General features: G+C 37.3%; 6 protein-coding genes and 1 long non-coding RNA gene across 10 annotated transcripts; 6 read left to right on the top strand and 1 right to left on the bottom strand.

Annotated features, from left to right (window-relative positions):
- Nucleotides 1-46,419: 46,419 nt before the first annotated feature.
- LOC127078806 (indole-3-glycerol phosphate synthase, chloroplastic) lies at nucleotides 46,420-49,872 on the top strand. The gene is made up of 10 exons (XM_051019235.1): nucleotides 46,420-46,715; nucleotides 47,192-47,452; nucleotides 47,566-47,742; nucleotides 48,481-48,555; nucleotides 48,654-48,698; nucleotides 48,798-48,962; nucleotides 49,093-49,171; nucleotides 49,274-49,356; nucleotides 49,441-49,509; nucleotides 49,653-49,872. Exons 1-10 carry the CDS (start codon nucleotides 46,584-46,586, stop codon nucleotides 49,734-49,736), a joined length of 1,170 nt encoding a protein of 389 aa, XP_050875192.1. The 5' UTR covers nucleotides 46,420-46,583; the 3' UTR covers nucleotides 49,737-49,872.
- Nucleotides 49,873-68,109: 18,237 nt separating this feature from the next.
- LOC127078792 (WD repeat-containing protein 55) lies at nucleotides 68,110-81,745 on the top strand. Of its 2 annotated transcripts, XM_051019220.1 has the most exons (17): nucleotides 68,110-68,337; nucleotides 68,476-68,704; nucleotides 68,937-69,033; nucleotides 69,139-69,180; nucleotides 69,351-69,415; nucleotides 69,563-69,650; nucleotides 69,753-69,825; nucleotides 70,063-70,169; nucleotides 70,893-70,935; nucleotides 71,041-71,097; nucleotides 72,040-72,116; nucleotides 72,236-72,284; nucleotides 72,391-72,437; nucleotides 72,542-72,615; nucleotides 72,885-72,940; nucleotides 80,962-81,097; nucleotides 81,423-81,745. In XM_051019220.1, the coding sequence occupies exons 3-17, from the start codon at nucleotides 68,939-68,941 to the stop codon at nucleotides 81,491-81,493; spliced, it is 1,080 nt and encodes a 359-aa protein (XP_050875177.1). In that variant the 5' UTR covers nucleotides 68,110-68,337; nucleotides 68,476-68,704; nucleotides 68,937-68,938; the 3' UTR covers nucleotides 81,494-81,745. The 2 variants fall into 2 exon arrangements, with proteins under 2 accessions (XP_050875177.1, XP_050875183.1); XM_051019226.1 differs by lacking the exon at nucleotides 68,476-68,704.
- A 10,155-nt stretch (nucleotides 81,746-91,900) lies between these two features.
- On the top strand, nucleotides 91,901-94,709 carry LOC127115859 (zinc finger BED domain-containing protein RICESLEEPER 2-like). The gene is made up of 3 exons (XM_051047290.1): nucleotides 91,901-93,556; nucleotides 94,174-94,501; nucleotides 94,583-94,709. The coding sequence occupies exons 1-2, from the start codon at nucleotides 92,360-92,362 to the stop codon at nucleotides 94,297-94,299; spliced, it is 1,323 nt and encodes a 440-aa protein (XP_050903247.1). The 5' UTR covers nucleotides 91,901-92,359; the 3' UTR covers nucleotides 94,300-94,501; nucleotides 94,583-94,709.
- An 11,417-nt stretch (nucleotides 94,710-106,126) lies between these two features.
- Nucleotides 106,127-107,936, top strand: LOC127078782 (uncharacterized). Of its 2 annotated transcripts, none has more exons than XR_007787879.1 (3): nucleotides 106,127-106,721; nucleotides 106,807-107,127; nucleotides 107,556-107,936. It is a non-coding gene; the product is annotated as an uncharacterized LOC127078782 (long non-coding RNA). The 2 variants fall into 2 exon arrangements; XR_007787878.1 differs by having other exon boundaries at nucleotides 107,512-107,936.
- A 6,420-nt stretch (nucleotides 107,937-114,356) lies between these two features.
- LOC127078756 (uncharacterized) lies at nucleotides 114,357-118,086 on the top strand. 2 transcript variants are annotated; one of them, XM_051019198.1, is made up of 14 exons: nucleotides 114,357-114,468; nucleotides 114,587-114,626; nucleotides 115,122-115,203; nucleotides 115,339-115,442; nucleotides 115,552-115,678; nucleotides 115,757-115,851; nucleotides 115,967-116,090; nucleotides 116,187-116,267; nucleotides 116,365-116,463; nucleotides 116,593-116,751; nucleotides 116,868-116,928; nucleotides 117,008-117,075; nucleotides 117,158-117,331; nucleotides 117,431-118,086. In XM_051019198.1, the coding sequence occupies exons 3-14, from the start codon at nucleotides 115,165-115,167 to the stop codon at nucleotides 117,800-117,802; spliced, it is 1,503 nt and encodes a 500-aa protein (XP_050875155.1). In that variant the 5' UTR covers nucleotides 114,357-114,468; nucleotides 114,587-114,626; nucleotides 115,122-115,164; the 3' UTR covers nucleotides 117,803-118,086. The 2 variants fall into 2 exon arrangements, with proteins under 2 accessions (XP_050875155.1, XP_050875148.1); XM_051019191.1 differs by lacking the exons at nucleotides 114,357-114,468; nucleotides 114,587-114,626 and adding an exon at nucleotides 114,642-114,827.
- A 2,003-nt stretch (nucleotides 118,087-120,089) lies between these two features.
- LOC127078771 (elongation factor Tu, mitochondrial) lies at nucleotides 120,090-123,133 on the top strand. The gene is made up of 12 exons (XM_051019208.1): nucleotides 120,090-120,367; nucleotides 120,601-120,676; nucleotides 120,835-120,927; nucleotides 121,038-121,112; nucleotides 121,272-121,376; nucleotides 121,464-121,554; nucleotides 121,654-121,859; nucleotides 121,977-122,060; nucleotides 122,140-122,205; nucleotides 122,299-122,361; nucleotides 122,437-122,677; nucleotides 122,795-123,133. Exons 1-12 carry the CDS (start codon nucleotides 120,240-120,242, stop codon nucleotides 122,863-122,865), a joined length of 1,299 nt encoding a protein of 432 aa, XP_050875165.1. The 5' UTR covers nucleotides 120,090-120,239; the 3' UTR covers nucleotides 122,866-123,133.
- LOC127078748 (uncharacterized) lies at nucleotides 123,076-126,360 on the bottom strand. The gene is made up of 2 exons (XM_051019182.1): nucleotides 123,941-126,360; nucleotides 123,076-123,675 (listed from the first exon to the last, which is right to left on the bottom strand). Exons 1-2 carry the CDS (start codon nucleotides 126,023-126,025, stop codon nucleotides 123,250-123,252), a joined length of 2,511 nt encoding a protein of 836 aa, XP_050875139.1. The 5' UTR covers nucleotides 126,026-126,360; the 3' UTR covers nucleotides 123,076-123,249.
- Between the last annotated feature and the right edge of the window lie 17,819 nt (nucleotides 126,361-144,179).

Below are 144,179 nucleotides of genomic sequence, written 5' to 3'. Positions count from 1 at the left end.
AGAAGCTCTCCCTGGTTAGGGATAAGAGCTGTGAGGTCTGACCCTCACTTCATCCTTTCATCTGCTTCACCTTAGCCTCGTAATGGCAAGGTTAAGAGCAAACACAGCCCGTACGGATGACTTGCTGAGGCAGTCAAACCTATTGTGTGAGCCACTTGTTTGGTTATAGTGCGTGCTATGTGGATATCTGATTGACGTGCTTGTTTGAGATGCTTGTTCTCATTTGATGTATGTTTATATTCTGTATGCTTGTGTGCTTGCTTCTTTCCTGGATAGGAGTAGTTTGCTTATGCAAGTAGGATAGAAAACCGAACTTAGGGTAAACGATGCATGACAACACTAGGCTCGAGTCCAGCTCCCTAGTAGTGTGTCGTTCCCCGGTTTCTGGCTGAAATCTTTTTCCCTTTCAGGGGAACTACATCGCCCTGATCCTCGTTCCAGACGAGGTATGTAGGCAGGGGGTCGTGCGAGACCTCTCCGGGCAACCTTTTTCTTTTTTGTGTATGTTTGTTTGTCATCTGATTGTGTATGTTTGGGTTCGGATGCTGACGTAAGCCCAGTGATTGGCTGTCGGGCTCCACGTTTGCCCTTTTGAGTGTGTTTTGGTTCGGATGCTGACATAATTCCATCCAGTGGTTGTCGGGCTCCATGTTTGCCACCCTTGCTTGTTTGTATGTTTTGTGTTGTTTGGCGTGCGTAAGCCGAACTACAGTGGCTCTGATTCTTGTTCCAGACAAGATATGTAGGCATAAGGTGCGATACCTTATCGAGCTCGTTCCTCCTAACCCCACCTGCGTTCCCTTGTGTGTGTGTGTGTGTGATGTTTTAGCAACCTATTCTTTATTCTAGGACGTGGATCCCGTCGAGTACGACGGACGTGAGGGGTGCTAATACCTTCCCCTTGCGTAACCGACTCCCTTACCCTTTCTCTCTGGTCGCGAGACCATGTTCTTTCCAGGTTTCTCTGAGCGTTTCCTTTCCCGCTCTTGGGATAAATAACGCGCAGTGGCGGCTCTGTGTGTGTTTTGTTTTGAGTCTCGCCGGTTGATTTTTCGCAGGATGCGACAGCTAGCGACTCTGCTGGGGAATACCACGATGTTGACCTGTGCTGGTCCATCGTCCCTGAGCGAGTCCTTCCTAGCGTTTTAGGATAGTTTAGGTTGCTTGTTTTGTGTTATTTATTGCATTTATTATTCTAACCATTGTATATATTTGCATTAATGTCTGCATGCATCATACTATCATGTTGTTGTCGTCCTCTGTGCAGGTGGTTCCCTCTGTTTGGGGTGGGTGTTCTGAGTGGGGCTACAACCCAGGCCCGAGTATACACCTAGGACTAGTGTGGTCTCATGTCGCCTCTTTCATGTTAGGTTAACATGTGCCTGGCGGTGTGATGTACCACAAGCCGGACGAGGTTCATTTGATAGTGCTTGCCTTTGTGGATATTCCACTTTGGTTGAGTTACGTCATCTGAGCTGTTGACTCTGGTGACCGATCATTTCCCGGATCTTTGGTTTAGACGATCTTAAGGGAGCTACAATGGCACACCCGAAAGGGCAAACCCATTGAGTATCTCTGCCCGATTGTCGAGACTATTATCCGCCTTAGGATGACCTGATTAGAATTTACCTGTGAGGGGAGGGGTGATTCTTACAGATGCATGTTCTGTTGGTGTTCAGATGGTGACTTTTTGTTCCGTGGATCAGGGTCCTATTTATAAGTCGGATTTATGGTCATTTATTGCCGAGACGCCGGAGTGCTGTCCGTGATTTATTAGTGGGGATCCGTTTATTTCAGGATTCCCCGGGCCGAGATATTTATCAGTGGGGATCCGTTTATTTCAGGATTCCCCGGGCCGATTCAGATGGTGGTGGTGTGTCCGCTCAGAGACTGATGATGATGATGATGTATCTTTCTTCCGTTTATTTCGGAACCCGTGGGTCTGATTGATGATTGTACATTCCTCAGATGGTTGTGATCAGTTTAAAGATCAGAGGCTTCTGTACAGTTGATGATCAGATGACTTGGAGGATGGCAATGCATTGCATTCATTCATCAGCATCATTCTCATTTTGCATTCATCTGCACTCAAACTCACGTCTAGCCATATGGGGAGTATTATTGATTGAGAATCTGGTTGAGAGACATCTTGGATTTCAGAATGCGGATGTCAAAATATTATTTGTCTCGATGAAACCAGGATCAAAAGACAGAAGCTTCCTCATATGGATAGATGTTGCATTCATGCATATTAACCTGTTTGCTGTTTTGCAGGAATCATTGCTCGTGCTCGCAGAGCTGTACCTTTGCACTCAACCCGTCCTCACAGATACTTCACCAGACGCAATACTCCTCGATTGATGGATCTTCCGAACACTGACATTCTTGAGTTGAAGGACAAGATGACTGAGCTGATCAACATCATGCAAGGCTTTGCAGTTGGTCAGAAAGCTTTGGCTGACAAAGTTGAGAAGCTCGAGCGGGCTTCAGCTGCTAACAGTGTTGTTAACCTGGATGGTGTCTCCAACCAGGGGCTCGGTGGATCCAGAGACGGTGGAAAAAGAGCAACCGTGGGTATGGTGAACAACAATGCTGCTGGTTTTGGTGCTGGTGGTCAACCTGGGCCCGGTCTGGGGCAGAACATGAAGGACGGTCTGTTACCTCCATTCTACGGGTTTGATGAGGACAGAGAGGAAGATAGGGAAGCAGATCAGTTTTCCATGCATAATGAGCCCTTGGGTCAATATGGGGTCCCGCCTCAGAACAAGGAGATCCAGCTGCTGGCTGAGAAGATTAAAGTGCTGGAAATCCATGCTACTCCGGGATTTGTCAACATGTCCAACATGGGGCTGGTTGAGGGGATTGTGATCCCACAGAAGTTCAAAGCGCCTGCATTTGACAAATACAATTGGAGTTCTTGTCCAGAAACTCACCTTCAGGCTTTCGTTCGCAAGATCTCTGCCTACACGATGGATCAAAAACTGTGGATGTACTTCTTCCAGGACAGTCTGTCTGGAGGATCCTTGGAGTGGTACACCAAGTTGAAATCTGCTGACATCAAGAGCTGGCAGGATCTGGGAGATGCATTCTTTAAACAATATCAGTTCAATGCTGATATGGCCCCGAGTCGTACCCAGCTGCAGGGTATGTCTCAGAAAAATAACGAAGGGTTTAAAGAGTACGCTCAAAGGTGGAGGGAGTTGGCTGCCAGAGTTCAACCTCCACTGGTGGACAGAGAGATGTCTGATCTCTTCATGGGTACCTTGCAAGGGGTTTTCGCTGAAAGGATGGTGGGTTGTCCGGTAACCAACTTTGCAGACATTGTGGTGGCCGGAGAGAGAATCGAAAGTTGGCTGAAAATGGGTAAGATACAAGGTAATGCTTCGTCATCAGCATCGAAGAAGCCATTCGGGAATGGTCAGCGCAAGAATGAGGGCGAATCGAGTGCTGTGTATGCCCAGAGAGGAAACGGTAGGGATCGTTACTACCAGCACACTGCTGCTGTAACCATCCCTGCTGGTAATCAGTCAGTACGACAGCAACGTCAGCCACCTCAACAGAGAGATGGGTACCAGGTGAGGGGAAAAGGGGTTGATCACCATTTTGACAAGCCGCCTGTGACATATGCTGTTCTGTTCAAAAAGCTGATGGATCTTGGGTTGGTGCAGCCGAGGGCGATGGTTCCGATGAGATCAGATCAAAGGCCACCTAATTATGATGAGAACGCCCAGTGTGAATTTCATTCTGGAACACCGGGGCATAACATTGAGGGTTGTAGAGCATTCAAGAATGTGGTCCAGGATCTGGTAGACTCCAAGGCTATTAATTTCGCACCATCTCCGAATGTTAATGCCAATCCCATGTCGGCACATGGTCAGGCGATGGTGAGTGCAATTGCTGAAGATTCGGATCACGCCTGTGGGATGTGTGAAGAAACTGACAGTGACTGCAAGTTTGATGGTTGGATAAAGCCGTGCGCACCAGGGATGGGAATCCAGAACTGGAAGGCCTAAAAAATCAACATTGTCACTCATCCGGAAGAGTAATGATTTCTGTTTTGATTTTATCTGCATGAAAGCCATACGTGTTGCCCGACACGTAATGGTTCATTGTAAGGGCCACCTCATGTTCATATTTTGCAACATTTCTGCATCATAAATAAATGGATGTTTTTCAGTCAAAAAGCGGTGTTCCCTGTTTTTCCTTTATTTTTGCAGTTTAAAAACAAACAAAAATGGCAATGTTTGTTTTCATTTTTCGTTTTTTGATTTGTCTCGTCCCAAAGTCGAAAAATAATTCTCCGGATCTCGTTGATAACAATTTGGTTACACCTCATATGACTTCGACAATCCGATCTATCTTGCTGAAGAAGAAGGCGAAGAAGATTGTGATCTACTGGAATTAGCCAGGTTGTTGAAGCAAGAGGAGAAGGTGATTCAGCCGCTCGAGGGCGATGCGAGATTGTTACTCCAAATACCGCCGAGGTCAGGAAGGAAGTGAAAATTGTGGCCGCTTCAGAGGAGAGTCGAGAGCAGAATGGTAGCCTTGTTGAAGGAGTATGTAGATACTTTCGCCTGGTCATGTCAGAATATGCCAGGGTTGAACACCGATGTCGTTGTACACAAGCTACCATGGAGAGAAGACCGTCCTCTAAAGAAGCAGAACGCCAGTGCCTGTATCAGAGAGCCATGGTGACTTTGTTTCGTGATATGATTCATCATGGAATCAAATGAAATGCTATGACATGATAGCAAAGTCCCAAACAGGAGAGGGGCATCTGGCAGACCGGGGCAAGTCGTTTGACCGGTTGAGACAATTCAAACTGAGGATGAATTCAAGTGAGTGCACTATCAGAGTGCGGTCCGGTAAGATGTTGGGGTTCATTGTAAGGGAGGAATCGAGGTTCATCCTGCTTAAAAAAAAAAAAAAGAAAGAAAGAAAAAGAAAAACGCCTGAACCGAGAAAGAAAAAAAAGAGGTTCGTGGTTTCTTAGAAAGATTGAACTACCTGTCATGGTTCACATCTCATCTAACAGCCACGTGTGAACCTATATTCAAGATGTTGAGAAAAAAAATCAAACGGTCAGGTGAAATAATGATTGCCAAGGGGTATTGAAGAATAAAAAAGAATAAGTTGCAGGAGCCTCTGATTCTGATACCTCCTGTGGAGGGGAGACTGTTAATCTGTACTTGACAGCCTTCGAGGGGTCTACGAGGTGTATTGGGTCAGCATGACGAGGCTTGTCGAAAAGAGCATGCAATTTACCTTGGCAAAAAGTTTACCGACTGTGAAACAGTACATTCACTGTTCGAGAAAACTTGTTGTACTTTGGCATAGGCTGCTCGCCGACTGAGACAGTTTATGCTGGTTCATACCACTTTGTGGGTTTCCGAGATGGTTCCGATCGAGTATGTGTTTGAAAAGCCAGCATCGGCCGGACAGGTTGCGAGAGTGCAAAATAATGTTGACTAATTTGTGATACTCTCAGGAAGCAATCGAGGGGTGTATTGTCTGATTACATCGCCCGCAACCCGTGGAGGATTATCAACCGATGAAGTTTGAGTTCCCTGATGAGGACATCTCGAGGTGCTCCAATCGAAAGATTGAGAGTAACCGATCCCGGAGGAGGGGCCTGACCCCGAATCCGAACGGATTCCGATGTCTGATGGGGAGGTTAAGGTGAATGAGCTTTTGTTGCCCGGATAACGTCTGAATGCACCGACAGTGTGATTGTGCAGAAAAGGGTGGTAACCTACAAAGACTGGCATGAGATGTTGCCGTTTGCGTTGCATGGGTATAAAACGTCGGTACGTACGTCTACTGGGGCAACGCCTTTCTCGTTGGTGTATGGAATGAAGTCGTGTTACCGATTGAGGTTCAGATTCCCTCTTTAAGAGTCCTGATGGACGTGAAGTTGCAAGAGGCTGAATAGGTAAGGACCCGGTACGAAGAGTTGAGCCTGATTGAGGAAAAGAGGCTAGCGGCCATCTGTCATGGGCAGTTGTATCAGCAGCGAATGAAGCGTGCTTTTGACAAGAAGGTGCGATCTCGGGTATATCACGTCGGTGATATGGTGCTGAAAAGGATCCTTCCTCCTCAAAACGATCGAAGGGGCAAATGGACGCCGAATTATGAAGGTCCATTCGTGGTCAAGAAGGTTTTCTCTGGCGGAGCCTTGTTGTTAACGACCATGGATGGCGAGGATTTTCCATCCCCTGTGAATGCGGACGCAGTTAAAAAAAATACTTCGTGTAATTGACCCGCTGGACGAAAAGAATAAAATAGTCCAGGCAAAAATGGGCGTCCCGGCGAACCAAAAAACAGAAAGAAAGGTTCGGGCAAAAATTAGGGATAAAATGAAAAAATGTACACCCGGCAAGTCGAAAACCTGAAAAGGCGACTTGGGCAAAAAAGGGTATCCCGGTGGACTGAAAACCCGAAAGGGCGGTCCAGGCAAAAGAGGGATTGAAACGAACAATTGCGTCTGGCATGATCGTTTGCGCTTTGGTTAAAGCATCACGGATAATACCCGGTAGGGATCAATCAGAAACGTCTTGTTCCGAAGGCAGAAAGCATGGAGAGTCTGAGGACATATGGGGTGTAACCGAGTTGGAACTCGATGAGATCACGGGTTTCACATTGCCATTAGGATAGATTTTTCCTTTTGTGCGCAATTACCTCTTTTCAGGAATTGCTTCCTTTGTATTGCTCATTTGAGCCACATACTTTTCCAATCAATAAAATGCATATTCAGTCAAATAATTTTGTTTTTGTTTTTCATTACCGCTTTGATTGCAAAAACATCCAGATATTTTTGATAAAGAATCTTGCATTTTAAGACATACGGGTTCCTTCCAATGCATGTTTATAAGATTGAAAGCTTGAAATCTTATTTGGAAGGTTGAGGGACCCAAGTGTTGAAATCTTGACACGCCTGGGGCACGGTTTTATCTAACGATCTGTTTTGCAGGAACTGTTAGATATTCGTCACTCACTTGCAGGTTGTGATGTGGAAGCTGTTGATAAAACAGATCCCCAGAGAGTCTGACCAGGGACGAATGTATGAAGGGATGACGAAGACGTTGAGACGTACGACGATCCTTGATGATAATCAAGAAGAGTCTTCAAAGTCGGAAGACTTGAAAGTTTGTAGAAATTCCCCAGAGGAGGACGGTAGGAAGAGACGACGCGAGACGTCCGACGACCTTTGGAATTAATCAAGAAGACTCTTCAAAGTCGGAAGATTGAAAAGTCTGTATAAATCCCAGGAGTACGTTCTCGTCGGGCGCGGAGCGATTGGGAATACAAGATGATGGAGCAGAAAAGGTCCAGACGAGTCTGGGAATTCTCAAAAGTGGAAAGCCGATACGAGATTGGGAGGTGGATACCGTGGTTCGACGAGTCGATGGGTGTTCTGTACCAACTTTTCTCATTTCCCAGCTAGGTCCCCAAGCAGAGTTATAGGATTAGCTCCCCAACAGATCCAAGGTCTATGGATCCCCAGCCGAGTCAGGATGGTTATCACGGCCGGTTTACAACGGTGTTTCCTCAGCAGCCAGGTCTGAAGGTTGTTATTCCCCGAGTGGAGCGGGTTTCAATGAAATATATCTCCAGCAGTGTTCATCCTACCAGTGGATTGGACAAGTTCCCATAGCAGACAGATTTTTGCATCCCCAACTGAGTTGATTCTACCTATGGATTGCATGGGTTGTCCCCAGCGGAGTGGCATTTGTTTCCCTAGCAGGGTCAGGATAGTCATCCCCAGCGGGTGTCACATCAATGTTTCCCCAGTCGCCGGGCCTGGAGGTTGCTGTTTCCCCAGCGGAGCTCTTTGTGAGCATTTCCCCAGTGAAGTCGACAGGTATCTGTGAGGGTTCTCAAAGCAGAGTCGGGATTGATATCCCTAGCAAGTCAAAGATTGTTTTATCCCCACAGAGTGTTGGTGATGCTTATCCCCAGCGGTTTCTCGAGCGGATTGGGTGCAAAGGAGGTTCTTCCCCAGCAAGGGTTACCTTTTCCAGCAGCAGCAGTACTATTCCCCAGTAGGATGGAGATCGGAGTATTGACGAGTTCCTCAGCAGAGAGTCTCGTGCTCCCCAGCAGAATCCCTTGAGGGGGATACTTTTTATGCATTCATCATGTAAAAATAGCATAGCATGTTGCATAGAAAAATAATAATCGCGTAGCATTTCCATGTTTATGGAGCATTACGCGGAAAAAATCAATCATGCATCATTGCAAACACAAGCTAGTCTCAAGCCGTGGTTATTGTTTGAGAGGTGGTTTGCCAGAAAGCGAAGATTTTACTCTGTGGAGTTTAGCATCACGACGTCAGATCAGCAATGTTCCCCAGTAGTGCGATATTGGAGGAAATGTTTCCGTCGGACAGAGATGGAAATAAAATCAGAGGACGTTACGCGATCAGCGCGATTCAAGCCGTGGTTACCGCTTGGGATTTGGTTTTGCCGGACAGTGAAGACGATACTCCGAGGAGTTCAGCAGCGGGATTTTGGAGCAACAGTATCTACCAGTCATCAGTAAGTGTCTGGTCGAGTTTTCTTTGGTGTCCTGTAAAACATCATCATTCGATGTTCAGTAAACGTCGAGTTATTTCCCAGTCATTGTTTAATGTCTGGTCGATCCTTGTCCGATGTCCTGTCAACATCATTGTTTGATGCCTGTAAACATCATAGTTCGATGTCCTGTCAACATCATTGTTTGATGCCTGTAAACATCCTTATTTGATGCCTGTCAACATCATTGTTTGATGCCTGTAAACATCATAGTTCGATGTCCTGTCAACATCATTGTTTGATGCCTGTAAACATCATAGTTCGATGTCCTGTCAACATCATTGTTCGATGTCCTGTCAACATCCTTATTTGATGCCTGTCAACATCATTGTTTGATGCCTGTAAACATCATTGTCCGATGCCTGTAAACATCGAGTTTTCTCCCAGTCATTGTTTAATGTTTGGTCGAGTTTTCTTTGGTGTCCTGTAAAACATCATCGTTCGATGTCCAGTAAACATCGAGTTTCTTCCCGGTCATCTGTCAGTGTCTGGTTGAAGATGTACCCTTTGATATGTCGCCATCAGAGTGGTGATTGGTGTTATTTCCGGCAATTGCCAGCGGAGTTATCACAGGGAAAGAAGATTTTGGGGTTCAAATGCAGAGATCCGAGGATCGTTTGCGCAAAGAAGAAAATTTTGGGGTTCAAGAAAATAAAAAAAAAGAGATAATAATCCCGAGCGGATGAGTGGTGTTCAGACCATAGTTATCCCTGCGTTACCATTTATTTTGGTATCCAGGTTGACGATTTCAGAGTTTGTTTCTTCGCCGATGCTGACAAGCGTTGTTAATTATTATCCTATCAGAATGCAAATTGTTCGTCTGTTCTTGGTATTCAATCACTCTTCATCCTGATCATCCGAAAGCCGAGGCTATTCGTATCGACAGGTTCACAGTGGATTGAATAGGGGCAGCTGTAACACCTCAAAATTTGCCCTCCTCTCTTGGGACTAGCTAATCATGTTGCATGCATTTTTAGGTCATTAGGCATTGCATATTGCATATCATGTGGTTACATTATGCAAGCTATCCTCCCAAGTCTTGATCAGGAGATGAGGAAGTCAAAGTGCAAGCCTAGGGTTTATTGACTGATTATGGGCCATCTGAGGATTGGGCTGTGAATTAGGGTTTTGTGGTTCTCAAAGGATATTGGTCTTCATCTTGATTGCAATGATACATCATCATCATCATGGTTTGATTTCATCAAATGTTGAAGCTGATTCCTTGAGATTAGGGTTTTGACCACTGGTCAACCCTAATCAGTTGCATTGGGCCAATCAGGGCATGATCAGGAGATGGGGTCTATGATGGAGATGAGGATCATTTTATGATTATATGGAGCTTATTGAGGCTAGGGTTTCACCCTTGAGCCATTTCATCAGAGGATTGGGGCTCAGTTTGATCTATGCATTGCCAAATTCATCTATCAGTTGAAAAAGTCAACTGTGGTCAACTGTGCATGATTTAATGGATTTGGAGGTGGAAATGAGTTGGATACACTTCATTCATGTTGGAACAAGTGTTATTTGACATTGCAAAGCTTAAGAATGAAGAAAATCAAGTCAGGACAAAAACTGCCAAAAATAGAAAGTGACTTGTAATTGAAGTTTCCAAAAATGGAAAGTTTTTGACCTCAAGACCACGTGTCTAAGGAAGCTTCAAATGAAAAATTGTTCAACATGAAAGTTGTAGATCTTGTTCTCACCTTTCCAAAAAGACCAAGAACTTGAAAATCCCATGTATGGTTGTCAAGTTATGGCTCAGTGAACTTCAGAAATGACCCATAATCAGGAGGCCATAATTTCCACATGGTTTGTCCAAATTGCAAGTTCTTTATATGCACAAACTCCATTTGACATGTACTTTCATGGTGCATAATTGGATTTTCTCAAAAGTGGCCAATGCAAAAAGTCAATTTTCAACTGGACAGTTAAAATGGACCAAGGGCAAAATTGTCCAACTTGTGAAATAATTGGAATTTTTGAGTGGGGATTTTTGCTACACCTCATGAATGGCATTTAAAAGTTGTTGGAATCATCGTTTCATGGCAAAGGCTTGTGGTTTGAGAATTGGCCATTAAAATGAAATTGCAAAAATGGACAAAGTGGCATTACATAGTGAATTTGAAAATTACACATCCAATGAGAGTGAGGCAAGTGGCAACAGCTCACACATGGCATTTGGGAGTTGTGTGAGCTGTCAAAGAGGTGGCAATGAGTTGGCATATGAAATTCCAATTTTGCCCCTAAGCTTGAAATTAACATTTCACTAACAAATGCAATTTGGCTAATTACATGGTTAATCATGGATTAAGGCATCATATATATTCATAATCACATTCTAATCATAACAGAATATCACACATCCCAAAATCAGATCTGAAATTCATCCAATTCTCTCAAATTCCTCAAGAACACCAAAACCAAAAGTTGACAAGAACTTCCTCAATTCTTGCTCAAATTGCGAAATTCTTTTTGCATTGATCTTCAACCATCCTCTACTCCATCTGTTTTGGAAATTTGAATCAAGAGGAGCTCCATTCGTGGCTGTTCATGTTGGAGGCATCAATGGTGAATTGAGGTTTTCATGCACTAGGAGCAAAATCGACCGAACCTGAGCCTTGTATTCAACTTATTGGAACCTATGCTGCACCTGTTTCGCGTCCAAACACATTGAAAGCTCCAGTTCCAACGCTGCCATTTCAGGTGCTCAAAAATTCGAATGTCATGATTTTATGAATGATTATATGCGTTTTGTAGAGTGTGTAATGTAGATTAGCATGATGTAATTAGTTTTAGAAATGGTGAACTATAGGTTGAGAAATCTGAACTCGAAGCTTTGAATGTGAAACTTTATTCGATCGATCCGTGAGCTGTGTTAGGATTTAGGTGGAATTAGTTACATAGTTGAGATGTACATGGTGAGACGATTCCAACGGATATTAGTTTGTGAGATTTGGTGATGAAATGAGTAAAACCGGAGCTGGAGGTAGAAGGACGTTTACGCGCGCGATGAAGGTTCGAATTCTGGGGAAAAAGTCGCGTTTGATCCTTTGAAACGCGATGGCATTTTCAAATGCTGTTTGGCGTCGGTTCAGACCAACCGGAGGGTGACAGCGCATAAGTGAACCTGGACCGGCCAGAGATAATTACAGAAGTGCCATTGGTTAATTCACTTAATTATATTAATTCACATAATTTCTAAAAAATTCATAAATATTCTAAAAAATTCATAAAAAATCATAGAAAATTCAGAAAAATATAGGAATTTTTTCTTTGACTTCCTTGTTGACTGTAGATATTTTTTGACCTATTGGTCAAAGTTGTGCATGGTAGGAATTTTGTTTGACCTAGGCTTGTTTCACATGTACTCATTTTTGATACATTGTGCCAATTCCATTGTGAAATGCTCATAGTGTAAAAGAAATTCTTGAAAATTTTTGTGGTGATTGCGGACTGGTTGAGGTTTATTTCCATGTAAATTTCATGAGTTTTTGATACCTGATCAATGAGTTATGAATTTTGGAACTTAGGTGTGACAATGTGTGTCACACCTCATTATGTCAACTTGCTGGATTTATTTGAGTGACCTATACTTGTTGGATTAATGTGAAATTTTGCATGATGTTTCATTAACATGTTAAGATGCTATGTTGAGATATACTTGTCGAGTGACCTATACTTGTTGAGATGTGAATTTGATTGCTATTTTTCATCTATGGTGGTTGATTATGCAAGTTCATGTGACACATGTTGGAATATTTGATGTGAAATACTCATATGGTATTGAATGATCATGAAATTTGGTATGATAGTTGTAGACACATGATGTGACATCCCTGTTTTGGTCTCACTCATTTCTTTACTGTTTTCATTGAGTTATGAATTTTTGAAGTGGAAACATGTGTTGATGTTGTGATTTGGAGCATATAATTGTGTCTGTTTTTGTTGGTTTTCATTGACATAGTTCCCTTGGTCCAATTAGGCTAAAATTTGGTATGCTAGACCTTGAATAGTCCCTGTTTAGGTGTAAATTATTTGAGAATTTTTGAAATTGTTTTGATATGGATTTGAATGCAATAGTTCTGTTTGCATGTTTGGTGTTCCATTTGAACTAGTTTGGATTGTTTTGTGCATAAAATGAACATGATGAATGATATGGACATGGGACTAAATGTGTTGGCTCTTGTTTGACATTAATTTGAGTTTGGTTGGATATCCCTTGCTGTTTAGGAATTTTTCTTGCCTTTGGACCCTAGGCTTGGCCTAGTGGTCTAGTTGCTAATGTTTGCTTGATTTTTCAGGATGAATAGCACAATGCACATGGAGAATGATCCAAGTTGATTGAAATGATGTTGTTTGATGTTTGTACACTAACATAACATTGTTTTGTAGGTTGTGAAGCTTGGGCTTGAGCTCATAGCTTGCCTTTGTGTGCCTTGGCTTGCATAGTTTGACTGATTAACTTGTTGTTTTCTGATTGGTTGTCTGAGTTATTAACTGGTTAGCTTTTGTACAGGTACCTTTAGTCGCTCTAGTTCTTTTAAGAACTTGCTTGATAGCTGCTGCTCGGTTGTGTAAACCGCTTGAGGTAGGTCCTCTTGACTTCATGTAGTCTGGGAGACCCGGCTGTTACCGGGCCGGGCAAATGTCTGAAGTCCTCCTTAAGAGGCAATGATTGTGGTTGTTTATTTTTCGTGCCAAGCAGGTGAAAGCCCTCAAAGAGGCAATTGGTGGAAGGTAGGGATAAGCAATCTATCCCCCACTATTCTGTGAGTCTTCTCCTTGCTCCCATTACATGGTTGTAGCATTGAGATCACAAGCCCAAGATCCGTGCAGTGCACATTGTGTCAGAGTCTCTGAGTATAGAAGGGTTCCCCCATTCTGGACCCATGCTCATTTGTCAGAAGCTCTCCCTGGTTAGGGATAAGAGCTGTGAGGTCTGACCCTCACTTCATCCTTTCATCTGCTTCACCTTAGCCTCGTAATGGCAAGGTTAAGAGCAAACACAGCCCGTACGGATGACTTGCTGAGGCAGTCAAACCTATTGTGTGAGCCACTTGTTTGGTTATAGTGCGTGCTATGTGGATATCTGATTGACGTGCTTGTTTGAGATGCTTGTTCTCATTTGATGTATGCTTATATTCTGTATGCTTGTGTGCTTGCTTCTTTCCTGGATAGGAGTAGTTTGCTTATGCAAGTAGGATAGAAAACCGAACTTAGGGTAAACGATGCATGACAACACTAGGCTCGAGTCCAGCTCCCTAGTAGTGTGTCGTTCCCCGGTTTCTGGCTGAAATCTTTTTCCCTTTCAGGGGAACTACATCGCCCTGATCCTCGTTCCAGACGAGGTATGTAGGCAGGGGGTCGTGCGAGACCTCTCCGGGCAACCTTTTTCTTTTTTGTGTATGTTTGTTTGTCATCTGATTGTGTATGTTTGGGTTCGGATGCTGACGTAAGCCCAGTGATTGGCTGTCGGGCTCCACGTTTGCCCTTTTGAGTGTGTTTTGGTTCGGATGCTGACGTAATTCCATCCAGTGGTTGTCGGGCTCCATGTTTGCCACCCTTGCTTGTTTGTATGTTTTGTGTTATTTGGCGTGCGTAAGCCGAACTACAGTGGCTCTGATTCTTATTCCAGACAAGATATGTAGGCATAAGGTGCGATACCTTATCGAGCTCGTTCCTCCTAACCCCACCTGCGTTCCCTTGTGTGTGTGTGTGATGTTTTAGCAACCTATTCTTTATTCTAGGACGTGGATCCCGTCGAGTACGACGGACGTGAGGGGTGCTAATACCTTCCCCTTGCGTAACCGACTCCCTTACCCTTTCTCTCTGGTCGCGAGACCATGTTCTTTCCAGGTTTCTCTGAGCGTTTCCTTTCCCGCTCTTGGGATAAATAACGCGCAGTGGCGGCTCTGTGTGTGTTTTGTTTTGAGTCTCGCCGGTTGATTTTTCGCAGGATGCGACAATGAGCCGTTGCCACTTGTTTCATGTTCATTGGATGAGTATTTTAGAATTTCACTATGTGATGGCTAATTGTTCATTTTTCAAGTCCATTTCAAAAGCCAATTCTCAAACCACAAGGCCTTGGCATGTTATGATGATTCCAACAATTTCCAAATGTCAATTGTGAAGTGTTGCAAAAATCCCCATCCAAAAATTCCCATTATTTCTCAAGTTGGACAATTTTGCCCCTGGACTTTTAACTGTACAGTTGAAATTTGACTTTTTGCATTGACCATTTTTGAAGAAATCCAATTATGCACCATGAAAGTACATGTCAAATGGAGTTTGTGCATATAAAGAACATCCAATTTGGACACTCCATGTGGAAGTTATGCCCTCCTGATTATGGGCCATTTTTGAAATTGACTGGACCATAACTTGCCAACCGTACATGGGAATTTCAAGTTCTTGGACTTTTTGGAAAGGTGAGAACAAGATCTACAACTTTCATGTTGAACAATTTTTCATTTGAAGCTTCCTTGGACACGTGGTCTTGAGGTCAAAAACTTTCCATTTTTGGAAACTTCTATTACAAGTCACTTTCTATTTTTGGCAGTTTTTGTCCTGACTTGATTTTCTCCATTCTTAAGCTTTGAAATGTCAAATAACACTTGTTCCAACATGAATGAAGTGTATCCAACTCTCTCCCACCTCCAAATTCATAAAATCAAGCACAGTTGACCACAGTTGACTTTTTCAACTGATAGATGAATTTGGCAATGCATAGATCAAACTGAACCCCAATCTCCTGATGAAATGGCTCAAGGGTGAAACCCTAGCCTCAATTAACTTAATATAACCATAGAATGATCCCCATATCCATCATAGACCCCCTCTCCTGATCATGCCCTGATTGGCCCAATGCAACTGATTAGGGTTGACCAGTGGTCAAAACCCTAATCTCAAGGTATCTGCTTCAACACTTGATGAAATCAAACCATGATGATGATGATGAATCACTCCAATCAAGATGAAGATCAATATCCTTTGAGAATCAAAAACCCCAATTTGGACCTCCACATCCTCAGATGATTAATGACCAGTCCAATGAAACCCTAGCTTGCACTTTGACCTCTTATCTTCTGATCAAGACTTAAGAGGATGACTTGCACAATGTAACCACATGATATGCAATATGCAATTCCTAATGACCTAAAAATGATATGTAATATGTTAATGCTCAGTCCCAAGAGAGGAGGGCAAATTTTGAGGTGTTACACTCCTCATCCTAACTTATGCTTGATTTCATAAAGACAACCATCAATTGAAAGTGCTTATAAAAACCTTGATAACGGCAGACAAGATCCCCCTTTTATGCATGTCTACTGCATTGGACACGTCACTCAAAATTTCATGTGGGAGATCAAAGACAAGACACTACGGAAGAAGGTTATGAACACATGGTATGCATTAACAGAACCTTCCTTCAAACACTACCGTAAAGAGATCAAATTTACAAATGCAGATGTTGTAAGATGAATCGATAATATTCCATTGGAGAAGTGGACAAGGGCATTTGACAATGGTCAACGATGAGGCCACATGACAATAAATCTCGCGGAATCAATGAACTTTTTCCTTAAAGGCATCTGAAACCTACCGATAACCGCTTGGGTGAGAGCAACATATTTTAGGTTAGGGTCACTGTTTGAGACCAAACATCAAAACGAAGTTCAGTGTTACAATCAGGGCAACCATTTAGTAAAATTTCAATGGAATTCATTAAGGAGGAAACTGCCAAAGCTATCACACATGTGGCCGTAATGTTTGACCGTCGTAAAGGTTGGTTCAACGTAGATGATACAATAGACCACAATAAGGGGAGACCAAGGGGATACTATTGAGTCGAACTAGATAGTGGTTGGTGTGATTGTGGAAAGTTTCAAGCCTTCCATATGCATTGCTCCTATGTCATAGCGACATGTTCAAAGGCTCGGCATGACACTTCCAACTTACTATCTGCCATTTACAAAGTCATAAACCAATGTAATATGTACAACAATCACTTTCCGGTGGTAGAAAATGAGGATTATTGGCCTACATATCAAGGAGGGATAGTTTGGCACAATGAAAATATGCGAAGAAAGAAAAAGGGTCGTCCTAATAGCAAGCGTATTAAAATCGAAATGGATATGACGAACAAAATGGTGAGATTATGTAGGTCATGTTGTCACCATGGACACAATTGTACAAACTGTCCCAATGTTGGAGCAAGCCCTGCAACCTAATTTTATATGTAACCATTTTATTTGATATCGAAAACAACGTTCATTTCATAAATATCACGACATCAGGATAAATAAATACGACTAAATAACATACCAATGTGATTAAAACCATCAGGACAATTTCATCTGAATTATGCATCATAATACGACAATCCCTATCAGCTTTAACTAAGTCCCGAAAACGACTTTCTCCATTGTCGTTGTACACCGTAACAAGCCTTTGAATTCTTCTAATCTTTTCACCGTTTGCAATGTCTCCATCTAACCAACAAATCAAGCTCATATGAAGATGCTCAAATGTCTCCATGTTCTATAGTCGGATCTTCATCAAACGCTTCAAATCGATATTTCTCTTGTGCATATAATATGCCATTTTGAAGAAAAATCGAAGAAAAGACTTAGAAGATGTGTGAAAAATGATTTGGATGAGATGTAATATATATATATATATATATATATATATATATATATATATATATATATAAAGCTAACCTACGCAGTAGCCACTGTCTGTGGCGCATGCTCCTAGAGGATGCATGCATGCGCCACATACAGTGGCATGTCCTATAAGCATGTGTCGTGCATGTTGGTACCTATGTACAAAAGATATATGCATAAGTCATTGGGTTTGGCTACTCCTCTTGTCAGCGATTTTTTTGTTTGAAACATGGTTAGTTTAGTTATTTTAGAATTGTTTTTGAAAAACATACTTATTTTAAAAAGAGTTATATATGGTTTTGGTCCTCATAAATATCTCATATTTAACTTTTAGGCCTTCCAAAATTTTTCTTCAAAGAATTGTCATTCTAAAAATGTTAATTTTAACTTTTGGTTCCTCCTGACACTTAACGACGATTTTTAAAACCCAGTGACATAATTAACGACGAGTTTTTAACTAACGACTAAATTAACAACGATTTTAACAGAAGAGACCAAAATTTAGAATTAATTTTTTTAGAAAAATCATTCTTTAAATCAAATATAAAATATTTAGGAGGATCAAAAACATATTTCATATATTAAAAATAATTCATTGTTTTGGGATTCAACCTCCCCCATTAAATAATATTCATTTTGCAAATTATAATTAATTAATAATTAATTGATTCATTAAAATTTATGCAAAAATGATAATAATTGAAAAAATATTTATTATTATATAAAAATAAATAGTTTAAAAATTAAGAATAATTATATTATTTTGATTTTTAAATATAATAATTTTTATTTTATTAAATAATTTTCTAAAATAATTTTTTTATTTAAATACGTAACATGATAAACATTGCTTATGTTGCTCCCGAGTCACATTGACACATCAATTGTCACTGATTAATAAAATTACTAAATAACCAAAATGAAATGAGACCAAAATAAAAATAAAAATAAAAAGACAAAAATGCAATTAACCAAAACTCATGCAGCAAATTACTAAAATACCCCATTCTAATTTTAAAATTACAACTCTAGCATTCATAGTCTCAACCTCTCTTTTCTCCGGTTCACTCTATCTCTCTCATCCATTCCAGTTTCCACCATACCACCACGCACCAACGACGGAAAGGGTCATCCACTGACCACCGCCGTTGATGCCACCGTCTTCCGTATGCTTGCCTGCCTTTGTTCTTCAATCAATTGTTGGAGGAGTTTTTCACTAGGGAACATTGAATATTGTGAGATTTCTTATTTTAGAGCAACACCTAATGCTCAAGTCTCCATATTTACAATCAATGTGGGACTATTGTCCATATTACTCACACTTGATACATTCTCAACACTCCCCCTCAAGTGTGAGTCCACAATGCTCCCCCTGAAGTGGAAGCTCTTCTTACTTCCACAAACTCTTGTACCGCACAGAACGTTTCTTATTCACCACACTGGCGCCGTTGACACTCTTCAACGAAACGTTTCTTATTCACCAAACTGGCGCCGTTAACTTTCGATACAAGTAAACTGTTCCCTTTCTGAAATCAAAGGCTTGTGATACCATTGTTGGAAATCCCCTAAAACCTATGGAGAATTTAAATCAATCTTGATGAACAAAATTGTTATTATCCACACAATAACAACGAAATGAGAAGAACAATGGAGAAAGAAAGTGTATCGGACGATGAAGGAGAAGAAGAATTAAATTCTGCAGAGTTTCTCTCTGCTTACAAACTGTGGAAACCTTCTTATTCACTTTGCAACTGCAAAATACTGTGAATACAATGTTATGAATACTCTATTTTGCAACTGCAAAATAAGGGTTACTCCCTCTATTTATAGATTTAGGTTAACTTGGACCTCAAGTCAAAGCCCAAAACTATAAAAGCCCAAAATAGCTAACACTACTTAACACACTAGGTGGTTCGACACTTCCTTGCTTCTATCGAGCAACCTGCTTCGACACAAGAAATTACAATTCAACACACCACCTAATTCATTATGTTTAAGCTATCTACATTCATCATGGCTCTTAGTCTTCTGAACACTTCGACATGCACTCCCTTCGTCATGATGTCTGCAATCTGATTCTCAGTATTGCAGTGTTCCACATTCATCTTCCCATTTGCTACTTGCTCTCGAAGATAATGGAACCTCATCTCGATGTGCTTGCTTCGACCATGTTTCACAAACCCAACTGGTTGTGCAACATAAACTTTTTCTTCTAAGGGGCCATAAAGGAATGCACATTTCACGTCCATCTGGCACATCCGTCAATTGTTCATGTTTGCTAGACCAACAACCAACCTGATTGTTTGGATCCTAGCAACAGGTGCAAAAACTTCATCGAAGTTAATTCCTTATTTCTGAAGAAATCCTTTCGCCACAAGTCTCGCCTTGTGTCAAGTCACTTCTCCTTTGGGATTCCACTTCACCTTGTATACCCACTTCACATCGATTGTCTTCTTGTCTTGGGGCAATTCGATAAGTGGCCAAGTGTTGTTGACTTCAGTTATTCGTCGATTGCTTTCATCCACTTTGAATCTTTCAATGCCTCAGTTGCATTGACAGGTTCAACATTTGCGTAGAAAGCATAATGTACCAGCTCACCTTCTTCATCGACCATATCATCTGATGTAATCACACATTCTTGCAACCTTGCAGACATGTGTCTTGTTCTTTGAGGTCTGCTTGTGCTTACTTCACCTCTGACTTCTTCCTGTCGAACTTCTCTTTCGACTTCACTAGTTGGTTCATCACAAAAGATTATCACTGAATCTTTCTTGACATTCTCAGTCAAATCCCATTCTCTAAGCTCATCAATGATCACGTCCATGTTGATCACCACCTACTTATTCACTGGGTCGAACAACTTGTATCCTCTAGTCGAATGATATCCTATCAGGATCATCTGACTCAACTTGTCATCAAATTTTCTTCTCAACTGATCTGGCACATGTCTATGTGTTATAGATCCAAACACCCTCAGTTGACTCAAGCTAGGCTTGACACCAGACCAACATTCTTCTGGCGTGATTCCTTCTAGCTTCTTCGTCGGACATCTGTTCAGAATATATGCCGCAGTCGACATAGCTTCTCCCCATAATTCTTTGGGTAAATGCTTGCCTTTCAACATACTTCTAACCGTATTCATAATGGTTATATTCTTCCTTTCTGCGACTCCATTTGCTATGGTGTGTAGGGTGACATCACCTCATGCACAATCCTTTCTTTCACACATAATGCATCGAAGTCTTTCGATACATATTCTCCACCACCATCAGTCCTCAAAATCTTGATCTTTCGATCGCTCTATCTTTCGACCATAGATTTAAACTTGGAAAATACCTCGACCACTTCACTTTTCTTCTGGATCAGGTAAGACCACAGTTTTCGACTGAAATCGTCTATGAATGTAACAAAGTATTTGTTACTTCCAATCGAATCCATCCGGAGAGGACCACATACATCAGAGTATATGACTTCAAGAATTGCCTTCGACCTGCTTCATGCATCCTTACTGAAGTTGTTCTTATGCTGCTTTGCCTGCACACATTCTTCACACACTTCGTTTGGAATGTCGATTTCTGGTAATCCTGAAACCATATTTATTCTCTTCAAATCTATGATGTCTTTGAAATTGAGATGACCAAGTCTATAATGCCATATTCATTCATCTCTACTGGCTGCTGTTGCGAGACACTTATGCTCCATCACATTAAGCTCAATCTTGAAGGTTTTATTCTTAGACATTAGAGCCTTCAAGATCAACCTTCCATTTGAGTCAAGAACTCTCATCATCTTGTCTTCGATCGACACCTTGTAGTTCTTTTCTACCAACTGCCATATGCTGAGCAAATTGCTCTTCATGCCTGGTATGTACAACACATTTGAAATTACTGACCTCTTGCCATATTTCCTCATAATCAAAACATCACCAACACCTTCAGCTGCTAGAGTGTTGTCATTTGCAAATTTTACCATGTTCTTCATTGAGGGCTTTATGTTGACAAAACAATCTTTTCTTCCAGACACGTGTGATGAGCATCCTGAGTCCAGGTACCACTGGTCCTTGAATCTCTCTTCTTCTCTTGTTGTAACTATCAACAACGTCTCTTCTTCTTCATGTTTCGCCAGCTTTGCATAAGTTTCTTGATTCTTCTGCTTTTCTGGACAATCACTAGAATAATGACCATACCTTTAACAATTGTAACACTGAATGTGACTCTTGTCTGGCTTTTGACCACCACCTCTTCCTCTACCTGCAACACCACCTCTTTGGTTGCCTTGGTTCCAGGGTTTTCTCTGATTTGACCAGTTTCCTTCTTGCTGATTTCGACTAGTCGAATTGTTGTAACCTCCTCTGTCTTTGTTGCCATTCCAGCTTCCTTTGTGTAACACCTCAAAATTTGCCCTCCTCTCTTGGGACTAGCATAACATATTACATATCATTTTAGGTCATTAGGCATTGCATATTGCATATCATGTGGTTACATTGTGCAAGCCATTCTCCCAAGTCTTGGTCAGAAGATAGGAGGTCATGTGCAAGCTAGGGTTTCATTGGACTGGTCATTAATCATCTGAGGATGTGGAGGTCCAAATTAGGGTTTTGTGATTCTCAAGGAGATTGGTCTTCATCTTGATTGAAATGATTCATCATCATCATCATGGTTTGTCATCATCAAGTGATGAAGCATATTCCTTGAGATTAGGGTTTTGACCACTGGTCAACCCTAATCAGTTGTATTGGGCCAATCAGGGCATGGCTAGGAGATGGGGTCTATGATGGAGATGGGGATCATTTCGTGGTTATATGGAGCTTATTGAGGCTAGGGTTTCATCCTTGAGCCATTTCATCAGGGAATTGGGGCTCAGATTGATCAGTGCATTGCCAGATTCATCTATCAGTTGAAAAAGTCAACAGTGGTCAACTGTGCTTGATTTTATGGATTTGGAGGTGGGAGAGAGTTGGATACACTTCATTCATGTTGAAACAAGTGTTATTTGACATTGCAAAGCTCAATAATGGAGAAAATAAAGTCAGAACAAAAATTGCCAAAAATAGAAAGTGACTTGTAATGGAAGTTTCCAAAAATGGAAAGTTTTTGACCACAAAGTTACATGTCCAAAAAAGCTTCAAATGAAAATTTGTTCAACATGAAAGTTGTAGATCTTGGTCTCACCTTTCCAAAAAGTCCAAGAACTTGAAATTCCCATGTATGGTTGGCAAGTTATGGTCCATTCAATTTCAAAAATGACCTATAATCAAAGTGGCATAACTTTCACATGGAGTGTCCAAAATGAGTGATCTTTTTATGAGCAAACTCCATTTAACATGTACTTTCATGGTGCATAATTGGAATTTATCAAAAATGGTCAAGGCAAAAGGTCAATTTTCAAGTGTACAATTAAAATCCAAGGGCAAAATGGTCCAAGTTGAGAAATAATTGGAATTTTGGCATGGGAGTTTTTGCAACACCTCACATATGCCAATTGGAGATGGTTTGAATTGTCACAAGTGCTCAAGGTGCAATATTTGGTTAAGTCATTTTGGAACTTCACTTGAAATTGCATAATTTGGCATAACATATGGAAAATGAGAAATACAATGCCAATTGATGTGGGACCAATGCCAACACATCACAAATGATATTTGGAAGGTGTCTAAGCTGTCATACAGCTGTCACAAAGCCTAATGGGAAAAGTCATTTTTGCCCTTTCACTCAAATTGCACATTATGCTAATTACATGTCATTTGGCTAATTGGTGATTAACAAGGTGATTAAGTGGAAGTATAAGAGCTTAATTGTAACAGAATGCAAATCACAATCACAAATCTCCAGAAATTCTAACTGATTTTCCCTCCAATTCTCCAAATTCATCAAGAACATTCAAGAACAAGATTCATTGAAACTCTTCCAATTCTTCACCAATTCACGAAATTCTTCTTGCTTCCTCCTCCAATCATCTTCCTCTTGTACTGTTTTGGAGAATCATCACCATAATCATCACGAATCTCAACTGTTCATCCTTGGCTCATCAATGGCAATTTGCAATTTCTTCCACTAGAAGCAACTTCGAGCTAACCTGAGCACTCCAGTCAACTTCCCTATCATCATGCTGCATCTGTTTTGAAGAAATACGCGCCAAAGCTCAAAGATCCAACACTGTCTTCAATTTAAGGTGTGATTTCGAATCTCATCATTTTGTGAATTGTGATATGCGTTTTGAAGTGCCTTCCATGTGGATGATCATGATATAGGTAGTTTTTGATTTAGTGAAGTGTAGCACGAGTTATCTTGATTTTAAGATTTGAATGCAAAACCTAAATCGCTCGATCCGGATTATACAGTTAGAGTTAGGTTAATTTGGTCACATATTTGGAATCCTCATGCTTAGACCTTTCCATTCATATGCCGTTTGTGAGTTTTGGTTAAGATTTGAGCGAAACCTAATTTTGAATGATGAAGATGAAGAACACGGCCAGGAGCTTCAAATTCTGGAGAAAAGTCGCGTTTGATCCACTGAAACGCAATGCCATTTTCAAATTTTGTTTGGCGCCGGTCTGGACCAATCAGACGCGGCCAACGCATTAATGAGTTTGGTCCTTGGAAGCGTAATAACGATAATGCCACTCCAGTAACTTAAAATCCATTTAATTAAATTAACACTTTCAATAATTATTTCAACAATTCATTTAACTTATAAAATTCATAAAAAATTAATTATTAATCCAAAATTAGTGAGGCTTTTTTTGATAGATCCCAAATTTTGTCTAGTTTTTTATAGGTATGATAACATAAGTTGTGCATGGAGAAATGTTGACCTGGCCTATTGATCTTTGACTTGTGTGCCTATTTTGTATGTTTTGCCAAATTCATCATGAAATGCTCATACATTTAAAGAAATGATTGAAATTTTTTGTGCTCATTCTGGACATGTTGATGGTGATTCCCATGTAAAGTTTATGATTTTTGGATACCTGGTGATTGAGATATGATTTTTTGAATCTAGGTGTGACAATTTGTGTCACACCTAGCTAGGTCAACTTCATGAATTTATTTGCATGACCTATGATTGTTTGATTGAGTTGAAATTTTGCATGGATGATCATTGATATGTCAAGATGACATGTGAATTTTTCTGGATTTTTCTATGGCATTTTCCATTTGATTGATAATTTTCTTCACTGTGTGTTCATTGTGCAACATTGTGTGACACATGTTTGTATATCTTTTGTGAAATTCTCATATGGTTTTGGATGAATGTGATATTTGGTTTGCTGATTGTAGACACATTGTAGGACATCATAGTTTTGTCCCATTCATTTCTTAATTGTTCTCACTGTTTTATGAATTTTTGAAGTGAATGCTTGTGTTGATACTATGAATTGGCTTGAATAATTGTGTCTGGATTTCTTGATTTTCATTGACCTAGTTCCTTTTGTCCAATTGAGCTGAAAATTGACATGCTATACCTTGAATGTATCCTGTTTAGGTGTGAATTATTTGAGGATTTTTGGAGTTGTTTTGGTATGCTTTTTATTGAAGTCATTCTGTTTGGACTTTTGGTGTTGTATTTGACCTAGTTTGTGGTATATTGTGCATGAATTGATATTGGTGAATGATATGAGCATGAGACCAATTGCATTTGCTTTCTATTTGTTTGAATGTGACTTTGAATTGGTTTTGCTTGCTGTTTAGATTTTTTTTATCCCTTTGGACCCTAGGCTTGGCCTAGTGGTCTAGTTTCTCACATTTGGTGTGGATTTTCAGGATGAAATGCACAATGCTTAAGGAGATTGCTTCAAGGCAATTTGAATTGAGTTTGGTTGGTGTTTATGAACTAACATGACTTTGTTTTGTAGGGATTGATGCTTGAGCTTAGGCTTATAGCTTGCACTTGTGTGCATTGACTTGTGTTGTCTGTATAGATTAACATTTGCTGTTTACTGTTTGTCTGTTTGAGTACTGATGATACTTGATTGATTTCAGGTACATTTAGTCGCTTACAGTTCTTTAAGAACTTGCTTGCTGCTGCTTGGTTTTAACCAGTGGAGGTAGAATCTCTATACTTCATGTAGTCTGGAAGACCTGGCCTGTTACTTGGCCAGGCAACTGTCTGAAGTCCTCCTTAAGAGGCGATGTTTGTGGTTGTTTACATTTGTGCCAAGCAGGTAAAGACCTCTATGAGGCAATTGGTGGATCAAAGGGATATGCAATCTATCCCCCACTATTCTGTAAGTCGTCCCCTGCTCACACGGCTGTGTGTTGATGCATTGGGACACAAACCCAAGATCTTGTGCTGTTGCACAATCGAGTCAGAGTCTTTGAGCGTAGAAGGGTCCCTCCATTCTGGACCCACGCTCCTTTGTCTGAAGCTCTCCCTGGACAGGGATAAGAGCTGTGAAGTCTAATCTTCACTCACCTTTCATCTGCTTCACCTTAGCCCCGCAATGGCAAGGTTAATAGCGAATACTACCCATGTACAGATGACTTGCTTCGGCAGTCAAACCCATTGTTTGAGCCTCACTTGACTGGTTATAGTGTGTGCTTTGTGAATATTTGTTTGCTCTGTTTGCTTGTATGCTTGTATGCTTGCTTTCTTCCTGGATAGGATTAGCTTGCAGTTGTGCAAGTAGGTAGAAACCTGAACATAGGGTAATGATGCATGACAACACTAGGCTCGAGTCCAGCTCCCTGGTAGTGTGTCTTCCCTTGGTTTCTGGCTAAAATTTCTTTCCCTTTCAGGGGAACTACATCGCCCTGATCCTCGTTCCAGACGAGGTATGTAGGCAGGAGACCGTGCGAGGTCTCTCCGGGCACTTTTTTTTCTTTTTTGCGTGTGTTTACTTGTTATCTGATTGTGTTTTGGTTCGGATGCCGACGTAAGCCCAGTGATTGGCGGTCGGGCTCCACGTTTGCCATTTTGTGCGTTTTGGTTCGGATGCTGATGTAAGTCCAGTGATTGGCATTCAGGCTCCATGTTTGCCGGTGTGTTTGTTTGCTTGTTTGGCGTGCGTGAGCCGAACTACGGCAGCTCTGATTCTCGTTCCAGACGAGATACGTAGGCATAGGATGCGACGTCCTATCGAGCTCTCTCTCCCCCTTAACCCCACCTGTGTTATCTTCGGTGCGTGTGTGTGTGTGATGTTTTAGCAACCTTTTCTTTTCTTAGAACGTGGATCCCGTCGAGTACGACGGACGTGAGGGGTGCTAATACCTTCCCCTTGCGTAACCGACTCCCTTACCCTTTCTCTTTGGTCGCGAGACCATTTCCTTTCCAGGTTTCTCTGAGCGTTTCCTTTCCCTATCTTGGGATAAATAATGCGCAGTGGCGGCTCTGTGTTGTGTTTTTATTTCAGTCCGCCGGTTGTTTTTCGCGGATGCGACAACTGGCGACTCTGCTGGGGACCCCTCAAGGTGTTGACCTGTGCTGGTCCATCTTCCCCGAGCGAGTCCTTCCTAGCGTTCTGGGATAGTTTAGGTTGCTCGTTTTGCTATATTTATTGCATTTATTATTCTAACCTGTGTATATATTTGCATAAATATTTGCATGCATCATACTATCATTATTGCCGTCCTCTGTGCAGGTGGTTCCTCTGTTTGGGGTGGGTGTTCTGAGTGGGGCTAAAACCCAGGCCCGAGTATACACCTAGGATTAGTGTGGTCTCGCGTTCCTCATTTGCTTTATCAGCATATTGTTGCAACGTGACATACCACAAGCCAGACGAGGTTCATTTGATAGTGCTTTCCTCTGTGGGGTACTCCACTTTGGTTGAGTTACTTCATCTGAACTATTGACTCTGGTGACCGATCATTTCCCGGATCTTTGGTTTAGACGATCTTAAGGGAGCTACAATGGCACACCCGAAAGGGCAAACCCATTGAGTATCCCCGCCCGATTGTCGAGACTATTGTCCGCCTTAGGATGACCTGATTAGAATTTACCTGTGAGGGGATGGTGGTTCTTTCAGATGCATAATCAGAAGGTGACTAATTGTTCCGTGGATCAGAGTCATATTTATAAGTCGGATTTATGGCCATTTATTGCCGAGACGCCGGAGTGCTGTCCGTGGTATTTATCAGTGGGGATCCGTTTATTTCAGGATTCCCCGGGCCGATTCAGATGGTTATGGGTATCTGCTCAGAGATTGTCAGACGATGATGATGATGTATCTGTCTTCCGTTTATTTCGGAACCCTTGAGTTGGATTTGTGGTTGCATATTCCCTCAGATGGTTGTGATCAGTTCAGTGGTCCGAGCTGTGGTTCAGAGCAACAGATGATCAAATGACTTGGAGGATGGCAATGCATTGCATTCATTCATCAGCATCATTACATAATGCGTTTACCTGCATCTAACACATGTTTATACATATGCAGGGACATTTTTGATCAAGATCCTGGTTGAGAGATTTCTGCTCAGAGATGAGGACCGGTTTGAAGCATGATGTTGCCTACAGTTTCTTCAACCCAGAGATTAATGAGTTGAGAGATATGATAGCATTGATTACACCCGACCATGTGGGGATGTTCAGGGAGTCGTACGGTAGTATCCTGAAGATGGTTTTCAGACTCACTGACAGTGACAGAAGCGCCATTCATACTCTTCTCCAGTTCTATGACCAGGGGCTGAGATGCTTTATATTTCCGGACTATTTGTAGGGACCTCTGATGGAGGATTATGCTAGCATCCTGGGTGTTCAGATCCGCGATCAGATTCCTTTCTGTGCTATTAGGAGAGAGCCTGATGTCCTTGGAATTTCCCGTGCTCTTTATTTGAGTCCGGAAATGACTAAGGAGGGTTTGAAGGAGAAAGGAAAATTACCAGGTTTTCATTTGAGTTTCTTGGAAGCTAAAGCCAAAGAACATGCTGCAGTGGGTAATTGGAAGACGGTTTGTGCCTTGATTGCTGTGAGCATTTATGGTGTCATTTTGTTTCCTAATCAGAAGGGTTTCGTGGACCATAATGCTATCAGATTGTTCATACAAAGGAACCCTATTCCTACTCTGATCGGAGATGTCTATTACTCGGTTCATAACAGAAACGAGAAGCGGTGTGGTGGTTTGATCCGGTGCTGTGCTCAGTTGCTGTTCAAGTGGTTTATGGGGTATTTGCCTTCCAGAGGTGCTTTCGCTCATCTTGATCCTTCGGTCAAGTGGTCCTTCAGATTGATGGGGTTGAGGGCTGATGACATAGCATGGACTCATAATGGTTTGGCTGGACGGAATTTTATATATAGTTGCGGGGATTTTCCCAATGTGCCTCTCATAGGAGTTCAGGGTTGCATTAATTACAACCCAACGCTTCTTAGGAGACAGATGGGATTTGCTATGGAGGTTCCTCCCCTTGAGTGTGAGACTCAGGAGTCCTTTTACTTCCCGATTGAGGGCAATCAGGCCAAGTTGATGCAGGTGTCTGGGTCATGGCGCAATATTCAGAGGAAAGGAAAGGTTCCATTTGGCAAAGTTAACTGTCGGTATTTTCCATTATTTGAGGATTGGTTGCGGAAGAGGATAGAGCTCACACTTCTACCATTTCCAGGAGGTGATCCTTGGTGTCCCGTGATTGAGGGTCCAAGGTCTTCTGTCAGTATGGAAGAATTTCTTGAGATGAAGAGGGCCAGAGATCAGTTGCTTGCAGAGAAAGCGGAATTGGAGATGACTGTTGCTCGGGTTCAGATAGCCAATCAGGAGATCAGAGTGAAGATGGAAGATCAAGACAAGCGACATGCCTTGGAAGCGAAGCGCTTTGAGATGGACACTGCTTACTATGGGAAGGTCAGTCAGGCTTTGGCATCTTCAGCAAAGGAGCATGACATCACCAAGGAGAGATTGGCTAGAGCTTCAAAAGTCATTGAAGATGAGAAGCGGAGGCAAATCCTCGTGAGGGATCAGAGAGATGCTAGAGCCAGAGTCCTTGCTGCAGAGTGGGAAGCGGAGAAAGCGAAGATCATCGTCGAGAGAGATCATTACGTTGCTGAGAGAGACCATTACTTCAGGCAGATGAAGATTCATCAGAAAGAAGTGGGGAGATTACAGCAGGAGAACACCGAGCTCAGGTTTGCCGTAGAGTTTGCGAAGATGGAAGATGAGATAGGGCCATCTGTGGGACCCTCATCAGGCTAGATCTTTCATTTGTTGTGGATTACCGTCAGGCTTGTTGACGGAATCTACTTGCTTGTATTTCTTTCCTGATTCTGGAGATTTGTATCTGTTTTGATGTATGACTATGGCACTTATTGTGCATTTTGCTATGTGATGTTGATTTTCATTCAGTGATTGATCTTCAAGCTTTATTTGCTTTACCGTATGCACTCACACAAGCACACACATGGTTGGGGTTATTTTTGCTAAATCATATATCTCTGATCTGTATGATGAATCAAATGCTGAATGTCAGAATATTGCTGCCAGATTATTATTTGTCTCGATGAAACCAGGATTAAGAGACAAAGTGTCCTTCATATGGATAAACACTGCATTCATGCATTGATCATAATAACTTGTGTTTTATTTTGCAGGTATCTGTTGCTAACGTGCTTGATTGTTTCAGGAATCATTGCTCGTGCTCGCAGAACTGTACCTTTGCACTCAACCCGACCTCACAGATACTTCACCAGACGCAATACTCCTAGACTCATGGATCTTCCCAACAAAGATATCCTCGAGCTGAAGGACAAGATGACTGAGCTGATCAACATCATGCAAGGCTTTGCAGTTGGTCAGAAAGCTCTAGCTGATAAAGTTGAGAAGCTCGAGCGGGCTTCAGCGGCAAATAGCAGGGTGAAACCTGGATGGAGTCTCCAACCAGGGGCTGGGGTCTCGTGATGGTGGTAAGAGGACAACTGTTGGTATAGTGAACAATGCTGCTGGTTTTGGTGCTGGTGGTCAACCTGAGCCCCCGGTCTGGGGCAGAATATGAAGGACGGTCTGTTGCCTCCATTCTATGGGTTTGATGAGGACAGAGAGGAAGACAGGGAAGCAGACCAGTTTTCAATGCATAATGAGCCCTTGGGGCAATATGGGGTCCAGCCTCAAAGCAAGGAGATTCAGATGTTGGCTGAGAAGATTAAGGTGCTGGAAAGCTATGCCACTCCTGGGGTGGTCAATATGTCGAATATGGGGCTTGTTGAGGGGATTGTGATCCCGCAAAAATTTAAAGCGCCCACGTTTGACCGTTACAATGGAAGTTCTTGTCCAGAGACCCATCTTCAAGCTTTTGTCCGCAAGATCTCTGCATACACCATGGATCAGAAGCTGTGGATGTACTTCTTCCAGGACAGCCTGTCCGGAGGCTCCTTGGAATGGTACACCAAGCTAAAGTCCTCAGATATTAAAAACTGGCAGGATCTTGGGGACGCGTTCTTCAAGCAATATCAGTTCAACGCTGACATGGCTCCGAGTCGTACCCAGCTGCAGGGTATGTCTCAAAAGAACAGTGAAGGATTTAAGGAGTATGCCCAGCGGTGGAGAGAGTTGGCTGCAAGAGTGCAACCTCCTCTTGTTGACAGAGAGATGTCAGATCTTTTCATGGGGACCCTGCAGGGGGCATTTGCTGAGAGGATGGTTGGTTGTCCGGTAACCAACTTTTCTGATATTGTCGTGGCAGGGGAAAGAATTGAGAGCTGGCTGAAGCTCGGTAAAATTCAGGGCGCTGTTTCTTCTTCGTCGTCTGGGTCGAAGAAGCCGTTTGGTAATAATGGTCAGAGGAAAAAGGAAGGAGATACTAGTGCTGTTTATGCTCAACGAGGACCCAGTAGGGATCGTTACTTCCAGCACACTGCTGCGGTAACCATTCCTGCTGAACAACAACCGCAACAGCAGCAACAACAACAACAGAGGCAACCCTTCCAGCAGAGGCCTCAAAGGGCTGGTTATCAGGTAAGGGGTAGAGCAGTGGATAGACAATTTGACAGACCTCCGGTGACCTATTCTTTTCTGTTTAAGAAGTTGCAGGACTTGGGGTTGGTACAGACCAGGACTCTGGCACCTTTGAGACCTGATCAAAGGCCGGCCAGCTATGATGAAAATGCAAAATGTGAATTCCACTCAGGGGCGCCCGGGCATAATATTGAGAACTGTAAAGCTTTTAAGCACACAGTTCAAGACCTGGTGGATTCAAAAGCAATCAATTTCGCACCATCTCCCAATGTTAACGCTAATCCCATGCCCGCGCATGGTCAAAGGGGGGTGAATGCTATCTCCGAGGAGAGTCGAGTTGGGTTGTTGTCTATTGACCAGTTGAAGACTCCGCTGGCCGAGGTCAAGAGGCATTTGTTGAAGAATGGGGTTTATCCGGGCTGTGGCCATGAGTGTGCTGAGTGTATCGTCTCTGTTAATGGGTGTGAGCTTCTGAGGAAGAATGTCCAGGGTCTGATGGACAATGGGGATATTGTGGTTGAGAAGAAGGATGGTAAAGAAAAAGAGGAAGTCTCCACCATAACGATCTACTTTGATCCGGTGGATTTGTCTAATCTTGCTGAGGCGGCTCCAGTTACCATCACGGTACCTGGGCCGATTCCTTACGACAAAGATGATGCCGTGCCGTGGCACTATGGTGGGGAGGTGTACTGTAATGGAGAGAAGGTGGAAGAGCAATCTGCAAGTGAAACCACCGTGTCAAAGGTGGATAATGTCGGTCCCAGCGGTTTCACTCGCAGTGGAAGACTGTTTGCTCCAGATGCCCTGAGGGGAGGAGAAGGAGAAAAAGGAAAAAAAGAAAAGGCCGAGGTATTAGCCAGGGCGAAAGGAAAAGCTGTGGTTGATAATAGTACTCCTGTGATGACACCGGCGCCAGTGGGGTCGGATGGAAAACTTGATGATGATGCAGAAGAATTTTTAAGAATCATCAAGAAGTCTGAGTACAGGCTGGTTGATCATCTGCAGCAGACTCCTTCCAAAATCTCGATTTTATCATTACTGTTGAGCTCCGAGGGGCACAGGGAGGCTTTACTGAAAATATTGAAGAAAGCCTATGTTCCTCAAGAGATTACAATCAACCAGCTGGAGACGGTGGTGTCTAATGTGCATGCCAGCCATGGGTTGGGTTTCACCGACATGGATTTAACTGTGGATGGGAGGAATCACAACAGGGCACTACACATAGCTATGGAATGTAAAGGAGCCGTGCTTTCGCATGTGCTGGTTGATACCGGCTCCTCATTGAATATGTTGCCAAAGAAAGCCTTGGCTAAGCTTAACTGTGATGGGCTGATTCTGACCCCGACTGATTTGATTGTAAGGGCGTTTGATGGGTCAAAGCGGGCCGTGTTTGGAGAGGTTGAGCTGCCAGTGAAGATAGGCCCTGAGGTGTTCAAGTCGACTTTCTATGTCATGGATATTCAGCTGGCATACAGTTGCTTGTTGGGTAGGCCATGGATTCATGCTGCTGGGGCAGTGACCTCGACTTTGCACCAGAAGTTGAAGTATATCTAGGAGGGCCAGGTTGTCACTGTGTGCGGAGAAGAGGACATCTTTGTCAGCCACTTGTCCTCATTCAAATATGTGGAGATGGACGGTGAAATCTGGGAGACCCCAAGCCAAGCATTTGAAACCGTTAAGGTGGAGAATGCTCTGTTTGCCAAGGAGGAAGAGAAACCGTCCATATCTTCGTACAAACAGGCCGCTGAGGTGGTGAAGAGTGGAGAGGCTCCCGGTTGGGGCTGAATGATGGATGTCTCCGCGAAGAAAGATCGCTTTGGAGTGGGGTACCAGCCGGGCCGAGGCTCAGGACAGGGGAGAGGACATCGTACGTCAGTCACCTTCACCAGTGCCGGAATGCTGGATCCGGATCACATCTGCATGATGAGTGACGATGCTGATAGCGACTGTGACATGGACCAGTGGATAAAGCCGTGCACACCAGGGATGGGAATCCAGAACTGGAAGGCTGAAAAGATCATCCGGGTCACTCTGTTGGAAGAGTAATATTTTTCTTGTTTTCAGATTTTATTTGCATGAAAGCCTTACGTGTTGCCCGACACGTAATGGTTCATTGTAAGGGCCACCTCATGTTTAAATTTGCAAATTCGCATCATGAATAAAAGGATGTTTTTCAATTAAAAGCGGTGTTCCTTGTTTTTCATTTATTTTTGCAGTTTAAAAAATAAAAACAAAATAAAAATGGCAATGTTTTTCATTTTTCTTTTTTTGTCATACCGGTTCTAAAGCAATGCATGAATCAACATTCATGCAGATGCGATTCTTCTCCGGATCTCATTGATAACAATCCTGTTACACCCTTGTATGACTTCGACAATCCAGTCTATCTTGCTGAAGAAGAAGACGAAGAAGATTGTGAACTGCCAGGGGAATTAGCCAGATTGTTGAAACAAGAGGAGAAGGTGATTCAGCCGCACGAAGAGCCGATTGAGGTTGTGAATCTGGGTACCGACGAGGTTAAGAAAGAGGTGAAAATCGGGGCTGCTTTGGAGGAAAGTGTCAAGAGCAGATTGGTAGTGTTGTTGAAAGAGTATGTTGACATCTTTGCCTGGTCTTATCAAGATATGCCAGGGTTGGATACCGATATTGTTGTGCACAAGCTACCGTTGAGATCAGATTGTCCTCCAGTGAAGCAGAAGTTGCGCAGAACTCGACCTGACATGGCGATGAAAATCAAAGAAGAAGTGCAGAAGCAGTGGGATGCTGGTTTTCTTGCTGTCACCAATTATCCGCCATGGGTTGCGAACATTGTGCCAGTCCCGAAGAAAGATGGTAAAGTGAGAATGTGTGTGGACTACCGAGATCTGAATAGAGCTAGTCCGAAGGATGATTTTCCACTACCTCACATTGATGTGTTGGTAGATAATACAGCTCAATTCTCGGTGTTTTCCTTCATGGATGGCTTTTCTGGCTATAATCAAATTAAAATGTCGCCAGATGATATGGAGAAAACAACGTTCATCACACCGTGGGGTACCTTTTGTTACAAGGTGATGCCATTCGGTCTCAAGAACGCCGGTGCTACTTATCAGAGGGCCATGGTGACTTTGTTTCATGATATGATTCATCATGAAATTGAATGCTATGTTGATGACATGATAGCAAAGTCCCAAACAGAAGAGGGGCATTTGGTAGATCTGGCCAAGTTGTTCGACCGGCTGAGACAATTCAAACTGAGGTTGAATCCGAACAAGTGCACGTTCGGGGTGCGGTCCGGTAAATTGCTGGGGTTCATTGTGAGTGAGAAAGGAATCGAGGTTGATCCTGCAAAAGTAAAAGCAATAAGAGAAATGCCTGAACCGAGAACGGAGAAGGAGGTTCGTGGTTTCTTAGGTAGATTGAACTACATTTCACGGTTCATATCTCATCTAACAGCCACGTGCGAACCAATTTTCAAATTGTTGAGAAACGATCAAACGGTCAGGTGGAATAATGATTGCCAAGTGGCATTTGAAAAAATAAAAGAGTATTTGCAGGAGCCTCCGATTCTGATGCCTCCTGTGGAGGGAAGACCGTTAATTCTGTACCTGACAGTCCTCGAGGGGTCTATGGGGTGTGTATTGGGGCAGCATGACGAGTCTGGTCGAAAAGAGCATGCCATATACTACCTTAGCAAAAAGTTTACCGACTGTGAAACAAGATATTCACTGCTCGAGAAAACTTGTTGTGCTTTGGTCTGGGCTGCTCGCCGACTAAGGCAGTACATGTTGGTTCATACCACTTTATTGATTTCCAAGATGGATCCAATCAAGTACATTTTCGAAAAGCCAGCATTGACCGGACGGGTTGCGAGGTGGCAAATGATTTTGACGGAATATGATATACAGTATACCTCTCAGAAGGCGATCAAGGGGAGTGTATTGTCTGATTACCTCGCTCAGCAACCTATTGATGATTATCAACCGATGAAGTTTGAATTCCCTGATGAGGACATCATGTTCCTCAAATCGAAAGATTGCGAGGAACCAATCCCGGAGGAGGGGCCTGACCCTGAATCCGAATGGATTCTGATGTTTGATGGGGCCGTTAACGTGAATGGAAGCGGTGTTGGTGCTGTTTTGGTTACGCCGAAAGGATCCCACATTCCTTTTGCTGCCCGGCTAACATTTGAGTGCACCAACAACGTGGCTGAATATGAAGCTTGTATATTGGGGATTGAGGAGGCGATTGATTTGAGGATCAAGAACCTTGTCATATATGGAGATTCAGCTCTGGTGATAAATCAGGTTAACGGAAAATGGTATACGCATCAGTCTCATTTAGTTCCATATCGGGATTATACGAGGAGATTGTTGACGTTTTTCACCAAGGTGAAGATGCATCATGTGCCCAGAGAGGAGAATCCTTTGGCAGACGCTTTAGCTACTCTGGCCGCCTTGATTAAGGTGCAGAGGTGGAATCAGTTCCCTAGTGTTGAAGTAGGTCGTCTGGATAGACCGACTTATGTGTTTGCTGTTGATACAACGTCTGATGATGAGAAGCCGTGGTATTACGATATCAAGCGCTATCTAGAGACTCAAGAGTATCCTGAGGGAGCATCGAAGAAGGACCGAAAGACTCTGCGGAGGTTGGCCATGGTGTTTTACCTGAATAAGGATGGGGTTTTGTATAAAAGGAATTTCGGTTGGGTCTTGCTCAGATGTGTTGATGATAGAGAAGCAAGCCAGTTGATGAAAGAGGTTCACGAGGGATCGTTCGGTACCCATGCCAGTGGGAATGCTATGGTAAAGAAGCTGCTGAGGGCAGGTTATTACTGGATGACAATGGAGGCCCAATGTTTCAATTTCGTGCGGAAGTGTCATAAATGCCAGATTTATGCTGACAAGGTGCACATGCCTCCAAATCCGTTGAGCTTAATGTCGTCTCCATGGCCGTTTGCTATGTGGGGCATTGATATGATCGGAAAGATTGAGCCTACAGCTTCGAATGGGCACAGATTCATATTAGTGGCTGTTGACTACTTCACCAAGTGGGTTGAAGCAGCCTCTTATACGAACGTGACGAAACAGGTCGTTGCCAGATTTCTCAAGAGAGACATCATTTGCAGATACGGGGTTCCCGAGAGAATCATTACTGATAATGGTTCTAATTTGAACAATAAGATGATGGCAGAATTGTGTCGAGAATTCAAGATTGAGCATCACAATTCTTCTCCTTATCGTCCGAAGATGAATGGGGCGGTTGAGGCAGCCAATAAGAACATAAAGAAGATTGTGCAGAAAATGGTGGTAACCTACAAAGACTGGCATGAGATGTTGCCGTTTGCATTGCATGGGTATCGGACATCGGTGCACACATCTACTGGGGCAACTCCTTTCTCATTGGTATATGGAATGGAGGTTGTATTACCTGTTGAGGTTCAGATTCCCTCTTTGAGAGTCTTGATGGATGTCAAGTTGCGAGAGGCGGAATGGGTAAGGACCCGGTATGAAGAATTAAGCCTGATAGAGGAAAAGAGGCTAGCAGCCATCTGTCATGGGCAGTTGTACCAGCAAAGGATGAAGCGTGCTTTTGACAAGAAGGTGCGACCTCAGATATATCACGTAGGTGATATGGTGCTGAAAAGGATCCTTCCTCCTCAAAACGATCGAAGGGGCAAATGGACACCTAATTATGAAGGTCCATTCGTGGTTAAGAAGGTTTTCTCTGGTGGAGCCTTGTTGCTAACGACCATGGATGGCGAGGATTTTCCATCCCCTGTGAATGCGGACGCAGTTAAAAAATACTTCGTGTAAAGAGACCCGCTGGACGAAAAGAATAAAATAGTCCAGGCAAAAATGGGCATCCTGGCGAACCAAAAACAGAAAGAAAGGTTCGGGCAAAAGTTAGGGATAAAATGAAAAATGTACACCCGGCAAGTCGAAGACCTGAAAAGGCGACTTGGGCAAAAAGGGGTATCCTGGTGGACTGAAAACCCGAAAGGGCGGTCCAGGCAAAAGAGGGATTGAAACGAACAACTGCATCTAGCATGATCGTTTGCGCTTTGGTTAAAGCATCATGGATAATACCCGGTGGGGATCAATCATAAGCGTCTTGTTCAGAAGGCAGAAAGCATGGAGAGTCTGAGGACATATGGGGTGTAACTGAGTTGGAACTCTATGAGATCACGAGTTTCACATTGCCATTAGGATAGATTTTTCCTTTTGTGCGCGATTACCTCTTTTCAGGAATTGCTTCCTTTGTATTGCTCAATTTGAGCCACACAATTTTCAATCAATAAAATGCATATTCAGTCAAATAATTTTGTTTTTGTTTTTCATTACCGCTTTGATTGCAAAAACATCCAATTATTTTTGATAAAGAATCTTGCATTTTAACACATACAGGTTCCTTCCAATGCATGTTTATAAGATCGAAAGCTTGAAATCTTATTCGGAAGGGTTGAGTGACCCAAGTGTTGAAATCTTGACACGCCTGGGGCACGGTTTTATCTGACAATCTGTTTTGCAGGTACTGTTAGGTATTTTCACTCACTTGCGGGTTGTGATGTGGAAGCTTTGTAACAGATCCCCAGAGAGTTCGCTCAGGAACGAATGAATGAAGGGATGACGGAGAAGACGTTGAGACGTACGATGATCCTTGATGATAATCAAGAAGACTCTTCAAAATCGGAAGATTGGAAAGTCTGTAGAAATTCCCCGCAGGGTCCAGCCAGAGACGAATGAATATGAAGGGATGACGGAGAGACGTCGAGACGTCCGACGACCCTTGGATTTAATCAAGAAGACTCTTCAAAGTCAGAAAATTGAAATTATGAATAAATCCCAGGAGTACGTTTCCGTCGAGCGCGGAGCGATTGGGAATACAAGATGATGGAGCAGAAAAGGTCCAGACGAGTCTGGGAATTCTCAAAAGTGGAAAGCTGATACGAGATTGGGAGGCGGATACCATGGTACGACGAGTCGACGGGTGTTCTGTACCAATTTTTCTCATTTTCCCAGCGAGGTCCCCAAGCAGAGCTGAGAGGACCAATTCCCAGCAGATCCAAGGTCTGTGGATTCCCTAGCCGAGTCAGGATGGTTATCCTCGGCAGGTTTAAACGGTGTTTCCTCAGCAACTAGGCCTGAAGGTTGCTATTCCCCGAGTGGAGTGGGTTTCAATGAAATATATCTCCAGCAGTGTTCATCCTACCAGGGGATTGGATGAGTTTCCGTAACGGACTGATATCTGCATCCCCAGCGGAGTGGCATTCGCTTCCTTAGCAGGGTCAGGATGGTTATCCCCAGCAGGTGTTAGATCGATGCTTCCCTAGTCGCCAGGCCTGGAGGCTGTTGTTCCCCAGCGGAGTATCTGTAAGCATTTCCCCGGTGAAGTCGTCAGGTATCTGTGAGGGTTTCCCAAAGCAGAGTTGGGATCGATATCCCCAGCAAGTCAAAGACTGTTGTTTCCCCACAGAGTGTTGGTGGTTCTTGTCCCCCAGCAATTCCCAGGTGGATTGGGTGCAAAGGAGGTGTTTCCCCAGCAAGGGTTGCCTTGTCCCAGCAGCAGTGCTTATTCCCCAGCGGGGTGGAGATTGGAGTATTGACGAGTTCCTCAGCAGAGTGTCTCGTGCTCCTCAGCAGAATCCCTTGAGGGGGACGTTTTTATACATTCATCATGAAAAATAGCATAGCATGTTGCATAGAAAAATAAATCGCGTAGCATTTCCATAAGTATAGAGCATTACGCAGAAAAAAAATCATGCATCATATTGCACGCATAAGTCAGTCTCAAGCCGTGGTTACCGTTTGAGGGGTGGTTTTACCAGAAGTAGAGGTGTTACTCCGAGGAGTTTGGCCTCATGATTTGATCAAAGGTATTTCCCCAATAGTGCGATACTGGATGAGTTTTTCCGTCGGGCAGAGATGGAAAGGTTACGCGATCAGCGCGATTCAAGCCGTGGTTACCGCTTGAAGGTTTGTTTCATCAGATGGTGAAGATGGTACTCCGAGGAGTTCAGCATCACGACGTCAGATCAGCAATGTTCCCCAGTAGTGCGATATTGGAGGAAATGTTTCCGTCGGACAGAGATGGAAATAATATCAGAAGACGTTACGCGATCAGCGCGATTCCGGGGTTCAAATGGAGAAAAGGAGATGTTGAGGCATTTTCTGGAGATGGGGTTCAAATGAAGAAAGGGAAGTGTTGCGACATTTTCTGGAGATCGGGGTTCAATCAGAGAAGAGTATATGCTGAGGCATTTTCTGGGGTTCAAATGAAGATTGGAGTTGAAGAATGTATCCGGGATGAGGTCCTTAGGATTGTCTTTTGTTCATGTGTCACCTTAGACTCTGGCTGAGGCTGATGGAGGTCGTTATGGGTGTCTTCTGAGGAAGAGATACACATGCTACCTTCCTTTGTGAAGGTATACCCTCTGACATGTCGCCCTCAGAGTGGTGTTGGTGTTATTTCCGGCGTTGCCAGCGGAATTATCACAAGAAGTTGGAGAACGGGGTTCAATCGGAGAAAGGGAAATGTTGAGGCATTTTCTGGAGATGGGGTTCAAATGGAGAAAGGGAAATGTTGAGGCATTTTCTGGAGAACGGGGTTCACAATGGCGATCGTGAGTTATCGTCAGGCGACTGGGGTTCAAACTGGAGAATGGGGTTCATTATTTGGCAAACAGGAGAATGGGGTTCAAATGCGGTGATCGGGGATCATTTGCGCAAGAGAAAAATTTCGGGGTTCAAGAAAAGCATAAAAAGAAGAAAAAATAATAATCCCGAGCGGATGAGTGGTGTTCAGGCCATGGTTATCCCTGTGTTACCATTTATTTTGGTATCCAGGTCGACGTTTTTCGGTGATCAGGCCGACTTTCTCCGTACCAGACGGGTTTTTCTTCAAGATTGCTTCTTTGCCGATTCTGACAGGCATTGTTAATTATTTTCCCATCAGAGTGCAAATTGTTCGTCTATTCTTGGTATTCAATCACTCTTCATCTTGATCATCTGAAAGTCGAGGCTATTCATATCGACAGGTTCATAGTGGATTGAATAGGGGCAGCTGTAACACCTCAAAATTTGCCCTCCTCTCTTGGGACTAGCATAACATATTACATATCATTTTAGGTCATTAGGCATTGCATATTGCATATCATGTGGTTACATTGTGCAAGCCATTCTCCCAAGTCTTGGTCAAAAGATAGGAGGTCATGTGCAAGCTAGGGTTTCATTGGACTGGTCATTAATCATCTGAGGATGTGGAGGTCCAAATTAGGGTTTTGTGATTCTCAAGGAGATTGGTCTTCATCTTGATTGAAATGATTCATCATCATCATCATGGTTTGTCATCATCAAGTGATGAAGCATATTCCTTGAGATTAGGGTTTTGACCACTGGTCAACCCTAATCAGTTGTATTGGGCCAATCAGGGCATGGCTAGGAGATGGGGTCTATGATGGAGATGGGGATCATTTCGTGGTTATATGGAGCTTATTGAGGCTAGGGTTTCATCCTTGAGCCATTTCATCAGGGAATTGGGGCTCAGATTGATCAGTGCATTGCCAGATTCATCTATCAGTTGAAAAAGTCAACAGTGGTCAACTGTGCTTGATTTTATGGATTTGGAGGTGGGAGAGAGTTGGATACACTTCATTCATGTTGAAACAAGTGTTATTTGACATTGCAAAGCTCAATAATGGAGAAAATAAAGTCAGAACAAAAATTGCCAAAAATAGAAAGTGACTTGTAATGGAAGTTTCCAAAAATGGAAAGTTTTTGACCACAAAGTTACATGTCCAAAAAGCTTCAAATGAAAATTTGTTCAACATGAAAGTTGTAGATCTTGGTCTCACCTTTCCAAAAAGTCCAAGAACTTGAAATTCCCATGTATGGTTGGCAAGTTATGGTCCATTCAATTTCAAAAATGACCTATAATCAAAGTGGCATAACTTTCACATGGAGTGTCCAAAATGAGTGATCTTTTTATGAGCAAACTCCATTTAACATGTACTTTCATGGTGCATAATTGGAATTTATCAAAAATGGTCAAGGCAAAAGGTCAATTTTCAAGTGTACAATTAAAATCCAAGGGCAAAATGGTCCAAGTTGAGAAATAATTGGAATTTTGGCATGGGAGTTTTTGCAACACCTCACATATGCCAATTGGAGATGGTTTGAATTGTCACAAGTGCTCAAGGTGCAATATTTGGTTAAGTCATTTTGGAACTTCACTTGAAATTGCATAATTTGGCATAACATATGGAAAATGAGAAATACAATGCCAATTGATGTGGGACCAATGCCAACACATCACAAATGATATTTGGAAGGTGTCTAAGCTGTCATACAGCTGTCACAAAGCCTAATGGGAAAAGTCATTTTTGCCCTTTCACTCAAATTGCACATTATGCTAATTACATGTCATTTGGCTAATTGGTGATTAACAAGGTGATTAAGTGGAAGTATAAGAGCTTAATTGTAACAGAATGCAAATCACAATCACAAATCTCCAGAAATTCTAACTGATTTTCCCTCCAATTCTCCAAATTCATCAAGAACATTCAAGAACAAGATTCATTGAAACTCTTCCAATTCTTCACCAATTCACGAAATTCTTCTTGCTTCCTCCTCCAATCATCTTCCTCTTGTACTGTTTTGGAGAATCATCACCATAATCATCACGAATCTCAACTGTTCATCCTTGGCTCATCAATGGCAATTTGCAATTTCTTCCACTAGAAGCAACTTCGAGCTAACCTGAGCACTCCAGTCAACTTCCCTATCATCATGCTGCATCTGTTTTGAAGAAATACGCGCCAAAGCTCAAAGATCCAACACTGTCTTCAATTTAAGGTGTGATTTCGAATCTCATCATTTTGTGAATTGTGATATGCGTTTTGAAGTGCCTTCCATGTGGATGATCATGATATAGGTAGTTTTTGATTTAGTGAAGTGTAGCACGAGTTATCTTGATTTTAAGATTTGAATGCAAAACCTAAATCGCTCGATCCGGATTATACAGTTAGAGTTAGGTTAATTTGGTCACATATTTGGAATCCTCATGCTTAGACCTTTCCATTCATATGCCGTTTGTGAGTTTTGGTTAAGATTTGAGCGAAACCTAATTTTGAATGATGAAGATGAAGAACACGGCCAGGAGCTTCAAATTCTGGAGAAAAGTCGCGTTTGATCCACTGAAACGCAATGCCATTTTCAAATTTTGTTTGGCGCCGGTCTGGACCAATCAGACGCGGCCAACGCATTAATGAGTTTGGTCCTTGGAAGCGTAATAACGATAATGCCACTCCAGTAACTTAAAATCCATTTAATTAAATTAACACTTTCAATAATTATTTCAACAATTCATTTAACTTATAAAATTCATAAAAAATTAATTATTAATCCAAAATTAGTGAGGCTTTTTTTGATAGATCCCAAATTTTGTCTAGTTTTTTATAGGTATGATAACATAAGTTGTGCATGGAGAAATGTTGACCTGGCCTATTGATCTTTGACTTGTGTGCCTATTTTGTATGTTTTGCCAAATTCATCATGAAATGCTCATACATTTAAAGAAATGATTGAAATTTTTTGTGCTCATTCTGGACATGTTGATGGTGATTCCCATGTAAAGTTTATGATTTTTGGATACCTGGTGATTGAGATATGATTTTTTGAATCTAGGTGTGACAATTTGTGTCACACCTAGCTAGGTCAACTTCATGAATTTATTTGCATGACCTATGATTGTTTGATTAAGTTGAAATTTTGCATGGATGATCATTGATATGTCAAGATGACATGTGAATTTTTCTGGATTTTTCTATGGCATTTTCCATTTGATTGATAATTTTCTTCACTGTGTGTTCATTGTGCAACATTGTGTGACACATGTTTGTATATCTTTTGTGAAATTCTCATATGGTTTTGGATGAATGTGATATTTGGTTTGCTGATTGTAGACACATTGTAGGACATCATAGTTTTTGTCCCATTCATTTCTTAATTGTTCTCACTGTTTTATGAAATTTTGAAGTGAATGCTTGTGTTGATACTATGAATTGGCTTGAATAATTGTGTCTGGATTTCTTGATTTTCATTGACCTAGTTCCTTTTGTCCAATTGAGCTGAAAATTGACATGCTATACCTTGAATGTATCCTGTTTAGGTGTGAATTATTTGAGGATTTTTGGAGTTGTTTTGGTATGCTTTTTATTGAAGTCATTCTGTTTGGACTTTTGGTGTTGTATTTGACCTAGTTTGTGGTATATTGTGCATGAATTGATATTGGTGAATGATATGAGCATGAGACCAATTGCATTTGCTTTCTAGTTGTTTGAATGTGACTTTGGATTGGTTTTGCTTGCTGTTTAGATTTTTTTTATCCCTTTGGACCCTAGGCTTGGCCTAGTGGTCTAGTTTCTCACATTTGGTGTGGATTTTCAGGATGAAATGCACAATGCTTAAGGAGATTGCTTCAAGGCAATTTGAATTGAGTTTGGTTGGTGTTTATGAACTAACATGACTTTGTTTTGTAGGGATTGATGCTTGAGCTTAGGCTTATAGCTTGCACTTGTGTGCATTGACTTGTGTTGTCTGTATAGATTAACATTTGTTGTTTACTGTTTGTCTGTCTGAGTACTGATGATACTTGATTGATTTCAGGTACATTTAGTCGCTTACAGTTCTTTAAGAACTTGCTTGCTGCTGCTTGGTTTTTAACCAGTGGAGGTAGAATCTCTATACTTCATGTAGTCTGGAAGACCTGGCCTGTTACTTGGCCAGGCAACTGTCTGAAGTCCTCCTTAAGAGGCGATGTTTGTGGTTGTTTACATTTGTGCCAAGCAGGTAAAGACCTTTATGAGGCAATTGGTGGATCAAAGGGATATGCAATCTATCCCCCACTATTCTGTAAGTCGTCCCCTGCTCACACGGCTGTGTGTTGATGCATTGGGACACAAACCCAAGATCTTGTGCTGTTGCACAATCGAGTCAGAGTCTTTGAGCGTAGAAGGGTCCCTCCATTCTGGACCCACGCTCCTTTGTCTGAAGCTCTCCCTGGACAGGGATAAGAGCTGTGAAGTCTAATCTTCACTCACCTTTCATCTGCTTCACCTTAGCCCCGCAATGGCAAGGTTAAGAGCGAATACTACCCATGTACAGATGACTTGCTTCGGCAGTCAAACCCATTGTTTGAGCCTCACTTGACTGGTTATAGTGTGTGCTTTGTGAATATTTGTTTGCTCTGTTTGCTTGTATGCTTGTATGCTTGCTTTCTTCCTGGATAGGATTAGCTTGCAGTTGTGCAAGTAGGTAGAAACCTGAACATAGGGTAATGATGCATGACAACACTAGGCTCGAGTCCAGCTCCCTGGTAGTGTGTCTTCCCTTGGTTTCTGGCTAAAATTTCTTTCCCTTTCAGGGGAACTACATCGCCCTGATCCTCGTTCCAGACGAGGTATGTAGGCAGGAGACCGTGCGAGGTCTCTCCGGGCACTTTTTTTTCTTTTTTGCGTGTGTTTACTTGTTATCTGATTGTGTTTTGGTTCGGATGCCGACGTAAGCCCAGTGATTGGCGGTCGGGCTCCACGTTTGCCGTTTTGTGCGTTTTGGTTCGGATGCTGATGTAAGTCCAGTGATTGGCATTCAGGCTCCATGTTTGCCGGTGTGTTTGTTTGCTTGTTTGGCGTGCGTGAGCCGAACTACGGCAGCTCTGATTCTCGTTCCAGACGAGATACGTAGGCATAGGATGCGACGTCCTATCGAGCTCTCTCTCCCCCTTAACCCCACCTGTGTTGTCTTCGGTGCGTGTGTGTGTGATGTTTTAGCAACCTTTTCTTTTCTTAGAACGTGGATCCCGTCGAGTACGACGGACGTGAGGGGTGCTAATACCTTCCCCTTGCGTAACCGACTCCCTTACCCTTTCTCTTTGGTCGCGAGACCATTTCCTTTCCAGGTTTCTCTGAGCGTTTCCTTTCCCTATCTTGGGATAAATAACGCGCAGTGGCGGCTCTGTGTTGTGTTTTTATTTCAGTCCGCCGGTTGTTTTTCGCGGATGCGACACTTTGCCTTTTCTTTCTTTTGTTGATTGAGCCTGTAAAGCCAAATCACTCTTCGACTTTCCTGCAGCTCTTTCAACCATTCTTTGTTCATGAGATTCAAGCGTCCCTTGAAGCTCTTCCTTTGTCAATTTTGACAAATCTTTCGACTCTTCTATGGCTACTACCACATGGTCGAACTTTGGAGCCAACGACCTTAAAATCTTTCCAACAACAGATCTTGATGTCAACACTTCTCCACATACCTTGATTTGATTCATCAGTTTCGTAACCTTGGTGAAGAAATCAATTATGCTTTCACTGTCTTCCATTTAAAGCAATTCACACGTTCTTTTGTGAGTTTGTAACCTCACCTCTTTCACTTTCTCCGCGCCTCCAAACTTCTCCAGAATTTCTCATGCTTCTTTCGCTGACTCTGCATCACTAACCTTTTCAAAGTTATCCGCATCAACACATTGATGGATTATAAAGAGAGTTTTATAATCTTTCTTCTTTGATTCTTTATGTGCAACTTTTTCTTGATCCGTCGCGGCTTTTGCAAGCGTTGCTACTCCTTCCTTCACAAGATCCCAAAGATCTTGATAACAAAACACAACCTTCATCTGCTTGCACCAATTCTCATAATAATTGTTGTTCTTGAGAATCAGAAGATTTGTTGGAAAATGCCCGTTTGGATGATTCGTTGCCATCGTGATTTTCTTCCCACAAATCGATTAAACCAAGCTCTGATATCATTTGTTGGAGGAGTTTTTCACTAAGAAACATTGAATATTGTGGGACTTCTTATTTTAAAGCAAAACCATAATACTCAAGTCTCCACATTTCCAATCAATGTAGAACTATTCTCAACACCGATCAGCGTCCATCCAACTCTTCTCAAAGTTATCCGCATCAACACATTGATGGATTATAAAGAGAGTTTTATAATCTTTCTTCTTCGATTCTTTATGTGCAACTTTTTCTTGATCCGTCGCGGCTTCTGCAAGCGTTGCTACTCCTTCCTTCACAAGATCCCAAAGATCTTGATAACAGAACACAACCTTCATCTGCTTGCACCAATTCTCATAATAATTGTTGTTCTTGAGAATCAGAAGATTTGTTGGAAAATGCCCGTTTGGATGATTCGTTGCCATCGTGATTTTCTTCCCACAAATCGATTAAACCAAACTCTGATACCATTTGTTGGAGGAGTTTTTCACTAAGAAACATTGAATATTGTGAGACTTCTTATTTTAAAGCAAAACCTAATACTCAAGTCTCCACATTTCCAATCAATGTAGAACTATTGTCCATATTACTCATACTTGATACATTCTCAACACCGATCAGCGTCCATCTAACTCTTCTTGTCCTTCTCTCTCCATTGACCGTATGTAAATTCTAACACATCACAACCCAGAACCACGATTTCACCTGCTTTAGCGTTTTCAATGGAATCATTGATTTCTCTCAAGGGACACTTTTATGCATTTCCTTCCTTCTCATCCAAAACCAGAACCACCATTCCTCCTACTCAACTGAATACTTATAGAAAAAACTTCCTTTTTACTGTTCGAGCACAGGTGAAGTTTTTCTTGCAATTTTTCTCTCTTTTTCTATTATTTTATTGTTTCTGCTTCTACATTTATACGGGTCTTTCAATTGGATTTTGTATTTTCAGTTTAATTATGAGAAACCTTTTTCTTTTCTATAATCATGTTTTTTGGATTATTTTGGGTTTTGATTATGGTGGAGCTTAATGAAGGTTCGTTCAGCTACAATAGCCGCATCTAGTGAATTTAAGTTTTTTTTTTAAACTAATATCTATGTACAATTGGAGTTTAGGGTTTTGTGTTCAGTTATAGCCTTATGTTTTTGGGAGTAATTGGAGTTTTATTATGGTGGAGTCTTGTGAATATTCAGCTCCAATAGTCAAATCTAGTGAACTTAGTTGATTTTTAAATGATATATGTGTTCAATTGGATGCATTTATTTTGGTTTGATTATGAGGAACCTTTTTGATTTTATATTTTTGGGATTATTTGGTGTTTTTGATTAGATGGACCCTAATGAAGATTCAGCTACAATATCCACATCTGGTGAACCTGTGGTTGAAGCTCTTAAAGTTAAGGAATGGGAAGTAGGAATGTTTCATAATGAGGTTGCTGCTACCCAAGGTATAAAAATAAGGAGAAGTCCACCAACTGGACCCCCTGTTCATTATGTAGGACCTTTTGAATTCCGATTGCAGAACGAGGGAAATACACCTCGTAACATCTTGGAAGAGATTGTATGGAACAAGGACAGAGAAGTCTCACAAGTATTATATTTGATTTTCTTTATGATTCTGTTTAGTTTTTCTCGATGTGTATAATATATTGTTTTTCATGAAATTGAGAGAGCTTGTGTTAATGTGAACTATTTTGTTTTCAGCTAAAAGGAAGAAAACCCCTTGGTCTGGTTAACAAGTCCCTTAAAAATGCACCTCCTGTTAGAGATTTTATTGGAGCTCTAAGGGCGGCTAATGAACGAACTGGGTTGCCTGGATTGATTGCTGAAGTGAAAAAGGCTTCACCAAGTAGAGGCATTTTGAGAGAAAACTTTGATCCAGTAAGTTTGTTTTGTTTTCCACTATGATTTTTAAGGACAGAACTATTATCTTTCTACTTCATTTGTTATTATTCTGAAGTTCGTACTTATATCATGTGGGAAATGTTTGTGTCGACTCCAATGGTGCATCTCATTCAGTGTTGTCAAATAGTGGCTATAGTGCTATAGGGTAGTGGAATTTTAAAAAAGCACTATTGTTCCGTGATGCATAATTTTAGTATAGAGTAGTATCAAATAGTGGCCAAATCAGCATTATAGCAATGTAGCGTAGCAAAATTTGAACAAATCACTAGTTTCTGCAATCACCGATTGACAACACAAACCTTATAGCATCTTGTTGGTTAGAGTCAGGCTAGACTATTTAACTATTCCTTTTACTTCTCTTTGCTAAATCTAGTTGCTACATGAGTTCTTGATCTGAGTCATGAGTCATGTCAGCATAGAGAAGTCATAAATTATTTGTCTTTTACTATTATTGCGTCTATAGAGTTGAATCTGTAGTTTTGGATTTTTTTTGTCTGCTTCCATATATCCCAGTTAAATACAAATATGAATTTATGGACGAGTTATTGCATTTTTGTATGTACCACATGACAACGACAAGCATCGTAATATATGTACTATATACTTCAAACTATGAGTCTGTAGAGTTGTCAAGCAACTTATCCAACACCGTTGTCAATTTTTATTTCTTCTCTTCACGGTATACAGCACCGTTTAACGGATTCTTTCATACAGGTTGAAATTGCTCAATCTTATGAGAAGGGTGGAGCAGCATGCCTAAGTGTTTTGACAGATGAAAAATACTTCAAGGTAAACTAACTAACTTTAAATTCGTTAAAAGCTCCTTACAAATTGACGCAGCTAAATGCTCTAACCAACTCTAACTTGAACTTGGCCTTTTTGTCCAGGGAAGCTTTGAAAATCTTGAGTTAATAAGAAATGCTGGAGTAAAGGTTTGCTTAATGAATTGAAGTAATCCTTCATATAAGATTTATTCTACCATCCAATGTTTCATGTAAGTCATGCTGATGACACTAGAAAAAAATATGCAGTGCCCTTTGTTGTGCAAAGAATTCATCATAGATGCTTGGCAACTCTACTATGCTCGATCTAAAGGTGCAGATGCAGTCCTTCTAATTGCCGCTGTTTTACCTGATCTTGACATCAAGTACATGGTTAAAATATGCAAATTACTTGGATTGGCCGCCCTTGTTGAGGTAAGGCCATTGACGTCCAGCGTGAATAAAACATTTTTTAGATTTTTGATACTTGATGCTAAAATATAAAAATTTATTTCTTAACCTAGTTGAGCAAGAGTTTATTCATTTTTTATTTGTTTTAATGTAGGTGCACGACGAGAGGGAATTTGACCGTGTTCTTGGAATAGAAAGTGTTGAGCTTATTGGCATCAACAACCGCAATCTTGGTATTTTATATCAAACCTATTCTTGTGTGTGTCAATGTCCGAATACTTCAACTGAAGGATCTGCGTCATCAATTATGGCTTCTAATTTTTGTGTGGTTGCAGAAACATTTGAGTTAGATATCAGCACCACGAAGAAGCTTCTTGAAGGAGAGCGAGGCAAAATAGTTCGTGAGAGAAACATAATGGTAGGTGTTCAAAGAATTGTTATTCCATTTTAACTTACTTCAAAGAAATTTTATTTTAAACTGACGATTATATGGTTTGTTTAGATGGTAGGAGAATCTGGTTTGTTCACTCCTGAAGATATTGCCTATGTACAAGAAGCAGGAGTTAGAGCTGTAAGTATTGAGTCATCTCAGAGAGCTTATGAAAATAAGCTGAAAAGTAGCTTAAGCACAGTTATTGGTTTGTTGACGCTGAAAACTTTTAAGATTATACGTTGACAGAATATCAAAATTAAATTCTTTCAAATTTTCTGTAGGTTTTGGTGGGAGAGTCTCTTGTGAAACAGAATGATCCTGGAAAGGGAATTAGCAATCTGTTTGGCAAAGATATATCTGTCTGAATTGAGAAATATACATAGCCAGATTAAGTTATCATCAAAATTTTGTTAGCTGCAAACATATACCAACATACATTTTTATGTTGACAGTTTTTCAGTACAGATTATAATAAGATTCTTCTTTTGATGCCTTTTACAATTGCTTGTACTAAATTATAAAAAAAAAATCATTAGCATTGGAAGCAATGATTACATGGGTGGTTATTTCTATCCAACTATCATTCTTCTTTTTTTTGATACACATGATTCTGATCTACTAAGTGGTCCTCTCAAATTCTCGGCCAGATCCTCACAACACAACCTCATAAGCATCACCTTTTCTTCTCCTCTACATGGACCTAGGGGTGTGCAAATATTCGGTTGTGTGGTCCAAATCATAATCAAATTCAAAGTTATTTAAAATATTCAAATATAATTAAATGACTATTAACCATTTTAGTTATTAATGTTTAGTTATCCACTCATTTTATTTTTAGATTCTAATCTGGTTATTATCCAAAATTAAAATGTTTCTACTCAATTATTTTTTAAAATAATTAATTTTTTTTTTCAATTTTTTTTCCAAAATTCCACATTTTTTTTTCAATTTTTTTTATTTTCAAAATTAATTTTTTTTAGAAAACAATTTCCAGAACTTTTTTTACAAAATATATATTTTTTAAAATTTCAAAAAAAGACTTTAAAATTTCTGAAGTTTTCAAAAAGAATATATTTCTGAAGTTTTGAAAATAAAAATTAATTTTTTTATAAATGTTTATTTTTTTAAAAAAAATTGCTAATTTTTTTCTGATATATATATATATATATATATATATATATATATATATATATATATATATATATATATATATATATATATATATATATATATATATTTAATTTCCAGAACTTTTTTTTTGAATAAAATAAAAAAATATTAATTTTTTATTTATTTTCCAAAATAAATATTTTTTTAAAAAAAATATCGGAAAATTGAACATATATATTTTTGCAACCCAATATTTTTAAACAAATAGTAATAAAATTTAACAAAATAACATAATTTTAAATCAAAATGTAATCTATTTTTTCCAAAATTATAAATAATTAATTTAAAAATGTTTTTTTTTATAAAAAAATCATTTAAAATCAAATTTTTAAAAGAAAAATCGATTATATAACCATAACTAAATTTATAATCGATTATATAATTATGAATCTAAATTATTATGGTTGATTTCTAAAAATAATCCTAAATAGACCGGTGTTTGTTTACCAGCAAATTTTTACATACAGAAACTTTTGTGTAAGGGTGAATTAATGTTGGATCTGAATAAGTTAAAAGGGGTGGAAAATGAGTGTGTAAATAAATTATGTAGGGATAGGAGGCACAATTTTCTCAATGTTTTCATTTTCAGAGGGCGGTTTGAGGTCTTCAGCAGGAACACTAAGTAAGTGGGTGACGCATGGTTTGGGATGGCTATAAAGTATTTGGTTTGAAAAGTGACCAATTTGTAAGCGGTCAAAAATATTAATTTAAAAACACAATATTAATTTAAGAGGTTAAGTTTGATTTTCTCAAAGACTTTTGTAAACACGACTATATAATTAATTTTGGAATTTTATAAATATTTATTAATTGATCATTAGAGTTGTCAAAACTTGTAACAATATCGTCTATTTCAATCTTCTTTCTTATAGAGTGACAATCTATCTCAATATATTTGGTCATCTCATGGAAGACTGGATTTGAAGTAATGTGTAATGCAGTTAAATTATAATAAATAAGTGTCATTGATTTTTCTTATTTAATTTGATTTTCTTGAGCAACTGTTTAAACCAAATGAGTTCACATGTTGTCATTGTCATGATCCTATATTATGTATCGGCGTTTGATCTTGCAACTATATTTTGTTTCTTACTTTTTTAGGATATAAGGTTTCCTCCAACAAGTACACAATACCCAGAGGTGAATCTTCTATCAATGAGTGACTCTACCAAATAAGTATTAGAATATCCAACTATTTGAGTATGTCATTTATCTTCATATACGAGACCTTTTCCTGGAGCACATTTGATATATCTCATGATCCGAATAACAATGTCCATGTGTTCTTGGCAAAGAGAATTTAAGAACTGACTTACCACACTAACTGCAAAAGAAATGTCAGAACGAGTGACTGTTAGATAATTCAACTTTCCAACCAATCTTATATACTTTCCCAAGTCAGATAGAGACTCCCACTGATTGGATACGAATTTGACACTTGGATCCATATGAGTATCAGCTGATTTAACATTCAACAAACATGTTTCTTCCAAAATATCCATAACATATTTCTGCTGAGAAATCACCAAACCATCTTTTGATTGAGCTACCTCATTACCAAAAAAGTAGCGGAGTTTACCAAGGTCTTTTGTTTGAAATTGATTTTAGAAATGTTATTTCCATTGGAGTATTCCTTGTTAATCACTACCAATTATGACAATATCATCTACATACACAGTAAGATAAATACATCATTAGGTTAAGTTACGATAAAACACAGAATGATCAGCTTCACTACGGATCATACCAAATTGATGTACTATAGTGTTGAATTTGCCAAACCAAGCTCCCAGAGATTGCTTAAGACCATAAAGATATCCCATGTACCCTACAAACCATAGTCAATGATTCCCCTTGAGCAACAAATCCAGGTGGTTGCTTCATATATATACACACTCTTTAAGATCACCATGTAAAAATAGATTTTTGATGTTAAGTTGATGAAGAGGCCAATGTCGAATTGCTGGAATGGCGAGAAGAAGTCAAATTGATGTCATTTTGGCTAATAGGCGAGAAAGTACCACTATAATCCAACCCAAAAATATGAGTGTATTCTTCTGCTACCAAACGAGCTTTAAATCAATCAATCTTATCATCTAGACCAACCTTCATTGTATAAAGTCAACGATAACCTACCAAAGATTTCCCAGGGGAAAGAGGAACCAGTTGTACCATTTCTTTGAATAACAAAATTTTTATCAATCATTGTGCCTCCACTCAGGGTGAGATAACGCTTCACTTGGAGTTTTAAGAATAAAAACATAAGACAAAGAAGACAAACAAGTATAATGCAAATGGAAAGGACAGTGATACCATAAACCAACATAATATGGAGAATGGTTTTGTGTTTAAGTATACCTTTTTCGAAAGGCAATCAGAAGATCAAACTCAGATTACAGGACCAGATTCAATGATAGTAGGGGCATTGAATGAGAGTTTGCAATGACCTCATGGACAAATATGACCTCAAAGCCATCGTTTAAGATCATCAGTTTTCCAACTGCATCCATTTATAATTTCTATTTTAAGTCCTCCATTTTCTCCTCGTATATGCTTTCCTCGTTCTCAATATCCCTTTCTCCAACGTCCCATATCTTGATCACCATATTTTCCTCCTCAATATCTTTCATGTTCACCTCATCCCAAACCTTAATCCTTATATACCATGATTTTTTTTGAACTCTTTAATTACACAATCCATATATCGAACAAACACATTTATTAAATATGATAATAGAATAACTCAATTGTACAAATAATTTATATATGTATATTTAGAATCGTCAAAATGGGCTAATCCACATGGGTCGGCCTGTTAGACTCGAAAACATTAATTTAAAAACGAAGTATTAATTTAAGGAGGTTAAATTTGATTTTTTCAAAGACTTTTGTAAACACGTCTATATAATTAGTTATGGGACTTCACAAGAATCTTGTAAACAAGTATGTTAATTGATCATTAGAGATAAATCTTGTGACAATTTCGTTTGATTCAAACTTTTTTTTGAAAATGTGACAATCTATCTTAATATGTTTGGTCTTTCTTGGAAGACTGAATTTGAAGCAATGTACAATGCAACTTCAAATCACAAACAAGTGTCATTGATTTTGCTTCTTTAATTTGATTTTTCTTGAGCAACTACTTTAACTAAATGAGTTCACATGTTATTATTTCCATGACCCTATATTATGTATCGGTTCTTGATCTTGCAACTACATTTTATTTTTTACTTTTTCAGGATATAAAATTTCTTCCAACAAATACACAATACCCAAATGTGGATCATCTATCAATGGATGACTCTGCCCAATTAGCATTAGAGTATCCAGCTATTTGAGTATGTCCCTTATCATATACATGACCTTTTCCTGGAGCACATTTGATATATCTCAGAATTCGGACATCAACATCCATGTGTTCATGGCAAGAAGAATTTAATAATTGGATTACCAAAGTAGCTGCAAAAGAAATGTCAGGACGAGTGACTGTTAGATGATTCAACTTTTCAATCAATCGCAAATACCTTCATGAGTCAGATAGAGTCTCCCCCTGATTGGGTAAGAATTTGACACTTGGAACCATATGAGTACCGTCTGGTTTAGCATTCAACAAACTTGTTTCTTCCAAAATATCCATAACATACTTTCGCTGAGAAATCACCAAATCATCTTTTGGTTGAGCTACCTCAATATCCAAAAAATAACGGAGTTTACCAATTTCTTTTGTCTGAAATTGATTCGAGAGATGTTGTTTCAACTGGAGTATTCCTTGCTGACCACTACCAATTATGACAATATCAACTAGATACACAATAAGATAAATACATCATTTGGTTGAGTAACAATAAAACACAAAATGATCAACTTCACTACTGACCATACCAAATTGTTGCATTACAATGCTGAATTTGTCAAACCAAACTCTCAAAGATTGCTTAATACCACAAAGAGATACTGTGTACCCTACAAATCATAGTTGATGACTCCCCCTGAACAACAAACCCATGTGGTTGCTCCATATATACTTCCTCTTCAAGATCGCCATGTAAAAATGCATTTTTGAGGTCAAGTTGATGAAAAAGACAATGCTGAATGGCTGCAATGGCGATAAGAAGTTGAATTGATGCCATTTTGGCTATAAGCGAGAAAGTACTACTATAATCCAACCCAAAAATATGAGTGTATCCTTTGGCGACCAAGCGAGATTTAAATTGATCAATCTTACCATTTAGATCAACCTTCACTGTATAAAGCCAACGACAATCTACCAAAGATTTTCCAAGGGGAAGAGGAACCAGTTCCCATCTACCACTGCTTTGAATAGCACACATTTCATCAATCATTATTTGCATCCATTCAGGGTGAGATAACACTTCAATTGGAGTTTTAGGAATAGAAACATAAGACAAAGAATACAAGCAAGTATACTGCAAAAGGTGCAAAGGGGAAGGATAATGATAACATAAATCAATATAATGTGGATAATTATTTTATGTTTGAGTATACATTTTCAAAAGGCAATCAAGAGACCAGACTCAGGTTGCAGGACTGAATTCGGTGATAGCGGGGGCGTTAGATGAGAGTCTGCAATGATCTCAGAGACAAATATGACCTCAGAGCCATCGTTTAAGATAATCGGTTTTCCAACTACATCCATTTATGATTGCCGAACGAAATAATTTATGTTTTAAGTCCTCCATTTTATCTTTGTATATGCGTTCCTCGTTCCCAATATCCCTTTCTCCAACGGTCCATATACAAATCACCATATTTTCCTCCCCAATATCTCTCGTGTTCACCTCGTCCCCAGCCTTCATCCTTATCTACCATCATTTTTGTTTTGGATTCTTTAATTACACAATCTATATATCAAACAAACACATTTATTAAATATGATAATAGAATAAATCAATTGTACAAACAATTTATATATGTATATTTATAGTGGTAAGAATAGGCTAACCCATATGGGGCAGTCCGTCAGATCCAAAAAATCATAGGGTTTGTGCTTTAAAATTAGAGTTTATATTTTCAGGGTTTTTTAAGCCGACCCTAAAAAGCCCGCTACCCATTAGGGCTAGCCCAATATGGGTCGTGAGTATCCTGTTAAACCCATATAGCTATATATTTAATATATATATATATATATATATATATATATATATATATATATATATATATATATATATATATATATATATATATATATATATATATATATATATATATATATTAATACTTATATTGTCTTATTCCAAAATAATATATTTATTTTTCTCACTACACTAAATTTTATCTCTATTCTATTCAATCTTTCTCTTTTAAATCTTATACATTAATATAATAAACACTATTTTCTCGTATTCTAATAGTTTCTCTTATGTTAAATATTCGAGTATTATTTTATACAATTTAGATATGTGTTGTACTTAAAAACACATTATAGTATTTATAAAATATAATATAGTACTAAAAATGTATTATGTTTAAAGTAATATAATTTTTAATTTCTTTTATAATAAATATTACGAGGTTTTTATTAAAAAAAACATATTTAGGATCGGGTAGCCCGAAGCCCATTTAGGGTCAGATTTGGGTTTCAAGCCCATATTACAATATGGTTTTTTTTGCTCCAACCATAAAAAGCCCGAGGTCCACCAGGACCGATCCGTTTAGGGTCAGGTAACCCATTTTTACATATCTATGTATATGTTTACCATCATTGGACGACTTAGTTTCCACAATAAAGATAAGAACTATTGCACAAAGAAAGAACACAAAGATCAAAAGTATAGTTTTCATCCTTGAATAAGTGATATGCTAACTGTAGTGTAAAGTATTATTTCAATTAGCAACTATTTAATGATTATAAGACAAGATAAATTTATGAAGAATACAAAGAGCTTCGTTAGATGAGATATATTGTACTCCCTCTGTTTTAAAATTACTGATGTTTTACCAAATACAATTTGTTTTAAAATGAGTGTCATTCTCACTTTTCAATGTAATAGTGATTGCAATTTTTCTAATTATGTCATTTAATTATAATCATGCATACTACTTCTAATACTTTAATAGGGTTAATTTAGTAAAAGTGTAATATCTTATGAGAATATTATTATATTTCTTAATTTGCGTGTAAAAAACTTAAACGACAATCATTTTAAAATGGATGGAGTATATAATAATTTGGCTAATTGTGAGAACAATGGGTTATCCACACCTAACAAGTGAAATGATGTATTTCGTTTCCCTTTCATTCTCCCATGTCCCTTTTGTCGATAAATCATATGTATAAACCATAGTGTTAACGACAACTCTACTCTGTATGCAAGTTCTAACACATCATAACACAATCCAAAACCATAATTTCATATTTTTCGTATTGAATATCTCGCTTTAACCTTTTCAATGGAGTCCTTGATTTCTCTTGAGGATCACTTTTATGCCTTTCCTTCTTTCCCATCCAAATCTAGAACACAACCCTCTTATTCAAGTCAATACTTATAGAAATATTCCCTTTTTAGTGTTTTTGTTTGAGTACATGTGAAGTTTTTCTTGCAAAACTTATGTCCTTTTGTATTATTTTATAGTTTATGGTTCTAAATTTATACAAGTCTTTTTTCTTTTAATTTTATTTTGGAGGTGTTGATTTAATTGAGTTTTGACTGATATATCTATTCCATTGGCCCCTCTTGAATTTAGATTCACAAAGATCATTTGTATAGTCCATCTAAAATCCATATTAAAGAATATGTACCCGGACAATTGAAGAGTTATGAGACTCTATTATCGTTCACCTTCAATTGATAATGAAGGAGAGATATAGTTCATCAAAATTGAGCTGAAGAGGAATGGAGATTTAAGTGTTATGTGGAGTACATTTCACCGTTACAAAACAAAAGGTTCGACCGAGGTGGATGTGGAGATTGCGGGATCGACCGAGAATATTCTAAAAAAATGTTGAAACGTCTTTAACCATGACTTGATGATGAAATGTATTGTTAGATTTGTGTTAACGATTATCTATGTAATGTTACGTTTTTAACGCATGTCATAAAAATAATTGATGTTAAATTATGTTACATTTTCTGCATTTGTTTATGGTTTTTAATAATATCAGTTTCCAAAACTAAAGTTCCATATATTTTTTTTGACGTTTTGGTGCGTCCGTAATGTATTTTCGTATTTGATGGACATTTTAGGTTTTTCACAAGGCGTAGAAGCACCAATATGGATGTGAAAAGTAATGACCTGATATTTTTAGGAGACCAGACTTAGGTTTGGAAAAGTCTATACCAATGCAACATGTTCCCACCCAAAGCCATATGTAGTGAAAAAGTGACGTGGCAAAACTCATATAAGAAACCACTAAATACTCCACTTTAATTTTAAAATTGCAACCTTGCCACTCAACCCTAACAATTTTCTCTCTCTCTCTCTCTCTCTTTCTCTAACTTAATTCCTCTATTCCTTCATAGTCTCAATTAGGGGTGAACAACATGCTAGGTTGAATAAGTTTGGGCCCAAAATCTCAATAAGGTCCAAAACCACAGTTGATTTATTGTTGCTCAGTACCACCATTCTTTTCTAGGATTTTTTTTGATTGATAATTTTGGATTAGCATACTAAGTATAGTCGATTACATCTCGAAAAACACAATACTCAATTTTTTCTAACTTCTAATGACATGAGACATTACAAAAACCAAAAACCAAAGAGAGTAAGGTCACATGTTATTAGATTTAATTATTAGATTTAATTCATATTTAAGTTTGTTAGATATTAGATTTAAATATTAGATTTGATTCATATTTAAGTTTGTTAGATATTAGATTTAAATATTAGATTTGATTCATATTTAAGTTTGTTAGAGGCTTATAAATAGGGTGTCAATCATTGTAACTTTTAATCTTTTTTGTAGCCGTCATTCTCTGAATAAGAATATTTCCATTCATCATATATTCTACCTTTGCACCAACAATTGGTATCTAGAGCTCCGGTTCAGATTCATTGGGAAACACGGGAAACACGAGTGAACGTGAGGTCTTGTGCGTTTGATTTTAATTCTTAGATTCGTGTTGAATCTTGAACAAAATCTGATCAGAATTTTAATTCTGTGGGTTGGGAAACACTGTGTGAGAAATCTGAGTGTATTGTGCAAGGTAGAAAGATGAACGGAAACGGCAACATGAACACCAAACTTCCAGTATTTGACGGTAAAAACTGGAATCGTTGGATGATCCAAATGCGTGTACTGTTCGGTGCTCAAGATGTTCTAGATCTTGTCACTGATGGTTATGTTCCGGTAGCAGCAGATGCGACGGATGAACAGAAAAACATGCAGAAGGAAGTAAGGAAGAAGGATCAGAAAGCATTGTTCTTCATTCATCAATGTGTTGATGTAAATGTGTTTGAGAAGATTGCAGATTCAACGACAGCAAAGGCTGCGTGGGACACACTGGTTAGATGTTATGGTGGTGACGCATCAGTGAAGAAGGTGAAGCTTTAGTCCTTGAGAAAGCAATATGAGAATCTCAACATGAAGAATAATGAGAAAGTTTCTGAATACATCTCCAGAGTGATTCTGATCACTAATGAGATGAAAGCGTGTGGAGAAACTCTTTCTGAAGAAACAATCATGGAGAAGGTATTGAGATCCCTTACCTGTCAATTTGATTACATTGTGGTAGCAATAGAACATTCCAAAGATCTGAGCACCATGAGAATTGAAGAGCTGCAGAGCAGTCTAGAAGCGCAAGAGTTGCGTTTAACTGAGAGAACTTCTGAAAGGGAAGTAGAGCAGCAGGCTCTGAAAGCAACTTCTGATAGGAGGTATCAGAAGCAGTCAGAAGCCAGGAGAAGATCTGATGGTGGTCAGAAGTCAGAAAGCTCAACCTCTGATAGACAAAAGAATGCTCAGAAGGGAAAAGAGAAGTATGACAAGAAGAAAATCCAATGTTACTGCTGTAAGAAGTTCGGTCACTTTGCTAGAGACTGTTGGTCAAACAAGGAGAGAAAATCAGAAGAAGCAAATATAGCCAGAAGTTCTGATGACGAATCTGTGCTATTGATGGCCTCTGAATCTGATGATATGGATCTGATAGACTGGTGGTATATGGACACTGGTTGTTCAAATCATCTTACTGGAAACAAGAAATGGCTGGTTGACTTTGACTCTGAAAAGAGGACAAAGATCAGATGTGCTGATGACAAATATCTTAATGCAGAAGGTATGGGAAATGTCAGAGTGACTCTGAACAATGGGAAAACAGCATTGATTCAGAACGTGTGGTATGTACCTGGCATCAGAAGCAATCTGATGAGTGTGGGACAATTAATTGAGAAAGGTTTCTCAGTTACCATGAAGGACAATCTTCTGAAGCTGTACGACTGTAATCAGAAGTTGATTATGGAGTCAGAACAGGGAAGGAATAGAACATTCAAGGTGAATGTCAGAACTGCAGACTCAGAATGTCTTAGTGCAACAAGTGCTGAGAAGGAGAGTGAGCTGTGGCACAGAAGATTTGGTCATTTGAATTTCAGAAGCTTAAAACATCTGAATTCAAAGAAGTTGGTACATGGAATTCCTGCAATTAAGAAGCCTGAAAAGTCATGCAAAGTTTGTATGGAAGGAAAACAACCACGATTGCCATTTGCGTCAGAAACTGCTCCAAGAGCAAAACATGCCTTGGGAGTTGTACATTCTGATGTGTGTGGTCCATTTCCAGTAGCATCGATGGGAGGGAATAAATACTTTGTGTTATTTGTTGATGAATTCACAAGAATGACATGGGTATCCCTTATTAAGTTCAAACACGAGGTGTTTGATGAATTCAAGAAGTTCAGAATGAAGGCTGAGAATCAGAGTGGTCAAAAGCTGAAGATTCTTAGAACTGACGGTGGAGGTGAGTATAACTCCAAAGAGTTCCAGAAGTTCTGTGAGGAGAATGGAATTGAGCATGAGGTTACTGCTCCTTATACCCCTCAACACAATGGTCTTGCTGAAAGAAGAAACCGAACTTTGCTTGATATGGTGAGAAGCATGCTAAAGGAGAAGAAGCTTCCTCAGAAGCTCTGGGGAGAAGCTGTTGCCACCGCAACGTATGTACTCAACCGATGTCCTACGAAGAAGTTGAAGGAAATAGTTCCAATACAGAAGTGGACTGGAGATAAGCAAAGTGTTAGTCATCTGAAGGTGTTTGGTTCTGTTTGCTATAAACATGTTCCAGAAGCCAGAAGACAGAAGCTGGATGATAGAAGCAAAGTGATGATTCTGATAGGGTACCACAGTACAGGTGCATACAAGCTCTATTGTCCAGAAACCAATAAAATTGAATTCAGCAGAGATGTGATTGTGAAGGAATCAGAAGTTTGGAATTGGGATAAGTCTCAATCTGACTCTGATGTTAGAACCTCTGAAGAAAGGTCAGAGTTCAGAATTTCTGAGGCTGGAGTAAACTCTGATATTGATTCTGATTCTGATAGTGATTCTGACTCTGGAGAAGACTCAGAAGATGAAGGTGACTCTGATGATCCAGACTCTGATGACCCAGACTCTGATGGTAATCCAGATTCTGGTGGCAATTCAGACTCTGGAAATATGCCAGACCCTGAAGATGGTCAAAGCTCTGGAGGAAGTCAACCATCTGAAGCTAGAAACTCTGAAGCTCAAGACTCTGAACAAGTTCAGAGACCACAAAGAATCAGAAACATCCCCAGAAGATATGCAGAATTTGACATGCTGAAAGACACTGAAGTAGACTCTGAAGGAGAAGTTATTCAGTGTGCCATGTTAGTAGACTCTGAACCCATAAGTACAGAAGAGGCTCTTAAGCAGAAGCTCTGGCTGAAGGCCATGAAAGAAGAACTTGATGCTATAGAGAGAAACAAGACTGGAAGTTCTGAACAAGAGATAGCCAAGTTCAAGAAAGTTCTGATGAATGAATTCGAAATGACTGATCTAGGCAAAATGACATACTTTCTAGGGATGGAGTTCAGATACTCTGAGAAAGGTATTATTTTGCATCAGCTCAAGTATGAATTAGAACTTCTGAAGAGATTTGATCTGAAGAATTGTAAGATTGCTGTTACTGCATGCCAAGCTGTGTGGATTCTGAATCTATTGCAGGATCTGAAGATTAAAGTAAACAAACCTCTGAAGCTGATGATTGACAACAAGTCTGCAAACAATCTTGCCAGAAACCCAGTGTTGCATGGGAGAAGCAAGCACATTGAGACCAAGTATCATTTTCTGAGACATCAAGTTCAGAGGGGAGTGTTAGAAGTTGTACACTGCAGCACTCAGAAGCAGTTGGCAGATGTTCTGACGAAAGCTATCAAGACTGATCAATTTCTCAGATTAAGGGATGGAATTGGTGTTACAAGTTTTGATGGAATATGAATTAAGGGATGGTATTAGATTTAATTATTAGATTTAATTCATATTTAAGTTTGTTAGATATTAGATTTAAATATTAGATTTGATTCATATTTAAGTTTGTTAGATATTAGATTTAAATATTAGATTTGATTCATATTTAAGTTTGTTAGAGGCTTATAAATAGGGTGTCAATCATTGTAACTTTTAATCTTTTTTGTAGCCGTCATTCTCTGAATAAGAATATTTCCATTCATCATATATTCTACCTTTGCACCAACACATGTCTCTCTTGAAAAAACAAGAAAAAGAATAAAGTGTGCTATTCTATGATAAATATAAATAAATGTAATAAAAGTGGAATTCAACCATCATCGTTGTTACACATTTTTATTTATTCATTATATTTCTATCACATGTATTGTAAATATCATACTTAAATAACCTAAAACACAAACCTTATACATTAAGGATCTGTTTGGATGAGCTTATTTGAGCTTATCTACTGTCATAAGTTTTGTGACACTGTTTCATTGAGACTTAATCAAAACAACTTATGATGTTTTTCAAAAAAAAAGTTCAACTTATTTTTATAAATTCTTCCGGATATCTAATGAAAACAAATTATAAAAAGGAATTGAAATTTATTTTATCATTTGATATGAAAATAGCTTATGTGAGATTATTCATAATCACTTATTTTAATAAATATTTATTATATAAGCTATGTATCCTAAGAAATCCAAAAAGTCTCTTTGGTAGGGGAAATAGATGGGAGATTAGAGAATATTTAATAATTACGTGTTTGGTTCAATTTTAAGAAGGGGAAGGAGGTAGATCGATGTGACCAAACTCTCTTCTGAACCATTTTTTGCTTTCTCCGATTTGGGAGAATTTGGAGGGGAGGAGAGTTGTTTCATTTTAGTTATAATTATATTTACATATTTAACCTTATTTATTTATTTAAATATAAATTTAACTTATTAAAATGTGATAATCTTTTTAAAATTATATATCATAACCATTACATTTTTATAAATATTTTATGATGTTCTTTAGTTGAATACTTATATTTCGTCAATGAGTTTGTATTTGAATTACAAACAGTGAATATCATAAGTCTTATGGTAAAATTGTAAGGATAAAAAGTAAATTAGTTTAGAAATACCTCTCATCCCCTTGTGAATCAAACATATTTGTAAATAAAAATTCCTCATCCCCTATCATATTTTGAACCAACAGTATATATAATTAAAATCTCTCCCCTTCCTCCCCTCACCTCATCTTCCCTTGATAAAAATCCCTTCCTTTCTCTCCCGTCAATTGAACTAAACAAACACTAAGGATCAATATGGTTCAAATGAAATGAATGAATTTTAACGAAGGGAAGGGAAAAGGACGAGAGGTGAGAGATTTTTTTTTAATTATATACATGTTTGATTCAAAAGAGAGGAGGGAACAAATGAATTTTAATTAAAAATATGTTTGGTTTATAACGGGGAGGAGGTGAATTTTATTAATAATTTATATTTATATTTTTATGATTTTATATAAGTCATATGATATTAAAAAAGTAAAAATTTCATAAATATTTTTGTGGCAGTAACATATGCATAAATTATTAAACACAAAATTTATATTTTCAAGTGATTAAAAAAGTTATAGATTACTATGTAATGTTAAAAAAATTGAGTAGACTGGATTTACAATATAATTCTCCGACACAAATTAAATTATGTGTTGATAACAATTTTTTATTCGTGATGAACCATCTAATAAAAGAAATATATAAATAATTTATTATATATATATATATATAATATATATATATATATATTATATATATATATATATATATATATATATATATATATATATATATATATATATATATATATATAATATATATATATATATATATATAATATATATATATATATATATATGTGTGTGTGTGTGTGTGTAATAGACAAAAATATAAAATGAATGGTTTAAAATTAGATATAAAAATGTATTATAGGATAAAAAAATTAGAAGAAAAAAATGAACCTTAATAAATATATAAAAAAATGAAGTGATTATAATTTATATTAAACAATAAAAATAATTTGAAGATGGAGAATAATTATAATAATTTGATAGAAGCGATGAAGAAAAATCCCTCAAAAGAGAAACGGTAAACGAAAGAAAATAAATAATATTGAAATACTAAAATAAAATCGAAGATATTTTAATAAATGTAATAATTTTTTAAATATAAAAATTCATATCGCCTATCTTCCCCTCAAAAACCCTCCGATTTGGGGGACGCAGAAAGTATATTTTGGAGGGATTTTTGCTCCCCTCCTCTCCCCTCATAAATTTTGAACCAAACACATTTAATTATTAATATTCCTTTCCTCCCATCCATTTATCCCGAATGAAACACACTATAAGGATCTGTTTGGTTCAAACAATAGGAGAGGAAGAGAGAGATTTTAATGAAGGGAAAGGAAGGAGAAATATTTTTAAAATTTTATATATATATATATATATATATATATATATATATATATATATATATATATATATATATATATATATATATATATATATTTCAAAATAGGGGAGGAGAATGGAGAGAGAGATTTTAATTAAAATTATGTTTGGTTCAGAAGTGGAGGGAAGTGATTTTATTAATAATTTACATTTTTCTTTTTATGATTTTATATAATTCATGATATTTAAAAAGTGAAAAATTCACAAATATTTTTTTGGTAATGACATATGCATAAATAATTAAAAATAAAATTTATATTTTTCAATGATAAAAAAAGTTATAACTTATTACATAATGTTAAAAAAAATAAGTACACTTGATTCACAATATAATCCTCCGACACAAAATAAATAATATGTTGATAACAATATTTAAATCGTGATGCAATAAACAAAAATATAAAATGAATGCTTAAAATTCAGGGTTAAGTATGTCCGGAGTCCTCATAAATATGTCAACATTCAATTCTAGTCCTTATACAAATTTTCTTCAAGCAATGGTCCTTGCGAACTTTTATACCCCAAACACCCGTCCCTCCCGTTATTTCCACTGACAGTGGCTTACGTGACATGCCAAATGTATATTTTTTATTTGACATGTAAGATAATTATTAAATTAATTATTTTTGTTTTTTTTATTAAAGACAAACACATAAGGCTTGTAACCCTAATTTTTTCCAATTGCTTTTCATCCCGTTCTTTTGTCTTCTCCCCTTCATCTCTTTCACCACCATATCGTATTCTTCATATTCTTCTTTGTTGAACTTCATTTTATTTGTCTTCCTCAACTATAATTTATTTACTAATAGTATGTCATCTTCATCAAGATGAAGCAAATAAGTATCATATCATTCTCCAAGTGTGACCAACTATCTAGTGAGAAGGTGTGAGTGCAATGCTCATATGATATCACACCATTTCAAGAACAGACGTAATAAAGGGAGAATTTCCTAGAGATGTCCATTTTGAACAAATGAGAAAACTTGCAATTTATTCATTTGGGATGATGATATTGCATAAAGAAATGATGATTATGAAAGTGTAGATGAATAATGGAGCAAATATGAGAGCAATGTGAGGTAGATGTAAGTTGTTGAAACTTTGAAGGAGCTGTATGAATCTCCAATGAAGAAGAACAAGAGGTTGCAAATAAAGATTAAGTCAGAGGCATTTTAGGAAAAGCTGAAGTCAATTTATCTTGTATTCTCATTTTTGGTCAACATGTACTTGTTAATTAGGTGTAAACGTTGAAATGATTTACTGCTCTTCTTCTAAGTTTGTAATGTTGTTTTAATTTATTTTGTAATGTTCACTTGATATGAACTATAATTTGATATAACTGATTTTGTAATGTTCACTCGGTATGAACTATAATTTGGTGTAATTGATTTTGTAATGTCCACTTGCTATGACCTATAATTTTGTGTAAACGATTTTGTAAGTTTCACTTGATAATCTGGAATGACCTATAATTTGGTTCAGTTATGCATTGTACTATAATTTTGACATAATGTGGCCTATATATTTGACATGATATGACCTATAATTTTGACATAATATGATCTATAATTTTGACATAGAAATGCAAACATATTTCACTAAAGAGTTACATTACATATTCAATATATTACATTCATTACATATCAAAATAATAATTGATCCATTCATCACATTACAGTACATATGACTTATCAAAATAATAATATCTTTTTCAAAATAGAAACATAAACAAAAATAAATATCTATCATCAACCACATCTTCACTAGGTTATCTCCTTACAACTTTTTGCCAAACTTTTTGATATCCTACCACCAATAACAGATTTTTATGTGTTTCCTCTTCAGTTATCACCAAAGGATCGTCATGGTTTTACCAGGGCCAAACACATCCTCTGTTTTCAGGGTCCTTAACCTTTCACTCTATCTTTTTGCACTTGGCACATCAACATTCTTCTTGAACTTGCTTTTGACATGATATAAAAAAATAACAAACATAAGAAAGACGACTTAAGAAGGAGTAAATATGCTCATAACAATTTTTAATACTCACTGGTTCTTTGCAACTTGGCTTTGGTGAAGATAATCGTGGGGGCTTGAAAGGTTTGTTTTTGTAGACTTTTGGTTGTTTACCAAAGAAAACCTTGACACCATTTGGCTTTGATTTACTTGACTTAATAGATGATTTGTCAACACTCAAAGGCCGAATGTCCAAAACATCATCATCCCCCAATAATACAACCAAAGTCTCAACATTCCAAGCATATAACTTATCCAAACTTGAAGATTGTGTAGGTTGTTCCTTATTGACAATTGGCTCATTAACAATATGTTATTTATTGACAGTTGACTCATTGACACTAGGTTACTTATTGATAGTTGGTTTGTTGACAATTGGCTCATTGACACTAGGTCCCTCATTGACTTTTGTCTTCTTTAGCCGTGTCTTTTTTTAACTTTGTTCCAGTCTTACTTGTACCATTATTGACAAACCCTTTAGTCCTCTCCTGCAAGAAACATTAAGATTGTTATACATAATCTTAATATTAACTACACACAAGCACAAACACAATACTAAGGTAGTACATTACCCTTTTTTTTGCGCCAAATGGACTTGGCTAGTCTAACTGATCTGTGTAGTATTTCCAGATGGAACAAGTACAATTTGCTTATTTTTCTTTGCAAGTCCTTTGTTATGGCTTAGTTTAAAACATGTTTTGCAAGATCCTTCATCATGTTTCCACCACATCTTAACACAACTCAAATAAAACTCAGGGTTAATCACTTTAACGAAGTCACATGCTTTAAAAAAAGACCAATAATCGGGATCTTGACTAGTAAAATCATATGTTTCCCCACCATCATATCTTATGTTAGGGTCTTTTACAAGACAACCCTTTGGGTAGAATACAACCTTAAATTTATCCATTTCCTATTCAAAAATATAACTTGGGTTTAAAATTTAACAAAATTAGGTTAAACAAATTTACCAAAATTGGGTCAAACGAATTTACCAAAATTTAACTTTTATACGAATACAATTACGAAATCAGTATTAATATCAGAAGACAGGGTATTAATATGCAATATAGTGAATAACCTATGACCTCTGAATGCAACTAAGTATGACCAGTAAAAGATTGAAAATGAAACGATGAAACAAAACAACGACAAAATGAATTAGCTGAGACCACTGCAACGAAGATGACAAAGTTGTTATGACCACTGCAACAAAGATTTGTTCCTGGAACACAAAGAAGCTCTTTTCAACGCAAATGAAGAATTACTACAGGGCATTCACTCGAGATGTGAACTGAAAGAGTTGTTTAACATTATCTCACTTGTGGGGTTACAAGATAACGTTATCAACTATGCCATCGTGGCGAATTAGCAATTAAAATTTACACGTCAGTAAAAAAATACACATTTAGCATGACGCGTAGGCCTCCGTAAGTGGAAACTAACGGGAGAAACCAATTTTAAGGATGTAAAAGATTGTGAGAACCATTATTTGAAGAAAGATGAATTAAAATTTAATGTTAACAGATTAAAAAAATATTTATTTATAAAATTTAATATAAAAGATATAATAGAATAACAAAATAAAAAAAACTAATAAAATAAAATTTAATGTTGATTTTTACCTTCGGTTTATGTGATTTCGGGCGGGCCGCGGTTATTTGTCCCCCCTCATTTTTGTTCAGTTAGGTCCATCCCTCTCGTCCCTTCCACGCCCGAACGACGGAAAGCGTCGTCCACCGATCACCGCCGCAGCTCCGCCACTGTCCTCCGCCTGCTGCCTGCCTTCATTCTTCAACCAATCACCGTCCATCCAAGTCTACTCTTCGTCCTCTCTCTTCCATTGACCATTGCTTAGTTGTGTAAGTTCAATTTTTTCTTTTCTGATTTTCGAAGTTATTAACTAGGCGTTTGTGTTGAGTTTTAGTCTAGCTCCACCACTGGTTGTGTTTTTTCATAATTTCTTCACCAACCCTCCTCCGTCTACTCTCATTCTTCAGGTTTCTCTGTCCAATTTTTCTCTCAAAACAATCTTCAATATAGCGGGCACGAAACTCCGCGACGGCAGCTATTTGCATCAGTGCTGTTCTCGTGAAATGCATCTGAGGCAGCCACGGCACTGGAGTGCTCCGCACCTTGCATCGCTGTAGCAGTCAGCAGTCAGCAGTCACGATTAACCACCTAGATTAAGTGCTTATAGTAAACGCACTTATCAATTAAGTGTTTAAGGTCAAACTGTTTTCAATATATGATATGTTGTCATATAAGTGCTTATGTTATCATAATAAATGTGAAAGTATCAACGAATTGGGTCATAGGGTTTAGTTAGGGTTTAAGGACCTGAAGTCTGTGTGAAGGCTCAGATCAGAGGGAAGACATTTATTTGAATAGTGAAAACCCAGTGTAATTTAGGCACATACATATCTTATTTTATTATTCTCTTCTGGTGTGTCTTTTGCAGAAATGGAAATCAATTTGGGGAAACTTGCATTTGACATTGATTTTCACCCGTCCGATAATCTCGTTGCAACAGGACTCATAGATGGTGACCTTCACTTGTAAGTTACTCTCCATTTAGTCTTCCATAAAGCAACAATGTTGCTATTGTTATTTTTGTCGCATTTATGGTAATTAATGATTATAGTGAATCATGTGTCTTGCAGATACCGTTATAGCGCTGATAACACTAATAGTGATCCTGTGAGGTATAAGTAAATTCTGAACTCCTTTTCTTTTACTTGTATTTTTTGGAAATTGAAAACGCTTTTGAGTTTTGGCTTTATGTTGTTTCCAATTTCTTACTCACTATATTAATACGTTATCTCATGCTTGTAATCCAAATATTGCAATTATTATATTTTCTTTTAAATTACAGGGTGTTAGAAGTTCATGCCCATACTGAGTCTTGTAGAGCTGCTCGATTCATCAATGGTGGACGTGGTAATGCACTCTATAGCATTTGGTCCACCCCTTCCTTTTTTTTTATATTTTATATTTTATTTTTTGTATCATTATTCTATTTGTTATTTATGATTTCATTTGGATGATTTTGACTTTGAAATGCTTATTGTAATGTTTGTATTTTAGCTCTGTTGACGGGTTCTCCCGATTTCTCAATACTGGCTACAGATGTGGAAACCGGATCTACCATTGCCCGACTTGATAATGCCCATGAGTGAGTTGATTGGCTGCTATGCTTCATTTGTCATGAGTTGGCTTACAGAATCACTCGTGTTCTGATAGCTTTGTAATTTCTGTGGTTTTTTGTTTTGTGCAGGGCTGCGATCAATAGATTGATAAACTTGACGGAGTCAACTGTTGCTTCTGGAGATGATGATGGTTGTATTAAGGTATCTTGTCAGTTTCATTTCACATTTGTAGCATTTGCTTTTGCTCTGAATTCCAGATAATGCTGTGGAATGCATTGATAAATTTTGGCGCATACATTCTTTCACTTTTAAACAATAAGTTACTATTTACTTTCCAACCTTCGCCATCTTTTCCCAACTTAAAACTTTTGAATTATGGAAAAGATCATACAATCGTTGTTACCTCATTTCTTTTCATTTGGTGTTCACGTCTCGTAGGTTTGGGATACCAGAGAACGTTCTTGTTGCAATTCATTTGAAGCACATGAGGATTACATTTCAGACATAACATTTGCATCTGATGCAATGAAACTATTGGCCACAAGGTACTATTCAGTAACTTTTTCCACCTTCCTGAAAATATGAGTGGATAGAAAATATTACCCTAGTTGCCATTAGGTACTGATTGTAAAAATGTTTTTTCAACTTTTTGGTGAAGGGGATGCTATATTAATTTGTAATTGCAAAATCTTCTTGTTGGTGTACCCATATTTAGTCAGAGTTGCTATATTAAAAGAAACAATACCAGCACGACAACCATATATTTTAGCTTTGAAATTCATTTAGATATTTGTTTCCTATCATGCTATTTTCATACTGGTTTTGTCAAATAGAAAGTAGAAAAAAACTTACTGCGGGTGATAGTAACTGCTCTAAAAGCTGGTGTAGTATTGCAAATAAATTAGACAATCATAAATTTGTTTAATAGCTGGTTTTCCCCTTTTAGCGAGCGACCTTAGAACCGGCAAATATTTCAATTGTTTTCACATGTTTAACTAACAGGGACTTTTTCCTAGCAAAGTCAATTTACTAGAATGCATAGAGGGACATGCTATGTAAATTATTAAGTTGGTTTGTGTTTCTGGGAACTGAAATTTGCAAAAATATTACTTGTTCCGTACTTATTATTATTTTTACGTTTTAGTTTTAAACTTCCTATATAGAATGTATCACCTTCAACACACATCATGAATAACATTATGTTTTTTAAATTTTACTTTCTGTGACTTATCAGTACAGTCTAATTTTTTTTTCCTTTTGTTATTAAGTGGAGACGGGACTCTTTCAGTTTGTAATCTTCGACGAAATAAAGTAAGTTGCATATACGTGATTTATGGTTCCTTTTGAAACACAAACCAATAAATGCTCTTTATCAGCTTTTGAATTTTTACCCACCTTTTCCTGGTTTACTAACAGGTCCAAGCCCAATCTGAATTTTCTGAAGACGAGCTATTGTCTGTTGTTTTAATGAAGGTATCACTTAATCATTGTATCACATACCCTTAAGAAACTCCATTTATTAATTGTTTATTGTGCTATGTTCTGGTTTCATGGTAGAAGTACGAAAAGTCATTTGGTTTGAGAAAAGGTTTTTTATATTCATTTTCTATTTACATTTTTAATTACAACATTTGGAATACAAAAAATGTAGAACAATGTGATATTTTTTTAACTTAAAATGAAAATGACAATCCTATGTAATACGTGTATAGAAGGAAGGGTAGAAAGGTAAAGGAAAAAGAGGGACAGGTGGCAAGAGATGATGAGAGGAGTATGAGTTAAGATGGCGAGTAACTAACTGGACAGGTGGCAACTTGGGAGTGGTGGTGGGGATTAAGTCATGAGGAAGAGCAGGTTGGTTTTGGAGTGGAATTTGGGGCTCTGGAGTGAGCAATTCTAAACTCAGTAGGGGATATTTCCCCAGTGGGATTATCATTCTGTTAGCCTTTACTTTCCATTGTTGCAAGGAGAATTCTTTCCATCCATTGTATTACCTCTTATTTCAATTAATACAGTCCTAGAAGGTTCTTCTGTGGTTCATATAATTTCCTTAATATACACTCTACACTTTTTCATTTATCTTCAAGTCTTGTACTATTAGAAATTCAGAAATGAAGACATGACATACTTTTGCAAATGAAACAGGCCCTAATCTTTACTTTTTATTAACTTCATATTTTCCATTTCTTCTGTCACTCAAAGTACTTCATACTTTAGCCAAATACCTCAAAATATCAAAGAATGTTTTTATACTAAAAGCAACTTTAATTATTTAATTGCACGACTAAGCATTCACTTTACCAATGTCTATATTTGTTACCCTTGTACTTAATTGTACACTGTGTTTGACACACAAATGTCATCTACTAAAACACGCCTGTTGCTAATGTTTGCATTTTTGGGCTGGTATTTCAGAATGGTAGGAAAGTTGTTTGCGGATCACAAACTGGAATCCTGTTATTATATTCATGGGGTTGCTTCAAGGATTGCAGGTACATGGTGGAAATCATTTTACTTAATGAAGTAAAGATATCATTGGATGTTGTCTTTCTATTTTATTACTTCTTCTAACCCTCTGAGTAATATATTCTTACAAATGGTTAAATTCCAGTGATCGATTTGTTGATCTCTCTTCAAACTCTATTGATACCATGTTAAAGGTGAGTGGATAGTATAACATGATTATTTCAGTTTCATTATGCCTTTTCTTATTTATGTATTTTACCATTATAGGTATTTTAATTAATTAGTTTATTATTATCTTAGCTTGATGAAGATAGGATTATTACTGGATCGGAGAATGGGATGATCAAGTGAGTCTTAAGCAGTTTTAGATCATTGCACCTCTTGTTTGAATGTTGTTACAATCTTTTCATTTGCTTTGTCTTATTTATATACACTCTGTTTTTATGTTCAGCTTGGTTGGAATATTGCCGAACAGAATCATTCAGCCAATTGCCGAGCATTCTGAATACCCTGTTGAGCGACTTGGTAACATATTCCTATTCTTTTCTCAGAATTAGATGTGGCTGTTTTGGCCGAAGAATTAAACCTATTGGTCTAAACCTCAATTTCTTAATCATTGATTTTGTAATTTTATGCTTGCAGTTTTTGCAGCTTATTTGGCCTTCTTATTTACTGTGTTTAGCCTCATTATTGTGTGCGACGCCGGCACTAGTATACATTTTAGTATGTTAACAAATTTTTTCTTGTTTGTGGCTCCTAGTAAGTTTGACCTGTGATTTTCTTTGATCTTGTAGCATTCTCTCATGATAGAAAGTTTCTTGGAAGTATTGGACATGATCAAATGTTAAAGGTATTTTTCTTAATTTCCCAAAAAAATCATAGGATTTGACTCCACAACTGCCTTTATTTTTGAAGCATTTATTCCAGGCACTCATTTTTATGATTGTTATTGTAAGCTATTTTATGGTTATTTAGTGTGGTGTGTAAGTAAATTGCTGGGGCAGAAAATGAGACAAGTAGGTTAGATATTGAAGGAGAAGAGAAAGAGAGTTCAGAGAGTGGTCTGAAAATGCACAATGTTAGGTCTAAGTAACTGAATAACAGTCGCCGAGTTTTAACTTGCAGTTAACAGCACAACTGATTCTGCTGTTAACAAATCATAAGTAACAAGTATTTTGACATGTACAAATATTAGTTCTTGTCCTATGTAATTCAGAAAAATGTCAGTACCCTTCTAAATTTTAGGGTCTTTATCAGACTTGGATTCCTGGAAGTGATCATGCACCCTTAGATTCTTGGAAGTGATCAAGATCTTAGTGTAGAAACAAAGTTTGGTTAGAGGCTTTGTAAGAGGATCGCCTTGTCAGCAAGTTGGTGTCAGCAAATACATAAGCCACTCCTAGACTCTGTTAAGAACCTTTTCACACACAAAGATTCCTTGTGTTTGACGGGAGTGTAAGACTGGATTGAGGCTTAGGGTGACTACTGAGATTATCACAAATGCAATAAATCACATGGGTGTTAAAAGCAAGCCATGTTTGGATCCTACAGGATTTCAGCCTAAGCAGAGACCGAGATTCTATATTCCACTTCGGTGCTTGAACAAGCAATAGTTGGGCCAGTAAGAGAATAAATTACCTTGCGAGATACTGATTTTGCAACTTTGGATGTGTGACCTGAAGGAAAATTGCGATTCAAAACGCAGTGAAAATTAAAAAAATTTCCTTTAGTGATCCTTACGAATGTGCATGATCAGTGATATAAACCGTTATCTCTTGTGGCGATTGAAACCTTTGATGCAGATCTAAGGAGTGACCACAAACGTTGAATGGTGACAACGCCTCTACTCAATCCACACAAACGAATTCCTTCAGTCTCAGTGCTAGCTGCTACGAAAATGTCATGTGATTTGACAAATCCTTTTTTTTTGTGATAATATTTATGTGTACAATTACTCTTTTTGCCCTTATGTCTATATTGAACACAAGGCATAGACCGTGTCATCCTTGTTCAGTTCAATATTGGACCCTTAAACATTTATCTTGTTACGCAGGATGAGCAAATTCCATCTATGTCACTCATGTCCCTCAACATGCTTCATGCAGTATCCATCAACTGTCTTTATGGTCATCCAGTTACGGATAACGTTTGATCAGCAATAAAGCACTCGACTCTACATCTAGGGTCCATAGTGGTTTTAGGTCGAAGGTGGTATACACCACTATCACCATGAGAATAACTTATGACACTTTGCATAACATTCTATGTAGTATTCTCATAGCGGGTCAATCCAGTATAAATATTACTCCTAATATTCATATCTATGTTTAAGACTTGATAACTCCTTATCCATGATCCATAAGATGTGAACATCACATAATAATCTTAATGCTTTAATGTTATCCACTTCACAACAAAGCTCAACTACAGATACTTTAAGAATAATGTCCTTATGTTTAATGGAATCTCATGATTAAGTCACACTTGATACATTAAACGGACTAGCTATTCTAGGGACTTTATTAAACAAACATAATAAAGAAAAAACCTTTTATTATTAATAAATAATTCGATGCAAGTACCAAAAATATTGACCTCTAGGGTTTACACCAACAATCTTCCACTAGTACTAGAGCCAATCAGACATACCCCTAATACCCATAGATCTAGTATGACCATCATGCTTCTACTGTACAAGAGGTTTTGTCAGTGGGTCATCAATATTGTCAAGTGTAAGTACTCTGCATATTTTCACATCTTCTCTATCTATTATCTCTCGAATGAGGTGATAACACCTAAGTATGTGTTTGTATTGTTGGTGAGATCTATGCTCCTTAGCTTGTGTGATAGCACCATTGTTATCACAATAGAAATCAATGGAATCCACAATGCTAGGAACTATGCCAAGTTCACTAATGAACTTATCCAAACAGCTTCCTTTGCTGCACTTGAGGCAACAATATACTCGACATCAGTTATAGAGTCAGCAACTGTATCTTGTTTTGAACTTTTCCAGCTCACATTGCCACCGCTTAAGCAGAACACATAACCGGTTGCGATCTAAAGTCATCCTTATCCATCTGGAAGCTAGCATCGGTGTATCCAATTACAACAAGCTCTTCCTGACCTCCATATATCAAGAACGAGTCCTTAGTCCTTCTCAAATACTTAAACATATTCTTGACAGCTACCCAATGAGCATCACCGGAATTAGATTGGTACCTACTTGTTGCACTTAAAGCATACGAGACATCTGGTTGAGTACATGACATGCATGATAGATCCTATTGCAGATGCATATTGAATCTTATTCATGCGATCCCTTTCTTCCTTAGTTGAAGGGGATTGTGTTTTTGATAGACACATACCATGTTGCATAGGTATGAATACTTTTTTGGAATCATGCATATTAAAGCGTCTCAACACATTGTCTATATATGTACTCTGACTTAGGCCAAACAATTTTTGTGATATATCTCTATAGATCCTGATTCCTAATATATAGGCTGCTTCATCTAGGTCCTTCATAGAAAAACATTTTCCCAACCAAGTCTTTACTTGTTGTAGGGTAGGGACATCGTTTTCAATTAGTAATATTTCATCTACATATAATACCAGGAAGACGATCATGCTCCCATTAACCTTCTTGTAGACACAAGACTCATCTTCACTCTTGATGAATCCATATTGTTTTATTGTTTCATCAAAACGAAGATTCGAGCTTCTGGAAGCTTGCTTCAATCCATAGATTGATCTCTGGAACTTGCATATCTTTTGGGCTTCTTCTGGTATGTCAAATCCTTCAGGCTGTGTCATGTACACATCCTCAAGAATATTCCCATTAAGGAAAACAATTTTGACATCCATATGCCACATTTCATAATCATGATATGCAGCGGTAACAAGTAAAACTCAAACAGATTTAAGCATTGCAACTGGTGAAAAGGTTTTATCATAGTCAATCCCATGAATTTGTTTATATCCTTTTGCAACCAGTCCAGCATTATAGGTATGTACCTTACCATCCATGTCAGTCTTCTTTTTGAAGATCCACTTGCATCCTATAGGGATAACTCCTACAAGATGCTCTATCAAGGTCCAAACCTGATTTGTGTACATGAAATCCATTTCAGATTTCATGGCTTCTAGCCACTTCTCAGACTCAGGACCAGTTATGAGATATCTATATCTCTCAGGTAGGTGACGTATCCTGCTTGACCTACGTTGGTCTTGTTTTACTTGAGTAGGTTGCTCTTCCACAATTATTTGTGTTTCCTGTTCTAATTCCTCCATATGTGTATCAATGCTTTGTGATTCTTGAATTTCTTCAAGCTCTACTTCCTCCCACTAATTCCTTTGAAAATAAAACTCCAGTTTGAGCGACAAACACTTTGCCCTCAGAAGGATTGTAGAAGTAATACCCTCTTGTTTCTTTAGGATACCTCACAAGTAAGCATTTGTCAGATTTGCGCTCAAGCTTAGTTGAAATTTGTCATTTCACATAAACTTCGCAACCCCAAATCTTCATGTAAGACATATGTGGTTTCTTACCACTCCTTATCTCATATGGTGTCTTCTCAATCTTTTTGGATGGAACATGGTTAAGTGTGTAAGCTGCTGTCAATAATGCATGTCCCAAAAAGAAGTTTGGAAGATCGACATGACTTATCATGGATCACATCATGTCTAACAAGGTTCAATTTCTTCTCTCATATACACCGTTCCATTGGGGTGTTCCAGGAGGAGTAAGTTGGGATAGAATCCCACACTCTTTTAGATGGTCATCAAACTCTAGGCTTAAATATTCACCACCTCGATCTGATTGAAGAGTTTTAATATTTTTACCTAGTTAGTTTTGTACTTCATTCTTGAATTCCTTGAACTTTTCAAAGGACTCTGATTTGTGTTTCATTAAATACACATAATCATATCTACTGAAATCATCCGTAAATGTGATGAAGTACTGAAAACCTCCTCTAACTGGTATGTTCAGTGGTCCGCATACATCAGTATGTATGAGGGCCAAAAGATCATTGGCTCTTTCACATTTTCCTGTAAATGGAGACTTTGTCATCTTTCCAATTAAACAAGACCTGCATGTCTCATATGATTCATAATCAAAATAGTCAAAGAGTCCATCTTTATGGAGTTTGGAAATGCGTTTCTCATTTATGAAGCCTAATCGACAATGCCAAAGGTAAGTTGGATTTAACTCATTAGGTTTCATCTTTTTAGTATTAATGTTATAAATAGGCATTTCAAGATCTAGGACATATAGTCCATTGTTCATTTGTGCAATAGCATATAATATATCATTCAAATAAATGGAACAATAATTATTCTTTATTATGAATAAAAAACCAAACTTGTCCAAATAATAAACGAAAATAATATTCCTGCTAATTGCTGGTACATAATAACCGTTCTCTAACTGAATTATTAAACGACTAGGTAAAGTCAATATATAAGTTCCTACGGCTAAAGCAGCAACATTTGTTCCATTGCCAAATCGTAGGTCAACTTCACCTTTTGTCAAATCTCTACTCCTTTTTAGCCCGTGCACATTGGTACAAATGTGAGAACCGCATCCTGTATGTAATACCTATGATGCAGAAGTAGATAGATTAATTTGAATAACAAAAATACCTGAAGTTGAAGTCTCTACTCCATTCTTCTTATCTTTCCGGTATTTTGGGCAATTCTCTTTCAGTGTCCGGTCTTACCGCAGTGGAAGCAAGTGTCATCCTTTGCTATGCCTCCACTAAAACAGAAGCAATGAGTTTGGGTTTGGCAACTTCCTTGCCTTTCCATTTATCACCCTGTTTAGTGGACCTTTTGTTCTGTTTCTTTCCATTTCCGATCATCATAATGGATTTCCCTTTTAACTTCAGATTCTTCTCAGCCGTTCTTAAAATGCCTAGCAGTTCAGGAAGAGTTTTGTCCATATCATTCATTTTGAAATTAAGGACAAATTGACTGATCTGACAACGATTGCAAGATCAAATCAGTCGCAAGTTACTTTCCGAGGGAAAAATCCAACCTCTCAAGGTTCTCCACATACCCAATCATCTTGAGCACATGGGGATCTATAGGGGCTCCCTTAGCTAACTTGCCTTGAAAAATGACTTTTAAAACTTCAAAATTTTTTATGCCTTGCCTGCTCTTGATAGAGCATCTTCAAGTATCCGATTATATCGAACGCTGTTATGTTCTCATGTTGCTTTTGCAACTCCGAGTTCATGGTAGCTAGCATGAGGCAAACAATTTCATTGGCATCATCGACATGCTTCTTATAAGTCTCTCTTTCTGTCTTAGGTGCAGAATTAGGAGGTTCCTCTTCAAGAATAGGTACCTCCAAGACATACAACTTTTTATCATGCTCGAGGACAATCCTCAGATTTCGGTGCCAATCCAGAAAATTTGTCCCAGACAATTTTTCTTTATTTAGGATTGATTGCAAAATATTGTTAGAGGTGTTTGTTGTCATGGTAATCTATATGAAAAATATGATAATATAAGTATCATTAAAATAACATATTCAATTAGACCTTTAATTAAATATGCTCCCACTATTTTAATCAAAACAAATGAGTGACGGTCATTTGTTTTGAGTAAAATAGTGGGAGCATATTTAATTAAAGCTAATTGAATATGTTATTTTAATGTTACTTATATTTTCAAATTTTTCATTTAGATTACCATGACAACAAACACCTCTAACAACATTTTGCGATCAATCCTTGATAAAGATTTTTTTTTTTGGATTGACACCAAAATCTGAGGATTGTCCTCACGCCTGATAAAAAGCTGTATGTCTTGGAGGAACCTGTTCCTGAAGAGGAATCTCCTAGTTCTGCACCTAAGGCAGAAATAAATGCTTATAAGAAGCATGTCGATGATGCCAATGAAGCTTTGCCTCATGTTAGCTACCATGAACTCGGAGTTGCAAAAACAACATGGCAGTGCTCGATATGATCGGACACCTGAAGATGCTTTATCAAGAGCAGGCAAGACATGAAAGGTTTGAAGTTTCAAAAATCCTTTTTCAGCGCAACTTAGTTGAGGGAGCCCTTGTAGGTCCCCATGTGCTCAAGATGATTGGGTATATGGAGAATCTTGAGAGGTTGGATTTTCCCATCGGAAAGGAACTTGCGAGTGATTTGATCTTGCAATCGTTACCAGAGAACTTCAGTCTATTTGTCCTTAATTTTAAAATGAATGATATGGACAAAACTCTTCCTGAATTGTTAGGCATGTTAAGAATTGCTGAGTAGAATCTAAAGTCAAAAGCGAAATCCATTCTGATGATTGGAAATGGAAAGAAACAAAACAAAAGGTCCATCAAGCAGGGTGCTAAAGGGAAAAGCAAGGAAGTTGCCAAACCCACTGCTCCTGCTTTGAAGTCTAGTGAAGACATATCAATGGATGACACTTGCTTCAATTGCGGTAAGACCGGATACTGGAAGAGAAACTGCCCGAAGTACCGGGAAGATAAGAAGAATGGAGTAGAGACTTTAACTTCAGGTATTTTTGTTATTGAACTTAATCTATCTACTTCTGCATCATGGGTAATAGATACTGGATGCGGTTCTCACATTTGTACCAATGTGGAGGGGCTAAAAAGGAGAAGAGATTTGGCAAAAGGTGAAGTTGACCTACAAGTTGGCAATGGAGCAAAGATTGCTGCTTTAGCCGTGGGAACTTATGTATTGACTTTACCTAGTGGTTTAATAATTCAATTAGAGAACTGTTATTATGTACCTGCAATTAGCAGAAATATTATTTCCGTTTCTTGTTTGGACAAGTTTGGTTTTTCATTCATAATAAAGAACAATTGTAGCTCAATTTATTTGAATGATATATTCTATGCTACTGCACAAATGAATCATGGACTATATGTCTTTGATCTTGAAATACCTATTTATAACATTAATAATAAAAAGATGAAACGTAATGAGTTAAATCCAACTTACCTTTGACATTGTCGATTAGGCCACGTAAATGAGAAACGCATTTCCAAACTCCATAAATATGGACTCAATTCACAGGAAAAGGTGTGAAAGAAAGAGCCAATGATCTTTTGGCCCTCGTACATACTGATGTATATGGACCACTGAACATACCAGACAGATGAGGTTTTCAGTAATTCATCACATTTACTGATGATTCAGTAGATATGAATATGTGTATTTAATGGAACACAAATCAGAGTTGTCCATGGCGGATTGGGGAAAATAGCGGTGAGCCAATAATCCACCATAAAAAATATGGCGGATGGCAGAACAGACAATTGAGGAAGCATGACAGACAATATATATATATATATATATATATATATATATATATATATATATATATATATATATATATATATATATATATATATATATATATATATATATATATATATATATATATATATATATCCCCAATTTTGCGTTCCACCATCCCATATAAACACACGTAAAAAACAGTCACTGTGCCAAAAAAAACGCAAAAACCAGAATTATATAGAGGAAACTAGAATTCATATCTCAAGTTCTTCATAATAGAACTTATACGGTAAATAAAATAGACAGGGCATGTCTCGAATACTTGAAAACAGAACTAAAAAATAAACAGAAAAAAATATGTTAGTAGCATAGTAGTTCATGATGACCCATATTGTAAGGTCATAAGGAACCTTTAAAGAAAAAAAATACAATTATACCTACTGGTTGGCTCAAAATGTTGGTTGCCAAACCGTTAAGATGCCCTCCATCACAATCACCATGGGTGGATTGTGTGTGTGTTTGTGTCTGGGTTTTATTACTTTGTGCACTGATAAATTTAGTTGTCTGATCATCCAACATTCTTTTTCCTTTTGGGCAGCTATGGGACTTGGATAATATACTGCAAGGTTCAAGAAGCACAGAGAGAAATGAAAATGGGGTGGGTGACAATGATGTGGATAGTGACGACGAAGATGAGATGGATGTAGATGACAATCCTTCTAAATCTACTAAAGGTAAACTATGACTGACACATACTATCTATGCTTCTTATTATAAGCTCATTTTACAATTTTCACACGTATTAATAAAAGTATGTATTGTATCTTAGGTGTCTATTATGTGTATAAATATTCTTAAAATACCATTTTGTACATAGATATGTTCAACTCATATTTTTCATCACCAAAAATATTAATAGTATTTTATAATTTGAAATAAAGTTTATATTTAGGGATGTTTTTTAACAAGCGACTTATACGTAGAGACAAACGTGGCATGGTTTTTGAAAGGCTATTATGTGCATTCTGTAGTTCATTTTTGTTGATGATACCTTTGCAGGGAATAAGACAAAGAATGCAAGTAATAGGCATACTGTAGGTGATTCAAACAACTTCTTTGCAGATTTATAAGACATTATATGTTTTTTGATTTCTAGATTTCTAGTAATTTTGTATTTTGATATGATAATTTTTTTATTTTCAACTCATGTTTGAGCGTGATGAAATGTTGTAATTGTATAAAAAATACTTCCAAACAGCATAGTTATCTTCTAAGCATACTTGTTTCTTTTTGGACTGTCCGATCTTTGATCTCGATCGGACTATCACAAATTTTTGAACTTGTTTGTGACCGCATGAAATCTACTATGGATTCCAATTTTATGTTTTAGTCTTATCAGTCATAGACTCTATGATTGTTTCACTCATTGTTGTTGAAAATGCACTCTCACTTTAAATGTTGTAATTATACATGGTCTCTAAAATATTCACCACATAAATGGTAACCGTTGTTAATTAAAAGTATTAGTAGCGAGGGTTGAGCTTACAATCCTTTATTCTTAAAGCACATAAAATTTTCGAAACAACACCTCCTCTATTAAGTCCGTACAATATCTTCAAAAGACAAAGGAGTGTTATCAAATCCATCCGAAATCTTATCTCTACAAACCGTCCTTAGATGAAAGAATACGTTTAGTCGTCTAGACTAGATCAATGCAGCTTAAGAGCTACGAACCAGGAGCAGTGTGCAGGTCTAGAGATTCCCTAATATCTCATAAGTCACTAGAAGACTGGAGGATATACAACCTTACACTTTGGGGATGTCAGGTTCATACTATCTCTTCATGGAAGGAAGAACCAACATGTCTTTTGCAAAATAGCTCTATTGGACTCAAGCTACCTCCATTAGAAAACGCTGTGATAGGAACCGTTCTAACCACATTTCATGTAGGAAGTGTTGTCCTCACCATTTTTCCGAACTATAACGTGAGTCTCAATGATAATACTTTATCCACAAGACTAAAGGTACAAGTCCAGATCATCGGAACTCACCAAATACCAAAAGCCATGTCAGTTACTCTCCATCACCAGATAATATATCGCTTGCAGAATCACTTGATATATCTGCTTCTCTCAGGTTGCTCTTCTGATTCACTATTGGTTGTCACCAACAGAGAAGAAGACATACCCTATATAGTTCAGATTCCGAGAAGGATTGCAATGGAAGAATTAACTCAGCTAATCCCCCTTAAATGGATAACCAACTACGAGAGACTCCATGTTGATAAAAAATCTATCCAATTCCAAGAGGCTACTTTCAGAAGATCTATTGACAAGACGGTCAAGACGATTTTCAAAAAGCCAAACGAAGGGTCGACCTCGATGTCTCAAATCTTCCAGACAATGATGATCTAACTAGTTTTAAAAGAAGACTGGTGTCATGTCCATGCTATTACAACAGAAGGAAAACCATCTATACTGATAAAATAGATGGCCACTTCATCTGGGATGTTGATCCAATAAGATGTGACCCAGATTGTGACTGTTGGATGCACGACAATGATATTGACCGAGATGTCATTCTTCCCAAAACAAAGAAAAATGGGAGGTGTAAACCCTCTCCTCCTCCTCAAAGGAGATTTGATCCAGACAATGGTCCATGGGTAGGAATCCGTGGGAAAAAGAAACCCCTCTTTATCTATGAGGAAGGACTTAAAATCCTTAGAAAAGAAGGATTTCTACCACCTAATGATCCAACTCTTGTTACATGGTCACCAACAGACCATTGTAAGTCACTACATCCTCCAGTCGTTGTCCAACCAATTCCTTGCTTTACGTACTCAGCCACAACTCCAGAGTACGACCGACAATTTCCTTCCCTGGAAAGAAAAATGGATCCAATCACAGGCAGAACATCTAAACCCTTCATTCATCCTAGTAAAGTCCAGCCAGATGGGAAACTTAAACCTTTAACTCAAGCTGAAGAAGTTCTAAATTGGCAATCTAAAAACATGGTTTCTCAAAATGAGATTCTCCAAAACCTTGACAAAAGGGTGGATGATTGCTGAGAAAATAGACGAGACTGATGAGTATCTCAAGGTTTTAACTCAAAAAATGCAGAAACATTACACGAGCTTAAAAGCCCAAGTATCCCAGTTTAATCGTGATTTGCGGCAGATGTTAGAAGAGAGAACTTTTGGTAAAACTTTTAACCAAAAGCAAAGAGAAACCAGAAATCTATAAGGCCAAGTAAAAGAGATAGATGATTTCTTAAGAGCCTCTCATGAAAGAAAACCCAAGTCTATTGAAAACTCTTTCTTTGACCCTCTTATTTTTCCCACATATTTCAAACAACCAGAAAGGCATTCTCTTCTCCTTTCTACCCTGCTTATGTTTCATCACCACTAGATCAGGTTAGATACATACCTACATCTTATAAGCCAAAATCTACCAGGACTACAACTCCCTCGACCTCCAAGACAAAAGGCAAAGCTTCCTGCCTGAGCGTTTCATCCCCAGACTCTCAGGATATCCCTGAAACAGCTCCTCCAAAAATTTAAAAGGAAGAAGAAACTCCTGATAAAGGTTTTCAAGCCATGACGATCACTAGAAATTATTAATATCCCCAAAAAAATTACCCTCTGACTGAATCATCAACACAAAAGGGAGATGAGTCCTCGACAGATGATGTCAACAACTCTGATCAAGAAGCATCTACTGATGAAACACCAGGATTTGTTTCATCGAAATCAGAATCCGAAGACAACTATATACCAAGACTCTTCATTGCAAATATAAAAGAGGAAGAATCCTTTTTTGAGGAAGAGTCCCCTGAAGAAACTCTTGTCCCTGAAAGGACTAAACCAAATGGCGGTCCTTGGTTCACTTTTAATGATATACCACCCAGCCGTTGGAGAAAAAGACTACTTGAATTTGGAGCTTGGCTTGACACCCAGATGATGAAAACAAGTGCAGATAGCTATAAGATCATTGAAGAATTTTGCTGTAGAATGACAGACACGATGAAAGAATGGTATCACAATCTTGGAACTTTCAAACAAGATGAGTTACACCGTCTAGAAACTACAACTAATATTCTTGGTGTGCTTCACCGTGAATATATTGGTGATATGGAGATATTTTATAGGAAAAACAAACAAGAATTCTTTGAGATGAAGTGTTGTTCCCTCAAAACAAAAGACCTCGACAAACACTATCATAGGATGACACAGAGATATTATGTCCTTAATGCATAGAATGACCATAGTCTCAAGAATACCTACGTCTCCTTTCCGCCACAAGAACTCCAGCCAGAGATTCATAGGATGTTAGCCACAACTCAAAGGAATATCAAAACCATGAGTCTTGGACAAATTCACCAGGTGATGTTAGAAGCACTTGAAAAGCTTTGCAGTTTTCATCACCAATTTTCAGAGGTTATAGAACAAAAGTCAAAGTTCACCCATGCATGTATAAAGCCCTACCTGGAGATTAAGTGTAAAGACAAAAGGTGTAGACGTGCAACAAAAAATAAGCATCATCCACAAAAATACACTAAATCTCATAGGACCTTCAAGGGAAAGAAAAAGAAGGCTATGAAGTTCTTTAGAAGAAAACCTTTTAGAGGAAATGGAAAAAATCAGAGATGCTTTATTTGTGGGAAGAAGGGACATTTTTCTAAAGAATGTCCTAATAATACCCATAAAGCCGCAAAACTAATTAACTCTCTTCAGCCCTTAGAAGGAAACTTAGAATCTTTGTATTCTGAGCAAAGCTCTGCCGACGAAGAAACAATTTTTGCCCTTCAAGACTCTTCTCTTGATGAAGCATCATCTTCGGAGTCAGAAGATGACATATATCTCCCTATTTACTCCTTCAAAGAGATAAGAAGTTCTCTTCCTGCTCCACCTCTCCCTTGTGTTGAAGTTCATGTCCTCGCAACAAAGTTTTCACGTCCAAAGAAAGTTATAACTTATATGGACACTGGGACCCATATTATAATGATGAATCCTAGCATCCTCCCAGCAGAATCATGGGTGACACATGTTGCATATTTTGTAGCAGCAAATGGGAAGGTTTTTAAGATAGATTTAATGACCAAGGAGAAAATAAGAATTAAATTATTCTCAGATTGCATCGTCTGGATCAGGGTCACTCGCAATAATCTTCCAAACAAGGATATTGTAGTAGGAATGGATCTCTATTTAGTAGCAAGCAGACTTTAAATTCTTCCCACAAGAATTAAATTCAAAAGAGACTTCAAGCCTTATTATGGAATATTGAAACTATATTCCATGTCTAAATTCCCTGTTGGCTATGAAGAAATCAAGTCCAACCTACTCAAACTCTGCGCAGACAGCCATGAAAAATTCCGCCATCCAAAACCTCTATGGAAAAATAAATACTTTTTTGTCCAACTTCCTTTTAAGCTCAATGAAGATGTTAATCCAACCAAGGCCACTCATCCAGGAACGAGCCCATCAGATTATACATTGGTTAGGGAAGAATGCAACCAGCTGCTCAAGCAAGGTCTGATATAACCTACCAAATCAGAATGGGCTTGTCAAGCAATTTATGTGGAGAAGAGATCTGAAAAGTTGAGAGGAAAAAAGAGGCTAGTAATTGATTACAAACCTCTAAATCATTTTCTCAAAGATGATAAATTTCCAATTCCAAAGGCCTCATCCTTGAATATTTTCATCAAAGATGCTCAGATCTATTCTAAGTTTTATCTTAAGTTAGGATTTTGGCAATTGGGTATCAACCCCGAGAATCGTTACAAAATGGAATTTTGCATTCCTAACGCCCAATACCAATGGACCATGTTACCATTTGGGCTTAAGGTAGCTCCGTCACTTTTTCGAAAAGTCATGACAAGAATTTTTGAGCCCATTCTCAATAGTATACTCATCTATATTGATGATATGCTATTGTTCTCAAAAGATGAAAAAAAACCATAAACAATTATTGGGCCGATTCCTTCAAATAGCCCACAACATGGAATGATGCTCTCTGAAAAGAAAAGTCAATTGGGCCAAACAGAGATTGATTTTTTAGGGATGCATTTCTCCCAAGGGAAATATCAACCCCAACCTCATATTACCCAAGAACTGTTAAACTTTCCTGATGAAAATCTCACAGTTAAGCAAATTCAGCAATTTCTTGGTATAATTAATTATATCAGAGATTTCCTGCCAAGATTGGCGAAATACACGAGTCCTCTATCACAAATGCTAAAGAAAAACCCCCACCATGAGGAACAATGCAAACTAAAGCAATAAAAGCTTTGAAGAAGATCGCACAAACTCCACCTGCCCTAAAAATCCCTGGAAATGGGAAAAGAATTATGCAGACCGATGCCAGTGATCACTATTGAGGAGCAGTCCTGATAGAAGAACTTGAAGGGAAAATATACTATTGTGGTCATGCTAGTGGCCAATTTAAAGAAGCTGAAAAACATTATCACACCACCTACAAGGAAGCTCTCGCTATAAAAATGGGAATTCAAAAGTTTGACTTCCACCTAAGAGGCTACCAGTTTGAAGTCCAGATGGATAATTAATCTTTTTCCAAGATCCTTGAATTCAAAAATAAGATGCCACCTGATACTCAAACCCTTCGCATCAAAGATTGGTTTTCTAGATATGATTTCTCTGTAAAACATATCAAAGGAACCTAGAATGTGATCCCTGATCTACTATCCCGACCTATGAAACCTATCCAAATCATCACAGCCAAGTACACTTTCCCTTTGATTCTTATGGTCAAACCACTACCAGCTCATCCATCCACAACCAAGAATCTTCCTCCAGGAATAACAGTCACCTCTTCACCGTCTCAGCTCAAACAGTATGCTAGGAACAATCTCTTTTATTACATGACAAAAATCATAAGGAATAAACTCCCGGATCATACTCCTTATTTCCCTGACACGCCTTTTCTCCTACCAATTTTAATAAACTCAAATGTCAAACTCGCAAAAAAACATTTGTGGTATACCTGGTGTGCCACTAGTTTGTATTTTATGCCTGTTCTTATTCCCATTGAAGCCATGTATCAATACATAATGAATCCCGAGAACCATGTGTCCTTGATATGGACTACCCTTGAATGGTATTCTCCATTACAGTTGTGGAGAAATCAATTAAAACCGATCATAGACGAGGTCAAAGAGAGAAGATTAACCTTAGAAGCTATTAGCAAGCTCAAGACTGTTTTCTTTCTACACATACCCTATCAGACAGATCACGTTACTTAATTGTAAGAGTTATGTTCACCTATGGGAAACAATTGATGATTATCCTCTCAGTCTAAAAATCACAAGGGAATTAATGGAATATGTTAACTACATCAATCTCTATGAACCAAAGAACCTTGATGATAATACAACTTGTATAAGTCATGAAAGATTTAGAAGACCAGAAGTTGGCTTTCTCCACAACCTTCTTCGAGAATCTACAAAGTTAGCTTTCTCCACAACCTTCTTCGAGAATCTACACTCATATGCATAATGACCGATCTTGTTGCAGTTGAAGCACTTGATTTGTGATTTGTCACACCTCGGCCATGAATTTCCTCTTCCACGACCTCTTGTTGCTTGTGGATTCCAACTTCTTTCTCCACTGTTAGAGTATTTGTTGTAACCGCCTCTTCCTTCTCCTCCATGTCCTCGTTCATGCCCACGATCTTGGCCACAACCTCGTCCTCGTTGGTTCTTGTAATTCGCATAATTTGCTTCCTTTATGTTGAGTTGTAGTAGTTGCTCCATAGCCTCATTTTGTTTAATTTTTCTCTTTTGTTTTTCTTCGTATGCTTGTAAGGAACTCATGAGTTGCTCAATAGTCATGGTCTTTAAATCCCCGTTTTCTTCAATGTTGGTAACAATGAAGTCAAAACTTGGATTTAAAGTGTGAAGTATTTTCTCCATGGCTTTCACCCTCATCAACATCTTCGCCATTTCTTTTAAGTTGATTGACTACAACCAATACTTGAGAAAAATAATCAGAAATTGACTCAGACTCTTTCATAAATAAACATTATAAATTACCTCTAAGAGTTTGAAGACGAATCTTTTTCACCCGTTCCACTCCTTTGTTGCAAGTTTGAAGTTTGTTCCATGCTTCTTTGGCTGTTGTTGCGTTGGAGATCTTCGCAAATGTATCTTCATTCACCGATTGATAAATGAGGAAGAGAGCTTTCTTGTCTCTCTTTCTTGACTCCTTCGATGTCTCATTTACACCTTTCTCAACGATATCCCACACATCTTGAGCTCCTAGTAACGCCTTCATCTTGATACTCCAATTGTCATAATTGTTCTTTGTGAGCATCGACATTTAAAAAGGGAAACCTCCATTCATTTTTGAGGACCTTGAAGCTTTGATGCCACTTTGTTGGAAATAAACGCTTCTTGTGTTTAGGAAAAGTGTGTAGGAATATTAGAGGCTTGAATAGAAATTTGATAGGTAGGAGAATTAATTATGGAAGAGAGAACTTTGTATTTTTGCTTGATACAAAAGTGTAAGATTACATCTCTATTTATAGTACTCTAAGGAGAATTCTAGACACACTAATTCTAGAGAGTTCTCAACTCTAGACATTCAAAGATTATTCTAGAAAATATTACAATCCTAAAAAATATCTAGACACTCCAAATACTACATGACTTTTCTAGAGATATTACCCAAAATAAATTAAGCCCAAAATAACTAAACCCAAAAATCAAATAATAAGGTTAGACCCAAATCAAGTTTAATATTTGAACAATATAAGCCCTTCACACTTGTTTTCGCTGCACGGGTGTGGTAATAGATATATGACAATTACATTTGGAAACTGAGAAGAATGTTACATCTCTCGCTTAATCATTTGGTCTTCTTCGTATGTATTACAAATTATGATTTTCATATTTGAACATGATGCTTCTAATTAGAGAATCCACAAGATTTAAAACTAGCCTTAATATATTTACAATATCATGTCCTTTTGGGAACACACATTATGAAACTGATTAATCTTATGCTCCCATGTACTAACTATGAAGAAAGAAATGGACTATGGTCCAGAGATTGGCTCTGCATTGCATGACATTGAAGTGGAGCACATAGAAGATCTATCTTTTCAATGAAAAGATGGCATTGGTATTTTTTCTATAATGAATGAAACAAGTTTTTCTGGTGCTAGAAACATTATTAAAATAATGAAGAATATCCGCATTAGTGTTGATTGTCATTGACTTTCTGAAATTATCATCAAAACTGTTTCATAGGGAGATTATTGTAAGTAGGGGTGGCAAACGGGCATGCCCGCCCCGTTTAGGCCCGTCCCACAAAAGCCCGCAAGAAAATGGGACGGGGCGGTCAAAGGTAGAGATGCAAGCTCACTTACTAGGCCCGCCCCATTTAATGACGGGCATACGGGCATGCCCGTTATTCTCTTTAAAAATACCTTTTTCACTCATGATGATATAATTTAAAAAAAGTACTCATACATCCTAATACTACTAAAATCTAATAAAGTCTTTGCTAAATAATGTATGTAAAAACACACTTGCATTGCATAAAAATCACTATCATTATCCTACATCCAATAATTAAATTCAACAAACCTTAAATTAAATATCACGAATTCAACATAAGTTCAACACCCCAAATTCAACAAAAGTTCAACTCCATAAATTCAACAAAAGTTATGAAAGAAGTCATAAATAGTTTAATCTAACACAACAATCTCTAAATTCTCTACAAACATAAAAGATGCACTCATCAATCTTCATCTACGTCATGAACATATGATGCTTCAGTTGTAATACTTTTCGCCAAGCTTCCATCATCATTATCTTCATCATCATCCACTACATCTATAAAAAAATTTAAGTGTAAGTAACAAAATTATAAGAATCACAAAGTATTAAAAGAAATTTTAATATTTGATTATGTACCAAAACTGTTGAAACCGTGAAGCCAACTGCGAGTACACATCAATGCCTCTACATTCTTCGACAACAAGCGACTTCTATATTTGTTTAGAATGATCGAACCAATACTGAAAGCAGATTCAGATGCAACAATAGTAATAGGGATGCCTAACAAATCACGAGCCAATAAAGATAACTCTTTAAACCTATTCCAATTCTCCTTCCATCATTGAAGAACATTCAAGTCATCAAAATTTTGATAACTTAAATCCACACTTGCCTCATCCAAATAAACATCAAGTTGAGACTTTCCGGTCTCTGTTGCAAGTTGTTGTTTGTGTGCTTTCAAATCCTATTATAATAAAAAGGAAAAGAATAGAGACATGTTACAACATGTAACAATTAACAACGTTTAACAACATGTAACATATTAAAACAATCAAATTTAAACAACATTTAGTAGCATGTTTGTAACATTAACAATAACATATTTGTCAACTTACAGCATGTTATAACAACATTTAACAGCATATTTCTTACATTAAACAACAACATGTATAACAATTTACAACACATTATAACAACATTTAACAGCATGTAACAATTTACAACATTTTTCTTACATTTAATAGCAGCATATTTGGCAATTTACAGCATGTTATAACAATATTTAACAGCATGTAACAATTTACAGTATATTTCTTACATTTAACAGCAGCAGATTTGGTAATTTACAGCATGTTATAACAACATTTAACAGCATGTAACAGTTTACAGCATGTTTCTTACATTTAACAGTAACATATTTGGCAATTTGCAGCATGTTATAATAGTATTTAACAGCATGTAACAATTGACAGCATGTTTCTTATATTTAACAACAACATATTTGGCAATTTAGAGCATGTTATTAAAGCGTTTAACAACATGTAACATATTAAAGCAAGTTAATAATTAGAGGAGGCTACATACATTGAACAAACTTTTAGTTAACGCGTGTGAACTTGATTCCCCTCTAGTGATGGAAGATGGAGTTTGAGAGGTTGTAGAAGACAAAGTATGAAAGCGACGATACATCTCAAAGAGACTGTACAATTTCTGCTTGATTTCATTTGTTTTAATTGTTGAGGTAAGTAGATCAACTTTTTCATACATGTATTCCAAAGAGGTAAGCTTAATCCTTGGGTCAAGAACCGCTCCTAGAGCAAGACGAAGTATGAAGGCAGAGTGTGATAGAATGTGGGAATTTGGGTAGGTAAGGTGCAGGGATTATGTAAAAGAAAAAAGAGAATTTATCAAAGCCATTGCAAAGGACAGAAATCTTTCTGACCTCTCTAAAATGAATTTTGTGTTGTGCTTAATACAGGTGAAAAACTAACTATACATTTATGATATAGAATGTTTTCCAGTATCATTAATTTTCAGTCTAGTTTCTATTATTTGAATCAAAATAAACTAACTATACATAATGTTGAAATAAAGTTCATAATGTTGATATAATGTTGATATAAAGTTTCTATTATTTTGGTTGCTTGGGTTTGTTTGGTGCATGTATAATTGGAAGATTAAGATTGCATGTTTTATAATGTTATTTTAATTTCTTTTATTTGGATACACAGGTGATAAATGAAATGGATTCAGAAATCGTTGGTAATGAAATTGTAGATGAAGTGAATGTGGTTGATTTAGAGAATGAAACAATTCAAGGCGTAAATGAACTAAGAAGAATTGAAGATGATGTTTTACCTAAGTCTAAGAAGGCCAAAACATCAAGTGCTGATTGTTGGAAAGTGTTTACTAAACTTGGGGCGGATAAAGATGAGAATCCATTGGCTAAGTGCAATGGTTGTTCAAAGATTTTGAAGGGTGGCGATAGGAATTATGGTACCACGAGTTTGAATCGTCATATGAAGAAGTGCACTAAAATCAAATATGCTGATGTAGGTCAAGTAATGATGGACTTGTAAGGTAGACTCAAGAATCTTACAATATATAAAAAGGTTTCTAGATCATTGTGTGCTACTGCAATCATTGCACATGATTTACCGTATAAATTTGTGGAGTTTCAAAAAATTAGGGATTGGATGAAATATTTGAACCCTGACTTTTCTCCTATTTCAAGAAATACCGCTAAGGCTGATGTTGATGAAATATTCAAGACAGAGAAAGAAGCTCTTAAGAAGGAGTTAGCTAATATTCCCTCTAGAATTTCACTAACTTCTGATATGTGGACAACTTGTACAAGTGAAGGTTATGTTTGCTTGACTGCTCATTATGTTGATTCCAATTGGAATTTGAAGAGTAAGATTCTAAACTTTTGTCATATGCCTCCTCCACACACGGGATCTGAAATGTCAAAAAAGATTCTTGACTTTTTATCAGATTGGGGAATTGAGAAGACGATTTTTTCACTCACATTAGATGATGCTTCTGCTAATGACGTGATGCAAGCTCATTTGAAAAGACAACTTGTCTTACAAAACTGGTTATTATCTGAGGGAGAGTTCTTTCATGTTCGTTGCTCAACGCATGTTTTAAATTTGATTGTGCAAGAGGGTTTGAAAGTAATTGGTGATGCATTGGAAAAGATTAGGGAAAGTGTCAAATATGTGAAGGGCTCTGAGGGTAGAATGAAAAAATTCAAGGAATGTATTGAACTCATTGGCGGTATTGAAACATCGACTGGTTTATCTTACGATGTTTCCACTATATGGAATTCTACTTATTTGATGCTTCAAAGTGAATTGAAGTACCGACGTGTATTTGCAAGCCTTAGTTTTCATGATGATAATTATAAGGTTTTCCCTTCCGAAGAAGATTGGAAAAGAGGAGATAAGATATGCACATTCTTGTTGCCATTTTATGAGACAACAAACTTAATTTCCGGAACGTCTTATCCTACTTCCAATTTGTATTTTTTGAAAATTTGGAAAATTAAGTGTGTTTTGATGGCAAGCATCAAAGATGAAGACACTCTTATAAGAGACATGGCTGAAAGAATGATGATCAAGTTTGAGAAGTATTGGAGTGATTATAGTGTGGTTCTTGCTCTAGGAGCGGTTCTTGACCCAAGGATTAAACTTACCTCTTTGGAATACATGTATGAAAAAGTTGATCCACTTACCTCAACAATTAAAACAAATGAAATCAAGCAGAAATTGTACAGTCTCTTTGAGATGTATCGTCGCCTTCATACTTCATCTTCTACAACCTCTCAAACTCCATCTTCTATCACTAGAGGGGAATCAAGTTCACACGCGTTAACTAAAAGTTTGTTCAATGTATGTAGCCTCCTCTAATTATTAACTTGCTTTAATATGTTACATGTTGTTAAACGCTTTAATAACATGCTCTAAATTGCCAAATATGCTGCTGTTAAATATAAGAAACATGATGTCAATTGTTACATGCTGTTAAATACTATTATAACATGCTGCAAATTGCCAAATATGCTGCTGTTAAATGTAAGAAACATGTTGTAAACTGTTACATGCTGTTAAATATTGTTATAACATGCTGTAAATTGCCAAATATGCTGCTGTTAAATGTAAGAAACATGCTGTAAACTGTTACATGCTGTTAAATGTTGTTATAACATGCTGAAAATTGCCAAATATGCTGCTGTTAAATGTATGAAACATGCTGTAAATTGTTACATGCTGTTAAATGCTGTTATAACGTGCTGTAAATTGTTATGCATGTTGTTTAATGTAAGAAACATGCTGTTAAATGTTGTTATAACATGCTGTAAATTGACAAATATGTTATTGTTAATGTTACAAACATGCTGCTAAATGCTGTCTAAATTTGATTGTTTTAATATGTTACATGTTGTTAAACGTTGTCAATTGTTACATGTTGTAACATGTCTCTATTCTTTTCCTTTTTATTATAATAGGATTTGAAAGCACACAAACAACAACTTGCAACAGAGACCGGAAAGTCTCAACTTGATGTTTATTTGGATGAGGCAAGTGTGGATTTAAGTTATCAAAATTTTGATGACTTGAATGTTCTTCAATGATGGAAGGAGAATTGGAATAGGTTTAAAGAGTTATCTTTATTGGCTCGTGATTTGTTAGGCATCCCTATTACTACTGTTGCATCTGAATCTGCTTTCAGTATTGGTTCGATCATTCTAAACAAATATAGAAGTCGCTTGTTGTCGAAGAATGTAGAGGCATTGATTTGTACTCGCAGTTGGCTTCACGATTTCAACAGTTTTGGTACATAATCAAATATTAAAGTTTCTTTTAATACTTTGTGATTCTTATAATTTTGTTACTTACACTTAAATTTTTTTATAGATGTAGTGGATGATGATGAAGATAATGATGATGGAAGCTTGGCGAAAAGTATTACAACTGAAGCATCATATGTTCATGACGTAGATGAAGATTGATGAGTGCATCTTTTATGTTTGTAGAGAATTTAGAGATTGTTGTGTTAGATTAAACTATTTATGACTTCTTTCATAACTTTTGTTGAATTTATGGAGTTGAACTTTTGTTGAATTTGTGGTGTTGAACTTATGTTGAATTCGTGATATTTAATTTAAGGTTTGTTGAATTTAATTATTGGATGTAGGATAATGATAGTGATTTTTATGCAATGCAAGTGTGTTTTTACATACATTATTTAGCAAAGACTTTATTAGATTTTAGTAGTATTAGGGTGTATGAGTACTTTTTTTAAATTATATCATCATGAGTGAAAAAGGTTTTTTTAAAGAGAATAACGGGCATGCCCGCATGCCCGTCATTAAATGGGGCGGGCCTAGTAAGTGAGCCCGTATCTCTACCTTTGAACGCCCCGCCCCGTTTTCTTGCGGGCTTTTGTGGGGGCGGGCATGCCTTTTTGCCACCCCTATTGAAATCTATTTTCTCGGAGAATTCAATTACTGTAACACAATTAAGAAAGATTGAGCAACATCTGATACTAATTTATTTACTTTTTATTTTATTGAACTTGCATATAAAGTTATCGTTTGTTTTAGACCCTGTGAAAAATATTGCCACGATGAAGCGTAGCGAAAAATACAGAGTCGCCACCGGATTTTATTTATTCCAAAGGAAAGGGAAAATAGCAATAAAATCCCAAATCAGAGAAATGGTCTCGCAACCAAGAACGGATTCGGAAGTCGATTGTGCAAGGGGAAAATATTAACACCCCTCACATCCATGGCACTCCATGGGAACCACTTGTTCGTATCAAATGTATATGGATGTTTGTTTATCTGTAAGTTGCTTGCTATCGAGAATGAGATGAAAGGATAAGGTGAGAGAGAGAATAAGTTTTAAGTTAGTGTGCTCGCCAAGGATTTGAGCCATTGTGCCTACGTATCCTCATACGTGCAATGAGGAAGTCAGAGCTCCGTAGTTCGTCTCACAAATGGAACATTTATTTGGTTATTTTTACATAACAGTATTAACGTTCGCGTGCTACTGCTCACTTGCTTGTATACTCTGTCATGGGAACGGGAAGTATTTGCTTGTTTGCGGTAAAGTGGATACGCTTGGATCACATTCTAGCAGTTAAATATTACTTGCTCGCACATGGAGGCTTAAGCTTCATTCACGGTAGAACGGAAGTAACACGTCCTTTTCGAATTTTTTTGAATAGAATGCACTAAGGCAAAAGATGATTTGATTTGTTGGGGTTAATTTTATGTACGGAGACAAGCATCAGACCCTTGGCTAGATACATTCAACGGTCCAATAACTCAGAAGTTGAGAGGACAGTGTTATCCTAACCACTCTTTTTCATCCAAAAAAGAGATTTGAATTGTGAAAAGAGTTTGGCAAGTCTAATCATTGGAACTTAGAGGGATACAAGTATCTGACCCTTGACTAAGTATGATCAACAATCAGAGTACTTGAGAATCGAGAGGACCATGAAGTCCTAACTACTCTTTTTATCCCTCATATCACCTAGATCTAACTTGTTTGAATCATTAGATGTTTTAAGGGGGAAAGTCAAGTGTCAGGTCCTCAGGCTAGGTACGGCAAATTTACCGAGATAACCCACATTTTCGAAGAAATTCCCAAAATAACCCAGTTTTCAAAAAAATTCCCAATATACCCCACTTTTAGAGGGAGGCGCCAATTGGATTGGCACCCCCTCTTAAAAATTGCAAGGAGGCGCCAATTGGATTGGCTAGGGCACCTGCCCTAGCCAATCCAATTGGCGCCTATGTGTAATTTTTAAGAGGGGGCGCCAATCCAATTGGCGCCTCCCTTAAAAATGCCTCAAATGAAAACACTTCCAACATGAACGTTGTAGATCTTTTCAAGACAATGAATTTGGATATAAATTTTGCATCATTTGGATTTTTTATGAGAAAGTTATGGGCAATTGAAGTTGGACTTCTGAGTTTTTTAACTGTTATCTGACGAATAATGTTTTGTATTATTGCATGTGTTTCTTTTAGGAATATGAATTTTTGTCCAACATAACATTTGAACTAGACATCTTAAATTTTCCAATGCACTTGGTCCCACCTCAAAATAATTAAAAATGAGTGAGTTAGGTCTTTGCGAACTTGACCCAAAATTAGGGTTTCTGTCAAAACAAGTGTATGTGAATTTTGCCAAAAGGGACCAACTTCAAGCCCTTTAGTTTGAATGATAAAAGCCTCAAATGAAAAAACCTTCAACATAAAAGTTGTAGATCTTTTCAAGATAATGAATTTGGACTAAAGTTTTGCATCATTTGCAATTTTTATGAGAAAGGTATGGGCACCTGAACTTGGACTCTTTGACATTTTATGTGTTATCTGACCTATAATGTTTTGTATTATTGCATGTGTTTGTGTTAGAGTTATGAATTTTTGTCCAACATAACAAGTGAAGTAGACACCTTAAATTTTCCAATGCACTTGGTCCCACCTCAAAATAATTAAAAATGAGTGAGGTAGGTCCTTGCGAACTTGACCCAAAATTAGGGTTTCTGTCAAAATATGTGTATGTGAATTTTGCCAAAAGGGACCAAATTCAAGCCCTTCAACATAACAATAACAAGTCCTTGAATTAGGGTTTCTGACCTATAAATTTTTGTATTATGATATGTGTTTATTTTAGAATTATGAAAGAAACCTAATGTTTGGAGTTTACACAAAGATAAATTTGACATAATACGAATTGATATTAATAAAATTTGGATTTTACACAAAGAATCCTAATGGTGATGACCGGGATCACCTAACCGACCTCCGGTCCCACATCCCCTAGCTACCCTAACCCTTGGCCCTAACCCACGTTGACGATTCTGCACCGGTGTTTGTTCATCTGATGGTCCAGGAGCGTCATTACCTCCTACAAGAGAAGATCCGTTGAGGTATTCAGCCAACTCAGCATAGTCTTCAGTATTCAATGATGGTGTACCGGCGTAGCTGAGCTCATGACCCATGCCAGAGAAGTTGGGGTGTGGTTGACTCATAGATGGGCGACCGGGACGGTTGAAGGGGGACATGGGTGACAATGATGGGTCTAGGAAAGGTTGGAAAGGTTGTTGGGGTGTTTGGAAGAGATATGGTTGTGGGATGTTTTGGTATTGTGATGTTTGGGGTTCTTGGCTACGGTAGGTGATGGGGCGGTTAGTGTTTTGGGTAAGGCGACTTTGGTAGGGTGATGGTGTGGGTGCGAAGCGATGTTCGGTCGAAGGTTGATGGTCCATTTGTTGGTGGTGGTATGGGGGATGTTCTTGGTTTTGGGGTTGGGTGAATGGCATGTTTTGGTTGTATGTTTGTGTGTTTGTGGAACAGAAAGTTTGTCGGATAGGTGGTTGTGAGTAACCGGGCTGAGAATGTTGTTGGGGGTTAGATGTTGATCCTTCTTGTGTGTAACTTGTCTGGCGTGGGTCGTAGAGGTACATATCATCGGCGATGAATTGAAATCCAACTGATCTATACCAAGCCATATAAGTACGACTTGGTTTTACCTCATTTGGCATGACTGCGTCAGTTAAGACATGGTCATGACGGTGCTTCCACTTGCGACACTCTAATCTTGCGAAGGTTTGCCAAGGGTTGTAGTTCCATTGGTCGTTCACTTTACGCATATGCCATTCTCCTAGGCTAGCTGGGGGATCTGGGATATTCTGGACCATACCAAACTGCAGCTTCACACGGTCGGTGTTGTGCAGCTCCACTGTTGTGAACCATATTATCGGTGTGCATGTTGTCCATACGGCTGCGTCTTCAGGGTTGATCTGATGCTCATGATCCATATTAAGGTATGGACGCCAAATGAACTGAAATGTTAAAGACGATAGGATTTAAATGAATGTAGAAAAAGTCAACATAATATGAAGAAATAATGAAATTATTTTGCTTACGTCTGCCGGTCGAAGGTGATCCAACAGGTTGCGATATTGAGTAATACAGTGTCTCGGACATCTGCTGTAATTCATACCGTGTGCCGACCATCTACACCAAAAAGTTAAAATAAATTAGTTATGGGTAATAAACTGTAAGGAAGGAAGTAAATATATAGCAATTTAAACAACTTACTTTTTTGCATATGGAAAAGTGAAGGGGTTGCTATTGACCGGTGCTAGAGACGGTAGTCTTGACCATCCCCATGCTTGTAGCAAAACAACACATCCAGAAAATGTAGAAGTATCTTTGTGGGAGTTTTTGCACAAAGAACTATAGAGATAGGCTAGACATGCGGATCCCCAACTATAACTACCTATTCTATCTATATGTCTAAGTAAAGGTAAGTACATAATATGCATGCTAGAACCACTACATTCGGGAAATAAAAAGGATCCTAGTAACAACATAATGTAACACCTAGTTTTGATGATTCGAGCATCTTCGGTAGAATGCTCATCTAAATAAAAACTATTATAGTATGACTTTAGGCGTGAAAGTAGTATACCTTGTCCCCTAGCATTATCATCTAATAAATCCGTGTTTAAAAGCTCCATGCAAATTGAATTTGCATAGTTGGTCTTACCATTAACAGCTTTGCCTTCAATTCGTAGTCCTAAAAGCATGTAGACGTCTTCTAACGTCACGGTACACTCACCGGTTGGAAACCAAAATGTGTGTGTCTCTGGCCTCCATCTTTCGCATAAGGCTAGAATGAACTTGTTATCTATAGACCAAGACATAATTTTGCTAAGGTGACCAAAACCGGCGAGTTCAACATAAGGTTGAATCATCGGGTCCATTGGGACAAATTCGTGGACTCGAGTTCGAAACCTTGAGACCTCCTATAATAGAAATAATGTAACACTTGACTAAGTCGGTATTTAAAAATAAAATGGGGTTGGTGGATATGAAACATAAAAAAGAAGTATAAGAAAAAACTTACGTATGTCGCGATGTTTGCAACTGTTCCTCTGTGTGCTTCGCCCATTGTGAGTAAAGACATATTGTTGGGGAGTTGGTGTAGATGAAAATGGAAGATTTTTGTTGAAGATGAAAATGGAAGATTTTGTTGAAGATGAAATTGTAAAAGAAGTAATGTAGATGAAGTAGTGAGAAATGTAGATGAAGTAGTGAGAATGTTGGTGTGGAAGAATTGTTGAAGGAGTGGATCAATTTATAGGCAAATGGAGGAGTGCATGAAAAATTGTGTTTGCATGGTGTCTCCACCTCATTTGGCGACCATGTGCAATATTAAAGTGGGGGCGCCATTCAAATTGGCGACACCATAGGGTACATGCATGCAAGGCTAGTTCTGAATGCTTGGTTTCGAGGACTGACTACATGGGGGCGCCATTCAAATTGGCGACCATGTACAAGCCTTAAAGGTAGGTGCCAAACCAATTGGCGCCACCTTCTGCATGTCTGACAAGTGGCATTGTTGTCTCCTGCATGCTGAACAAATCACTTATGGATGGCTTGCATGATTGACACATCATCTCTGACCATCTTAGGTGTCCGACACGTGTCTGTCTTGTCTCCTGCATGCTGATGACTAGCTTCTTGATGGCTTGCATGATTGACACATCATCTCTGACCATCTTAGGTGTCTGACACGTGTCTGTCTTGTCTCCTGCATGCTGATGACTAGCTTCTTGATAGCTTGCCTGGTTGACACATCATCTCTGACCATCTTAGGTGTCCGACACGTGTCTGTCTTGTCTCCTGCATGCTGATGACTAGCTTCTTGATAGCTTGCCTGGTTGACACATCAACTCACACTGTCTTGCAGGATTTACACGTCATCTCAGACACGTGGCTCTCTAGTATCCTGCATGCTGAATACTCACTTCTGTCTTGCATGACAGACACATCAACTCTTGACTAGCTAGCATGCTTGACACATCAACTCACACTGTCTTGCATGACAGACACATCAACTCTTGACTAGCTAGCATGCTTGACACATCAACTCACATTGTATTGCATGACAGACACCTCATCTCAGAAATTACTTGCATGCTTGACACGGTATCTCAGACTAGCTTCAATGTGAGACACTGATACCATCTATTTAAGTGTCTTACTATCACATTCATCTGCACTTGCAAAATACTTTTCATCTCCAAAATACTTTTCATCTTCACTCACATTCATCTTCACTCACATTAATACTTATCATCTGTAAAATATTTTTCATCTTCACTCACATTCATCTGCACTTGCAAAATAGTTTTTATCTCCAAAATGTCATCTTCATCATTATACAGTATCAACGTTCACTGCAACGGTGAAACTTTTGAGTCTGAGCTTCATGGTTTTTGTTTTAGAAACACTGATACCATTAGAGTCACGATGAAGAGAAATGCAACCTTTTTGCATTTCAAAAAAAGAATACAATCCTTTATAGCATCAGGTATTGTGTCAAAGATGACATATCAGAATCCTATATTTTTTGAGAATGGTCAATGCAAGTTTTTCCCCCTAAAGATACGAGACGATGAAGATGTTGAAAGCATGTTTCTTAGTCATGAACATTCAGGCATGGATTGTATCGAGTTGTACATTACTCTACAACCATGTATACCGTCTCAACAGTCTCAACTAACAGATCAGGATCCAGCTGGTGGAGATGCTGCAGATGATGCACAATGGTCAGATGAACTCAACCCAGAAGCTGAAGTAGAGGTCGATGTTGTTGATGAAGAAGAAGAGGAGACTGAGATACAGGTTGATCACATCCTGAATAACGACGATGAAGATGAGGCTCAACCACCACCAATACCTCCTACTCATGCCTATATTCCTCCTCAACATATGACAAATATGGATCTTCACGACGATGAAATGTCCGACAGTGTCTTCTATAATCCGTATCCGAGACCAGTAGGCGAATTAAAGGTTGGAGACATGTTTCGTACCAAAGAGGAATGTGTCTTGGCAATAAAAAAATACCACATGAACAACTTTGCTGACTTTACGGTGAAACGCACTGATTCTAGAAGGTATGTTATCGAATGTCGTAACATGCTTTGTAAGTTTCGTTTGGCTGCATCTTACAAGAAGAAAAATGACTCTTGGGAGATCGCTTCAATAGACCCACCACACAGTTGCGTTGCAACAACCGTTCAACAAGATCACCGTAAACTGAGCACAGCTTTGATATGTCGAGATATTCTGCCATTGGTAAATAAAGACCCATTAGTGAAGGTGAGTATAATTATATCCCATATCCGAACAACATATAATTATACTCCATCTTACAAGAAAGCATGGATTGCGAGGACAAAGGCTGTTGAGCAGGTTTTCGGCAACTGGGAGGACTCATTCAAGGAATTACCACGGTTTTTATGGGCACTAAAAACTTATGTCCCAGGAACTGTGGCAATTCTGGAGACAGTGCCAGCAATGATGCCAGACGGAACCTGTGCTACAGGTAATAGAATATTTCACCGTCTCTTTTGGGCATTTGACCAGTGCATCAAAGGTTTTGCTTTCTGCAAACCTCTCCTACAAATTGATGGCACTTGGTTATACGGAAAATACAAGGGTACGTTGCTCATGGAAGTTGCACAAGACGGTAACAACAATGTATTTCCCATTGCCTTTGCTCTTGTTGAAGGTGAAACGGCAGCTGGATGGGGTTTCTTTCTTCGACATCTCAGAACGCATGTCGCTCCACAAGCCAATCTATGTCTGATTTCTGATAGATATGCTGCCATCGAAAGTGCCTACAACAACCATGACAACGGATGGCATGATCCTCCTTCTACACATGTCTACTGTATCAGACACATTGCACAAAACTTCATGCGTGCTATAAAAGATAAGAATCTTCGCAAGAAGGTGGTGAATGCTGGGTATGCTTTAACTCAACCGTCTTTTCAATATTATCGTGATGAGATTCGACTGTCTAATGAAGACGCGGGGAGATGGATAAATAACATCCCAGTAGAGCAGTGGACAAGAGCATTTGACGGTGGTTGTCGGTGGGGCCACATGACAACAAACATTGTGGAATGCATGAACGGGGTTTTCAAAGGAATTCGAAACCTACCCATAACCGCCTTGGTAAGATCAACCTATTATAGGTTGGCTTCTATGTTCGCAAGCAGAGGTGAAAGATGGAGTGCAGTGTTAATGTCCGAACAAGTATTCAGTGAATGTTGCATGAAGGTCATGAAAGAGGAGAGCATCAAAGCTACGACACACGCTGTAACAGTGTTTGACCGTCATAGACAAAATTTCAGCGTCCAGGAAACAATGGGCAATAGCGAGGGGAGACCAAATTTAGCCTACGCGGTTAAACTACACAGAAGTTGGTGCGATTGTGGAAAATTTCAGGCCTTCCGCATACCTTGCTCCCATGTCATTGCAGCATGCGCTTATACTCGTCAAGACGCTTACACCCATTTATCTGATGTGTACAAGGCCAACACCATCATGAATGTATATAGTCAAAGCTTTTCAGTACTACCAATGGAGGATTACTGGCCTCCATATGAAGGAGACATTGTTTGGCACAATGAAGAGATGCGTAGAAAGAAGAAAGGAAGGCCAAACAGCACACGTATAAGAACAGAGATGGATTCCACAGATAAAATGATAAGATTATGTAGTATCTGTCGTCAACCAGGACACAACAAAAACAACTGTCCCAATCAAGGAGCATCATCTAGATCTTAAGCTTATTGTAACATGATATCTATATCTTAAGCTATTTGTAACATTGTATCTAGATCTTATGCTTTTTGTAACATTGTATTTGTGTAACAATCAATCATTATATATCATTAAGTTCTTGTTACAACGAGTTTCATAACCAACATCAGTACAAAACATCTGAAAACATAAATAATTCTAACTGATTACAACAATCAAATTAATATCGTCTCGACCGAACATCATTTCCCTAGCATCCTTATCAGTCTTCATTTGCACCCAACCAAAGATACTGTCAAGTCTCTCAATACTTCTGATTTTTTCCCCTTCTGGTATTTTCCCGTCTAACCATCGAACCAGCTCCCTCTTCAGTTGATCTAACGTGGTGATGTTCCAAAACAGCATCAGCAATTGAGGTTTGTCTCTCGCATAAATCACCTTACCGTATCGGCGACGAACACCAAACATGATAGCCAAATGATTATATGAATTGTGGAACAATAGGTCACACTACGCATCTATTTATAAGACAAAAAAGGCATTTTATGAGGGACTCGACAATTGAGTTGGCGCCTCCTTTTAAAACATACACATAGGCGTCAATTGGATTGGCTAGGGCACCTACCCTAGGCTAGGGCACCTGCCCTAGCCAATCCAATTGGCGCCTCCATTCAAGTTTTAACAACAGTCGCCATATGAACAACTTTCATGTTCATCAAAAATCCATTCGAAACTTGGAAGCTCATCATTAATTTCAAAACATTATAGGTCATTTTGACAGAAACCCTAATTTTGGGTCAAGTTCGCAGGGACCTAACTCACTCATTTTTAATTATTTTGAGGTGGGACCAAGTGCATTGGAAAATTTAAGATGTCTAGTTCAAATGTTATGTTGGAAAAAATTCATATTCCTAAAAGAAACACATGCAATAATAAAAAACATTATCGGTCTGATAACAGTTGAAAAACTCAGAAGTCCAACTTCAACTGCCCATAACTTTCTCAAAAAAAATCCAAATGTTGCAAAATTTATATCCAAATTCATTGTCTTGAAAAGATCTACAACTTTCATGTTGGAAGTTTTTTCATTTGAGGCTTTTTTAAGGGAGGCGCCAATTGGATTGGCGCCCCCTCTTAAAAATTACACATAGGCGCCAATTGGATTGGCTAGGGCAGGTGCCCTAGCCAATCCAATTGGCGCCTCCTTGCAATTTTTAAGAGGGAGCGTCAATCCAATTGGCTCCTCCCTCTAAAAGTGGGGTATATTGGGAATTTTTTTGAAAAGTGGGTTATTTTGGGAATTTCTTCGAAAATGTGGGTTAATTAGGTAAAAAATCCGCTAGGTACGACCGACAACCCAAGTACTTGAATGTTGTGTACAAACACGTACACCCTATTTTGCATTCCAATTTGTTATGAAAATGGTTTTGAAAAAGGAACTTGATGTTGGATCAAGTGTTTGAATTTATTATGAAAAGTGTGATTGAAGAATGAAGGTGAGATATAGAATGAATTTGAGAAAATAATGGAGAAAGGGTGATAGAATGGATCATGGAGTAGATGGAGAATATTTGATGTTGGATCAAATATTCACGTTGCAATGGTGTGAGTTTTATTTGGAAAACAATTTGACATTGAATCAAGTACCTTTCGTTTCTTTTGAAATGCTTTATTTATCGTTTTGTATTTTATCTTTGTTATTAACATGCATGGTGAACTAACTAGAAAGCAATAAATCTAAGCTATTACATGACTATGGGATGGGGGAACATTTGATCCACGATGGGGGGATGGATCCAAACAATACAACATACATGGGAATGGAAAGAATTATACGATTTACAAACTATTAAACTATGTACCATGCCTAGAGCATACAAGTGGCATGTTACTTCAAACAATACAAGGCTAATGAATGGGTTAGAAGCAAGACTAGCTAGGAGTGAGCTTGAATCCCAATGTCACATGTGGAAACACAAGGCAACAAACAGGTTAGCATGAGATCAAGTCAAATGAATGAGAATGATGCAACAATATGTAAGTATATTCAATGGTTAAAATCGATTTGAAAGGTAATGGATTAATCGGTGAAAAACAATCAAAGATATATCACGTGATCAAGGCAAATGAAATTAGACATACAAGACATCATCACCTAAAATGAAGTGGGATTTTCAATTTACAATATGATCACGAACCAAATGAATCGATTAAATGGACAATTAAAGTGAATATTATTTCTAAGGTTAAAATCTACCTAAACATGAATTAGGATCAAAATTAATCAAATGGAAAATTACCAATCCAAATTCAAGAATTGAACCTAATGGACATGATCATACAAATCACCACACAAAAATCAAATTGAGTGGAAATTAACCTAATGGGGAAATCATAGTAAAATCAATATCTAGCTATCTTAATTTCAAAACGAAATCCACAAAAAGGAATATCAAACCCTAATGACTAAATTCTACTCATGGCATGGTTAATCAAATCAAGTAAATTCTGGAAAATTAAGAAGATCTAATCTAAATGCGATTATGTCTAATTTTCAATCTAATTACCTAATTAAATATAACTATGGATTTAAAGTAGTTACCAAAACTATGACAAATGCTAATTACTCACTAAAAATTATGTCAAATCCTAATTAACAAAAATCTAAAAACCTAATGTAAGCAACTACAAGAAAATCGGCAGCATGATTAATCGACAACAAAAGAGATTAACATAAATTAAAATAAATTAAAATTGGATTAGGGATGGATTAAGAACAAAATTCAATGGGCCATGGGTGAATTTCGAAGGGGGTGTGTGGTTTTGAAGAAAAAACATGCTTGGTCCATATGCCCACTCTCCAAACACATGATTCGGGTCTCACAAATCTTGGCCATGTGCTGTATCCGAAGACTCATCGTAACAAATAGGATCTTCACTCTTTCTCCATTAGATGCGAAGCATGTGTATGACGCGGCCAAGGAACGCTGCAACATCGTATGAGCAACATGGTCGACGCGAATCCACGCTTAAAGGTTGTACGGTGAGGTTGGATTGTGTATTGGAGATTGAAGGTTTTTTCTGGTGTTGGAGGTCGTTACAGTTGGCTTAAGAAGTTGGTTATGGAGTTTTTTCAGGTTCGGTTAGCATTCTTTTTGTGGTTCTTGTGAAGGTTTTTGGAGATTGAAGCTAGAAGCACAATTCTATTGTGGAAGTTGAGGGTGAGAATGAGAGTTATGGAGGATGATGAAGGGTGAGGTTGAAGAAGAGGGTTCGTTCATTGGGTTCTGTTATATATTCTGTTGTAGTTTTTTTTCAGTTATGCCTTTGCTGGTATTACGCGCTATTCCTCTTCTGTTAGCATTCTGTTTCTATTCCTTTTCCGTTATCCTTCTCGACGGAAGCTCTCGGTGAGTTTTTTTATTGTGAAATTCCGTTAGAATATTTTGGTTAGAGATCCCCATTTTCTAATTTTGTTAATGGTTTGTTATGTAGGTTTGGTTGAAGGTTTGAGGGTTGTTAGTTGGAACGATTGAAGCAGAGTTTTCAAGAAAGGTTATTAGAGGAGGGTTCGTTTCCGGCAGGTTCTTTGAAGCAGTTGTGGAGGGAGATTGAAGTTGGTTCTGCAGAGTTGTTACAGACAATTAAAGGAGAGCTTGAGGATGTTATGTCAAAGAGGTTTTTGAAAATTGGTTTCTTGAAAGTTCTCATTCCGTTATGGTGGTTCGTTAGTAGTTGAAGATTAGGGAGCTGTTACTTGTTAGAAAAGGGTTCGGTTATGGCAGTTGAGGAACAGTTATTGAAAGCTCGGAATTGGTAAGGATTTTTCTTTTGAGATGGTTATAGGTTGTTAGATTTATGGTTGCAAAACAGTTTTTTTTTTCGGTTAAGGGAATTAGGAACTCTGTTATGAAGGTGTGAGGAGGTTAAGAAATTTGTTATGACAATTCTGAGTTATGTTTCTAAGTCAGTTGGAAAGGTTTGAAAAATATGGAGAATTCTGTTTTTGGTTGGTGTCATTTTTGGTGGTTGGTGACAGTTGAAAGTCTGTTACCAATTTTGTTAGAAGTGTGGACGGTTATTATGATTTTCGGTTAGCCGTTTTTGATTCGGTTGAAATTCAATTCAGTAGTGGTTTTATTTGGTTTTTCTGTAACTTTAGGTTAGTTGGAAGGGTGATGATCTGAATTGAACTTGCAGGTTAATTGTTGTTTGGACATTGAACTGAGTTGTTGTCTCTACAGATTATGAAGCTCTTCATTGGCTGCCTTGAAATGCATTGGCTGCCATGGTGGATGCTTTAATTGAATTCAATGAAGTGAATTTGCTATTGGGTGATGGAATGCAATAAATTTAGATTGGCTATGGAATACTTTGATTGGATTTTGCTTGGAATTGCATTGCTCATGTTTTGGACCTTTGATTTGAATTGTATTGGTAGGGTTTTTGTATGTATAGAAATGGATTAGAAATTGGATGTAATGGTGTATGTGATAGGTAGTTAAATTAATGTATGATCAATTATAATGCATGGTCATGTATTAGAGTGAACTTGTATGAAAGTGTTGAATTAAAATGTACTAAAATGGTTGTGTAATGAAATGTTGTAAATGGTCAATTGGAAACTTATTTTCTTTATGTATAGAAAATGCATTGGTTTAGAAATGAACATGTAATTCTTGTAAGGTGGAATCGAATGGTATAATTGGAAATTTGATTTATGAATGATTTTTGTGTTGAAAATTGAATGTTGGATTTGTGATGGAATGAATGATTTTAGAATGAAATTGTTTGTAATGAAATAATGGGAATTGGAATTGATTAAATGGTTAAATGGGTTTGCAAATGGAAAATGGTTCATGGTCAAAATCGCTTAACATGAACATGGTTTAAAGATGAAAGATGACTTTGGGCTTAAAGTGGTTTATGAAATGATTTAAGAATGGTTTTAAAATATGAGGATCATTAAAAATGGATTTGAGTTAGATGGTTGACTTTGGTCAACTGGTTGACCAAAAAGTCAACAATTGACTAAAAGTCAACTTATGTAAGAATGTGTATTTTCCGGTGGAAAACGAAAATGGGTCACGATGACAATGCAACGCACAAATGAACCGGAACTATTGTGAATTGATTATCTAATGAACCCAACACAAACCAAGGTCTTAACCAACTATGAACATGAATGCACACCATGACTGAACATGGATATGACTGAAAAGCCCGATGTTCTTAAATGAAACATGCCAAGTTCCAAGACTTGAAGTTCAATCATGCCAAACCAACCAACTGATACTTAATCAAGCAATTGTAACACCTTGAATGAATTCTAACCACTGAATCAGAACCATGGATCGTGAACAAACAACTGAATCATTTATAATGAACCAAACGAATCAGATGCAACCTCCCTGAATTAGGGTTTCCACTATGCTCCCTGATGAATACCTATAAGATGAAAAGTTCCAACACAACCATGTCCATCACATGAACCCTAGCCTGGAGACTTAACCTTCATTCCATGCCTTGTATGATAAAACCCTTGAACCCATGATTTTATGTTTTTCAGATGCAAGTGGAATGTGTTATGATACAATGAATATGTATATGAGATGAATGCTTAGATATGCAAATGCTTATGGTTAGTGACCTAGATGAACTTGTAAATGGTAAGGTGAAATTTGGGATATGACACACGAGATATTTGTTATTTTTGTTGGTGGAATTTAGCCACCAACAAAGACATGTACAACCAGGGGTCACTTTCAAAACTCTTACAAAATAATTATATACTTCACAAATGATCACTTATGTAAATAACTAACGTTACAGCTGCAATAACTAACCCTAGTGCATTCAAAACTTCAATTCGCACTCATTCTGAAATTTGTGTAGCCATCAACAGAAATTTGACAAACATACAAGTACTTGGCATAACACTTGACTCCAATCTTAGAAAACCAAATCAACAACCATATAATGACATGCACAATAAAAGAACTAACAAATAAATGAAACCTAACATAGCAATGTCTCATGCTGCAAATTCCATCTACCAATAACTAAATAATAAACCATGAAGGTACCAATAAACATAAAATACATAACACAAATGGAAATCAACATAAAAGTTGCAATGAGAGAGTTGAAGAATCCAGTTGATGGATTCTTGAGACACAAGTCACATAACATAGCGTCTAACATGTTAGTATTTAAAAGCAAGGTGATATCAAACTCTCATGGTAGACTTCTGAATCCATCCAGCCGTCTATGTTTTGAATACCAGGATCCTTAAAAGTGTCATCTCTAATATGGTAAACAACCAACTTTTCTCGCTCAATATTACATAGCACTTGATCATCCTGAGAAACATAAAGTGCAGAACCATACATCCAAGAACCAAGATCTCTGGTGTGAGGAAGACGAAACAATTTAGTCCAAGAATCTTTATTTCCATACTCCTTCATAAGCCAGACATCTGAAAAAGCATGAGCATGAGAAAAAAATGCACAAGCAATCCCTCAAAACCCCTAAGTTGAAATTAACCACATCAAATCAAGAGAAACAATGACCCGTGAAGAATGAGGATGTCTATATGTTAACCAATTAATAGCTCCACTAACGAATTTTTCTGATCTATTCAAAATGAGATTATTGGAAGGGAAGTCCTGAATTCTTCTCCAGGAAGTGGTTCCCAAAGTATGAACTTTTACGTGAGTTTCGAAATCACAAACGAGATCATCAATAACAATATATATATATATATATATATATATATATATATATATATATATATATATATATATATATATATATATATATATATATATATATATATATATATATATATATATATATATATATATATATATATATATTTTCTTCTTCTTCTTACATATTGATAAAATGCTTGGGATTCAATCTATTACCATAATTTATCCTTATTTTTAAAACTTTTTTTAGAAAGAAAGAGATTCATGATCATTTTGAACTAAATCTCTTAACAACACAACAATTACTCCAACTAAATATATATATTTTAAATTTAAAAATATAAGAGATTCCTAATCCAAACACTTTAAATTATATTTTGTTTCTTGAAATCATATCAATAAAAGCAATGCTTGAAAATTTTATTTTATGTACTAAATCTTTTATTTGATAATAATTGGAAATAAAAGTTATTTTTTGTTTAAAACTAAAAATAAATAGACATCTTTAATAATTTAAAATTAAAAATATAAAATAAAGACAAATATAAAGAAAATGCATGAGAATCAAAATAGAAAACAAACTATAATATCTTTTAGAATTACTTAAATTTACAAAATAAATCTTTTATGTAACTCTCAACTTACCGCTTACATTTTACTTTCAAATAAACTATATATTTTTTATTTATGATTGATTCATATTATTGTCTCAATATTATTTATAATAAATTATTATAATATAAATTTGTTCGTCATATTTCATTCTGTATTTATGATAATTCGAATAATCAATAATAAAGCAGGATAGTTTGGTAAAAATATTATTCTCTATTTTATTTATTATATTTTTTTAATACGTGTAAAATGATCAATTATAAAAACATTATTTTAAAATAAGAGAGCCTAAAAGAAATAAATATTAATTATAATCGCGTATTACACGAGTCTTAATTTAATAATATTTTAATTATGAGCCACAAATCAGTTATTAATAACTCATTCTTATCTCTCATGACAAATTAATAAAAAATTGATGGGACTCTTTTCAAAATTTATTAATATAAAAGTTTTAATATTTATTTTAGCATAATGTGGAATGTTCCACTCATAATTATTAAAAAACTATTCTTTGTATATTCCATAAGTCATTTAGTTATTTTATTTTTCATACACTAATTATTACTTTTATTATTCTTGTGTTTATCAACATTTCTTTTAATATAGTATATTAATTTTGAATCACAAAGTATTTTATTGATAACTCATCACCTTTACTACTACATCAGTTAAAATATGATATAACTCTTCAAAATTTATTAAATTTTAATACTAACTTTAACATAATTTCCACGAGTCCTTTATCTATTGGTTATATTACAAAAAATAAAAAATAGAATTATGTTTCTTAAAATAAAATGATTATATAATCCTTTTAAATTTAACTTATAACTTTCAAATAGATAGACAAATATTTCACATTCTTTAAAATATAATTCTTAATTATAATTATCTATTAAAAAATTAAACTTTAAATATAAAATTAAACAATCATTTTTAATCTATTATAAAAAGATAATTCAATTGAATTAAATCAATCGTATACATTAAACTTCTTGGTTTAATGAAAGACAAATAAACAAAAATAATGTTTTTGTATTTATTTTAATATATTATTCATCATCCAACTCATAAAAATATATTAAAAATATACTCATTACCTCCTCAAAGTACCAAGACATTACAAAATAGACAATTTCATCTGAATTCTTATGTCAATTGTGATGATTTATTACATACTATGTGAATAGTTCGACTGTGGAATGTATTCAATCCACAATATAATGAAAAAAATGTGAAGTCAAGACACTCCATCCAATATGTTTTGATGAAGACAAAGTGCAATTCAAACATCCTGTCAAAAGTATGGAAAAAGCTTCAAATGCATCTAACCAAATCAAGCTTCAAGCACTTCAAGCAATATGTGAAAGCTAGCATCAAAGTTTTAAAGACTCTTTGAAGACTAACATCAATCTTAAGTTTTTAAGGTACAAGCATGACTCTTTGAAGACTAACATCAATCTTAAGTTTTTAAGGTACAAGCATGCAATATATCTTGATAACTTAATGCTCAAAATTAACCCAAACATACATTTCATGCATGATTCATTGTTTCACTTACCCTTGCTGTTTCAATAATTTTTCCAAATATTTTTTCAAAAAACAGTTCAGGAAATCGATTACCCAATTTCTGGAAATCGATTTCCATTTGGAGAAAATCATTTTTTCGTTCAGGAAATCGATTCCCCCTTTCCAGGAAATCGATTTCCACTTCCCATAAGTGTTTTTTATAACTCAGGAAATCGATTACCCCCTTTTGGGAAATCGATTTCCAACACGAAATTTTGAATTTTTTTACTGAAACAATGGTCTGGTTCAGACATGTCTTTTGGGCTAAACCTTTTCAAAATTCATCACTTAATCATTGCATCCTTTCATTTATTTACACTCTTCATAGAGGTGTCTATGTGATATATATATATATATATATATATATATATATATATATATATATATATATATATATATATATATATATATATATATATATATATATATATATATATATATATTCATAAATTTCAGAATTAAAGTCACCTCTCCCATTGCAATTTGAAATCTCATACACATTCATTTTTCAAACAAGTATTTTGATCCTTGAACTTTTATTTAGAATTATTCTGCATTGTTCACATATAGCAGTCCAGAAAATTCATCTCATATTCATAAACACTTGAGCACTAATAATCATTATAACTTACGTGTTTGGAAGAGAAGATCAGTCATAGTGATTGATACTTTGTCATATACTTTCTTTACTAAATATTTTCCAGAATTGATTGTAAACACCTTGCTATCCAGGATTGTTAGAAGCAAGAGAGTTGAGTTTGAGAGGATTGTTCTCATATCAATTTGTTAAATCACAAGAGGTTGTTCTTGGTGATCATGTTTGTCTTGTACAAGTCATTACAAAGAGTGAAATCTCTTTCATGTTGAAAGGGACTGGAGTACTCTCGATCTTTGAGGGGAACCAAGATATCTCTCTGTGTTCTTTATCTTTTCCGCATTTACCACATTCTCACTTAGTAATCTCCAAGAAAAGATTATCAAAACAAGACAAAACTCAAAAAAGTTTTACAGTACCTAATTCACCCCCTCTTAGATGCACTCTCAACTAACAAAAACATTCTTAGAGATGATGAAAAAATAAAAAATGAATCAATAATAAACTGCTGAATGTTTATACACTTATTTAACATTTTTCAATTTTAATTTTGACGTATTATCTTACATCTCCATGATTTAAATATTTTTTTCACTTTAAATTGCATATTTTTTTAATATTCTCTTCATCTTATTATCTTAATTAAAAAAAAAGTTCTAAACATAATCAAAATTTATTTAATCTAATTCTATTTAAATAATACATTTCAATCTCACGTATATTAATCTACTTTATCTATTTATATATATATATATATATATATATTAAATCCAATGCTTTAAATTATTTTGCGACACCTAACAATAACTTCTTCAAAAATAATTCACATCATCTTATTAGCTTATGTGTACACCTTCTATAAACCACCAATCAAAACTTTACTATTTACCAACACTCAATTTTTAACTCTTTCTATTCCAAAACCCCCTTTTCACCTTTCTTAATTCTCCAATACCACATTACAAATGAAAATTCTTTTTCCTACTCCCTGCAAATTCTTTTTCCACGATCTTCTTTACCACCCGCGCATCGCGCGGGTCCTAATCTAATTTATCATTAAAATGAATACACAAATGCATTACAAAAGCACTTTGCTAAAATGATTAATAATTTTTCTTTATTTATACACTTATATTTATTTGTGTGAAATTGATGATTAATAAAATACTCTCTATTAAAAAAAATTCTACAAAGATTAAAAGATATAATAATATTATAAAAGAAACACTAAAATTTTAGCCACCTAACCTTGTCAATATTTTGAAAATAGAGTATACAATAATAGGTAAATGACTCAATTGTAAAAATAACACTCATTTGAATATTGAAAAAGTGAAATTGATATTTATTTAAAACTATATATAATTTACAAAATCATTCTAAAAGGGTGGAGTATTTTAAAAGAGATTGAGTACTCTATAAAAAACTTTTCCTAGCTCGATATTTCCTAAGTTGACAAATCAAATTTCAAAGTAGGTCCATCTACAATTGCTAGCTATTGCAAGCTATGATTGAAAAATATTTCAAAAGAGTGGATATATATTAATTTCCATATCTAAATGGCACGAGTGATGATTACTCCGAATAATTTGAAATGCCAAACTATGAATTCTTTCAATATTCTGACAGCACCATAATATATGCCACCAAGCAAAGCAAGAGGTTAATCACAATCTGTACATGCTTTTTTACAACAACAACAACAATTCCTTTATTGTTTCTTTATTATTAATTGTTTTGTGTTTTTCTTATTTTGTTTGATTGTTTTTTCCAACAAAAGAAAAAGATACATAGTTGAAAGGGAACAAAAGACAATACAGGTTGGTCCAGTCCTTTTCTTTCTGTTTCTTATTCTTTAATTCTTCTTTTTTGTCTCTCACTTGTCTCTCTCTCTCTATACCTTGTAACAAGTGCAATTTTTCTTTGACAAAACATTGATACTACATATTTGTTGAAATTTATCATCTTTGATTATTTGAAAACATGGAACAACTTGTCAAGTTCATCATTCGTCCACCAAGGTATTACATTTTCTTTGTGTTTATGTTGGGGTCCTATTTCAGTTTGAATTTGATGGAGTATAATGTTTTGGTTTTTAGTCTTTTTTGAACTAGTATCTTTGTTTTGTTAACTTTGTTCCATGTTTGTTATGTTTGAAACTTGAGATCTATACTTTCTGTTATGTAACTCTTACTTTACATAGTAAGTTTCTGTCGTTTTTTTGTTTCTGAAAATGGGATCTGTAAATCATGTTATATAAATTGGTGAAAAATATCTTCTTTCAAGATGATTGTATGTAACTGTTATGTATGCAGAGCTGAATATGATCCAAAAAGTGATCTATTGGATTCTGAGTTCATGCTAAAAGGGAAATGGTTTCAACGAAAGGATGTCGAGGTATGGTTCTGGATTGATGATAAATTCGTTATCTCATTGAAAGAGTTGGATTGTTTGTTTCCGTCGTGATTCTATATATCAATGAATTGATGACATAAATTATGAAGCTTTCGTGTAATATTTGATATTTTGCAGATAAAAAACAGCCGCGGTGATGTTCTTCAATGCAGTCATTACATGCCTATAGTCAGTCCTGATGGAAAGCCGCTACCGTGCGTGATATATTGCCATGGAAACAGGTGACTCTATGGATACATTTCCTTGTTGTACAATAAGCGCTTATTTGTCGATGCTTGGTTGCTTTTAGTTTTATAAGGTTGTGCTTACTTTGTGCAATGATTATGGCAGTGGATGTAGGGTAGATGCTAGTGAAACTGCTATGGTTTTACTTCCTTCAAATATTACAGTTTTCGCTCTTGATTTCTCGGGATCAGGAGTTTCTGGAGGGGAGCATGTCACTCTTGGTTGGAATGAAGTAAGTGTTTGTTCGGTAACTGTTTGAAAGAATACCGTTAACATTGTTAAGTATGATCTTACAGCTATCTATTTTCAGAAGGACGACCTGAGAGCCGTGGTAAACTATCTGCGGACGGATGAAAGTGTTTCCCTCATTGGCCTATGGGGACGCTCGATGGGCGCCGTGACTAGGTTAGTTTTCGTTATTCACTTCTTCATTTGACCTTATAATTTGAATGAGATTAAATTGAAGTGTATACATAATACAGCCTTATGCTCTCACTGATGATAATGTAATTTCTTGCAGCCTTATGTATGCTGCTGAAGATCCTTCAATTGCAGGGATGGTTTTAGACAGTCCCTTCTCTGATTTGGTTGATTTGATGATGGAACTCGTCGATACATACAGATTCCGTCTGCCAAAATTCACGGTGAGTGAGTTTCAATTAATATCAAACTTTTGATATATGACATTGCATATTTTAAGTAATATGCACAACAAATGAAGCTTATTTCCTATGTTACAGGTGAAGTATGCAATTCAATACATGCGAAGAACAATCCAGAAGAAGGCAAAATTTGATATAATGGACTTGAATACCATTAAGGTTTTTCTTTTACCTATAGAAGTTTGCTTAATGAAAAAATGTATATTATTATTTGCTACGATTTGATGTTTTCTTTCATTATTTGTTTGCATCACAGGCAGCAAAATCTTGCTATGTTCCTGCTTTACTAGGTCATGGCATTGATGATGATTTCATACATCCCCGTCACTCAGATCGCATCCTCGAGGCTTACATGGTAAGTATGTCTTTAAGATTACTATATAAGTCTTCATGACATTTTGTAAATTTCGGTTACTTTATAGAAGTTTTCGACTTTCATACCGTTTTCATCTGCTATTTGTTTTATGAATGTCTGTACTTGTAGGGAGACAGAAACACAATTAAATTCGATGGAGATCACAACTCGCCGCGTCCTCAATTCTTTTTTGATTCCATAAACATATTTTTTAACAATGTTCTTCAACCTCCGGAGGATGAGCTCGGGGAATCCTTTTTCGACTTTACTAACGATTTCTTTGGTAAGGTAAAATTCACCATTCATTCACCTCTTACAGTTTTCCATTTCATTCAAAATACAAAATGCTAGTACAAAATTACATTCCATAACATTTTTCTTTAAACTCGAATGTTTTTACTCAGGACGTTTGGCGATCCGTGCATGAATTAGACTATGACAACGAACCGTCATCCGAAAACAAAGGCAAGGCTCAAATAGTGACCTAGTATCTGTCATCTGTTTTGTTGTGAAAATATCTTAATTGTTTCTTTGCTAATTGCAGAATCATCAACAAGCACCACGGATGCCACGAAGCAAGTCCATCAAAAAAGACCGATGAGCAGAATGGAGGTCGGTTTTTATTTTCTCTAAACCATGAAGAAGCTACAAGGAACCGGATTCACTAATTTTGCATGATATTCTTGTCTAACAGGAAGAAAAATGTGATGAATTTTCGTCATCGTCATCAACAATGCTTAGCTTTGAACTATCAAATGGTCATCTCTATGATCCCCGCGTTCCAACCACGATGGACGATGATCAGTATGTGGAATATCATCTCGACGACCTTACTGGCATTCCATCTAATGCAGAGGAAGAGCAAAGAGTAAGTCAACTTGTTGGCTATGCCTATTATGCATACTTCAAATTTTCGAATAAAAAAATGAATTATTGTTTTTCATTGACTTGTTAATATCATTTTCAGATGTTGATGGAAGCTGTGATAGAATCCTTAAGAGACGGAAAAATGCAAAATCCACCCGTAGAACAACCTCCATTAGAATCATCGGATAAAGACGATTCTTCATATAAGATTTCCAAGCCTATAGAGACAGAAACCACCTCTGCAGCATCTGATGTATGCGAGCCCTTAAAAGTGGAGTCAAACGCGGCTCCATTGCCACCATCACATAGTGATAGTTCTGCTAGCAAAAAATGTTCATCTGAGATTGACATATCATATAAAACTAAAGCTACACTAACTGTCATTAGGAATCCAGCAGGGCATGTGATGAACGGATTAATGCGTCGTTGGGATTTCAACTTTTTAAGAAACAGTCACAACCGACTAAAGTAGTTAGCTAGTTAGTCCTATTTATTTACAGGAAGTTATTATACAATGTTTGTCACTAAAGAAAAAAGTTTGTAGTTAGAAACAAGTTTTGTGTGTGTAAATTTAGCAGGATTGAGTTATTATCGGAGAGATGAGTTAATGTTCTTTGACTGTAAGAGAGGATTGTTGTGTTTTTTTACTCATACGAACAAAAGTTGCTGGATTTCTCATTTATTTGCCTCATGCTTTTGCATGATGTTCTTAACATTCATTGGATGCAATTGAATCTTACCTCATGTTTCCTACCATGATGTTGTTATGAATTTTTTTAGTTCAGTTGTTATTTCAAATATTTGAACCCATATTTACATCACCACTCTTGCCCTTTGTGTGATCGTGAATGGTTCACGGTTGTACTAAATAGCATTGTTGATTTTAATTTAGTCTTTTTGATCCGGACAAATCTCATACTGCTTACCAAAATACTTACTCCCTCCGTCATATATTATAAATAAGTTTCACCTTTTTAGATTCATTAAATAATTAATGTAACTATTCATTAAAGAGGTCGTCATGTGAACAATTGAAGTTGAATTTGCATCTTTTGTAAAGACAACTCTTTACCAACGTAGACAGAATAATTTAAGGCAAACAATGAAAATATGAAATAAAACATATCTCAAAGAGATGACATGGTGCGTAAGGCATCCCTAACAATAAAGGGAATTAAATGTCGTGAATTTAAAGGTTTGAGAAATATTTAAGATGACTGTCCAAATTTTCTTAGGAACAGAGAAAACGTTATAATTTCACTTTCTCTGAGTTGGATAAAGAGAGTAAATCTAATCAAACAAATAATTTTGTGCCCTTCACTACTCGCATTGAAGAAAGTTCAAATTTTAATTTTTTTTTTGGAGATATTAGTGATGATTCTCCATCACATAATGCTTTTACTGAAACTTACAAGACTATGTATTTTAAATGGACTAAAGAAACTCAAGTTTTTGAAAAGAAGAAAAGGATTGAAGTCCTTCTTCAAGACAAAACTCGTCTCATGTTAATCATCTCAGAGTTGAACGAAGAAGTTGAACATCTCAATTCTAAGTTTGATGTCATGACCAAACTTGTAATCATGTTGCATTATGGAACTAAGAGCCTTGACGAAATTCTAGGAATAGACAAATCATCAAAAGACAGGAAGGGATTTAGATATACTGGTGAATCATCAAATTCAAAGACTATGTTTGTCACACCTATTAAGAAAAATAAATCACAATGTTTGATTACAAGTTGCAACAACCTACCAAACATCTCAAGCATCGCTCTAAGGTTCATACCAAACTCACTTGGGCATGTCACTATTGTGGCCGACGTGGTCACAAACTGTGTTACTGCTACAAATTGAATGGTAGACAACCACATCACAATCAACTGTATCATCCGTAGAAGGTTAATTCTGATTTGAGTCCTCAACAATGTTGACGTGCCAAACCTAACATTTTGGTTCATATTGCTTATACCTTCATAAGGGTTGTAAATTGATAGTAGTTACTCTGGACACATGACTGGAGAAAGAGACTATTTGAAAGACATCAAACCTTATTCCAACAATTATGTTACTTTTAGTGAAGGTGCTAAAAAAAATTATTGAAAAAAGGAAGTTAGACTATCCTGATCTTCCTTGATTTTATGATGTGTTACTAGTTGGTGACCTTTACTGTTAATCTTATTAGCATCAGTAAAAAAAATTATTGAAAAAAGGAAGTTAGACTATCCTGATCTTCCAACATGCTCACCTGATGATGAAGGGATTCAAATCTACAGACAACAACTACATGTGGTCCAATTCTGATAAGAATCAGCCTCAATCTTGTTTAATTTCCAAAAACGAAGAAACTGAATTGTGGCACGGAAGACTTGAGCATTTAAATCTCAGAAGTATGAGAAAGATTGTTATTAAGAAGGCTATTGTTGGCCCATCTGATTTTAAGATCGAAGAAGGTAAAATATATGGTATCCGTCAAATAGGAAGTATTAAAAAGAAAGAAGATAAAAACGAACAATAACTCTAATTTAAATTTTCTATACACATATTAAAAACTACAATAAAATTGTTAAAAGACATGACGATTTTACAAAATTAATATTATTAATTATTAGTATATTGTCAATGAATGAAATATAATAATTTAAAAATAATAATATATAAAATTAATTAGAAATGCATGAATGTGGCAACTGCCAAGGTGAGTGAATATATAGTATCTGATATTGTGACTTGATTTAACGTTGTATATTTGTGCGGATTCAGTTCATAACGTGTCACTTAATCACAGCGCCAACCAGATCATTGAACCAACAACCTGCGACTCTTCACACAAACACACTCACTCAACAACGATCACTTCACTTCCTCTCTTTCTCTCTATTCTTCATTCCTTCCATTTCTAACATTCTTCCAATGGCTTCCCTTACTTTCTTCAGAAAACGCCTCCTCCTATCTTTCCATTTCATATCTTCTTCCACCAACAACAATGTTGCATCTCCTCTTGCTTCTCTCCACAGATCTATGGCCACTTTCACAAGAACGTAACAAATGATTAAACCCTCCTTTCATTTTCTCATTTCTTAATACATAACCTACCTACATTGCTTGCGTTGCATGCTCTTATAACTTATTTGCATGCAACCATGCGCATGAATTTATGCATTATTATATAATAGCAATATTTCAATTTGAAAGTGTATCCGGTGTCTAACATGTGTTGGTATGCATGTAGTTACAAACTATCACTTTTATTTTATCCTGTTCTCTTTTGCAGAAAACCTCATCTAAATGTTGGCACAATTGGCCATGTAGATCATGGGAAAACCACACTAACTGCTGCAATTACAAAGGTTTGAGGCTTGATTTCAACATATTTTATATGATACTTTCATAGTGGGGAGGAATTCTAATTTATATTACATTTTGGCATTAAAGTTGTGGGATTCGGTTTATGTTTTGTACTTGATAACCTTACTGTACAAGTGAATTGATTGATTATGTGGAACAGGTACTAGCTGATGAAGGTAAAGCCAAGGCCATTGCTTTTGATGAAATAGACAAAGCTCCTGAGGAGAAGAAAAGAGGAATTACTATTGCCACAGTAAGACGTAGTCCATACTCAAATCATGCATCTTGTGAGATTTTCAAGTGTTGAATTTTGTTAAACTTACTCTTGACCTAACTATAGGTCTTACCTTGTTGATTTTGCAGGCTCATGTTGAATATGAGACAGCAAAGAGGCATTATGCTCATGTTGATTGCCCTGGACATGCAGACTATGTTAAGGTAACCTTCTTCGTCAATCATATAGTGCTCTAGTTGGAGACATACTATTATTTTGATTTGAGGTATACATTGTGACTCTACTTACTGCTCCTGAAACTTGCGTGTGGTTAAACCTCCTGAATCGTGCCATTATTCTTATTTCGTTTGGCGAAATTACAGAATATGATAACTGGAGCTGCACAAATGGATGGTGGAATCCTTGTGGTTTCTGCTCCAGATGGTCCAATGCCTCAAACCAAGGAGCATATACTCCTCGCTCGTCAGGTTTGCAGATCATTTTTGTTAAGATGCGAAAGAAAAATTTGGCGAACTAGCCAAAAGCATACTAAGACCATACACGTGTCTTTGCAGGTTGGTGTGCCATCACTGGTCTGCTTTCTAAATAAAGTAGATACCGTTGATGATCCGGAGTTACTTGAACTTGTCGAAATGGAACTTCGTGGTATAAAGTTGTTATCTCATAATTGAATGAGAAGAATAAAAAAATCTAACACTTTTTGCTAATGTATGTGTAAACCTTTTACAAACAACTTTTTTGCAGAACTACTTAATTTCTTTAAATTTCCTGGGGATGAGATCCCAATTGTGAGAGGTTCGGCTCTGTCTGCATTGCAAGGGACTAACGAAGAACTTGGAAAGAAAGCTATCTTGAAACTAATGGATGCTGTCGATGAATACATTTCTGATCCCGTCCGGCAGCTTGACAAGCCTTTTTTAATGCCAATTGAAGATGTTTTCTCTATTCAGGTAAGTAGAAATATGCCATACCATAAACACAATTATTCTCATTCATGATGCAGTGCCATATTCTGTTCTGTATTCACTCTCCGGATGTTCTTTTCACCATCTTCGGTTTGTGCGAAGGGGCGTGGAACTGTTGTCACTGGTCGTGTTGAACAAGGCACTATCAAAGTAGGTGAAGAGGTTGAAATATTAGGACTAACACAGGTACACAGAAAATTAATGGCCTATAGGTAATTTTGCTTTGTGGTTTATGTTTTTGTATTTATCGGTCTTTTGTGTATAGGGTCCACCTGTGAAGACTACTGTAACTGGTGTGGAAATGTTCAAGAAAATTTTGGATAGAGGGCAAGTGAGTAAAATCATATAACTCTTCGTATCTTCTACTTTGTTTTCCTCGCGGTTTGGATTAGTAGATAATTGAACAATATGTGTACATTTCTAGGCTGGTGATAATGTAGGACTTCTTCTACGAGGTCTTAAGCGAGACGATGTACAGCGCGGAATGGTGAGTAAAACTGTTTTTGATTCAAAGACAAAAAGAAAAAGTAGCAACTAACAAGTAAAAAAAAATCAATTACAGGTTATCACGAAGCCTGGCGCATTGAAAACTTATAAGAAGTTTGAAGCGGAGATTTATGTCCTCTCAAAAGATGAAGGTGGCCGACATACTGCATTTTTCTCTAACTATATGCCTCAGTTTTACCTGAGGACTGCGGACATTACTGGAAAAGTGCAATTACCTGAAAACGTCAAGATGGTTATGCCTGGTGATAATGTGACCGCAACGTTTGAGCTGATATTACCTGTTCCTCTTGAACTTGGTAAGCATTATTTATGATGGATCACATAAATACTATTTGATTTCATATATTCAAAAAAATTTGTGCATGACCATATTCAACAGTATAATCTTACGACAGTCATTTAATTATTAACAGGACAAAGATTCGCTTTGAGAGAAGGAGGCCGGACAGTTGGTGCAGGAGTGGTCTCGAAAGTGATTTCCTAAATGTTGATTGGGAGTCCACAAATTTTTTATCGATTGTAATTAAGTCGCAAATAGGGAGTGATACCAGCATGCAGGGAGAATCTATGATTCGACTATTTTTGACACTTATGTGTTGGTTCCGTTCGAATGTGTCTGTTTTATCTATTTGAGAATTATAATAGTAGGTTTAGATAGATGAAAACTATGTTTAATTTAATTCAAATAATAACATTGAATCGTAAAAGAAATAAATTAATGAATAAATTACTGAATAAGGCTATAGCTCTATCTTGCCCTTGAAAATTACACACAGATATGTACAATACAGGTACATTATTACAGTGATTGCTCTTAATCAACAACATGGATTATTGATCTTGCAATAATGTACTGTGTTTTATATTTTTACTTGTCTTCCAGCAACTTCAAAGCTGTCTCAACCAGTGAGTGAATTGTTAGATTGTGCCGATTCAGACCGACTGTACCAGAGAAAACATTAAAGCTTTCGAGTTCTGATGTGGTCTCTAATACATCTTCCAACACCTCTTCCATTTGAAAATCCTTAAAATTATTTATATTTTCTTTTTTGTCTTTCATCATCCAAATAGCCAGCTCAATCACAAACCTCCTAATTCTTGGGACCTTTGTTGCTGGATACTGATGTTTCTTGAGAATTTGGACTAGTTTTTTGGCCAATTCAGCTTCAGTGATTCCAGCTTCTTGAAATACATATCTTGATTCAGAAGAAGACATGAATGTGAAAACATTTGCTGCTAGCCCAACCATCACTTCTTGTAGCTTGTTCTCTTGTAACATGATTGCCTGAAGTACCTGCAAGGTTGAGGAATTATCACAGATTGATCAATTATTTTATAACCATTGGTCTAAATTTTACTGGATTGACTTATTTTAATTTTAGCTAGTGACATAAGTATTTGTTAGATTGTTCAACGCAGGTTATGAGAAGAGCTTCTTCGTGTCTACGGGTTGTTTTCAGCTAACTTTCATAAGCTCTCCAGAATAGTTTTATTTAAACTTTTGTTATAAAAAAAGCCTATAAATAAGCACTTATATGATAAATCAAAATAACACTTACTGTAGGGGCTGCTGCTGTGATTCCCTTTAGCTGGTCGAAACATTCACTGTAATTGCATAAATTTCTTAGAATTCTAGCGGCACTGACACGAATCAGCGGAATTTTCAATGCTTCTACAAGCCTTCCCAGCACTTTCAACTTCAAAATCTGATGACAGTTGCACTTGCTTTCTAGCGCTAGCATTGCTAAGGCCTCGCCAGCAACCGTTGTTACATCTTTCTGATTATCAGGTATGCTTTGTCTGAAAAAAATGTTGAACAATTCTCTGAGCACTCCACCTGTACCTCCAATCCTCTCCGTTGCTTCCTCTTCCAACGCGAGACGTGTTAAAATTTCTATGCTCAGTTTCTGTAGCAAGGGATGTTTCTCACCATGTCTTAAAATGTCTCTGATATTGCTTATTGTGAAAACTACCTCTGAAATCTCTTTTCTGAGATGTTTTCCATAGGTTCCTGTTGTGCTAGCCAGCATCTTCACCAGCTGCAGAGATCTCTTCACGGTTTGTATTTGGGACGGAGTAACATTTTCGTTCTTCAGCAGGCTTTCTTTGGCGTGTGTGAAATCTACAATCTTTGGAAGTAGGCCTCTTGTATTTCCAATCTTTCCACAGTTGTCATGATCGTGCGCGAGTTTTTTCAGAATGAGAAGTCCTAGATGGTTAAATTTCCAGAATCCGTAACTAGGGTGATCAAATATGAGTTTCTTTTCTCCTACTTCATCAGCAGCATGCATACAATTTCTGCTAGTTTGTAGGAGGGATGATATTGATTCCATAGCTCCCGGTATCCCGGCTATCCGTAGTGAGTTCTGCTTCTTACCTGCTAGTTTCGATAAAATCTCGGCAGCCGACAGCCTGAGTTCTTCTTCCTTGTGATCTGTCCAATTCAACATCTCAACTAGTCTCTCCACCAATGATATAGAAATTCCAATCTTTTGAAGCGTATCGTCGGAAAACCTCTCACTATTTGCGAATTGCCGAATAATTCTTGCTCCAATGAGCTTCTCATCAGGCGAGTTTGAGGCCAATAGATCCATAGCAAAAGAAACCATGTCCATTTTCAATCCATCAAATATGCTTCCATTGACACACCTCGAATAAGCATCATAAAAGAATCTCCGAATAGAAACCATCCCTGATGGCCCCAACTCACACTCTTTGTTAACCTCATCCAATAGTTCACAGTAACTTATTTTCCACTCCCAATAAGCCTTTTCAGTTAAGAACAACAAAGCTTCTGCAAGAGCCAATGCATAAAAGATGTTGAGAGCAGACGCGCGATTCCTCTTATCCGTATCCCCCTTAGCAATCTCTCCGTAATTATGTTGGATGAGCTTCGTCGAAGACAGAACCACGCAAGCTGTTGCAGAAAGAAGCTGAAGCCAATACAGAACCTTGCTGATATGCCTTGAAAGGAAAAACCATTTAGCATAAGGTAAAAGTGGAACATCTGAACTAATCCATGTGCGAGTCATTGTCCTTGTGTTTCTGTTATCCGAAGACCTCGGCGTAACTACATTAGCCTCCACCGTGTCTCTCCTGTGTTTCTTTACAGCCTCATTAATAGGCCTGCAAAGATTCTTTATACTTTTAAGAATTAAATTCGAACTCGTTCTAAGCATCTTGAAACTATAGATTCCTGACTCGGTAATAGACCATGTAGCTTGATGCTGCCATTCAAGCTCATGACTCCTGCTGAAAATCCTCGTTCCTTCAATCAAGAGTATGATTGTGATGAACCAAAAGTCTGTTTTATCTAAAGTAATAGCAAAACCGCCGAGAAGTACAACAGTGGCCCATATAAAACCAAGAGTTCCCAAACCAGTTGCTGCTTTTTCAAGCACGGCGAGGCGCAGGGCGAATAAAGTAAGTTTCTTTTCTGGTGCTCTAACCGATGTCAAACATTCATTATTAGAATTTTCTTGATCAGCCTCCCAACTATCTCTCTTTTCTATACTGCTAAGGCCACGGCGAGGCTCGAACATTGTGGCGGTTTTGCTCGTTGTCTCGCTTAGCCTCCTAAGTTCACCAACTTCTAGATGAATGCTTCCTTCTCCTTCTTCATCCACACAAAGTCTATGATCCATGATGATGATGATTATGATGGTGATATGAAAAAAGAGAAAAGGGTGAGTATTTGTGGAAATTTAATGAAGATATGTTTTTATTTATAAGTATAGAATTAAATGAATAAGAATGGAGGGCTTAGAGGGCACGCTTAAATTTGTCATGCTTTGGTAGCAATGGTGGTAACTTGGGGAAAGGGTTAACTTATTTCACTATCTCTTGAGTTGCTTTCTTTGTCTAGAAAGTTTCTTGTTAGCTTCCAACAAGGTGGTGGAGTATCTTGTCGTCTTTTACATTAATGCTATGACACACACAAACACACCCTTCTGCATTATTGGATTGGAGAATCTTTTAAAATGTTCTTTCAATTTTTAAGGTTTTCATTTAATATGTTTTATTTACCATATACTAGTATGTTTTTTTGAAAAACTCTTTGTAGCTTGGAGTGCACGGTTATAGATTGTGATATTAAAAAAACGAGTTGATGCATTGCTCATGCGTGCAGTCCATAAATATTGAATAAAAAATATGAATTTATGTGATAAACATTCATAACATGGAGCCATCAATTTCAATTAATATGAGTTGGAACGTGGTAAGATGGTAATGGCCATTCATTGTGATCAGATAATAGCTAAGAATGGAGTGAAAAATTAATAATTAGATAGATAAATTGTAGGGTTGATGATTGATAGGATTATTCGTTGAGGTAAAGGAAAAGACAGAGGTGGCTCTGTATTGACTCAATGAGTCAATACGATAAATTTGGGTTTCTGTCAATGTTTCTTTCAGTCTGTTTTTTGGGTCCCAGAAAGCGTAGGCAAGGAGAAAAATGAAAGAAAGTGAGGTTATGGAAGAAAGGAAAAGGAGAAAATAAGGACCTCACAATAATCACATTTTGATTCTTCAGCCTCCACGCATGCCACTTTACTTGTGGTGCATGTTTTTTAGTTTTCACGTACACGTAAGATAGGACAGAGTGTTTTTTTTTGTGTGCATATTTTTTCTTCTTCTTTCGGTCTAGTTTATGGATAACTAGTAGTAATTGATAGCCGATTATAGATACTTATAAGTTATCTGAATTGTTTGGTAAAATTATATAAAAAGATATTTTTTAATTAATAATTTAGAGACTATACTATATATTATTATTAAATTAATTTTTATTTAAAATTAATTGTTAGTTAGATTTTTCGATAAGGGCTAAAAACACTCGGTACAAGTTATGGATTGAAAAAAATTAAGGTCAATTAGATTTTTGCTGACGTGTATATTGTCGAAATCTCAAGAGTAGAAGAAATTGATATTTAGTATTTTTTTTTTCAGGAAAAAGGAATGATTCTGGAAGACATTTCGACGAAGGTATTTTCGACGACGTCAAGGAAGCGCGTCGAATCAGTGGTTAGTTGGGCGCGAGGGACGTTTTGTTTCAAAATAAATAACTGCTTCTCAGTCTCATCCTGAAGGACACGTGGAGAGAATTCATAAGCAAAGTGCATGCAAGGGTCTACGTGGCGAAGACCGAAGAAGTGAACGTTAGGAGACAATTATTTTACACTTGCATAAATAGGGATTTTAGTGTTAGGATTCAGGTTGTTCAATAATTTCATCACAAAATCTCACAAATACTCAAAGTACCAGCGTTAGAGAAAAGAGTTCACTGAGAGAATGCATGAATCCTGAAACACCATCTTTCATCTAAATGCAAAGTTTTTATTCTAGTTTATGATTTTTTATCCAATTACCTTTATCTTGTCGTTAACTGCATTGTTACTTTACATTTGTTTTACAAAATCTTTGTCTTTTATTACTGTCGAAAAATAACGTTTTCACACCATTTTATAACTATTTCGACCAAGTTGAAATCAATTGCATTTCTACTAAAATTATAAATCAGAGTCTATAGCACTATGTCCTAGGATTCTCTAGTTGATCTTGTACATAACCTTTAATAAGAGGCTAACAATTTTTTACCAAATTTTACAGTAAACAAATTGGCACGCCTAGTGGAACATGTGTTAAACTCTTGTCTTTTATAGATCCTCATAAGTTACTTTTATAAACTTATTTTATGTTCATGAATTGTTCTAGATACTTTGTATGCGTTTAAGAAGTGGAAAGTCTTTATAAAATATGACGAGTCCTTTTGTAGCTAACACTAGTACACATAACAATCCCCAGAATGAAGTAGAACAAACAGTCGGATCAACGGTTGAAGATGCAGTATGTCAACGGATTTTGACACCCTGAAAACGGGACGATCCATGAAAATGTAGGCTAAAATCAAGGATTTCGACCAGAACCAATCCCAAATAGGGAAGAAAAAGAACATGCATGCCAGCGTAATCCCAGACCTTTGATGGTTCAGGCAAGATGCTGATCAGATTCTTTGAAATATCCAATAAAATAATTTTGGAGGATATAACAACATAGCCAATATGGTCAAACAGATTCTGACCTAGAATGGCCTCAATGTGGGACTCAACAGACCTAACTTTATATCCCCTTTGTTAGAGTACATTTGATAAACAAAGTTACCCGGAGGTTCGAAAGTCTCCAAATTTACTAACTTCGTCGACGACACTAGTGAGTCGACAATCGAACATGTCACCAGGTACCAAACTAAAGCTGATGACATTGTGAACAATGAAAATTTGAAAATGAAGTATTTTCGAGTTCTCTTACAAAGAACACCTTCACTTAGTTCACCACACTTCCTCCACACTTTGCTCAAACATGGATCAGTTGGAGAGACTGTTCCATGAACAATTTTACATGGGTCAGTCAAAAATAAGTTTGAAGGAGTTGGCTAGTGTTAGGCAAAAAGTCCCTGAATCGATTGATGATTATCTAAACAGGTTTAGACTTCTTAAAGCAAAATGCTATACACAAGTCCTTGAACACGAACTAATCAAAATGGCTGCAGGTGGCCTAGATTATTCCATTAGGAAGAAGTTAGATACTCAGTACCTGAGAGACATGGCACAAATGACATACTGGGTTTGCCAGGTCGAACACTTGAGGGCTGGAAAATCCAGAACAAATAAGTATCATGAAAAATAAAAAGTTGTGTACGTAGAGGCAGATGAGTACCTCTCAGACCCAAGCGACGAGTATGTCATAGAAAAGTTATGTACGTAGAATAAGATTTGATCTTCATACTCAGGAAGAACATCAACATGTTTTCCTGGACGCCCTTGAGTACACCTGACATAGATACCATAATGATATGGCATCGCCTCGCCATAGACCTTTAATCAAGTTGGTGTCTCAAAGGAAGCACAAGGTTGGAGAGGAGAAGAGAGCAACCATTGGTGAATAAGTTCAGAAGTTAACAAACACTAATTACATAACAAAGCTCAAATACACTTCCTGGTTATCTAATGTGGTCTTTGTGAGAAAGGCATCAAACAAGTGACATATGTGCATTGATTTCACTAACCTCAATGTTGCATGTCCCAAAGGTCCATATCCTCTCCCCAACATAGATCGCCTAATTGATGGATATCCGAGTTATAAAAAAATGAGTTTCATGAATGCATATTTAGAGTACAACCAGATTAAGATGGATCGTATTTATGCACCTAAGACAACATTCATGCCCAACCATGGCAACTACTATTAGAACGGAATGCCTTTTGGGCTTAAAAATGTTTACTCCACCTATCAGAAGCTCATGGATGCGGTGTTCAATGAAAATGGGGCATAGCATGGAGGTGCACATTGATGACATAAAAGTGAAGACGTTAGAAAGGAAGGGTCATCAGCAGACATAGAAGATGTTCTAGAGTCAATCATGAACTAAAACCTGCATTTGAATCTGGTCAAGTACTCATTTGACGTACCAGCAGGAAAATTCATGGGTTTTATCTCACCAAAATAGGCATAAAGGCAAACCCAGGCAAATGTCAAGCCATCATAGACATAAGGAACCCCTGTGACGTCAAAGAAGTCCAGCAACTAACCAGGCGTTTACTTGTCTTCTCTCGTTTTCTTTCGTGTGCATGTGACACTGCTTTCCACTTATTCTCCAAATTGAAGAAAAATGAGAGATTTGAATGACAGGTGAACACGAGGAAGTGTTCTAAAATTTGAACATGTTCCTAGCATCACTGCCCATTCTGACATGCCTGATAGCAGGTTCACTTTTATATCTCTACTTGTTTATTAGTGATCAAGCGTTGAGTTCAGTTTTTACAAGAAAGAGATAGAGTGGAACGGACTATTTATTTCGTGAGAAAAGTGTTTACGGGTGTTAAGGCTTGCTATTAGAAGATAGAAAGGTTTGTATGGTAGTAGTGGTGACCGCAAGAAAGCTCATGCTTATTTCGACGACAGTATTTTGACGGTGTCAAGGAAACGCGTTGAATCAGCGGTTAGTTAGGCGCGAGGGACGTTTTGTTTCAAAATAAATAACTGTTCCTCAGTCTCATCCTGAAGGACACGTGGAGAGAATTCAAAAGCGAAGTGCATGCAAGGGTCTACGTGGCGAAGACTGAAGAAGTGAACGTTAGGAGACAATTATTTTACACCTGCATAAATAGGGATTCTAATGTTAGGATTCAGAGTGTTCATTAATTTCATCACAAAATCTCACAAATAATCAAAGTACCAGCGTTAGAGAAAAGAGTTCACTGAGAGAATGTATGAATCCTGAAACACCATCTTTCATTTAAATGCAAAGTTTTCATTCTAGTTTATGATTTTTTGTCCAGTTACCTTTATCTTGCCGTTAACTGCATTGTTACTTTACATTTGTTTTACAAAATCTTTCTCTTTTATTACTGTCGAAAATCACGTTTTCACACCATTTTATAACTATTTCGACCAAGTTGAAATCAATTGCATTTCTACTAAAACTATAAATCAGAGTCTATAGCACTATGTCCTAGGATTCTCTAGTTGATCTTGTACATAACCTTTAATAAGAGACTAACAATTGTTTACTAAATTTTACAGTAAACAAATTGGCACGCCTAGTGGAACATGTGTTAAACTCTTGTCTTTTATAGATCCTCATAAGTTACTTTTATAAACTTATTTTATGTTCATGAATTGTTCTGGATACTTTGTATGCGTTTATGAAGTGGAAAGTCTTTATAAAAAATGACGAGTCCTTTTGTAGCTAACACTAGTACACATAATAATCCCCAGAATGAAGTAGAACAAACAGTCGGATCAACGGTTGAAGATGCAGTTATGTCAATGCCTGTAAGGACAACTGCTCTGGTGGTATCATCAACATCATTTGCACCAGTGCCATCATAGGGGATAACACCCCTGCCACAACCAGGGAATACCATATTCAACCCTGCAGTTGCAAGGCCTTTGTTTGGGTTCTCAATGCCAATGAACAATAGGGATTACCCTTATGACATGCCAACATCGATGATGGTTGACCCTCATACTAATATGTCAATCTTTAGTGATAATGCAATGACAATTGTTCCATCGTATAATCCACAAAACTCCTCGACTTCGACTATTAATAATATGGTTCGACCAGGAGGATATGTTACATCCCTCAAATAGTGTCATCGTTGAATACCACTTCCATGATGGCTATGAGCAACAAATGGACGAGAGTAACTTATAGTTGGTTAACACTTTCACCCAACAAATAGGGATCATTTTCTATCCATTGATTACAAACACAAACCAAACCTATGAATTATTGGCAAACCAAATGGGGCGAATGGGTGATTTTTTGGCACGCCTCAAATTCCGTCTCGACCAACCCCTTAGATATCAAATATTGGTCAGGTCGAAACATCCTGAAAACAGGACGGTCTATGAAAATGTAGGCTAAAATCAAGGATTTCGACCAGAACCAATCCCAAATAGGGAAGAAAAAGAACATGCATGCCAGCGTAATCCCAGACCTTTGATGGTTCAGGCAAGATGCTGATCAGATTCTTTGAAATATCCAACAAAACAATTTTGGAGGATATAACAACATAGCCAATGTGGTCAAACAGATTTTGACCTAGAATGGCCTCAATGTGGGACTCAACAGACCTAACTTTATATCCCCTTTGTTAGAGTACGTTTGACAAACAAAGTTACCCGGAGGTTCGAAAGTCTCCAAATTTACTAACTTCGTCGGCGACACTAGTGAGTCGACAATCGAACATGTCACCAGGTACCAAATTGAAGCTGATGACATTGTGAACAATGACAATTTGAAAATGAAGTATTTCCAAGTTCTCTTACAAAGAACACCTTCACTTGGTTCACCACACTTCCTCCACACTTTGCTCAAACATGGATCAATTGGAGAGACAGTTCCATGAACAATTTTACATGGGTCAGTCAAAAATAAGTTTGAAGGAGTTGGCTAGTGTTAGGAAAAAAGTCCCTGAATCGATTGATGATTATCTAAACAGGTTTAGACTTCTTAAAGAAAAATGCTTTACACAAGTCCTTGAACACGAACTAATCAAAATGGCTGCAGGTGGCCTAGATTATTCCATTAGGAAGAAGTTAGATACTCAGTACCTCAGAGACATGGCACAACTGGCATACTAGGTTTGCCAGGTCGAACACTTGAGGGCTGAAAAATCCGAACAAATAAGTATCATGAAAAATAAAAAGTTGTGTGCGTAGAGGCAGATGAGTACCTCTCAGACCCAAGCGGCGAGTATGTCATAGAAAAATTGTGTACGTAGAATAAGATTTGATCGCCATACTCAGGAAGAACATTAACCTGTTTTCCTGGACGCCCTTGAATACACCTGACATAGATACCATAATGATATGGAATCGCCTCGCCATAGACCTTTAATCAAGTTAGTGTTTCAGAGGAAGCACAAGGTTGGAGAGGAGAAGAGAGCAACCATTGGCGAATAAGTTCAGAAGTTAACAAACACTAATTACATAACAAAGCTCAAATACACTTCCTGGTTATCTAATGTGGTCGAGAAAGGCATCAAACAAGTGGCATATGTGCATTGATTTCACTAACCTCAATATTGCATGTCCCAAAGGTCCATATCCTCTCCCCAACATAGATCGCCTAATTGATGGATATCCGGGTTATAAAAAAATGAGTTTCATGAATGCATATTTAGAGTACAACCAGATTAAGATGGATCGTATTTATGCACCTAAGACAACATTCATGCCCAACCATGGCAACTACTATTAGAACGGAATGCCTTTTGGGCTTAAAAATGTTTACTCCACCTATCAGAAGCTCATGGACGTGGTGTTCAATGAAAATGGGGCATAGCATGGAGGTGCACATTGATGACATGAAAGTGAAAACGTTAGAAAGGAAGGGTCATCAGCAGACTTAGAAGATGTTCTAGAGTCAATCATGAACTAAAACCTGCATTTGAATCTGGTCAAGTACTCATTTGACGTACAAGCAGGAAAATTCATGGGTTTTATGCTCACCAAAAGAGGCATAAAGGCAAACCTAGACAAATGTCAAGCCATCATAGACATAAGGAACCCCTGTGACGTCAAAGAAGTCCAACAACTAACCAAATGTTTACTTGTCTTCTCTCGTTTTCTTTCGTGTGCATGTGACACTGCTTTCCACTTATTCTCCATGTTGAAGAAAAATGAGAGATTTGAATGGCAGGTGAACATGAGGAAGTGTTCTCAAATTTGAACATGTTCCTAGCATCAGTGCCCATCCTGACATGCCCGATAGCGGGTTCACTTTTATATATCTACTTGTTTATTAGTGATCAAGCGTTGAGTTCAGTTTTTTTCAAGAAAGAGATAGAGTGGAACGAACTATTTATTTCGTGAGAAAAGTGTTTAGGGGTGTTAAGGCTTGCTATTAGAAGATAGAAAGGTTCGTATTGGTAGTAGTGGTGACCGCAAGAAAGCTCATGCCTTATTTTTCAGATACATTGGATATTGGTAAAAATAGACTACCATATACGCCAAGTCCTCTAGAAGCCATATCTAGTCGTAAGAATGGTATATTGGGCAATCGAGTTGTTTGAATATGACATATATTAGAATCTCAGGGGAAGCATCAAATCGCAGGTACTAGTAGATTTTCAGGCAGAGATCAGCATGTTAATTAGTTCGGAGAATTCCCTTCGCTTGAATCCTCTTGGTGGATGAAGCTTCTAACGTGAAAGAAAGTGGCACTGAGATAGTGATGGACGAACAAGATGACTCATTGACCAAGCAGTCATTAAGGTTTGAATTTAATGCTGGTAATAATCAATCTGAGTATGTAGCTCTCATGTAGGCATGTCCATCGCTCTGGAGGTACGCGCATCAACTCTGAAGTCCAAGAGAGATCTCGGTATGTGGTAAAGAAAGTCGTTGGAAATTATCAAGTAAATGAAACAAAACTTATCAAATGTTTGAAGAAGGTATGTGACTTGTCTGAGCGTTTCAAAGATTTTGATATAATGCATGTGCGCCCAGGGAACATAATTTTAGGGAAGACATGTTGTCCAAGATTTCCAATTCAAAGAAGACAGAGTTCAATCACACCGTAATACAATAAATGCTTGACATCCTTACCTTAGAGGAAGGGAAGACAAACATTATTGAGATCTCCCTAACAGGCATATGGGTGACACCTATAATCCATTATTTCTAATTAGGAGAACTGCCACAAGACGAGTTAGAGACAAAGTAAATCCGCAAGCGTGTAGCAATGTACATCCTGATTTCAGGAAAGCTCTATAAAATGGGAAAAATCTCTCATATGTTAAGATGCTTGGGTGAACACGAAATCACCTTGGTCTTAACTAAAGTTCATCAAGGGGCTTGTGGCAGCCATATTCGTGGGAGAGCCTTGTCCCATAACCTATTAAGTGTGGGTTACTATTGGCCTTCACTAATGAGGGAGAATATGGGTTTTGTCGAGAAATGTGACAAATTACCAAGACACACTAATCTACACCATACACTGATTGAACTCCTTTATTCTGTGACAATGCCTTGGCCATTTCATCAGTGGAGCAAAAAGTTCTAAGACCTTTTCCTATAGTTTATGGCCAACTAAAGTTCATAAAGTTCATAATCATGGGAGTATATTATTTCACAAAATGGATAGAAGCAGAAGTCGTATCCAAGATCACGACAGAGAAAGTCAGATGCTTTTATTTGCAAAGAGTTATGTGCAGTTTTGGTTACCATGTATTATCTTCTTAAACAATGAAACTCAATTTGCGAATACTACTATTGTCGATTTTTGTAATGACTTGGAAGTACAAACCAAGTTCATATTGTTTGTTCACCCTAGGAGAATGGGTAAACAAACTCAGCAAATAAAGTAATACTAGATGGAATCAAGAATAAGTTGAATGAGACCAAAGGATTGTGGGTCGAGCAATTGCATGAAGTGTTGTGGTCATATGACACCTGCACTCACTCCACCATTTGAGAAACTCCCATCACAGTAGTGTATGGGGGGACATCATGATGTAAGTTAGAATCGACACACCATCATAATGACACTCTTAATTCAATAAGGAGGAAAACGAGACTAGGTTAAGATGCAATGTTGGTCTAGTTGATGAAACAAGAGACGTCACCCACATTCGAGAGTTTGTCGCTAAACAAAGAACAACTAGAAGATATAAATCTAAGGTGGTTTATAGAGATATGCAAGAAGGAGATTTAGTGTTACGACAAGTCGTTGTACCCACCCAACAGGGGATATCACAATTTAACTAGGAGGGACCGTATTGCACATATTATAATTTTCCTTATGAAGCCTGCAAGCTCGAAGAGTTAGATATACGAATCGTTTCTAGAACTTGGAATTCAGCCAATGTGGGATATTATTATTATTGATTGGTAGAAGGCAAATCGCCTATTTATGGAAACTCTTGTAAAAAAATATATGATATTTACAACATGTTATTTTGGTTAGTCTGTCAAGAAGTAAACTGCTGGACTTTGATAACAAGATCGTTGTCGCCTTACAAGATAATTAAATTATTGGACTTATACAAAAAGATCATTATCGTCATACGAGATAATTAAACAACTGAACTTCCACATAAAGATCCTTGTCATCCTACGAAATTAATTAAACTGCTAGACTTCCATTTAAATATCCTTGTCATCCTCCAAGAAAATTAATCAAGTAGATTTCCACATGAAAATCCTTGCTCTACGAGATAATTAAATGGTTGAACTAAATGAAGATCCTTGTTACCCTATTGGATAATTAAACGGTTGAACTTCCACATAAAGATCTTTGATACCCTACTGGATAATTAAACTACTGAACTTTTACAGGAAGATCCTTGTCACCCTACATGATAATTAAACTATTGGATTTTCACATGAAGATCTTTGTCACCCTATTAGGTAGTTAAACCGTTGGTAATTAAACCATAAACATAATATAGAAAATGTATTCAACTCATATGTAAATTTTGTCGACATACGGCGGTTGATAAAGGAGAAATGAACAATATTTGAAAGTGAGATTGGAAGTAGTCGAGAAAGAGAATGAAAGAAGATGGAGTAGAAACCACGGAGAAAAATTAGAATAAAAATTCATAATTTTTTTATAAAAAATTTAATATTTTCTATTCATGCATTCAAAACATATTTATTTTATTTTAAATTATAATAAATTATAGAAAGCATATAAATTTTAAATAGAATAATAAGAATAATATCAAAAAAAGAAAATAGCAAGTTAAAATATAAATTTAAAAACTACTTCAAACAATTTTTGAAAAAAAATCATAAACTAGTAAAAAAAAGTACAAATTTTTGTTAAAAATTATTAATTAAATAAAAAAATTTATTGATGTAAACTGAAAAACTAAAAGTTAAAAACGAAAATCTTTTTGATCATACCATGCAAATTTCTAACTTTTTAATCTTATCAAACAAACTTGAATCATGAAAACTTAAACGTACAATCTTGATAAGATTGAAGCACAAAATATCATGTGCGCCTATAAAATAAGAAAAGTACTTTACGTGAATAAGCATGGACACCTTTCTCGGTTTTTTTACAAAAATAATCCATTTTTTCAAGAAAATTCCCAAAATATATTTGGTTTCAAAAAAATTCTCAAACTACCCCACTTTTAGGAGGAGTCGCCAATTGAATTGGAGACTCCTCTTAAAACTTGAATGGAGGCGCCAATTGGATTGGCTAGGGCAGGTGCCCTAGCCAATCCAATTGGCACCCCTGTGTAGGTTTTAAGAGGAGTCGCCAATTCAATTGGAGACTCCTCCTAAAATACATTTTTTGTGTTATAAATAGATGCGTTGTGTGAGTAATTGTTTCACATCTCATATAATCATTTGGCAATCATGTTTGGTGTTCGTCGCCGATACGGAAAGGTGATTTATGCGAGAGACAAACCTCGAATGCTGATGCTGTTTTGGAACATCACTACGTTGGATCAACTGAAGAGGGAGCTGGTTCGTTGGTTAGATGGGAAAATACCAGAAGGGAAAAAATCAGAAGTATTGAGAGACTTGACAGTATCTTTGATTGGGTGCGAATGAAGACTGATAAGGATGCTAGGGAAATGATGTTCGGTCGAGACGACATCAATTTGATTGTTGTAATCAGTTAGAAATATATATGTTTTCAGATGTTTTGTACTGATGTTTGTTGTGAACCTCGTTGTAACAAAAACTTAACGATATATAATGATTGAATGTTATAGAAATACAATGTTACAAAATGCTTAAGACCTAGATGATGCTCCTCGATTGGGACAGTTGTTCTTGTTGTATCCTGGTTGACGATAGATACTACATAATCTTATCATTATATCTGTGGAATCCATCTTTGTTCTGATACATGTGTTGTTTGGCCTTCCTTTCTTCTTTCTACGCATCTCGTCATTGTGCCAAACAATATCACCTTCATATGGAGGTCAGTAATCCTCCATTGGTAGTACTGAAAAGTTTTGAGTATATACATTCATGATGGTGTTGGCCTTGTACATATCAGATAAATGGATGTAAGCGTCTTGACGAGTATAAGTGCATGTTGCAATGGCATGGGAGCAAGGTATGCGGAAGACCTGAAATTTTCCACAATCGCACCAACTTTTGTTTAGTCTAACAGCGTAGGGTAAATTTGGTCTCCCCTCGTTGTGGTCCATTGTTTCCTGGACGCTAAAATTTTGCCTATGACGGTCAAAGACTATAACAGCGTGTGTGCTAGCTTTGATGCTCTCCTCTTTCATGACCTTCATGCAACACTCACTGAATACTTGCCCGGACATTAACACCGCACTCCATCTTTCACCTCTGGTTGCAAACATAGAAGCCAACCTATAATAGGTTGATCTTACCAAGGCGGTTATCGACAGATTTCGAATTCCTTTGAATACCCCATTCATGCATTCCACAATATTTGTTGTCATGTGGCCCCATCGACAACCTCTGTCAAATGCTCTTGTCCACTGCTCTACTGGTATGTTATTTAGCCATCTCCCTGCGTCTTCATTAGACATTCTAATTTCATCACGATAATATTGAAATGACGGTCGAGTTAGAGCATACCCAGCATTCACCACCTTCTTGCGAAGATTCTTATCTTTTATAGCACACATGAAGTTTTGTCCAATATGTCTGATATAGTAGACATGGGTAGAAGGAGGATCATGCCATCCGTTGTCATGGTTGTTGTAGGCACTCTCAATGGCAGCATGTCTATCAGAAATCAAACAGAGATTGGCTTGTGGAGCCACATGCGTTCTGAGATGTCGAAGAAAGAAACCCCATCCACCAGCCGTTTCACCTTCAACAAGAGCAAAGGCAATGGGAAAGACATTGTTGTTTCCGTCTTATGCAACCGCCATGAGCAAAGTACCCTTGTATTTTCCGTATAACCAAGTGCCATCAATTTGAATAATAGGTTTGCAGAATGCGAAACCTTTGATGCACGGGTCAAATGCCCAAAAGAGACGGTGAAAGATTCTATTACCTGTAGCACAGGTTCCGTCTGGCATCATCGCTGGCAATGTCTCCATAATTGCCACAGTTCCTGGGACATATGTTTTTAGTGCCCATAAAAATCGTGGCAATTCCTTGTATGAATCCTCTCAGTTGCCAAAAACTTGTTCAACGGCCTTTGTCCTCGCAATCCAGGTTTTCTTGTAAGATGGAGTATAATTATATGTTATTTTGATATGGGATATAATTATACTCACCTTCACTGATGGGTCTTTATTAACCAACGGCAGAATGTCTTGACATATCAAAGCTGCGCTTAGTTTACGGTGATCTTGTTCAACGTTAGTTGCAATGCAACTGTGTGGTGGGTCTATTGAAGCGATCTCCCAAGAGTCGTTTTTTCTTCTTGTAAGACGCATCCAAACGAAACTTACAAAGCATGTTACGACATTCGATAACATACCTTCTAGAATCAGTGTGTTTCACTGTAAAGTCAGCAGAGTTGCTCATGTGGAATTTTTTGATTGCCAGAACACATTCTTCTTTGGTACGAAACATGTCTCCCACCTTTAATTCGCCTTCTGTTCTCGGATACGGATTATAGAAAACACTGTTGGATGTTTCATCGTCGTGAAGATCCATATTTGTCATACGATGAGGCGGATTGTAGACATGACTAGGAGGTATTGGTGGTGGTTGATCATCATCTTCATCGTCGTTGTTCAGCATGTGATCAACCTGTATCTCGGTCTCCTCTTCTTCTTCATCAACCACGTCCACTTCTGCTTCTGCTTCTGGGTTGAGTTCATCTGACCATTGTCGATCATCTTCACCAGACTCATCCTGACCGGTTAGTTGATACTGTTGAGATGGTATACATGGTTGAAGAGTAATGTACAACTCAATACAGTTGCAGCCTGAATGTTCATGACTAACAAACATGTATTCAACATCTTCATCATCTCGTACCTTAAGGGGGAAATACTTGCATTGACTATTCTCAAAAAGTATTGGATTTTGATATGTGATCTTTGACACAATACCCGATCCTATACAGGATTGTATTCTTTTTTTCAAATGCAAGAAGGTTGCATTTCTCTTGATCGTGAGTCTAATGGTATCGGTGTTTCGAAAACAAAAATCATATAGCTTAGACTCGTATGTTTCACCGTTGCAATGAACGTTGACACTGTATAATGATGAAGATGACATTGTACAGATGAAAACTATTTTCTTACTGCAGATGAATGTGAGTGAAGTGTCTTGGATGTTGATAGTAAGACACTTAAATAGAGGAGTGAAGTATCTCACATGCTAGCTAGTTCGAAGTGACGTGTCGCACATGCAAGCTACTCTGAAATGACGTGTCGCACATGCAAGCTACTCCGAAATGATGTGTCAACCATGCATGCTACTACGAAGTGACATGTTCAGCATGCAAGAGACAAGACAGCCACGTGTCAGACATGCAGACACACACTCCAAATGAATTGGTGCCCCCGCTCATTCCTTGCACATGGGTGCCAATTCAAGTGGAGATATCATGCATTCAGACCTTGAAACCAAGCAATCAGACCTAGGTCTTGCATGCATGTCCCTATTGAGGCGCCAATTTGAATGGCGACCCCTCTTAAAGGTTGTACATGGTCTCCAATTCAAGTGGAGACACCATGCAAGCACAACTTTTCATGCTCCCATCCATTTGCCTATAAATACATCCACTCCATCAACACTTCTTCCAAACCATCACTCTCACTACTTCTTCTACAATACTTCTTCTACAATTTCATCTACAACAACTTCTTGTAGTTTCATCTACACCAACCCCCCGATAAAATGTCTATCCTCACAATGGGCGAAGCACATAGAGGAACGGTTGCAAACATTGCAACATATGTAAGTTTTTTCTTTTGTTAACTTTTTATCTTTCATCTTCACCAACCCCCTTTTATTTTAACATACCAACTTAGTCAAGTTTTTTATTCTTTCTTTTATAGGATGTATCAAGGTTCCGAACTCGGGTCCACGAATATGTCCATATGGACCCGATGATTCAACCTTATGTTGAACTCGCCGGTTTTGGTCATATAAGCAAGATTTTGTCTTGGTCCATAGATAACAAATTCATTCTAGCTTTATGCGAAAGATGGAGAGCAGAGACACACACATTTTGGTTCTCAACCGGTGAGTGTATTGTGACGTTAGAAGACGTCTACATGCTTTTGGGACTACCCATTGAAGGTAAGGCTGTTAATGGTAAAACCAACTATGAAAATTCAATTTGCATGGAGCTCTTAGAGACTGATTTGTTAGATGATAAAGCAAGAGGTTTAGGTATACTACTCTCACGCCTTAAGTCGTACTATAATAGTTTATACTTAGATGAGCATTCTACCGAAGATGCTCGAATAATAAAAATTAGGTGTTACATTATGCTGTTAATTTGCTCGTTTTTATTTCCCGAAGGTATTGGTTCTAGCATGCATATTATGTATTTACCTCTACTTAGACATGTAGATAGAATAGGAAGTTATAGTTGGGGATCTGCTTGTCTAGCCTATCTCTATAGCCCCTTGTGCAAAAACTCACACAAAGACACATCTACATTTTCTGGATGTCCTGTTTTGCTACAAGCATGGAGTTGGTCAAGACTACCGTCTCTAGCACTCGTCAATAACAACCCTTTCACATTTCCGTATGCACAAAAGTAAGTTGTTTAAATTTCTATATCTTTACTTACTTCTTTAAAGATTATTACCTCTAACTAATATTTTTTGACTTTTTGGTGTAGATGGTATGCACGTGGTATGAGTTACAACAGATGTCCAAGACATTGTATTACTCAGTATCGCAACCTGTTGGATCACCTTCGACCGACAGACGTAAGGAAAATAACTTAATTATTTCGTTATATTTTGTTAACTTCTTCTACATTGACTATAATCCTATCTTCTTTCACATTTCAGTTCATTTGGCGTCCATACCTTAATTTGGATCATGACCATGAGGTCAACGCTGAAGACGCGACCGTATGGACTGCATGCACATCGATAATATGGTTCACAACTGTGGAGATGCACAACAGTGATCGTGTGAAGCTGCAGTTCGGTATGCTCCAAAATATCCCAGATCCCCCAGCTAGCTTAGGAGAATGGCATCTGCGCAAAGTTAACGACCAATGGAACTTCAATCCATGGCAAAACTTTGCAAGATCGGAGTGTCGCAAATGGAAGCACCGTCATGACCATGTGTTAACTGACGCAGTCATGCCAACTGAAGAAAAACCAAGTCGTACTTATATGGTTTGGTACAAATTGGTTGGTTTTCAGTTCATCGTCGAGGATATGTACTTGTACGACCCACGCCAGATGACTTACACACTTGACACCTCAACATCAAACCCCCAACAACAGTGTCAGACCGGATACACACAACCCCCTGTCCGTCAAACGTTCCGTTCAACCAACACACAAACATACAACCAAAACATTCCATACACCCAACCCCAATACCAAGAGCATACCTCATACCATCAGCAACAAATTGACCATCAACCTGAGACTCAACATCGCTTCGTACCCACCTCATCACTCTACCAAAGTCGCCTAAGCCAGAACACCCAACGATGATTCAACACCAACCGCCCCTCCTCCTACCGTAGCCAAGAAACCCAAACATCACAAAACCAAAACATCCAACAACCCTATCTCTACCAAACACCCCAACAACATTTCCATCATTTCCTCGACGCATCGTTCACACCCATGTCTCCCTTCAACCGTCTCGGTCGCCCATCAATGAGTCAACCACATTCCAACTTCTCTGGCATGGGTCATGAGCTCAGCTACGGTGGTACATCATCGATGCATACTGAAGACTATGTCGAATTTTCTGACTACCTCAACAGACTTTCTCCTGTAGTTGGTAGTGACGCTCCTGGCCCCTCAGATGATCAAACACCGGTACCGAATCGTCAACGTGGGTTAGGGCAACGGGTTAGGGTAGCTAAAGGATGTGGGACCGGAAGTCGGTTAGGTGATCACGGTCATCACCATTAGATTTCTTTGTGTAAACGGCAAAATTTTATTAATATCAAGTGGTCTTATATCAAATTTATCTATCACTTATACCATATAACACAAAAAATGCATTTTAGGATGAGTCTCCAATTGAATTGGCGACTCCTCTTAAAACCTAAATAGGGGCGTCAATTGGATTGGCTAGGGCACTTGCCCTAGCCAATTCAATTGGCGCCTCCATTCAAGTTTTAAGAGGAGTCTCCAATTCAATTGACGACTCCTCCTAAAAGTGAGGTATTTTGGAAAAAAAAATTGAAATCGGAGGTATTTTGAGAATTTCCTTAAAAAAAGGGATTATTTTTTTAAAAAATCACCTTTCTCTTCCATGTCGGTCGGATCCCAAGATTCTAAAAAAATAAAATAAAAAAATTGAACCCTATTTTTGAATTTGACTTGAACTCTATTAATATGCAAAACAATGTTTCCGTGTGCTTATTTAAATTAAACAAGGTTAGGTGCCTTAGTAAAAGTGTGTCTCGCCTCATGAATTTTGGATGTGAGTGTGATTTTCTGTTTGCTATCTCTTTATTTTTAATAGTGTGTGGTTTAGAGGAAGGGATGGGAATATATCATATCGATTTACATGGGCTTATAGTATAATTTATTTAAGAAGTGAGGAAAACAGGCCAACGGGTGTCATCAGTTAGAATTTAAAATAAGTGATGCAAGACAATTAAAAAAAACCACAAAATCCAACTCTTTCATTTTCTTGTAGATTTCTCAATCCCTCTCCTATTATCTCATATCTTTCAAAATACACATAGAGAACTTCTGATTATAGATAGTCTCATCAGATTTTTCGAAATTGCTGCACTTTTGGGGGATGAGCAGTCATCTTTCTATTTCACACCTCGTTGTTGTACCAAGTAGTCTCAAAGTGGCCATCAACTTTATTTAGATTTAATTTAATAAAAATTGAAAAACTACTAAAAATTACAAATCAAACTATACTTATGTAACACTTAGGAAGTATTACAGCATTGAACAACCTACTATCTGCATAAACTCAAACTACGATGGTCAAGTTTAATATCTAATATAAAATTTTAAAACTCAAGAGGTAACTTATTTGTAAAATTTGACAAGCTTGTATAAATAAAATAAGAGAACTCAATTGGGGATGATAAAATTAACAAATGATATCATGGTACATTCACAATCTACCATACTTGTGCTCATATCTCAGCTATTAATCGAAATCTTTTACATAACATGAATGACTCATATG

The sequence above is a fragment of the Lathyrus oleraceus genome, chromosome 1 (genome assembly GCF_024323335.1).
Source record: "Lathyrus oleraceus cultivar Zhongwan6 chromosome 1, CAAS_Psat_ZW6_1.0, whole genome shotgun sequence".
NCBI classification, from domain to species: domain Eukaryota; kingdom Viridiplantae; phylum Streptophyta; class Magnoliopsida; order Fabales; family Fabaceae; genus Lathyrus; species Lathyrus oleraceus.
Note: the sequence above shows the minus strand (reverse complement) of the source record. Positions and strands in the feature narration are given on the sequence as shown.

Bases quoted from the DNA above. Each gene is read 5' to 3' on its own strand.
- LOC127078806 (XM_051019235.1), top strand. From the start codon at position 46,584: ATGGAATCATTGATTTCTCTCAAGGGACACTTTTATGCATTTCCTTCC. The intron at 49,357-49,440 runs GTAGGTGTTCAA...TGGTTTGTTTAG, and splicing joins TTCGTGAGAGAAACATAATG to ATGGTAGGAGAATCTGGTTT. The intron at 49,510-49,652 runs GTAAGTATTGAG...AATTTTCTGTAG, and splicing joins AAGAAGCAGGAGTTAGAGCT to GTTTTGGTGGGAGAGTCTCT.
- LOC127078792 (XM_051019226.1), top strand. From the start codon at position 68,939: ATGGAAATCAATTTGGGGAAACTTGCATTTGACATTGATTTTCACCCG. The intron at 72,117-72,235 runs GTACATGGTGGA...GTTAAATTCCAG, and splicing joins GGTTGCTTCAAGGATTGCAG to TGATCGATTTGTTGATCTCT. The intron at 72,616-72,884 runs GTAACATATTCC...TTGATCTTGTAG, and splicing joins ATACCCTGTTGAGCGACTTG to CATTCTCTCATGATAGAAAG.
- LOC127115859 (XM_051047290.1), top strand. From the start codon at position 92,360: ATGAAATATTTGAACCCTGACTTTTCTCCTATTTCAAGAAATACCGCT. The intron at 93,557-94,173 runs GTATGTAGCCTC...TTATTATAATAG, and splicing joins TAACTAAAAGTTTGTTCAAT to GATTTGAAAGCACACAAACA.
- LOC127078756 (XM_051019191.1), top strand. From the start codon at position 114,790: ATGGAACAACTTGTCAAGTTCATCATTCGTCCACCAAG. The intron at 116,752-116,867 runs GTAAAATTCACC...GTTTTTACTCAG, and splicing joins CTAACGATTTCTTTGGTAAG to GACGTTTGGCGATCCGTGCA. The intron at 117,332-117,430 runs GTAAGTCAACTT...TATCATTTTCAG, and splicing joins ATGCAGAGGAAGAGCAAAGA to ATGTTGATGGAAGCTGTGAT.
- LOC127078771 (XM_051019208.1), top strand. From the start codon at position 120,240: ATGGCTTCCCTTACTTTCTTCAGAAAACGCCTCCTCCTATCTTTCCAT. The intron at 120,677-120,834 runs GTTTGAGGCTTG...TATGTGGAACAG, and splicing joins TAACTGCTGCAATTACAAAG to GTACTAGCTGATGAAGGTAA. The intron at 122,678-122,794 runs GTAAGCATTATT...AATTATTAACAG, and splicing joins ACCTGTTCCTCTTGAACTTG to GACAAAGATTCGCTTTGAGA.
- LOC127078748 (XM_051019182.1), bottom strand. From the start codon at position 126,025: ATGGATCATAGACTTTGTGTGGATGAAGAAGGAGAAGGAAGCATTCAT. The intron at 123,676-123,940 runs GTAAGTGTTATT...TCAACCTTGCAG, and splicing joins TCACAGCAGCAGCCCCTACA to GTACTTCAGGCAATCATGTT.